This window comes from Hyperoodon ampullatus (genome assembly GCF_949752795.1).
Source record: "Hyperoodon ampullatus genome assembly, chromosome: 4".
In the NCBI taxonomy this organism is placed as follows: Eukaryota; Metazoa; Chordata; class Mammalia; order Artiodactyla; family Ziphiidae; genus Hyperoodon; species Hyperoodon ampullatus.
In genome coordinates, this window is record NC_136917.1 from 26,002,580 (window position 1) to 26,107,976 (window position 105,397).

At 55.8% G+C, this 105,397-nt stretch overlaps 5 protein-coding genes across 5 annotated transcripts; 3 read left to right on the top strand and 2 right to left on the bottom strand.

The window, feature by feature from the left end:
* Positions 1-7,523: 7,523 nt before the first annotated feature.
* On the bottom strand, positions 7,524-24,657 carry SPPL2B (signal peptide peptidase like 2B). Its single transcript, XM_079703779.1, has 15 exons — positions 24,574-24,657; positions 19,096-19,215; positions 18,155-18,337; positions 17,581-17,670; positions 16,836-16,975; positions 16,164-16,306; positions 15,861-15,957; positions 14,914-15,030; positions 13,109-13,190; positions 12,317-12,391; positions 12,178-12,240; positions 11,993-12,092; positions 11,555-11,632; positions 9,967-10,127; positions 7,524-9,199 (listed from the first exon to the last, which is right to left on the bottom strand). The coding sequence occupies exons 1-15, from the start codon at positions 24,640-24,642 to the stop codon at positions 8,942-8,944; spliced, it is 1,776 nt and encodes a 591-aa protein (XP_079559905.1). The 5' UTR covers positions 24,643-24,657; the 3' UTR covers positions 7,524-8,941.
* A 105-nt stretch (positions 24,658-24,762) lies between these two features.
* Positions 24,763-29,334, top strand: LSM7 (LSM7 homolog, U6 small nuclear RNA and mRNA degradation associated). The gene is made up of 4 exons (XM_079703870.1): positions 24,763-24,805; positions 24,926-25,016; positions 27,570-27,641; positions 29,081-29,334. Exons 1-4 carry the CDS (start codon positions 24,800-24,802, stop codon positions 29,221-29,223), a joined length of 312 nt encoding a protein of 103 aa, XP_079559996.1. The 5' UTR covers positions 24,763-24,799; the 3' UTR covers positions 29,224-29,334.
* Positions 29,335-49,037: 19,703 nt separating this feature from the next.
* LINGO3 (leucine rich repeat and Ig domain containing 3) lies at positions 49,038-50,855 on the top strand (the record flags this gene model as incomplete). Its single annotated transcript, XM_079703668.1, has 1 exon — positions 49,038-50,855. The coding sequence occupies exon 1, from the start codon at positions 49,077-49,079 to the stop codon at positions 50,853-50,855; it is 1,779 nt and encodes a 592-aa protein (XP_079559794.1). The 5' UTR covers positions 49,038-49,076.
* Positions 50,856-51,229: 374 nt separating this feature from the next.
* PEAK3 (PEAK family member 3) lies at positions 51,230-65,335 on the top strand (the record flags this gene model as incomplete). The annotated part of the gene is given in 17 exon segments (XM_079701437.1): positions 51,230-51,266; positions 51,810-52,061; positions 57,784-57,950; positions 58,278-58,400; positions 59,982-60,010; positions 60,565-60,650; positions 61,419-61,427; positions 61,430-61,522; positions 61,525-61,705; positions 61,707-61,755; positions 61,757-61,915; positions 64,570-64,789; positions 64,792-64,812; positions 64,815-64,957; positions 64,960-65,233; positions 65,236-65,258; positions 65,261-65,335. Coding segments are annotated over 17 exon segments (1,941 nt in total).
* Positions 65,336-67,512: 2,177 nt separating this feature from the next.
* OAZ1 (ornithine decarboxylase antizyme 1) lies at positions 67,513-71,170 on the bottom strand. Its single transcript, XM_079703141.1, is given in 6 exon segments — positions 67,513-68,058; positions 68,284-68,369; positions 68,803-68,975; positions 69,391-69,477; positions 69,479-69,536; positions 70,965-71,170. Coding segments are annotated over 6 exon segments (684 nt in total). The 5' UTR covers positions 71,111-71,170; the 3' UTR covers positions 67,513-67,924.
* Between the last annotated feature and the right edge of the window lie 34,227 nt (positions 71,171-105,397).

Genomic DNA, 105,397 nt, shown 5'->3' on the forward strand with positions numbered 1-105,397 from the left:
CCCAATACAGGGGGCACAGGTTCGATCCTTGGTCAGGGAAGTTCCGAATGCCGTGCCATGTGGCCAAAAAAACAAAACAAAACAAAACAAAAAACCCTCCTGGCTGGCCTGGTGAATATGTTGGCTTGCTGGAAGAGGTTGTATGGGAAGGAACTGTGAATGCCTCTAGGAGCTGAGGGTGCCCACTAGCTGGGCCCCTGGTCATCTGCCAGCAACCTGCACGAGTTTGGAATTGGATCCTTCCCCAGCCCATCTTTCAGATAAGAATACAGCCCAGCCAGCCTTCTGATCACAGCCTTGTGAGACCCTGGGCAGAGGACCTGGCTAAGCCATGCCCAGACTCCTGACCCACAGAGAACAGGAGATAATAAACATGAGCCGTTTCAAGCCACCAAACTGGTGGCAATTTGTTACCACAATCCAATGACTGACAAACTTCTCAGATCTGACACATGCCAAACTGTCAGCCCTTCTCAGCCCCTAGAATATCTGTTCCTCCCATAGTTTTCCCCATCTCAGACGGAAGCTCCACTTTTATGATCACTCAGACCCCAAAGCCCCAGGGTCATCCTGATGTCTTTCTCACAGTCCCCATCCAATCGGCCTGAAAATGCTGTCAGCTCCTCCTTTGAAATGCACCTAGGATTGGACCACCTGCACTACCTCTACCCTGGGCTAAGCAGAGATCTCCCAGGCCTTATCATAGGGCCAGCTGCTGCCACCGACACGGCAGCCTCAGAGAGCCAGCTGAAACCTGACCCAGGCCACATCCACCTCTGCTCGGACCTCCGCCTGGCTCTCGTTCAGGGCAAAAGCCCCAAGTGACCTGGTCTCACCCACCCTTTGCTGTCTGTCCTTAGCTCCCTCCCTCTGCTCCAGCCATACACAGACATGATGGGCCTGCCTCAGGGCCTTTGCACCTGCTGTGCCCTCTGCCTGATGAGCTTGCCTATACCCTCATGGCTGTCACCTCCACTTCCCCCGCTGCATCCCCTGCTTTGCTGGTTTTCTCCTGAATTGTGCCAGCTGCACTCATGGGGGTATAAGGTAAGATGGTTTCTGCCAAGGTGCAGAGCCTGGAGTCCCCTCGAGTCCCTTTAGGAGAAGTGGCTAAGCACTGGAAAGGGAACCAGGGAAAGAACAAGTACAGCCTAATATGTATGGAGAAAGCAAGTCATCTTACTCTACACCCTGACCTCACAGTTCCTGGGAGTTCTGGTTTGATCACTCCAGCTGGTACATTGTTCCTCAAGAGAATGGAAATGTACTGGGGGAAAAAAATGCCTTCAGTAAAAATAAGTCAACAAGCATGTTCTATGTGGCAGGAATTGCACTAAACAATATTTACATGCATTACCTACTTTATGGCCACAACCCTCCTACAAGACCAGCTGCATTCTGATGGAAGAGGAAACAGAGGCACACAGGAGCAGGGTCACTTGCCCAAGGTCACGGGATGTGGTGGTTTTAAAGGAGGTCCACAAATTTCTTGCCACTTTTCTCTTTGGTGGAGCCTAAGTTTCCTTCCTTAGAGTGTGGGCTGGACTTGATTTACTCCTAATGAATAGAAAGTACCAGAAGAAATGGCGTGAGACTCCTGAGTAGGTCATAAAAGGCACAGAGGTTTCCCTCGCCTGCTCTGTGCGGGGCCGGCTGCCATGTAGTGAGAAGCCTCAAGCAGCGCCTGGGAGGTCCACGTGAGGAGGAGCCACGTGAGGGGGCCTCCTGGAAGCTGCAACTCCTGCCCCCATCGGGCCCTCAGGTGAGGCAGCCTTATGAGGGACCCTCAGCCAGAACCACCCCCCCCAACAGATCACTCCCAAATTCTCACTCAGAGAAACTGGCATAATAAATATTTGTCTGAAACTGCTAACTTTGGGGATAATTTGTTACGCAGCAACTGCTAACTAACACACAAGACTCCAGGCCCCAGGACCTTTCTGTCTGGCTTCCCATTTTCCCTCCCAGGAACCACACCCTCTATTCTCAGTGGTCCATCCTGATCCCTTCTCTTTATTCTCTCCTGCAGCCCACCAAGCGCCCACCGTGAATCTTCCACTTGTCTTTTTTTTTTTTAATTTTTACTTTATATATTTTTTGGCTGCGTCAGGTCTTAGTTGAGGCACGTGCAATCTCTGTTGAGGCATGCGGGCTCTTCGTTGTGGCGCACGGGCTTCTCTCTAGTTGTGGTGGCGGGCTTTGTCTTCTCTAGTTGTGGCACACAGGCTCCAGGGTACGTGTGCTCTGTAGTTTGTGGCACGTGGGCTCTAGTTGAGGTGTGCGAGCTCAGTAGTTGTGGTGGGCGGGCTCAGTTGCCCCGCGGCATGTGGGATCTTAGTTCCCTGACCAGGGATTGAACCCACGTCCCCTGCATTGCAAGGCGGATTCTTTACCGCTGGACCACCAGGGAAGTTCCTTCCACTTGCCTTTAACGGCCGATTTTATCTAGTCGGTTCAAACAGTGGTTCAGCCTCTCCAAGGGGAAATACAGCACTTTGGATCACTTTTTTCCAAACAGAGTCAACTATCAACTTTAATAAAACCCCAAACTTCAGCCCAGCTCTGCTCCTGGCTCCTACATTTCTTCCCCTCCTCACTCTCAACTCTTTGCCCATCTCTCTGTATAAGTTTTTCTCTTGCCACTCATCCAAGACAATCACCGTTTTCCATCCTGTATGTCTCCGCTTCTTTGCTTCCATGGTAGCCAACGCTGGTCTATGGAACAGGCATCTCTTGTCTACACTACACCCTCTCCTGTTTCTCCCTATCCTACTTCTCAGGCTCAGATCCAGCCAGGAAACCTCCCCTCCCCCATTGCCCCAACTCCATGAAATCAATCACTCAGCAAGCCTTTAGGAAATTTAATAAGCTTGGCCTTTTTTTTTTTTTTTTCCTTTTTGTCTGTGGACTTTTTGTTAGGTTTTCATAGGAAGAGGTGTTTGTGAGAGAACTATTTGCGGTGATGATATCTCGTGTTTTTGTAGCTTTTTAACGTGCACAGAGGAAAAGGGAGTCAGAGATCCTGGGGGGAGGGGGGTGTGCGGTTGAGGCCAGAAGCTGATAAACACGAGCGATACCCAGGAAAACGGATAAAGACACGTAGATTAAAAAAAGAAACTTCCAATCACTTATGACTTGTATAGTTAAAATTAATACAGGGGGGCTTCCCTGGTGGCGCGGTGGTTAAGAATCCACCTGCCAATGCAGGAGACACAAGTTCGAGCCCTGGTCCGGGAAGATCCCACATGCTGCGGAGCAACTAAGCCCGTGTGCCACAACTACGGAGCCTGCGCTCCACAGTCCGTGAGCCACAGCTACTGAGCCCGCGTGCCACAACTACCGAAGCCCGCGTGCCTAGAGCCCGTGCTCTGCAACAAGAGAAGCCACTGCAATGAGAAGCTTGCACACCACAAAGAAGAGTAGCCCCTGGTCGCCGCAACTAGAAAAAGTCCGCACAAAACAACGAAGACCCAATGCAGCCAAAACTAAATTAATTAATTAATTTAAAAAAATTCATACAGGGTCTCAATGCAGTGGGGCATCTCAGGTTGGATCCCTGAACAGAAAAGGCATTAGTGGAAAAACTGGGGAAATCCAGGCAAAGTAGGCTGCGAGTGTTTATGTTCATTTTAATGTCAGTTTCTTAGTTTTGATCTACGGTGGCACAAGGTGTGAACACTAGGAGACGCTGGGTGAAGGGTGTACCGGGATCCCCTGCACCACCCTTGCAATGACAATTATTCTGAAATCCCTTTTCTTAATTAATAGAGGTAAAGTGGGGAAAATGGCAAAGCCTGATACCGACGTGAGCCAGAGACCCAGAATATGTGACCCTCTGCCTTACTTTTAGAGCCGCGCATTTTCAAATAACTGGGGACAGCTGTTTCCCCGTTCTCACTTTTATGTGGATGGGATGTGCTTATGCCCAAAACACAAGCAGCCACGAGCAGAAAGTTCAGGCCTAAAATCTGTGTGGGGCTCACAGCCTCAAGTCAATTAGTTCAGACCTCCCAACATCCCATGGGGAGGGGGCCGGGACGATGATCCCCACTTTACAGATGAGGACACTGAGGCTTGGAGAGACTATCTCCTCTGTCTCTGTCTCTCTCTCCCTTTCTCTCCCTTTGTCTCACTGTTTCTCTCTGTCTCCCTCCCCCTCCCCCCTCCCCCTTCCACACAGAGTTCTTAGAATTCAGGAACGGCTCCCCCAGGCCCCTGTGGTCCAGGTAAGGCAGGTGAGTCCAAGGGACAGTGACCAAGAGCTCGAAACCCTGCCCCAGGGCAGGAAGACAGATGGCGAGCGGCCAAAGGGACGACGGAGGTCAGCGTCCACGCCCCGGTTCAGGTCCCAGCTCCCCACGTGCCGGCCACAGACCCACACGCTCGCCCCGCCGGTTTCTTTCTCCTTCCTCGACTGCAGAAACTGGAAGGAGGCGCCCAGACCTTCGTGTCCTCCTCCAGGAAGGACACACTCACCTGTACGCGGCCTCGGGTCCCTCCCAGGGCCTCTGCCCTGTCACCGACAGCCATGGTACCCCGAGCGGACCTTTCTCTGCGCGCAGCTTGTGCCCAGACTTAATCAAAGGTTACCTGGCTTGCTTCTGTTCAAAGACTCTCCCGGCTCCACACTTTACACCCTAAACATTCAGAATCCTGTCAAGTGCACACGCTGAACAGCACGCAGATCTCCTGGGGGTGGAGGGCTGCGGGGTCCCCCCTCCAGTCCGTCACCGCGGGCAGATCAGGGGCAACACCTGACGTGCGGTTTGGAGGGACAGGAGGGCTACCCACCACGTCCTGGGGGCTCCCAGGGTCTTCCGTCCCCACTTCCCAGGCGAGGAAACAGGGAAGGGGCGTCCACACACACAACCACACACAAAATCATACGTAATCTCACAGTGCAATCACGCACACGTGGTCACACACTAGTTACACAGACACACAGCACACACAGAGGCAATGACACCACCCCACACAGCCATACGCAACCCCGCGCCTGTAACCAATCTCACACAATCCATCAGAGGCACAATCACGCACACACGCCACACCTGCCGCCGGCAGCGGACTCTACGGTCCCTCCCCCATACGACCCCCAGCCCAGCTTCAGGCCTTGTGACCACACCCTCCCCAAACTGTTACCCCCCAAATCCTTGTCGTGTTTTTACTCACTAGCAAGGGATTGGCTGGGAGAAGCCACAGGGAGGAAAGAAAGGGGCCCCTCACCAGATCCCTGGAGACCTTCTCGCCGGCTCTGTGCGCCGTTTCCTGCCGGCCCAGCCCCACCGCGGGTTTAGCCGAGTTAAGGGGTGGGAAGGCGGGAAAGCGGCCGTCAGGGTTGGGGAGCCCGAGGGCGCCGAAAAACGCAGGGTGCCCGGCCGTGTCTACACGGCCCGGCCTCAGTCACACTCCCCGAGGGCGTCTACACAGTCCGACGCGTTCCCCGCACGGGCCGGGCGAACCGAGGCGCGGGGAGAGGGCTGCCGTCTCATTTCGGGGGACCCCGGACTCACCGCGCTCCTCCCGAGGCTGCACCGCGTCCCGGCTCGCTCCGCAAACGACCCGAGGCTGCACCGCGGCTCAGCTCGCTCCGCAAAAGACCCGGACTCCAAGAAGCTCAGGGATGGGGCGGGGCTGGGGGCGGCACCGGGTGGGGGAGCCGCCCTCCTCCCCACCCGGGCATCAACCGGGGCTGGGGGCGGCGCCCTCCCTCGCACCCGGACAGCACCGCCTTCGCCAGCTTCCCCTGCCCGCCCCCCCACTGCACCCCTTCCCCTGCGCACCTGGGACCCATCCGGGCCGCTCCCAGCTCCCAGAGGCTCTGAAAGGACAACTGGGTGTGGGTCGCCCTGCGCACCTGGTCAGGAGCCCAGGTGGGTCCCATCAGCAGAGAGAGGGGAGTGGGCGGGCGGTGCCGCGGGAGCCACGTGGGGAGATCGGTTCTGGACCCTCCGGCTTTCTGGAAGCTGCGGGAGGCCGGTGAGGTCCAGGTGGAGGGCATGACCTGGGCAGGTGAGCCCACGTGGGCAGGTGACCTGGGACACAGGGCAGGGGAGGGATGCCCGGGACCGGAGGAGCAGATGCTCAGGGCGGGAGACAGCTTGGGGGAGGAGTGTGCATGCGAATAACTACGGTAGTTTATTAAATGAACTTTAAATTTTTGAACAGTTTCAGGCTTATGGAAAAGTTGTGAAAACAGTACTGAGAGCTCCCACATACCTGGCCCCGGGTCCCCATTCCTGACAACTTACTTTAGCGTGGTACATGGTCACAATCACTAACAATATTCGTTAAGCCCGTGCTCCTGGGGGCCACCGTCCTCCCTCCCCCAGGCCAGCCGAAGGGCTTTCTAGAACTCCAGAACACCTGAGGGTGATACCCCTCTCCGGCCAAGCTCCTAACCTCCTCTCACCTCCCCACCGGTGCCCAAAGCAGCAGCCCCCCAGTGTCCCTCGGGCTGGACAGTCACCTCCTCCAAGCAACCTTCCCTGCCACCTGCCCCCCAAGACAGAGCTGGGGGCCTCTCCCGTGCTGACCCTCAGATGGGCTGCCTTCCCAGACTCACACAGGCATCCCAGGCCTGAGTGGACGCCTGGCACACAGCAGGCGTGCAATGAACCAGTGAGTGAATGAGCAGGTGAATGAATGAGAAATGCATAAGATCTGGTCTACTTAGTGAAAGAAAATCACTGTGCTCACAGCATTGGTTCTCTTTGTAGCTCAAACACAAGACGCTGATGGTGACGTGGCGAGTAGCACAGCCTGGCGTGAGCCTGGAGGCGCTGGCCCCAGAGACTCGACTTCTCTGTGTGTAAAGCTGAAACACGCCAGCACACGGGCCCCCGACCCACACACGGCCTGCAATCCTCACCACCTGCGCTCCTGCAGGCTGGGGTCTGATTGCTGGGGCCGCCACCTGTCTTTGCTCAGCTGCTTGCTAAGCAAGGGCTTTACGTTTTTGAATAGTTGTAAATGAGAGTATTTTGTGACCTGTGAAAATGACACCAACGCACATTTTGGCGTCCACCAAGTTTTTGGCCACAGTCACGCCTGTCTGCTTACACGTTGTCTGATGCCTCTGGCTACACAGCTGGGTTGACCGGTTGTGACAATGACCATGTGGCCCAAAAAGGCCCAAACATTGACCGTCTGGCTCTTTACAGAAAGTCCGCAGGCCCTGCTACAGGTGACTCCCTCCGTGGTTCTTAGATCATCACAGACAAGCTGACAGTATCCAAACGCAGGCAACAGCAGGCTCCGCTACCCTCCCTTCCCCTCACGAGGACCCCGCACGAGTAAAGACAAGTAGCCACAGGCGGCAAAGCTGAAACCCCACTTGGGCGGCACCAGTGGCCACAGGCTGCGGGTTTGCTCCGGAAACCTCCATCCACACAGGAATTCCTGCAGGCTGAAGGCCACCAGGGCCCAGCCCGGCCCCCCCCCCAGGGCTTCCCCCCAACGCCCCCGAGCCCCGCCCCCCACCCCCGGCTCGCTGCACCACAGAAAAGGCAAAGACCCGGCCGTAAGTATCAAAAGCTGTGTTTAATTATAAGATTCAAACAGAAGCAAGGCAAAAACTGCAAACTGAAACTTCAGGAACTAACATCCGCCTTTGAATTCCTTGATGTTTGTCAAACCTCCGAAACAGAAAAAAGAGAGGTTCCGCGCTCTTTACCGACATACAAAATGGCTTAGAGGAAGGCGCAGTCCGTAGAGGGAGGGCGGGGGTCCGCTCGGGCCTTCCCTCCAGGCTGCCCCGTGGCTGCGTCCTGGTCCCGGCCTCTAAGGCCAGGGGCTCCCGTGGGGCTGGGCAGGTCCAGCTGCTCCAGCCCCGCCCTCCCACCGGATCGCCTGTTCTTTTGAGAAACACACAGAAACAGGTGGAAGACGTCTTCTGGTTTTTTGAGGAATAAACATCGTTTCTTCCTCGAGAGGCATGGCTGAGAGGCGGTGAGTCTGGCTGGCGCTGGTATTGTTTGGAACGGACCGTGGTCGGCCCCCGCCTGCTGTGTGCAGCGCAGCAGCGGCGGAGGGACGCGGAGCCGGCGTGCGGCGTGGACGGGGAGGAGCGGGCCAGGGCCCTGGCGAGCAGCAGCCCCGGGTGCCTTTCCGGGCGCCGGCTCTGTCGCCAGGCGGTGACACGGGGGCCGGCGGCATCTCCGTCGTGAGGTTCAGAGAACCCTGTTCGTGAGGTAGAAAACATAACGCCAGTTCCAGAATATCCTCCCACATTCCAGAAGCTCCCCGTCCCCCGTGCTGGAGTTGGAGGCCGAGGTGCGTGCACTGGAGGGGTGCTGAGAGCGTGCGGGTGCCTGTGGCGAGGGTGGGGGCCGAGTTCTTCTGAGCTGAAAGGCAAGATGGGGCCACCGGCCTGGCACCAGCCCCGCCCCCGAGAGGGGCAGTCCGAAGGGCTCGCACCCCAAGAGGCGACACTACCAGAATTTCAAAAAGTTGTGGCCGTTTATTCAAACATGGAGGAGCTGGAGCACAGGTGCTGGGCGCTTCCGGGCGATGGAAGGGCCGGGCGCAGGGCTCGGCGCTCACCGCGGGCCCCCAAGGCCGCGGCGGGGTCCAGTCCAAACCCCTGGGGGCCCTGCTGGGCAAAGGCGCCCCTCCACCAGGAGCCAGGGCCCCTCCCTCTCCCGGCCCGGACCCGAAGGGAAGCAGCAGCAGGGTAAGCACCAAACTGGGCGTGTCCACGGCCACCGGCGGAGGTGACAGCTCCGCCCTCCCCGGGGCACCACCGCCGCAGGAAGCGGGGCTCGCGCGGGGTTGGCCTCAGCCGGCCGGGGGCTTGACGGCCACGCGAGCTCGGGGCAGGGCTGGGGTCCGGGGTGTGGCCGGGCTGGAGCAGGACGTGCGCATCGGCCAGACCAGAGCACCAAGTTGAGGGCCGCGTGGGTCCAGTCCCGGGGTGCGGGGGCCGAGTCTGCGCCCTCCCCTAGGCCGAGGGGCCGGAGGCGAGGCCGGCCGGACTCTCAGGCTCCTGGGGGGGCGCGCCGGCCTCGCTCTCCTCGGGCGCGGACGGCTCCAGGGGCTGCTCCGCGGGCGGAGGGGACGGGGCCGCTTCTTGGCCGGGAGGCTGCCGGGAGGGGGCGGTGTCGGAGTCCGCCGGGGGCTGCGGGCCGTCGGCGGAGTCCGCCTTGGGCTGCGGGCCGTCGGCGGAGGCGGGCGCCCACGGCGACTGAGGTAGGTCCTTCTTGGGGAGGGAGGAAAGAGGCCCGGGTTGGCGGAGCCGCGTGGGGGCTCCGGGCCCAGGAAGGAGCCGCGCTCGCCAGCCGGCACCAGCACCGCATCAGGGCCCCAGGAGGGCCCCGCCCTGCCTTCTCTGGCTTGCTGTCCCTCCGGAACCTTCCAGAACCAATCCACCCGCTCTGCAGCAAAGCCAACGCCTGCCAGGAGGGAGACCTTTGGGGACGGTGGGCACTGAGCCCAGGAAGCCTTCCCGACTCACCAGGTCACAACAGTCACACCACGTGCACAGCGTGTTCACATCAATGCGAACAAGTTACACACACGCCGGAAGTGCTCAGAGCCCCCATCAGGGCAGGACGGGTTTCCTAACAGGGCCCACTAGAGACCCCGCAGGCCCGGAACGCCCTTGAGTTGCGGGGATACAGCGGTCACCCTGCGCTGCACGGGGAGTGGCCTCTTCAGTTTCAGACAAGAACAAGGCCCGGCCCGCCCCCTGCCCGCGACAGAAGTAGCTGGAACCCCAAGTCCAACCAATCCAACCAAATGGGTTAGCAGCGGGGCAGCAGCATCACCCTGAGCCACACCACTAGCACATGTACCCCTCCCCGCCCTGCAGCCACAGGAGCACCACACCCAAAGCAAAACCTTCCACAGACGGGACGCGGGCTGCGGGGTTTAGTTGTAACGCTAGGAGGTCTTACTCAACTTTAACTCTAGTTAGGGCTTATTAGGCTATTATTTCTCGCAGACATTCATAGCAAACGTATTCACCGTAAAGCCGCTGCCCGTCCAGAACATGCCCAGCTCCCTGCGCCAGAGCGCCAGGGCGCAGCTGGTGACGAGCGTGCAGGGCACCAGGTAGAGGAGGGCAGGCTGGCCGCGCTGCATGAGGGCCAGCGCCATGAACGTCACCAGGAGACCGATGCCGTAGGCTGCGGAAGGAGACAGGCAGCATGTTACCCTGGCCAGTCCCAGGCTCACCACCCACTGCTCACAGGGGCAGGAGACGCAGAGCTCGTGCCAGGGCCGTGGCCGTGACCCACGGGCCATGCCAGCGGGTCCTCCCCACCCACACCTTCCCGGACGCTGGCAGGCGAGAGTGCACGCCGGGGTCAGCAGGGAAAGAGGAGGGAGCGAGGTCCCAGCCGCCAGACTGGGGAGAGGAAGCGGGCAGCCGCTATGGGAAGGCCTGGAGTCCCGGGAGTGGCTGGAGGAGCTGCAGACGTGCCCCAGTGTCTCATTTTTGTAAGCCTCTAGTTAGAAAAGTAATTTGAACTGAAGTAACGTAGGTACAGAATTAGGAACTGAACCTTTCGTAACTGAGTTGTGACCGCATGAAAGCACTGAGCGGTGAGAAGCGTCCACACTTCCTGCTCACCATTCAGCATAAAATAGCGTGTGTTATTTAGGGATGTGTGAGTCCAACGTATAAAGACCCCCGCGCACGTAGAGCACAGGGACGGACATACAACACAGCACACACGAGGAGGAGTTAGAGGGGTCAGCCTGAGCGCAGCGGCGCGGGGCTCACTGTATTAACCTTGCAGCCGAACACGTGCAATTACTCCCAGGTGAAGAGTTACAAAGAAAGACACCGTTTACTGGCACATCCCCTCCGAGGCACAGAGCCCCGTCTCCAGCACCTGCGTCTGCTCGGGCTGCCTGCCCTGCTCCTTACCTCCAGGTTTCCAAGCGATAGGCTTGTGCAGGGAGAGTTCCCGCTTATTGGCTGTGGACTAGCCACCGGTCCTAAAGAAGTGATTCAACCGAGCCAACTACAGGGTTTCAGTGACGGGAACTAGAGGACAATTTGACAAACTGTGGTTCACACGGAGAAAAGCTCTGCAGGCGCATCTGGATGAGCTAATCATGGAGTGTGAAACCAGGGGGCAGGGGCGGGGAGCACGTGTCTGGACCTTCAGGAACCCGGTGGGAAGGGGCGGACGGCAACGGCCCAAAGTACGCCAGGAAGGCTGGCCTGCGTCCGCCTGGCACTGCTGGGGGCCATGGCGGGGCCTCCCCTCACCTGTGTCAGCTGGCGGGGCCTGTGCGCTCTGCACCCCTGCTCGTCCTGAAGAGCTGACCCAGCAGGACAAGAGAACTGGTTTGGACATCTTTAGAAATGATTGGACTCAACAGAAAATGAGAAAACATCCCTTTGGTGTAAATGGCTTTAGTAACAAAGGAAACAAACAGAAGACAAAGGAAAAAAGATGAAGACAAAGAAGACCAAAGAAAAGAGAAACAACGACCACCGTGGAAAGTGACAAGGAGGCCTGTGACGTGGGCGCAGGCCTGTCCCCTACCACCCCGCGGCGGAGGACGGGGCACGGCCGAGCCCCTGGGGCAGCGGGCTTACCGATGGTGCAAGCCACGAAGTAGACCCTGGAGGACTGCACCTGGATGTCGAAGCGGTGGCAGTAGGCCACGAGCAGCCCTGCGGGAGAGAGGCCGTGGGCAGAGGCCGGGCCGCAGCCCCAGCCAGGCACCGGGGGTTTCCCCGGAGGGACCGGGCACCGTGTGTTCCTCCCGGCTCAGGAGGGAGCTGGCCCGGCACCACCCTCGACTCCTGGCAGGTAACCAGACCTCCGGCGAGCGCAAAGCCCAGCTCAGAGGCTGCCTGGTGTGGGGAGGTGCCCAGAAGGGGACCCTGGGGGCAATGCGGCTGGGACAACACCTCCGGGGGACCGCCTCCCTGCCCCCCAGGCCCCACTGGCTCAGCTCTGCCTCTGCCCACCAGCCCCTGTGGCCTGACACCCCCAAGGGCACCCGGGCCACCCAAGCCCGGCCCCAGTACCTGGGACCAGGATGTCCCCGAAGCCCAGGAGGGAGAAGGGCCGGTCACACAGGGCCAGCGGCGAGGCGTTGAGTCTGGGCACCTTGAGCACCATGGGCAGCTGGGGGGAAAGGACAGCGTGTCCAGGACCCGCCAGCGTGCGCTCGCTCCGCCCGCTCAGCACCTCGGCCGCGGGCACCACGTACCTTCTCGTGTGTGGCCGAGTCCGACGGCCCGGTTGCCACCTCCACCATGATGCTGTTCCCACTCTAAGAGAAGGCGGACTGCATCAGACAGGGGAACGTGGGGGCCAGGGCGGGGGGCGGGGCGGGGCCCAGAGCCCACCTTTGTCAGGAAGGGCGTGATGAACACGAAGAAGACGTCGTAGATGAACAGTACCAGCAGCAGCAGCGTGCAGGCCTGGGAACGGGGCGTCCTGAGGGCTGTGCTCGGGGACCTCCACCGGCTCTGCCCTCCACCCCGCCCCGCCCAGGGTCCCAGATGCACAGACCCTCCAGGACGTGTCCCTGCCTCTCCCAAGGCTCAGAGTTTCCCTGTGGGGACAAAGCCTTTAGGAGAAAGTCTCAGCACAGCACGGGCAGCCTGACCTTCAGTGCCCTGGAGGTAATGTCAGGCCGGAGGCTCAGGGAGGGCAACTTTCTGATGGGACGCTGAAGAGAGACGCAGCTGCGACCGGCCAGCTGCAGGTCTGGGCAGGTGACGCCCGGCTTCACGTTTGCCTGTGTGTTTCTAGGATCCTCCTGCTAGGGTCGGGCCTCGGCCCAGGGTCCCGAGCACTGTGCTTCTGCCCCCTTGGTTTCATCTGGTTTTCCCTCCTCTGTTCACCTCACCAGCAAGGAGGCAGCCCTGCTGCGTGCGCCCGCCCGGGTGTCCCCTCGGCCAGCGGTCACAGACGCTGCCGCCACGCCGGGAGACAACTCTGCACTGATCCTTAAGCCCTGTCCCCAGGAGGGTGGCCAGAGGGACGGATGAGCCAAGACCACACAGCCCACACAGGGCCAGGCTCAGAGTGGAAGGCCCTGGGCAGGGCTGCGTGGCTGGCGGGCACGGGGCTGACCCCAAGAGACCCCGTCCCCTCGTCCGCAGAGCGCCCCCGCCACCACGAGGGGCCCTCACCTTGAACGTGGGGAGGCGGATGGTTTTCAAGGTGTAGAGGCAGAAGGCAATGCCCAGCGCATCCTGAAGGATCCAAGCCCACCTGGAAGGCAGCGCAGCCACCCTCAGGCGGGGTGTCCACCAAGAACCTCCGCCTGCCGGGCCCCTCCCCAGCCCTGGAAGCCTCAGCCGCCAAGTCCAAGCTGCCCAGCGCCCAGACGAGCCACAGAGACCCTTATGCAGACAAAGGCAGCGGCCGACGTCCTGAGGCCCATGGGGGGACAGGAGGGGCAGCAACGGCCAGTAGGAGCAGGAGGTAAACCGACCCCCCAACCCTGACGCCACGGCCAGAGAAAGGCGGGCACGTGCCAGGGCCTCTGTCCCTCTGCAGCAGCGGCTCTCCCACCCAGATCACAGCCCGGGGCAGGGGGTGCAGGGCGAGCGGGGGCCATGCATCCAGCGGATTCAAATTTCTTAAAAAAAAAAAAAAAAATTTTTCCTTTTCTGGCCGTGCCGCGGGGCTTGTGGGATCCGAGCTCCCCTACTAGAAATGGAACCCGGGCCCTCAGCAGTGAGAGCGTGGAGTCCTAACCACTGGACCGCCAGGGACGTCCCTCAAAAATATCTTTTAAGGGCTTCCCCGGTGGCACAGTGGTTGAGAGTCCACCTGCCGATGCAGGGGACACGGGTTCGTGCCCCGGTCCGGGAAGATCCCACATGCCGCGGAGCGGCTGGGCCCGTGAGCCATGGCCGCTGAGCCTGCGCGTCCGGAGCCTGTGCTCCGCAACGGGAGAGGCCACAACAGTGAGAGGCCCGCGTACCGCAAAAAATAAAAAAAAAATCTTTTAAGCAATTCAGAAAAGCAAAACTTGTACCCACCCAGCCAAATGCCGCACAGTCTCTGGGGAAATAGGGGCTTGGGGCCCTGAGGACATCATCTGGAGTCCTGGGAAGCAGGGCACCACCCTTGCTGGGGCCACTTCCGAATTGGGAAGTCAAAGCTGTGTGATGAAGCCGCATGTGATGAGGCTCCCAGCTGGGAAACGGCCCCACAGCCGGCCCCATCCTCCCTGCCCCTCAAGACTCATCAGAGCTTCATCTGAGCGCAGGATGAGAACCTCTCTGGGCCAGGGTGCTGGTGAGAGCAGGGAAGGTTCACCGAGGCCACGTGGGCGCCCAGACATGGCAGAAACCGTGGCCTGTTCTACTTTTATGCGAAGGAGCGAGCCTTCTGGCTTGGATTTAACCGTGAGCGTCCTTATTCTCTTTGTGTACAAAGGACTCAAAATATTTTCACGCTTTCCTTCTGCCAGTTAAATCTGTTGTAGCTCCAAACAGCAGCACAGCCAAGAGCGTTTAACTGCCCCGGGAGAAGCTCAGAGAAAGTGCCAGATGGTGTCAGTGACGGCAGGAGGTGGCGCGCTGCCTTGTGGGGGAGGCCCCACGGGGGGTGGGTGTTGGGAGAAGCAGAGCTAGCTAAGCAGGCAGGCGGGCACCACAACGGAGCGGCGGCCGAGCGGCGCCAGGCCACGTCCAGGCTGCCCCGGAGCACACGGCTCGGCGCCCGGGCAGCAGTGCCGGCGGCATCTCACGCCCAGATTGCGATCGCAGATCCCGGGGCACCGGACAAGCCACAGGGCAGCCAGGGCCAGGCCTGGACGGCGTGCAGCCACTGCGTCCAGAGCACTGACAGGAGAGCCTTTCATAACCGAGAGCTGGCCCGGCTCCAGGCGCCCCGAGCGGAGGGCTCGGGGAGTCGCGGGGAGGTCAGAGCACCCGAGGACAGCTGCACCCACCCCCAGCAGGGCCTCCAGGGCTGCACTCACTGATCCTCGTTCCGGAAGACGCCCCACACCACACTGACAGCCACGCACAGCAGCGCCAGGAGCAGCGTGCGGACCTGAGGGCGCTTGTGGAAGTAGGGCAGGCTGTTGTCGGGGACCCTGAGGGCGGGCAGGCGGGTGGGGAGGTCAGCGGCCTCTGACCCTCACAGCCCCGCCTCTGCCCAGCACCCGGAGGGTCAGCTCAACTCCTGCCCAAAAGCCCGCGGCCTCCCCGTCTGTCCTCCTGCTGTCCGCCGGGCTCTGCTCCCAAGGGCCACCCCTGGCCCTGCCCCTTCCTCTCCTTTACCTTATCTGTTAAACTCACCATCCCTCACCTTTTATTTCTAGAAGGGAGGCTCCCAAGGGCAGGGCAGGGCAGAGCGGGCAGGGGCAGGGCCGTGGGGGAAGCAGACCTCAGCCAGTCGCTAAGCCGACCCCACCCGCAGGAGCCCTCCATCGGGTGCTGTGACCCCTCTCGCACAGCCCGCCCTGCTCCAGGCACCCCCCCCAACCCCCCTGAACCAAGCTTCCTGACCCTCGTCGGACCTCATCTAAACCCTTCCGTTTCCCACCTGCCCCACGAGAAGCAGACCAGACCCCTGACCGCAGGGAACCTTCGGAGCCTGGATCAGCAGCACTGCCTGCCTGCTGCCCCCAGCGGTGTACCCCGAGGGATCCCATGGGCCCTGACCCAGGACAGGAGGCCGGGGGAGGGAGGCCCACCCAGGGGCTGAAGGTGGGGCCGTGAGCCCCCAGCCAGCACGGAGTGGGCGCCTGCTGTAACGCCTGCACCGTGCCAGACTGACCGAGGGCTCCGGAGGGTGAGGGTCCTCGGCCTCAGCAAAGCTGTGGAGCCTCCGGGGGCCGGGTAACGGGAGGTGGGGGCGGACAGGCCACATGGCAGCAGAGGGAGACCCCCGCGAGCAGGTGGGGGTCGCCCGGGGGCTCACCTGCATCTGCAGAACGGCAGCCTCTGGAGGAGCGGTGACAGGCAGCTGTACAGGCCCGTGGAGGAGGCCAGGCAGAAGATGCCAATGATGACGTAGACTGCAGGGCGGGGCGGGCGGTAAGGGGAGCCTGAAGGAGGGCTCTGTGCCTCACTCCCTGGCAGGGTGACCGCCCCATGGGAAGGAAGGGGTAGCCCCAGGCCCCTCCTGGTGAGCCAGCAACAAGGGCCTCCAGCCACCGCCCACCACACGGCCCCTGGACTCCCCCCTCACCCGACGCCCTGAGAGCCGGCGACGGGGACCCACCGAGCTGGTCGTAGAAGTGGTAAAGCAGCACCAGCGTGGAGCAGCACATGACCACAAACACGCAGATCATGACGGGCGTCACGTCCACGGCCTCATCCTCGTGCTTCTCGGGCCCATCATCCCGCTTGTGTTTCATGTACCTCCTTGAAAGACGAGAACGGGCTGGGGGACGCCCTACCAGCTGGCACCGCTCCCGGGGGCCAAGGGCCACAGAGATGGGGAAGGACAGGCTGAGGGACAGCTTGCCCGGAGGTGACCACCATCACCTGCCCCGTCGGCCAGTCCCCCGTCCCCGCCCACCATGTGTACTTGGGGTCCCCCCCGACGGAGCCAGTCCTGCTGAGGTGGGGCTCTGGTCCCCAGGGCCAAGCTGTGGTGGCCGCATGGGGGCCACCCTGGACCCTGGCCCTGCACCAACCCCACCACCGCCCTTCCCTGGGTGGCCGGGGCGAGCTCTCCCGTGGATGCCCCTGCCGGGCTGGGCCTGGGCCGGGAACCCTGAGGGCAGGACAGAATCGTGGGGAGCAGGGCCCTCGGGGCTTTCAACAGGTCTCCCGGGTGTTTATAGCAGCTGTTTTCCAGAAGGCTCTCTGGGCGTGCGGACTCTCGTGGTTACTTGCCCAGCATTAGGGCTGCCCATCCGGGACGCATGCACATGCGCAGGCCACTCACTTCCTCACGTCCCGGCTCCCGGCCCAGTAGCCTCCGAGGGCAACGGTGCCCACAGCCATGAGGAAGATGATGACCATGTTGTAGTCCAGCATGGGCTCCTTGGGGGCGAACAGCGCTGCCCGTACCACCCGGCCGAACGTCTGCCTCAGGGAACACAAGAGAGCTAAGGTCGGGGGGGCCCACCCGTGCCCACCCGTGCCCACCCGTGCCCTCACCACCCAGAGGGCCGAGGCTGGCCCGCTCGAGGAGCCAGGGGCCAGGAGATCCCGCCTCACCCCACGCCCTCACCCGCTACTCCTGACCCCAGAGAAGCGGGCTCTGCCGGGACGAGCTTCACACAGGGTGGGCGACATGGCCGCGCGCGTGCAGGAGGAACACAGACCCTGCCCCCAGACACGCATGAGTGAACGAGGGGGGACGTGGCCTGGGAAGCGGCCCGGAGACGGACGGTGGGTCCCCTGGGGGAGACGCGAAGCCTGCAGTGGGGAACCTGGCCACCCCCGTGTCACTGTGTGCTGCAGCCCGCCTGCTCCAGACCCAGCTCCCCAATCAACGACGCACCGGCCTCTGGTCAGACAGGGCCGGGCCGGGCGAGGGGCCGGGCAGGCCTGAGCAGGGGGGGACGCTCAGGGTCTCTGGCATAGGGGAGGGCTGGGGTCTCCATTCCTGACGTTCACAGCACTGCGGGCACACCGTGTCCTCAGGCCCTGGGCCCAGCTGCAGACAGGATTGGGGACGAGCTTACCTCGAAAATGTCCAGCATGTCTTTGTAGCTGAGCAGGGCCACAGGAATGCCGATCTCGTCGTACTGCGTCTTGTTGCCTCCTGGGGGGACCTGGGGGAGGCGGGGAGAGGGCGGCTGGACGGCTTAGCAAGGCCCGCCCAGGGTGGGGCAGGCCGCTAAGCGCTACTGACGGCGCGGCCCGCGGTGCCAGCTCTCCCCGAGGGGGCGGAGGAGTCCTGCGTGTATGTCGGGGTCCTCAGGGGCCAGATGGGAGGGCCACACCGCCTTGAGGGCAGGCCTGCGGGCTTGGCCCCTCCCTCTGGGGGAGGGCAAGCTCCCCTCCCCTCTCAACCCTGGGCGTGGGTGACACTGGTCAGCCCTGAAGGGCCTGAGGGAGAGGGTGGCACGCGGCCCACGCCACCCGCTCCTCAGGTGGCAGGCCCAGAGCTCCACCCCAGGCCTTGTCGGACCCCAGCACCACCCTGGGACAGGGCCCCTCCAAGGCCACAGGTAGGAAACCAGACTCTTCGTCTACCCTGGCCCGACCCTGCCCCCCAGGGCCCCCAGCTGCCCAGGAGGGGCCCGGCGGCCGCACCAGCGTCTCCTTGCTGATGATGAGCAGCCCACGCGCCCCGCTGCCCTGGGCCAGCCGCACTTTCTCGTAGAAGGTGCAGTTCCCCCGCGCCACCAGGGGGATCTGGTTACTGAAGCCTTTGGCAGGGAGGTCGGCCGGAGAGCAGAGCACGGAGGTCGTCCAGTCCCGCACCTGCAGAAGAGACTGCAGGGGGGTGGCCTTCACGTGAGCCGCTCCAGGGGAGCCAGGGCACACAGCGTCCTCGGGGAGACAGGTCGGCGGAGGCCACTGCAGCGACCACCGCCCCTACGCAGCCTCACCTCAAGCCCACAGGGTCTCAGCCCCGCACACACGCGCGCACACACACGCACGTGCACAAGCGTGTGCGCACACCCACCCCGAGCACAAGGCAGACGGGAGGAGTACAGGGCGGCGTGTGCTCAGGAACCCTCCCCGCCTCTCTCGAGCCCGTCACAAACAGCACAAGGCGCGGGCGGGAGTGCTGGCCTTCGTTCCACCCGCCAAGCCAGGCACTGGGCACCCTGAGTCCCTCTGGGAGGAGTGAGGCCAGAGCAGGGAGCAGAGCGTCCGGGCTGCCCCGAAGATGGGGCCGGGCACGGCCCCTCCCGTCACTCCTCTCACCAGCCGCCCCAGCCCAGCGTGGATGGGTGGTGGGGGGAGCCTGGCCGGCGTCCCCGCCAGGTGCTGGCCCTCGGCAGCGGCCTGACATCTTTTATTTATGACCGAGGAAACCCGGGCCCCGAGAGTTTGGGGAGCTCCTCTGGGGACGCATCCCACCTCCATTTCCCAGCAGAGGCCCTTCCTCCATCCTCAATGGCTCTCCGCAAGACCCGTCCTCCAGAGGCCCTCGGGAGACCCAGGGGAGGAGTGGAGGGAGGGCGGCAAGCAAGATAGACAAGACCCTGCGTCGGGAGGGGGCGCCCGCGCTGGCCGGTACTCACTGCTTTGCTGAGGTCGAGCGGCAGGTGGGCCCACTGCGGGTTGTAGAGGATGCAGTAGTCTTTGCCTTTGGGGCCCCCAGTCTCGGACACCACGTGCACCATGCCGTACTCACAGGCCACCTGGACAGGGGGCATCGGTCAGAGAGCCGACATGAGGCCGGCCCACAGCACAACCTGGCTTGGATGGTCCCTCGCTCCGACAGCACAGGTGGGGTACAACTGTCACATCTTAGGAGGGGGACACGATGAGGAGGGCAGGGCTGAGCCTCCTCAGGGAGACCTGGGCGCTGACAGTGGCCGTGTCAGGTCCCCTCCCTGTGGCTCCAGTGGCAGGAGCAGGGGAGTCCTCCTGGGACTACAGCGAGAACAAGAGCCCCACGCCACTGCCATAAGGCAAGAAGGGGACGGGGAGAGTCAGCGGTGCCCCAGCAGGTTCCAGGCTCCCCGACGGGCTCCCAGGACAACAGCCAACAGGCCCCCACCCAGCGAGGCCAGCAGGCTCAGGGCAGAAAGGGGGTGGTGGAGCCCGGGTCACGTGACCAGCACCTGCTGGGCCACAGGCCGGTGGGAACCCCTGGGTCAGAACCTTGACCTTCCCTGCTCGGACGCGCGGCAAGACGTGGACAGTGCGAGAGGCAGGGCTGCTCTGGGCAGGGGGTCTTCATGACAGATGGCGTCACCACGACCCCAGCAGGGCCCAGGCAGCTGACAGAACCTCCTCCCCAGCACGTCCCGAGCAAGTAGAGCAGCGCTCCCGATGGGCACGGGCAGCAGAAGTGCCCGGCTTCCTGGCCCACTACTCCCAGGAGGGCGACAAGGCCTCCAGTTCCTCCTGCCCAGGCCCGCCAGGCAGCAGGCTGCTCGTGGAGGGTCCCACAGAGTCCACATGGACCCCGCCCGCTCTGACATGGAGCAAGGTCGAGGGCAGCTGGCTGACTGCGGAGGACAGGGTGGGCTGGGCACACGGGCCATCGGGGCCTTTGCTCCCAGTGTGAATTCAGAGTGGGGTAGAGGGGCAGGCCCAGAGTCCTTGGAACTCCAGCCCCTCCGCTGAGGGCAGCGGGGTGGCCAGGGCCTGGGAGTGGCTTTATCTACATGAGAAACCAGTACCGCACACGAGTGTCCCCCCTGCCTGCTCGTCCCTCTCCTGCCTGGACCGCTGCGTCCCTGACGGGGCTGCTTCCTCCTATAGGCCGGGCTCAGCTACGGAGCCCCCGCGAGGACCTCAGCCCCAGAGGGTCTCACGCTGTCTGGCCCAGGTGTGGGCTGCTCCCTGGGGCTGTGGGACCTGCGAGGGAGGAGGGGTCCCAGAGTGGGCCTTGAGCAGGGACCCTGGCCATGCCATGCCCACAGGGGCCTGGGCCCACCCCAGCCCCTTGGCTTCTTGGAGCTGGAGGGGTCCAAGTGGACCCCAACTCTGCACACTCTGGCTCCCAGGGCTGTCCCTCTGTACCGCCCGGAGGCCGAGACAGAGACTGCACCCCTCGGTGACAACAGGCAGTAGCCTGTCTGTGCAGGGACAGACCCCCACCCCCATCTGGCCTTCCCAAGTTACAGGCGGTGGTGCTCCGACTCAGCTGGGGTCCCGAGGGGCCGTGGCCCCGACAGCAGGCCTGGGGCACAGACCAGCTCAGAGGCCAGGCCCTGTGTGAATGCGTAACGGGGCCCAGCCGCTCCGGGAGCTTCTCCCCACAGGCCCACATCTGCTGGCGGCGTGGAGAGAAACCGGGGCCCCCACTGCCCCCGTCCAGCACTTTGGTTTGTCACCTGGAGTGAGGTGCCGACAGCCAAATGGGCTGCTGGGTATGCTCAGTGAGGCTGTGTTTGCAGGGCACATGGGCACTGCCACCAGCGCTCAAGGGAGGGAAGCGTGGTATCCTCCCCACCCGCCCCTGCCTGGCCAACCTCGTTCCCTCGACCAGAGGTAGGACATGGAGCCCCCTCTTCCGGGTTCTCCCCACCAGGCTGCCCCCAAGTACAGTGCCCAGCCCTGGGCCCCCACCCCAGGTCAGCCCTGCCCTGCCCCCACCTTGGGCCACTGCAGGGGTTCTGTGATCCCTCAACCCCCAGGCCGAATCCGGCCCACCTTCTGTGTTTGTCAGTAAAGTTTTATCGTAACATGTCTACCTGGTTGCTGAACGTAGGGTAGGGCCTATGCTGCTCTCTGCAGAGCCGGGGAGTTACAACAGAGGCCATGTGGCCTGAAAAGCCACAAATACTGTCTGGCCCTTTGGAAAATGTTTGCTGACCCCTGGTCTATGGGATCCGAGTTGCTGGTGAAAACTGTCGGTTGTATAAAATGGGAACGACTAGAAGCATTTGTTTTTAAAAAGTCGCCGAGAAGCACAAGGGCGCACTTCACAGCTCTCCCCTCACCACGTGCACAACTGGCTTTCTGTTAAGAAATAAGCCTGGGCTTGTATCAAACACCCGAGAACACAGTCTCGTGAACACGGTCTCCTCCCCGGGGAGTTAAAGGGCTAGGAGGAGTTCCTCCAAAGGGCCCAGGGCTGTGAGTGCCCCACCCCCATTCCAGCACAGCCCATCCCAGTCTGGAGGATGAGAAACAGCTGGGGCTACCGAGGACAGGCCATCTCCCGATGCGCCACAATCATATCGAGCTCAGGAACTCCTAGGGAAACTATGCTTCAAGATGACGGTGAAAGCATCCATGTCAGGGAACTCTGAAAGAAGCTAAGGGGTCCAGACGGGGAGCAGTCTTCCTAAGACTTGGTGAATTCTAGAAGGGGCTAATTAGGACCTGGGAAGCTTAGGTGGAGGAAAGTGGGAGGGGTGAAGGGGCAGGCGGAGGGGGCAGGCAGGGAGAACACCACTGTGTTCAGATCTGCCGAGTAACAGGCCCCACATGGGCTGTTATGTGCACAACTTACAGCAACTGGGCAGGGTCACAGAATGGTAGGGAATGAGTTTCGAGCTGTGAGCAATCAGCCTCCCGCCGTGTGGAGAGCTGGCCTTACCGGGGCGCCATGAAGAACCACACGCAGGGTTCTGTCCTGGGAAGGGCTGGCCCAGGTGCTCTCCCGATCGCTTCTACACTCTACTTGGCTCCCCACGCTCAGGGTAAAGTTCCAAATCCTCAGCCAGCTGGGAATAAAGTCCAAATGTCCCAGCACCCAGCTCCGACCAGCCCAGTCTGCTCCCCTGGACTCCAGCTCGGAGAAGCCACACGTTCAGCCTGCCCTTTACCCCCCACGCCTGGAGCCACTCCCACTGCTGCTCCCTCCATGGCCTTCCCTGCAAGGGCACCTGAAGGGCCTCCACTGGGACGACACCTTCCTCAGGTGTAACCATTGGATTATCCTACACGCCAGCTGTAGTGGACCCTCACCATCTCCAAGTAAATCATCAGCTCTCGAGGGGTAAGGGGGAGGGATAAATTGAAAGACTGGGATTGACACATACACACTACTATATATAAAATAGATAAGTAATAAGGACCTACTGTATACTCAGGGAATTCTTCTGAATACTCTGTAATGACCTATATGGGAAAAGAATCTAAAAAAGAATGAATATATGTATGTATAACAGATTCACTTTGCTGTACGCCTGAAACTAACACAACATTGTAAATCAACTATACCCCAATAAGAATTAAAATAAATAAATCTATTATTAAAAAAAAAATCATCAGCTCTCACACCTCCGGCCCTGCTCCCATCACCTGCAACAACCTTCTCTACCTTCTTGACCTAGCAAACGCCCACTCATCCTTCAGATCGCCCCTCAGGCACCTCTGCTTCTGAAAAGCATTCCTAGGGCTTCCCTGGTGGCGCAGTGGTTGAGAGTCCGCCTGCCGATGTAGGGGATACGGGTTCGTGCCCCCGTCCGGGAAGATCCCACATGCCGTGGAGCAGCTGGGTCCGTGAGCCATGGCCGCTGAGCCTGCGCTTCCAGAGCCTGTGCCCCGCAACGGGAGAGGCCACAATAGTGAGAGGCCCGCGTACCGCAAAAAAAAAAAAAAAAAAAGCATTCCTAGAACAACTGCGTCCCATTGCTTGGTCCTCATTTGAAATATCCGGAGAGCTTAAAGTCCCTGCCTCCAAATGCTCAGACTGCTGGGGAAGATGAGTGAACAGGGCTGGGGGAAGTACAGGGGGCTGGCAAAGCAGCTGGGGAGGGGGCGTCCCAGAGAGCTTCTGGGAGGGAGGGACAGCTAAGCTGAGACCAGAAGCATAACCGGGGAATTCAGGGAAACAGAGACCAGCGAGCAGAGTGCCTTCAAGACACTAGAGCTGGAGAGAAACGCGAAGCTTCCTGACAGCCAGATCACAAAGGCCTCCTAAATGTGCCAGGAAGCCACCAGAAGGCTCGCATCTGGACACAAGACACACTTTTTTTTTTTTTTTTTTTTTTGCGGTACGCGGGCCTCTCACTCTTGTGGCCTCTCCCGTTGTGGAGCACAGGCTCCGGACGCACAGGCTCAGCGGCCATGGCTCACTGGGCCTAGCCGCTCCACGGCATGTGGGATCCTCCCGGACTGGGGCACGAACCCGTGTCCCCTGCATTGGCAGGCGGACTCTCAACAACTGCGCCACCAGGGAAGCCCACAAGACACACTTTGAAAGGGATCACTCCTGCAGTGTTGAGAATGAACTGGACAAAAGTAGCCACGGGAGAATGCCAACCGCCTGGAGCAGAGGTGGGGGCACTGGAGCAGAAGGGTCAAGGTTAACGGCCCAGTTTGTAGGGCTGTTGAGGGGCGGGTATTTCCTGACCTGTGGAACCTGGCGGGGAGAGGGAGGATTTGGAAATAAAAGATGCGCTTATGACAACGTACATCAGCCATTTCCTGGTCGCCCCCCCCACCCGCTAGCACTGGAGACCCTGAAGGTTTAGTGACAAACAAGTAGCATGCTGCGCGCTCGTGTACCCTTACATCGTTTTGCTGACTCTGCACTGTATACTTATCTTCCTTTTGCAGACGAGTAACGGACGCTCAAAGCGGGAAACTCCCTTGCCAAGGTCACGGGAGCAAAAGATGGGGCGGCGATTCGACCCCACTCCAGGGTTGGGCTCCTGGCCGCTTCCCGACACTACCAGACACTGGGTGCCGCGCTCGACAGTTTACCACAACCACGGGGAAAGGGAGTAGTATGGCACTCAAGGGGAAACTGAGGCTCAGAGAGGGGTAGCCCCCCGGCCAAGGCCACGGAGCCAGAGAGGGGCGTCCCCGGCGGCGGTGGGAGACCCCGAGACGGACCAGCAGGGGCCGAGGCGGGAGCGGGTGACGCTGTGGCTGAGAAGGACTTCCAGGCGGGGAAGGGAGACGGGCCGGGGACAGGCCCGCAAGGTCACGACCGAGCCCCGGGCCAGCGGGCCGCCCGCGCGCGGGGCGCGGATCCCCTAAACTGGCCCCAGGCCGGGCCGGGCGGGATCCTGCGCGGGGCCGGGGTGGGGGGCGAGGGGCCGGGGCACCGCGGCCGGCGAGGCCGGCGGGGTCAGCGCCGCCCTCACCTGGGCCGCGAGGAGGAGGAAGGCCGCCGCGAGCCGCGCCAGCGCCGCCGCCGCCGCCGCCGCCGCCATGTCGCCCGGTCCCAGCCTCAGGCGTCGCCAGATGTTTCCCAGCAACGCCCCGGCGCACCGCGCCGCACAGGCGCCTTGCGCCCGCAGCGCATGCGCGCGGGGCAGGGTACAACGGGCGCGGCGGCGGCTCCTGCGCACAGCGACGCGGCCGGGCAAGATGGCGGTGAGCGCGCGGCGCGGCTGGTGGGGTTGGCGCCGCTGTCGGGGTTGGATGGGCTGGCGGGGCTGGCGGGGCGGAGTCCGGCCGCGCTCCCCGCCTCACAGAGCTCTGTTTCCCCTGCAGGACAAAGAGAAGAAAAAGAAGGAGAGCATCTTGGACCTGTCCAAGTACATCGACAAGACGATCCGAGTGAAGTTCCAGGGAGGCCGAGAAGGTGAGGCCCCTCCTCCCGCCCCCTCCACGGTCCACGAGGAGTAACGGGCGGCGGTACCGATAACGGATGCCTGGGCTGCGCTTTAAGCGCTAGGCTTGGACGACTCGTGCTGGCCTGACGGCGCCGGCAGGTAGGAGTGGTTATGCGCCTTTTGCAGGTGGGGAAACTGAGGCACGCAAAGGGTCCCCAACCTCACCGGAAGCTACAGTGGCTGGGATTCACGGCTCTGCTTCCTGTGGGTCCTGCCTCACTCAGGCGACTGTCCCAGCTCCTCACGGGTCGTCCTGCACCTGAGGGTTTCTCAGGCTCGGCGCTGCTCACGTTGGGGCCGCATTTTTCTCCGTTGGGGGCCGTCCTGCTCCCACCCACTCGGTGCCAGGAGCCGCCTAGTCGTGACGTCCCAGACATGGCCTAGTGTCCCCTGGGCGGCAGAATTGCCCCAGTTGCGAACCACGGCCCTATGGTCAGTTTCCACCAAGCTGCCTTAAGGGTTTGTTTAAAACAAATCTCGTCTCCTTGTTCACGGTTGTTCCAGGGTAACGGGATGAACGTTTTATACCTGAGTACTGCAGGGAGCTCTCGACTGCTCTGGGAAGCTTTCCCTGACCCCCACGCCTCCACCCCAGTTCAGGCCCCTGTTGTTATAAGTTGTTATAAGTTCCTGGTAGCACCTGTCACAGTTTGCGGCTTTATGTTGTTATTGTGAGGCTTTAACTCTGAATTTGCTGTCTGATTTGTCTGATGCGAAGACGGCAGGAATGATGCTGCAGGGTTATGCGGGGAGCGCTGCCCATGGCACAGCCCCAGCTCACTGGTTGTGGGACTTTGGGCAAGTTGCTACCCTCTCTGAGCCTCAGTCTCCTCATTTGTCAGAGGTTATTAACTCCACCTACTTCAGTAGTGGCACTGAGATTAAAGTTTAAAGCAGGTAACGTGTTTTTCTTTTTTTTTAATTAAATTTATTTATTTATTTGTTTATTTTTTGGCGGCATTGGGTCTTCGTTGCTGCGCACGGGCTTTCTCTAGCTGCAGGGGCTGCTCTTCGTTGCGGTGCGTGGGCTTCTCATCGCGGTGGCTTCTCGTTGTGGAGCACGGGCTCTAGGCGCGCTGGCTTCAGTAGTTGTGGCACGAGGGCTCATTAGTTATGGCTCGTGGGCTCTTGAGCACAGGCTCAGTAGCTGTGCCACACAGGCTTAGTTGCTCCGTGGCATGTGGCATCTTCCCAGACCAGGGCTCAAACCCATGTCCCCTGCATTGGCAGGTGGACTCTCAACCACTGCGCCACCAGGGAAGCCCCCGAGGATCGGAATCTTAACAAACACTTGGCACCGTGTTGGCTCTGGGATGTATGAAGAGATGGGGCTCTTGCTTCTCAAGGCGCTAGTGTTCGTTTTCTACGCTTAAACAACATACGTTTTTATCTCACAGCGCCTGTGGTTCCAGACTCTGGGTGCCTCAGGCTCAGGTCTCTGACGAGGTTTCAGTAAAGGAGTGTGTCTGAGAGCCTGTCATCTCAGGCCCAGGGTCCTCTTCCAAGCCTGGGGTCCCCATTTTCTGCCAAGAGTTGGCCAGGGACCCCCTGGGCTCCTAGAGGCTGCTCACCGCCCCTGCCGCAGACTCTGTCCACAGCACTGCACTTCACGTCTTCAAGACCAACAGGAAAATCTCATTTTTGAAATTTCTTTTTTCAGAAAGGGCCCATCCCTTTAACGGCTCACCTATCAGGTCAGGCCTGCCCAGCATAGCCTCTCTTTAGATGCACTGAAAGTCCACCGACTCATGGACGTTAATGAGATCCATGAAGCAGTGTGTCTGTCGCAGCCTGAGTGCAGACTGACGTCCCATCGTGGGTCCCGTCCCACACTGTTGGGGGGGTGAACGCTGGCTCTGAGCATCCTGCCCGCCTGCTGCACCCCCGTCCTGGTGAGGAGGGCAGACCTGCGGGTGCAGGCTCGCTGCCCGGCTGGGGCCAAGTGCCTGGATGTGTTACTGGATTTGTCACTCTCCGTAACCCCGTTAGGTGGGTGCCTTCACAGTCTTTGTTCTGCAGGGGAGGGTGAGCAGGAGAGGAAGAGGGCCAGGGCGTCGCCCTCAGGCAGGGCTGGTGGACCTGTTCTTTAGGACACCACACAGGAAATATTTGCAGCTGTGCCGGCCAGACGGTCTCTTGTCGCGGCTATTCCACTCTGCCATTGCAGCAGGAAAGCAGCCACAGGCGACATTTCACAAATGAGCATGGCCAGGTGCCAGTTAAACTGTTTACAAAACAGGCGCAGGCGGATTTTGCTGACTGTATCGTGGTGGCGATGGTTTTGGGGTCCGCTGTCACTGCTCCCTGTCTGGGAGCCCTTCCCTTGCTTTCCCCATGGTCTCCCATCTGTCCTGTCCCTGGAGAGGCTGCTCCCACACCTGCATCCGGCTGGGGAGACCCCTCACCGGCGGGGGCACCCCAATCTCACGTGCTGACACCCGGGCACAGCTCGCATCTGCCCAGGATGACCGTTGATTTTAATGCCTGTCTGTCTCTCTTCTCTTCTCGGTGGTTCTGACAAGCCAGTGGAATCCTGAAAGGGTTTGACCCGCTGCTCAATCTCGTGCTGGATGGCACCATCGAGTACATGAGAGGTGAGTGCAGCCCGTGGGGCTCGGAGGCGTCCTCGCTGGGCCCTCCTTACTGTTTGTTCCAAAGCTGCTCCGCTGCCACCCAACGGCTGTGTGAACGTGGTGCCTTGTGGATCACGTGGCTGACACATGTGTTGGATCTCCCGCTGTCCCGGCGAGGCTCAGTAGACCATCGTCTCAAGACTTGGTCTGAGGTGGAAGTGGAGTATTTTCCGGATCCACTCCTCACCAGCACTGAGCACCCGCTGGGGCTGAGGCTTGCCCAGCAGGGCTGGAAAGATGCTGCGCCCGCCGTGAGAAAGCCGGCTGCCCTGCGGCTCGTCCTGCCCCCTTATCTCCTGCTGTCCCTGTGTGTTAACCCCCGGCTGCTGACAGAGGGCCTGTTCCCCCAGGTCCCCAGGCCCTTCGCATGGTGGTCAGGCCAACCCTTGCCCATCAGCCAGGAAATTCTCCAGCTCAGCCTGACCGTAGCATGAAGGGGACCGCAAGGCCTAGGAGAGAAGGGGTGTCTTTTCTGGGGACTGTCGATGTTGAGACACACGTTAGTCTGGTGAAGAGTTAATGGAGCTGCACAGAAGTGTCAAAGGGCCCCCAGAGAGAGGCCCTCTTTGTGGGGGAGCGACCCCGTGGGGCCTCTTGCTCTGCCCTCGTCTTCCCTCTTCCCACTGAGTCTGCCCAGAGTCTCCCCCGCTGGGATCCTGGCCTGGCCTCCTTGGGCGGATGACTTTCTGGAAAAGGACAGCCTCACCTCGTGGGGCTGTAGGGAAAACCAAGGGAGCTGGGGTGTGCCTTGCGCTTAGACGGGGCCCGGGCGGAGCAGCCCTGGAGGCATGGCTGCTGTTCCTGCGTCAGAGGCTGCTCCCACCTGGGCCCTGGCTCACTCCTTGGCTGAGTCTGCGCCCTGTTCTCACCCCCAGAACAGCCCTGGGACAGACGCCCTGACGCATGCACACGGTTCCGGGAGGGGAGGGGCAGGCTTGGACAGCTCTCATCCTGCGGGGTCTGGGAGTGGGGAGCTGCACCCCAAGTCGGGCCTCCCCAGCCCGCCATCGTGCAGTAACAGTAATGGAGGCCTCGCCGCCGTGACCTCAGGAGAGCTTTCCTCGGCGTGCTGTCACTTCCCCAGGCCCCTCACCCCACTGTGAACAGCCCGTTGGCACGGGGGTGAATGGTGGCCCCGCAGGGCTTCCAAGATTCTGCAGATGGGGTTTTTCTCTGCCGCCCATCTGAGAACTCGGTCTCCGCCGTCCCCTGGGCTGTGTCCTCATTGTAGAAGGAGGACAGGCTGCACGCGGCTGTTTCCAGAGCTCTTCCTGAGCCTCGTGGTCCGTCTCGGGGAGAGGCTGCCAGCTGGCTTGGGAGTGGGGCCCTTGGCCTGTCCTCCCCACCCCTCTGGGCCTCTGAGCCCGCGCCGCCTCACTGCCGCCCCTCTTCTTCCGCAGACCCTGATGACCAGTACAAGCTCACAGAGGACACCCGGCAGCTGGGCCTGGTGGTGTGCAGGGGCACCTCCGTGGTGCTCATCTGCCCGCAGGACGGCATGGAGGCCATCCCCAACCCCTTCATCCAGCAGCAAGACGCCTAGCGGCTGGGGCCGCCCCTCCTCCAGGACTCGGGCCACCCGTAGGAACGGAACTTTCCTTTTTGTATAGCTTATGTTTTTGTTTTCTTTATAAAATTGCAAACCTCAAGTGTCCAGGAGCCCTGGACTCTGGCTTTCAGCCTTGGTGTTCTGACAAGACCTGGGCCCCAGGGATGCGGTCCATCCAGCAGAGTTTGTGCGCCGTCTGGGGTCCAGGCCCAGGGCTGGGGGGCTCGGAGGTGACTGAGCGTGCACACTCCAGGTGAGGGCATGGGACGTGGAGGCCGGAGCCTTTGCAGAGCCCCCCCTGGGGCCACAGCCCATGCAGACCCCCCAGCCAGCCTTCTCAGCGGCAGGCCCTGTCACTTCAGTGCCTCTGTACGCCGGCCCGAGTGGTTCCCCCAAAGCCAGGTCCTTCTTTGTCACATCCCCGCACAGCCGTGACCTCACAAAGAACAAACTGGATGGAGCCTTGCTGTCCGCCCGGTCCCACGACCTCCTAGCCCAACCTGCTTCCCGCCTCAGCTCAGAGGAAGCGCCCACCCCTGCCCCTCAGCTGGCGACTCCAGGGGCCATGGTCATGAATGTCCCCATGCCCGTCCTCAGGAAGCAGGGCTTTCTCCTGGCCCCATTTCCTAAACCCAGTGTCCTCATTAGGACCCTACCTCCGTGGCACCCTCTGCTGAGAGCAGGCTTGTGTGTGCTATTTGTCACTCAGGAGCGCTGTGCATGTGAGGACGAGTGGGGCCAGGAGTGAGTGGGAGTTGTCCTGGCTGGAACTGTAGACCAGGGCCCCTCTGCCAACAGCTGGCGACACACAGGAACCCACTGCACAAGGGGACCCGGCTGGATGGCCCCCACGCTACCTGTCCATCGTTGCCACCAGATAAACTGAAAGCAGCTGGCTTATCGCGGGGATCTGAGCTCTGCTGTGGCCCTGCTGCCGGGGATTAGTCGTGGGGCCGCATAGCCAAGCCCCGCGCTCATCCCTCCCGCCCCACTTCCCTGCCAGCTGGCGGCCCTGCCTCATCCCGCTCCCTCATCAGGGGCCTCAGCCCCAGCAGCTGGGCAGCGGGGGGGGCCTGGGCTAGCTGGGGCCACAGCCCCAGGGGAGGCTGTGACAGAGAACTTGGGCGCACCCAAACTGCCAACGTCCAACCCGATGCATCCTGCTCTTGGGGGCAATTCCCGTGCCCATTCAACAGCCGGGGGACCGCGATTCCGGCAGGGGGGACACACGGTGGAGGGACCGAGAACCTGGGCACCGGCGCCTCTGTTCTCTCCACACACCCAGCCTGCCCTATCTGAGGCTGAGACACAAAGGCTGAGACCCAGATCTCGGGGTCAGAAGGCCCAGGGGTCCGGACCCCGGGGTAGGGTGAGGTGGGGTGAGGGAGCAGTGAGGCCTGGAGGCTAATAAGACCTCGTTAGAGCCCCGGGGCAGCCAGGGGCCAGGACAGAAGGACAAGGACACCTGGCTTTCCAGCTCCCAGCTTAGGTTGCACAGAAAGCAAGGCTTGTCCCGGGAGCCTCTCTGCTCCATCATTACAGCCCTCAAAGGCTTCAGACCACTCTCCACCCACCCCTCACCTCCCAGCCGATGAGCGCAAAAGTTCTCTGTGACCACAAAGTCTGGGGCCCCAATCTCCTTCCACCACTTGCTGTGTGGCTGAGAGTAAGTGTCCCAACCTCTCTGAGGTCCCATTCCTTCTCTCTTAAGCTCAGGAAAAGTCATCCAGTATCCACTGTGTGGCCGGGCACTGGGCTGCTGTTGGACGGGGTGTTGGTTAAGAGCACAAATCTTTGTGTTCAAGTCTGAGGCTGAGAACAAGATGCTCCGGGGGCCCAAGAGAGGGAGACCCTGACCTCCTGGGGGCTCAGGCAGAACTCCCCAGAAAGGGGGTTAAGATGAGCTTGTTCCACTGAACCGTATCCACCCTAGAGAATCACTATGACCTCATTTGTAAAAGACCGTAAATAACCTAGCTGTCCATCACTGGGGGATCTGCTGGAGAAACTCGGGTTCCTCCGGCCAAATATCAATACAAAGCAACTTTTCACAGAGAGGTAGATAGATCTCTTTGTGCAGCCACTAATTCCCTGCAGCTTCCCTCACAGGAGGGGGAGTCTGTTTCTCCACCCCTTGGAATCTGGGGACTTGGTTTAATGGTAAGAATACGGCAGGAGTGACGTTGTGGCATTCAGAGCTTAGTTTGCCAAGAAGCCCTGCGGCTCCTACCTTTGTTCTCTTGGAACAAAGGCTTGTGTACAGAGGCGGCCATGTGTACACCTTCTGGTTCACTCAGCCCCCCACCCCAAACCCTTTCCTTATCCCCATTCACAGATGAGGAAGCTAAGGCCCAGAGAGGCTGAGCAACGTGTACTGGGTCCCACAGCCGGGATCCTAACCCAGGGGGTGGGCTGCCCCCACATCCCTCCTGTGCTCTGAAGGCTGTCTCGTGGGTGAGAAACTGAGACCCAAAGCTAGGTGGGTGGGAAGCAAACAGGGGAAGGAACCGCCTGCCCACCTGGCCCCAGGAGCTGGGAGGGAATAGCTTCCCCCGTTCTCACGACCAGGTCCGGTCCTGCCACCCACAGACCTGGGGAGCCCTCATCTCCACCCTGGAGCACCAGTGATGCCGCAGAGCCCTGCAGCCCCCCATGGCTGGCCAGTGAGGCAGGAGAGGAATCCAGTTCCGCCTGGACTCAGACGTGGACATGGATGTAAAAGGAAGAATCTTTTGTTGACTTTGCAAATGGGGTGGGGTGGAGGGGGAGGGGTCTTGGATCCCTGGAGCTGTTGGATTGCGACGCCCCGGGGGTCTGACCCTCCTGCTTCTCGCTTCCTCCCCAGCTCCAAGCCCACCTGCAGCCCTCACTGTCTTCAGGAATAGTGCCTGCCCCCATCCCTGCCCGGCCCCATCCATTCCATCAGACCGGGAGCTTCTTGGCTCTGATGTGCAATATGTGTAATAAATGTCCTCTGGTGAAAAGTGCATGTCTTTTCATGCTCTCTGCCTGTGTTCAGGGCCCAGGTCAGCTCCTTGACCCACCCCGTCCCTTCCCCAAGCCATGCTGACTGGAGCCTGCAGGGGTCAGGACTCACCCAGGAATGAAGAGCCCAGAGAGAAAACAACATCCCTGGCTGAGGGGGCTGACCAGGAGCCTGGGATCCAGGCGGATATGCCTTTGGGCCCCACCCTGTCACTAATTTCTGAGTTCCCTTCCCCACCTCTGCGCCCCCTCTGTCTCCCCCAAAGCACCAGATCCACACCCGCTGTGTGTCTTAGAGGAACTCCAAATTAATGTGCCCCAAGCTGATGCTCCCCCTTCCGCCTGCTGCCTCCCCAGCTTTCCTCATCCCAGGATCCATCCCCACAAGTCCCCCGCTTGCCCAGGCCCCAAACCTTGGGGTCACCCTTGACCCTCCCCCCTCATGCATCCCATCCATCAGCAAGTACTGACAACTCTACTTCAGAACCTATCCCGAAGCTTTTAAGGGACAAATAATACGAATCCAACCTCGGACATCAGAGGAGGAAGGAATATTCCCCACCTGTTATATGAGGGCAGTGTAAGCAAAATCTGTCAAAAACATTGCAGAAAAAACCACAGACCAATATCCCTCACGAATACAGATGCAAGGACCCCTCACAAAACATCACCAGATTGGATCCAAAGGATTGCACATTGTGACCACCAAGTGGTCATGGCCAGGAATGCAAGGTTGGTTTAACACTGGAAAATCTATCTATGTGATTCACCACATTGACAAAATAAAGGAGAAAAAAACCCATGACCATGTCGTAGCTGCAGAAGAGGCATCTGACAAAATTCGACACCCATTCAGGTTAAAATCGTGGCAACTAGAAATAGAAGGGAATTTCCTCAACCTGATAAAGGCCATCTGTGAAAAAACTGACAGCTAACGTCACCGTCAATGGTGAAAAAACGAATGCTTTCCCCCTAAGACCAGGAGCAAGGCAAGGACACCCACGGTCACCTTGGGCATTGTACTTGAGAGCCTGAACAGTGAGATAGGACAGGAAAACAAAATCAATGGTAAGTGTTGGGAAAGAAGAACTAAGATGGGCCCTATTTGCAAAATCTGAAGCTGCTTGCTGCTGCAAGGTTTACTTGCTGAATTACAATTACCTGCTGAAAATACTTGCTGTGATTCAGGCCCCAGCACCCCTCAGCTGGATCAAAATGGCACCTGCCCCAAGGGTGGAGCACTGTGGGGTCCCCGGGCTGAGGCCAGATTGGTCAATTTGTCAATTCAACCAAAAGAGAGCGGGGTTTTGGTAAGCTCCATGGGGTGCACGTAGGGAGGCCCTGAGGGTGCTGCTTCTCACAATCGTACCAGGGACCTACACTTACTTGGGACCCTGGGAGTTGCCGACTAGGGCCTGCCTTGCACAAGAGGCTAGTGTCAGTTCAAGGCCCCCACCTGACCACACAGAATGGCTGCAGAGGCCCCAACGCCACATCTGGGCAGCCCTGCGGGCTTTGCCCACACCGGGCCCTCTGCCGGCAGGCCTCTCCCACCCTCTGGGGCCCTCAGAGCTTGTCCTGTGATGTTTGCCTTGCAGTCTGGCTTTGGGTCCCTTTTTGTGGCGGGAGCCGCATTTGGGGACCAGCATCCCCATGCACAGCCCAGGAAAATGCTGACTCAGTAAATAACATCAGCTAACCAACCACTCAAGGCTGTTTACCGTGGATCGGGCAGACAGACTTGTGAATCATACAGGCCTGTGTCATCCTCCCAACAACCTCGAGGGACTGGTTGCTATGATTCCCACATTACAGATGAGGTTCCTGGGGCTCAGAGAGGTTAGGTCATTAGTCAAGGTCACCCTGAGGGGACCCGGCACAGCCCCAGGGGCCTGGAGCCCAAGGCCTCAATCCCTCTGCTCTCTGGCCTGCCAGAAATCCAGGACTCTGCTCCCGTTACAGAAGGAAAGCCACTTGTCCGAAGCCACACCTGAGGCTCCCAGGCCCTGTGACCCCTCCCTCCCTCCCCTGGCCCCGACCGCCAGGCCTGCACATCTCGCCAGAGAAGGAAGGAGAGAAGAGCTTTTAATTTTAGAAATAATTACTGCCGCCTAAGGGTTCCTGCTGGCTTTCCCAGGCATGAGGACGCAGGACGGGGAGAGCCATGGCCCCGCGACACTCCCACCCAGAGGGACACACGGGGGTTAGGGAAGTACCCTGGGCTGGCAGCCACCTCCAGGCCCCCTGCCCCTGCCACAGCTCCCCCATCTGGAGCCACCCTCTCCTCCCAGGGGTCTGTCTCCACGGCAACATCCCCATCACAGGTGGTCGTAACCTTGGCGACCAGGTACTGCTGCCCCACCACCTGGGAGGCTGGAACCCCTGGCCACATCCCCCTCGGCCCCCACGGCAGCATCCCACTGGGGATGCTGGGCCGGGAGAGGCCGGCCAGCCGCTGAGCCCACCTCCCTCCCCTTGCTAAATGCAACAGAACAGCAATGACAAGGTGTACATTCTAGCCGGTTGCTGAGGACCTACTATGTGCTCCTGGGCTCCCTCTTGGCACAGACAGCAGGTTGATGCTGACCATGGACAGAGAGAAGACAAGACAGTGGTTTCAGGCAGCGGTAGATGCTTCCCTACTCAGACCCCCAGAACCTCCACCTCTGGGGGCAAAACCTACAGCCCTCAATGTCACTGGACTATTGGTTCATTCAACCAGTACTTACTGGACGCCTACTGTGTCTGCTGGAGCTGCGGCCGAGAAGAAGGCAGGGCCCACGATAAACAGGATAAATCAGTAAATTACACAGTGTCTTAACTGGAGAGAGTGTCTAGGAGGCAGAGAGGGGACAGAAGGAGGCAAAGAGTGGAGCCATGAATCAGGAAGGGGTGAGCCAGGCTGATGGCTGGGGGCAGGCGCTGCAGGCAGAGGGGACAGCTGTTCAAAGGTCCTGAGGCGGGCAGTGTCCGAGACCTCATCCTGCCCTTCAGCCAGGCTTCCTTCCAGAGCAATGAATGCAAGCTGGGCAGAGCCACTGAGCACCCTGGTGTCCCCCTGTGGACACTGAGGACAATGATGTCCCCCTCCATCATTGAGTGGGGTCTCTGCAGCCCTAGAAGACGGTACTGTTTGGGTCCCCATTTTACAGATGTGGAAACTGAGGCTGCAGGGGAGTCTCCCACAGTTCCACAGGCAGGAAGTAGGTTCGAACCCTGACCACCGCATTGGTTACCCCCTTCTCCCTGCAGGACTCATCTCAAGCACCCTCTCCTTGGAAACGTGTCTCTGACCCCCAGCCTAGGTTGGGTACCGGGTATCATCTGCTGAGTTTTCCGCCACCCCCTTTTGTGATAATCTCACAAGTCTGCTCCCCCAGGCCCATGGCGAGCCCTCTCCCACCTGCCACGTCTCCTCCCTCCGGCCCAGCACTTGACCTGGTACACAGACCTACTGGCACACAGTAGGAAAGTGCTTGCTTTCCTAGAGCCCTGGGTGGCAGGTATCAGAGCCTCATTTTACAGAGGGAGACAGAAGCTCAGAGCTGGGAAGCAACTGCCCTGAGGTCACACAGCCTCTGCAGCAGTGACTCCTCTATGCGGGCGCTGGGCTGTCCGTGGGGATGGGGAACCACGAGGGAGGGGAGCCCACATCCTCCTCCTGGAACTCTGCTGGCCAGGAAAGGGATCTGCCCCCTTGTCCCATGGGGACCTGGACTACGGCCTCCTGGGATGCGGTTTCCGGGCCTCGGGCCAACACGACAGTCTGGGAACGGAGCCTGCTCGAATCACAGGTGGCTGAGCTGATGCCAGACCACCATGGAGGCAGCTGGGAGGGCGCAGTGGGCAGGGAAGGCTGGTGGGGGTGGGATCATGCGAGGTTACACGCCTAGCCCCCTGGGCAGCCAGGCCCACCTTGAGCCCCTCTCTTGGACAAATGGTATCTCTGAGCCTCGACTTGCTGATCTGTAAAATGGGAATAATAAGTGTCCGCCTGTAACCATGACCCTGCAGCAAGCACAAGAGGGCCCGTGGTGTTTAGGATGGAGCCCAGCATATAGTAAGTGCTCAGTAATCTCGCTAATTAATCCTGTATTAGCATGACGGTGGGGGGGGAGGGTGCCCCCATCCCATCCTCTGCCCCTGCACCTCCCACACTGCAGTAATGTCCTGCCTCTCACACTGGACTCCACAGGGTGAGCTCCCTAAACAGGGCCGATGCTGGGCAGGCTCTGTCCTGGGGGGACAGGACACTCCACTCTTGATTCCATTTCTGCCCTGGCTTGCACAATATCCCAACCTGGGAGTCAGGGTAGGGACACTTCACCCCAACTTTTAGTGATTCTAGGACATCTGCTCCAACAAGACGCCTTTCATCAGATGAGGCAGGCCTCCCTCCTAACTTGAGGTTGCCAAGCTTGGGGGCGCCCACGGCTCCCCACACCACCACAGTAAAAGTAAAAGGGTCATTCTTTCCACAAACATCCATTGAGCACAGCATTGAGCTGCAGCATAAATAAGCGATTACAAACTGGCCAACAAAGGATGCAGGGGAAGGCATTCCAGGCAGAGGGAACAGCGAAGGCCAAGGCCCTGAGACTGGCAGGAGCCTGGCACGTTTGAAAAGGGGCAGGGGGGCCTCACTGGGAAGGAGTGAGGCAGCCGGCGGGAGGAAGGCATGGGTAGGGAAGATCCAGAAACACACACCGAGTTTAGACATGAATCTGAGGGCAACAGGGAGCCGTAGTTGTTTCTAGAGGCCAGTGGTTAAGCATCCTCTGGGGCCCACGTGAGGAATGGGCCTGAAGCGCTGGCCGGATCGGAAGAGGCTGGGGCAGGTATCCAGGTGCCAGGTGGCGGAGGCCTGGAGTGGGGTCAGCGAGGAGAGGCCAGATTCCAGAGGGTCACAGATGGGGAGCCCTGCGTTCCCTGCACCGCAGCCTCTGCAGGCCCACCAAAGCCATGGCCACAGGGGTGGCCTTCACTCGCGCCACCGTCTCGGGTGCGCACCGAGCCGCAGGCGCTCCCGGGTCCTGGACGCCCTGCCCTTCCCCCGCCCGCCGCCCTGGCGCCAAGTCCCGGCACCTGCGCGCACGTGTCCTCGCGCCCCGCAGCCCGCACACCTGCCTGCGGTCGGGTCACCGCGCACCCCAGCCGACGGGCCGCGCGCACGTCCGAGCGCAGTCCCACGCGCCCCCGCACCGCGCGCCGTGGAGGACGATGGCGGGCACGCGCCGGCGGCGGCGCGCACGGTGCACCCGGGAGGTGGTGGCTGCTCTTGTCGGCTCCGGGCGGCCCCCGCGCCGCAGCCCGCGCCCTGTCCGCGGCGGAGCCGCCCAGGTGAGTGGCCGCGCCGGACCCCGAGACCCCGCTGCGCCTGCGCTCCGCAGCCCGCCCCCCCGAGCCCCCACCCTCGCCCGGGGACCACTCTCACTGAGCGCCCCTCCCGGGCTCATTGCTCCTCGCCAGGCCCCCAGCGCTCCCCTGGAAACTTTGGGGGGCCACTCCCCATGCTGGGGTCCCCCTGTTCCTCCCCTGGGGCGCCGAGGAGCAGGGAGGCAGGTGGGCTTCTCTCTGGGGCAGTGGGTACGCCTGGGGGGATGCACCCCCTTCCATGAGGGGAAGGAAGGGGGACTGGCTGGGTCTGGGGGTGGACGACGGTCAGGATGGTAGCGTCAGCCCCAAGCCTTCCTGCCCTCCCCTCCAGCGGGGTCTGGTCCAGCCTAGGGGGTGCTGAGCTGCCAGGAAGGAGAAGGAAGCGTTTGGGGTCCACACCAGGACTTGCTGCATCCCTGGGGCTGGGGACAGCTCAGCCCGGTGGGAGGGATTTGGGAGCACAGAGCCGAGCCCCCTGCACTGAGGGCCTGTGTCCAAGCAGCAGCAAGGATGGGGTCGGGGGAGCTTCTCTCCATCCCGTGAGGTTGGGCATGGGTGCCCCCAGGGCCTCTGGGGCCAAGCCTGGGAGGCCACTGAGCCCCATTCAACAAGTTGGGGGCGTGGGGGGCAGTACCTTATGCCTTGCTTGATCTGGGTGCAGGAAAGGACCCGGTCCTTATTTTTGAGACCGTCTTATGACTGGTTTTTTCAACATGCGCCCCAGGCACCGACAACACAGGCCCCCCGGCCCCCCAGCTCTGAGGAATCAGAACTTCTGGGGTTTGTGCCCCAGAACCTGCATTTTTAACAAGCAGTGCCTGGTGAATCCATGTTCGCACAGAGATGGTTGCTGGTGGGGGCATGGGAAGGGGGTGTCTGCTGCAGTATGGCAGCAGCAGAGGGACCATCTGGGGCTCGATGGGGGAACTTTCAGGGACAGCAGGGCTCTGAAACCTGGAGCAACCCAGGAGGGCTCCCTGGAGGAGGTGTGGAGGCTGGGAAGGCTATGGCGTGTGAGTGCCCAGAGGTGGAGGACACAGGGTCTCTGTGGATGAGACTTGTGGAAACCAGGTGCAGACAAGCAGGGAGAGATCTGGGTCCGTCGGGCTGCGGGCATACTGCCTTGCTCCATTCCCCACTGAGCTGGAGTGGCAGCCATCTGAGACAGGATCTGAGCTGGAAGACCCCGTGGGCCCACCCCATAGGCTTCCCCCGCAGATGCAGCTCCTCCGCTCTACCTGGATGGTGTGGGGAGATGGGAAGGGGATGCCCAACCATGGGACGAGGGCTCAGTAGGGCTAAAGCCAGCTGTCCTCAGCCTGCTTCTCTGTTCCCCGTCCCAGCTGGTGACTTCCGGCAAAGGACAGCCCCTCTCTAAGCTCCATTTTTGAGATGGACATCAACACGAGATGTAATAAATGGAGGTGCATTGCACCCCCAGCATGGGGCTGCCATGAGATAGATGCTCTGTGACCGTGGGGCAGCCATGATCATCCTCACTGGTACCCCAGCAGCTCTGCCTTGCACCTGCTCGGCCTCAGTGTGCTCATCTGTAGAATGGAGGTGGCTGCTCCTAGCCACCCCCGCATGATGCCTGGGATCCGAAGGTGCCTTGCTGAGTGGGAATTACAAAGCAGATCTTAGGCATCAACTTGATTTCTCTTCCCACAATGCTGTCATTCTTGGGCTCCCCTGAGTCACCACCTAGTCACCAGGTAGGGAGCCTCTTGGAGAACTCTCCAAGCAAAGCTTGTCCTGGGTGGGCCCGGGCGAGCCGCCCACCACCCCATGTCAATCCTGGGCCTCTTAAGAGGGCCGTCCATCCACCCTCCAGAAGGGTTCTGGGATTCAGTGGAAGGGAGCTGGCATCAAACCCGGGTTCAAATGTTGACTCTCAAGCTGAGTGCTGCCAGGCGAGCTGGGGACCACTCTGACCCTCAGTCTCCTTTTCTCCAAGTGGGTTTCGTTATTCTCCCCCCTCGGGGCTTGGCTGGGCTACTGGCTGAGCGGCCGTGCTATACAGTGGGTATTCGAAACATGGTTCCAGATCTAGAGGCCTCACCTGCAGAGGGCGGTCCACAGCCCCCCTGCACAGGCTGGCAAGGAAAGTGGGTCGGGAGGCCCCCAGCCCCCCGAAGGTTTAACAGGGACTAACGGCAGCTGGAGGCTAATTAGGGCTTAATGAATTGTCATGGATCAAAGTCCCTGGAGGGCCCGGATCTAGGACGAAGGATGCACCAATCCTGAGGGGGTCGGCAGCACGTCCCCAAAAGCAGGCCTCAGAGGGCCGGGCGCTGCTTGTGGCTGGGCCCCACCTCCCAAGTAGGTCTAGCCGCTTGAATAGGGAACGCTTTGAGGACCTGCCAGCCGCACTGCCCTTGCTCCCTCTGGCCCCAGTTGTGGCCCCGGGGACAGAGGGGCTGGCTGCAACCATCTATCCGCCCCCCGCCCCCGCCCTCCTGGTGGGTTCAGCTGCTGCCTGCAGGAGGGTCCTGGCTCAGCCTTGCTCAAGGGAGTGTTCAGCATCCCCCAGCCTGAGAGGGGTCGGGAGGATGAGTCCCAGGTGGCCTGTCGGGGGCAAAAGCTGGCTCAAGATAGAAGGGATGGGAGGGGGAGGGCCCCTGGCCAGGAGGGAAGGAGGGAGCTAGCTACCTGGCCAGGACCCCTGGGGCTAGGCTGCCTCTGCTCCAGGGGAGGGGCCCCGGCAACCCCAGCCCCGTCGGCTTAAGAACTTCCTGGTAAATTTGGGTAAAGGACAGCTTGGGGCGAAGGGGAGGAGGGGTCTCCATTTCCCAGGTCCTGCCTGGACGGACAGATTTCAGGCTCCTCCCCCGGGGTAGGTCCCTGCACTGCAGATGAGGCTGATGGCAGACCCTGCGGGGAGCTCGGCCCCCTCCACCTTCCAGCCCGCAGAGCAAGCGCACAGCTCTGGGGAGGCCTCCACCCACCTCCTCTTCAAATCTACAAAGACCCTGCGTGAATCTTCTGAGGTTGCTGCCACAAATCACTACAAACCTAGTGCTGAAACCACACACATTGATTCTCTGACAGTCCTGGGGGTCAGGAGTCCGACTGGGGTCTCATGGGGCTGAATCTAGGCGTGGGCAGCGCTGGTCCTTCCGGAGGCTCCAGGGGAGCAGCGGTTCCTGCCTTTTCCAGCTTCTAGAGGCGCCGCATCCCTGGCTCACGCCCCGTCCTGCATCCTCACAGCCAGCAGCGCAGCATCTCCCGTCTCTCTCTGCCTCTGACCCTCCCGCCTCCCTCTTATAAGGACCCGGGGATGACAGTGGGCTCCCCGGGGAATCCAGGGTCATCCCCGTCTCAGGGTGAACTGTTCAGCATCCTTAATTTCATCCCCCTTTGCCACATAAAGTAACACTCGCAGGTTCCAGGGATCAGGTCGCACGCAGGCAGCTTTGGATTGGGGCATTGTTCTGCTGACCACAGACCCCCACCTTCCCCATTCTTTCTCTCCGTAGCCCTGTCCACACGTGGCCTCTATTTTACTCCTTCTGTATCACCCGTGGATGAGTGGCAGGGATTCCGTCCATATTGCTCAAAGCTGCTTCCCTCAAAGAGCAGTGCCTGGCACACAGAAGGTGCCCATTCAGTGCTTGTTGAATGAATGAATAAATGAATGAACAGATGAGGTGAGGACTTGGCTGAGAGCAGAACAAGGCCTAGGACTCGGGGCGCCCGACCCCAGCCGGCACCCAGTGGAGACTTTTCTGAAGGCGCCCAGGTTATAAAGTATCTTCTCTCTGACTTCTCACCTGCCACTCCGTCAGCCCTGGGAGGCGACTGTTAGTCACATGAGTCCCTTTTGCAGAAGAGAAAGCTGAGGCTGAGGGCCTTAAAAGTCTCTTCCAAGGCGGTCGGGGGCGGGCTCCGACGGGGACCCCGAAGAGCTCGTCCTGGCGCGGGATTTCGCTGATTCTCTGCTTCATTCGTTGGATATTCTTGGGCCCTCTGAGCACCCAGCTCTGTGCATGTTGGTGATGGGGGGTAGAAAGAGGACTAACGTGGTCCCCGCCCTTGGGACAGTGCTGTCCAGGCAGGAGACACAAGTTTCCAGCCTCAGATGATGTGGGGTGACAGGGCCAGAACACACACAGCCAGACGCATCTTCAGACTCCAGCTCAGATACGTCCTGCTCCTGCCCCAAGTCCCCCCATGACTCCCCTGCACTCTCAGAATCAAGTCCCAGCACCTCACTGTGGGTTCAAGAGCCCTGCGTGGTTCCACCCTTGCCAACCCCGACCCCCCAGATCCAAACTCAGATGCACCCTGAGCCTCCAGCCGCAGCCCCCCTTTCTGTCCTCCGAGCACCAGCCTATTCCCACCCCAGGGCCTTTGCCCCGGCGGATCCCTTCCCGGAACACCATTTCCCGGCCTTCCACATGCTCACTCCTGCCCGCCGTTCATGACTCAGCTCAGACAGGCCTTCCCGGCCATGCCGGACAAAGCATCAGACCAGATAACAGACCCCCACTTTTCCCAAACGATCTACTTCACGGATGTGTTTGCATGTCTTGCCTGTTTGCCCACTCGACACGATGCTCAGTGAGAGAAGCTAGATGCCGAAGGCCACACAGTGTGTGATTCCATGGATGGGAAACATCCAGAACAGGCAGATCCACAGACACAGAGAGTAGGTTTTCAGAGGCTGGAGCAGGGGGTAGGGGGTGAGTGCTCATGGGGACAGGGCTTCTTCTGCAGGTGATGGAATGTTCTGGAATTAGAGGTGATGGCTGCACATATATGCGAAAGTACTAAAAAAAAAAACACTGGACACTTGAAATGGGAAAAAAATGCCCCGAGGAAGGACCCGGTGCTGCTGAGCCCCCAGCACCCACGCTTGGCCCACTAGGGTTCAGAGAGAGAGAGGGAGTCCTGGAGTATGGCCAGGGCAGCCCTGCCCCGGTGGGATTTGCCCCTCGCTGGGGAGAAGAGATGGGAAGGTTCTCGGCCACCAGCCCCGAGGCTCTGGCTCCCCGGTGTGGAAAATGAGGGGGGGGTGACCCTGGGTGTTCAGGGGGTCTCGGCTGCACCACGCTCGGCGTGAACAGCACTCAGTCCACGTGGCAAGGGGTTTTTCCCACATCAACAGTCACATGGGGACTCAGTCCCCGCAGTCCAGGAAGGGCCAGGCTGGCCCCCAGGGCCTCCTCCACCCGTGGCCACAAGCCGCATGCTCGCTGACCATGGCATGGGGGCAGGGAGCCTCCCTTTGCCAAGGGCAGCCCCGGGGCCTCACAGTTCTGCCCGGCTGGCACAGGGCAGGCTCCTGGGTCTGCAGAGCTGGTGGAAGTCAGGGTCCCACGAGGATGGGCTCCCACCCATCTCCCCGGCCCTGGGAGAACTCTGGGAAGACAGGGTGTGGAGTCCTGGATTCAAGTCTTACATCTGCTTCTCACCTGCTGTGTGGCCCTGGGCAAGTCACTTCCCCTCTCTGGGCCTCTGCTTCCCCATCTATAACACAGGCTGATAAATCAGCCTGTCCCCTCCTGGGGCAGCCACTGGATGCCTGCTCTGTGCCCAGCATCCTGTACGACAGTGTCTCTCACCGGGCGATCCCCTCCCTCCAGGGGACGTGGACGATGTCTGGGAACGTCTGTGGTTGTCACGACTGGGGGGCTCCTGGCGTCGATGGGGTGGGGGTCCGGGATGCTGCTCCACAGCCCACAGTGCCCAGGATGGCCTCCCACAGAGAATGATCCAGCCCCGGAAGTCAGCAATGCTGAGGGACCTCACACAACCCCAGTGCATTCTGAAGGTAGGGACACTGAGTCCTGAAGAAGGCAGGGTGTCTGTTGAATGGTGGGGGGGTGAGCTGGAGCCCATGCTGACAGGAGGAGGGTTTGGAGTGGGTTGGTGGTAGCCTGGCGGTGGCAGAGATGCAGAGCAAGGTGGATCTGGGATATATTTGGAGGTGGAGCTGACAGCACCTGGTGATGGATTGGCTGGGGGTGTGAATGAGGAGCTGCCAGGGGACGGGTGACGTCGGGACACTGTGGGGCCTCCAGGCGATGTCAGGGATGTGGCTGGTCCCCAGGGCTGGAGCTCAGGAGAGACACAGGGTCAGGAGTCATCAGTGAACAGATGGTATTTAGTCCTGGGTGGACAGGGTGGCAGGTCCCTGGGGGGAAAAGGAGTGTCTGGAGGGCAGGTGGTGACCTTGACGGCCCTGTGGGTGTCACCTCCCCCAAGGCCCCTGCCTCAAGGAGGAGGGAAGGGGCAGAGAAGGTGTAGAATCAACATGGACCTGTCCACATGGCCTCATTTTACCACCCAGCATGGCCCCACTGAGTGGCCTTTGCCAGCCCTGTGCCTCCCACCCCTCGCCTGCCCTTCCCACCACCATTCACAGCTGGCTGGCCTTCTCACCATCTTTCAGGAAATGGACCCGATGCCCTAAAAACTTAGCAGCAAAAGCAGGACTGGAATCCAGACCCCCACCCTAATCGGGACCTGGGATCCTGGCCTTCTAACCCCACCTCAAGGCCCAGGCCTCCACGCGAGGAAACAGGCCCAGAGAGGGTGACTCACTTGCTCAGGGCACCCAGCCCTCCACCGAGACCACCCTCCCGCGAGCTCTCCCGCTTCCCAGTCCAGCCAACGTCGAGGTAAGTGAATGAACAGGGTTGCTAGAGACAGAGTCAAGTCCCTGCTGCTCCCTCGCCCAGACCAGACCTTCCCACAGTGGAGGGACCAGAACCCTGGGGTGGAGGGGGAGGCATCACAAGCTCCAGCCCAGCTGCGAGTCCGCCCACCCCGCACAGAGATAACAGGCCCATGCTGCGGGGGGAGGTTATAGCTCACAAATTGGGTCACAGCTGGAGCAGCCCCCGCTGGGCACCAAGAACCAGCTGTCCTCTCATTCCAGGAGCAGTTACAGCGCGAGTGCTCCGAGGGTGCCCCGGGACTTGCTCCCTTTGACAGGCGAGGTTCAGAGAGGGCGCACTTTTCATTAGAGGTCACACAGCGCATCAGAACCGAGGTCTCTGCCGGCCTTTCTGCGACTGTACCACAGTGGCTGTTCCCTGGCCATGCTGGCCTCTCTCCACTTAAGTACTTCCTTCCTGATACTGTTCTGTGACAACTATTTTTTTTAATTCTTTCCAACTTAAAAAAAAAATTCTAAGTTTGTAAAAAGTCCACCTTCCTCTCTCTGCAGCACCTGATGCTGGACTCCGCACCCCCCACCCGCCCCCGCCCTGCCCTGCCCTTCTAGGCTCCCTTTCTCCTTCCCTAAGTCTTTGTATGAATGTCCCTTTCTTGGCAAATTAGATCATTGCAATCCCCTCAACACCCCCTTCGCCCTTTTCCTGGATTTATTTCTCTCCACTTATGGCCACCTAAGGTGGGAGAGAGTGTATTTACTTACCTCTTTTATTATCTGTGGGCTCCAAGAAAGCTGACCCCATTTGTCTCATGCACTGTGTGTGCTCAGCGCGTGGAAAATGCCTGGCACAGTAGATGTTGGTTGACTGACTGATGGACAGAATCAACGAATGAGAGACCAGTGTTACAGGATCTCCGCAGGTGACGATGAAAACAGGTCCAGCAAAAACAGAGCCATATTTTGAATTCTAGCTGGATGAACTGCCAGGACCCTCTCCTGCCTCTGTTAAAAAAAAAAAAAAGATGAGCGAGTGTTACAGGGTGTAGCACCACCCCACCTCACTCCGAGACTATCCCCTGCCACCTCTGACGTGCAGTGTGAACCTGAGCGGGTGACTTATGTTGCTTTGAGCCTCAGTGTTCCCATCTGTAAAGTGGGCGTGACAGTGGGCACCCACCCCTGTGAGGTTGTTTTGGGAATTAAATGGGCCGATCCATGTAGAGCCTTAGCCCAGGGTGGCCCAGAGCAGGGGCTATAGCAGAGTTTGCCATTTTGATGATGATGATGATAATGATGAAGATGATGTTTCCAGTCCAGGAAGAGAGACCAGCTTTGAACAGGGGTTTAAGGTGCATTTCAGATAGCCTGGGGGGAGGGGAGGGGTAGTTTAGTGCAGAGAGTCACCAGCAAAGTGACACTGGGGGCGAGACCCAAATAAAGTCAGGGAGAGAGCCATGAAGGGACAGAGTGGTCTGGGTCTTGCACAGCCCGTGCAAAGGCCCTGGGGCAGGACCATAGCAGGCATGTTGGAGAAACAGCGAGGAGGCCTGTGGGGCTGGAGCAGAGAGAATGAGGGGGAGAGAGGGAGGAGGGGAAGGCAAGGAGGGGCCGGGCGCGTGAAATTCTCTCCTGCAGAAGGAACAACACAGGCAGCTCTGCCCCCACAAGGAGTCTGTTTGGGGGGCTGAACAATACCAGCCATTTCCTTCTTGGGGCAGAGCCAGGGAGGGCCTTGCTCCTCCAAAGCAGACTGCTGAGGAGCTGTGCCCCATCCCCAGCTGGGGGACAGTTATCCCTTGACCACAGGGAGCGGCCTGGGCTGGGATGGCGACCTGGGAGTGACCTCAGAGCCCCTTTAACGTAGAAAGAGACGGCTGAACAGGGAACCATCAATTCTGACTGTCATGTCCCCTCCTGGGACACAGCCTCTCCACATGCTGTCCAGGGCAACTACACGGGAGAGAATGACCTAGAAAAAGAGCCTGGGAAAGGAGTTTGCCTCAGGGAAGGATTATGTTCCCTCCAATGCCCAGGTCGGGATTAAGGACAGTTGCAGTGGGAAGGCACAACCAGATGCCTCTCACTCCCTCCCTCTGCCTCCCTGCTAGGTTCCCCAGCCGGGGACAGGGAGCTAAGACCTGTGACCTCCTGGAGGCCAGGGGCGCCTCAGTTTCCTCATGATGCGACCACACTCTCCACTACGGCAACTCCCTTCCTGCCACTCACAGTGCTGTCCCGAATGGTGTGTGAATTCCCAGGCGTTTCAGGGGCACCTGCGCTTGTGTTTATGTGCCCATCCAAATCAAGAACTGAGTTTGGTGTTTGATTTTATTTTGCCATGAATAGGATTGTGCTGTCTGTGATTGTTTGGCAACCTTGATTCCCCCTGGCCTCCTGTGGAACTACACCTCAGCCAGCTTTCCCTGTGGGTACACTTGAATCTCCCAGCATTCCACAATAACCATAGATTATGGCTTATTTGATCCCCTATTGATGGGTGCTTAGGTTAGTTCCATTTTTCCTCCATATAACTAGATCTCAGCTCTCTTTTTCTACTGAGTACATGCAGATCTCCTTGATTCCACAGCAGGCATGCAGACCACAGTTTATTTAACTAACCCCCTATTGATGGACACTTAGGTTAGTTTGGGGATTTTTATTCACGCCCCCATACAACTACATCTCCACTGTCTTTCTTCATTGGTACATACAAGTCTCCCTGTGTTCCACAGCAGGCACGGACCACAATTTATCTACCTGATCCCCTATTGATGGATATCTAGGTTAGTCCCAGTTTTTGCTGTTCCAAACGACTCTGCAGCAAACCTCCTTGTTCACTCTGCTCCCATGTGTGAGTTTTTCTTATGGATCCAGGGATATTCCTTTAGGTCTTGTAGCTGCCATAATGAAATACCACAAACATGGTGGCTTAAAACAACAGAAAGTTATTCTCTCTGTTCTGGAGGCCAGACATTCAAAATCAAGGTGTCAGCAGGGCTGTGCTTCCTCCAGAGATTCTAGGCATGGATCCTTCCCTGCTTTTTCCAGGTTCTGGTGGTTACTGGCAATATTTGGTGTCCCTTGGCTTATAGATGCATCACTCCAGTTTCTGCCTTTGTTGTCACGTGGCCATCTTCCCTGAGTGTCTGCATCCAAATTTCCCCTTTTATAAGGACACCAGTCATTGGATCAGGGCCCACCCTGCTCCAGTGTGACCTCATCTTAAATTGATGACACCTGGGCTTCCCTGGTGGCGCAGTGGTTGAGAGTCCGCCTGCCGATGCAGGGGACACGGGTTTGTGCCCCGGTCTGGGAAGATCCCACATGCCGCAGAGCAGCTGGGCCCGTGAGCCATGACCGCTAAGCCTGCGCGTCCGGAGCCTGTGCTCCACAATGGGAGATGCCACAAAAGTGAGAGGCCCACGTACTCAAAAAAAAAAAAAAAAAAAAATTGATGACACCTGCAAAATACAAACTCTCCCCCCAGTGACGTATGGTTCACCTCTGGCATTAAGTTACTCGGGGCTCTGTGTGTGTTAATCCTCACCTGAAATTCCCAAAAGGGCCCAGGAAGGCTGGAGCTGGCCTCACTGCTGTTTAGCAGATGAGAATCTACAGCCTGGGTCCTTGCTGAGCCGGGCCTGTGGGAACAGTGAGGAAACAGGCAGCAAGCATGTGTCAGGGGGAGTCAGGGGATGCCTGGGGGCTTCAGCTGCTAAGGTGCTGAAAATAGCTGCCTGGCCAATGGAGCAGCACCCTCAGGCTGCCATCTGCCTATGCCCTCCCCACCCCCACCCACCTTGGCCCCAGGATCTGGGCTGCAGCCCAGCAGAGTGCAGGGACAGGGGATGTAGGACCAGCTGGCTGCCAGGAGAGATGGAGCAACTTGGAAGGCGCAGGTGCAAAGGCACAGGCGTGTTGGCATCTGTCCTTCTGGGCCTCCCCAGCCACATCATCCAGCCTCCATGAACCCTCCAGGGCATCTCCCACTCCCCACCCCCAGTCATTGTACTCCTAACCTCACCAGCCACTCCTTCAGCCTCAGGCCCTTTGCACTGGCTCTTCCCCCAGCCTGGAACCCTCTTTCTGCAACACCCATGGGCCCTCTCCTGGTCATTCTTTGGGTCTGTATTAGCTTCCTGTTGCCAAACACAAAGTAACACGGACTGAGTGGCTGAAAACAACAGAAATCTATGCTCTCCCAGTTCTGGAGGCCAGAAGTCTGAAATCCAGGGGTCTCAGGCCATGCTCCCTCTGAAGTCTCCAAGGGAGGGTCCTTCCTGCCTCTCCCAACTTCTGGGGGCCCCCACCATCCTTGGCTTGTAGACGCATCCCTCCAACCTCTGCCTCTATCTTCACGCAGCCTTTTCCCCTCTGTGTGCATCTATGTGTGAGTCCAAACTTCCCTCTTATTATAAGGACATCAGTCATTGGATTCAGAGCCACCCTAATCCAATATAACCTTGTCTCAACTCACCACATCTGCAAAGACCCTATTTCCAAATGAGGCCCCCTTCCCACGTACCAGGGTTAGGACTTGAACGTTTCTTTTGGGGGAACACAGTTCAACCCAGCACAGGGTCTCAGCTCAAATGTCACCTGTCCTGGTCTGAAGTCATCCCCTCCATGGACCCTGATCACCTTGATCATCCATCCACACTGCTTCCCTACCCAGCCCTTGGGTAGACACCCCAGAGGGGGATCCCGGGTCCCACGGTAGATAATCGCTTCCTGAGCTAGCTACTAGGATGGGATGGGACGGGCCGGGGTGGCGGGATGGTGGGATGCGGGTGCTAACGCTGCCCCCACCCTCAGGTGCCCACGAGGATGGTGGCGCGGCCCTAGGCCCAGGCTCCGCACCATGACCTGCTGGCTGTGTGTCCTGAGCCTGCAGTTCCTGCTCCTGCCCGCGGCCCCGCCCCCCGCTGGGGGCTGCCCGGCCCGCTGCGAGTGTACAGCGCAGATGCGCGCGGTAGCCTGTCCCCGGCGCCGGCTGACCGCTGTGCCCGACGGCATCCCGGCCGAGACGCGCCTGCTAGAGCTCAGCCGCAACCGCATCCGCTGCCTGAACCCGGGCGACCTGGCCGCCCTGCCGCTGCTGGAGGAGCTGGACCTGAGCGAGAACGTGATCGCGCACGTGGAGCCCGGCGCCTTCGCCAACCTGCCGCGCTTGCGGGTGCTGCGCCTCCGCGGCAACCTGCTGAAGCTCATCCCGCCCGGCGTCTTCACGCACCTGGACAACCTCACGCTGCTGGACCTGAGCGAGAACAAGCTGGTCATCCTCCTGGACTACACTTTCCAGGACCTGCGCAGCCTCCGCCGGCTGGAGATGGGCGACAACGACCTGGTGTTCATCTCGCGCCGGGCCTTCGCAGGGCTGCTGGCGCTTGAGGAGCTGACCCTGGAGCGCTGCAACCTGACAGCGCTGTCGGGCGAGTCGCTGGGCCACCTGCGGGGCCTGGGCGCCCTGCGGCTGCGGCACCTGGCCATCGCCGCCCTGGAGGACCAGAACTTCCAGCGGCTCCCGGGCCTGCTGCACCTGGAGATCGACAACTGGCCGCTGCTGGAGGAGGTGGCCGCCGGCAGCCTGAGGGGGCTCAACCTGACCTCGCTGTCCGTCACGCACACCAACATCACCGCCGTGCCGGCCGCCGCCCTGCGCCACCAGGCCCACCTCACCTGCCTCAATCTCTCGCACAACCCCATCAGCACGGTGCCGCGAGGGTCCTTCCGCGACCTGGTGCGCCTGCGCGAGCTGCACCTGGCCGGGGCCCTGCTGGCCGTAGTGGAGCCTCAGGCCTTCCTGGGCCTGCGGCAGATCCGCCTGCTCAACCTCTCTAACAACCTGCTGTCCACGCTGGAGGAGAGCACCTTCCACTCGGTCAACACGCTGGAGACGCTGCGCGTGGATGGGAACCCGCTGGCCTGCGACTGTCGCCTGCTCTGGATCGTGCAGCGCCGCAAGACCCTCAACTTCGACGGCCGCCTGCCGGCCTGCGCCACCCCAGCCGAGGTCCGCGGCGACGCGCTGCGCAACCTGCCGGACTCGGTGCTCTTCGAGTACTTTGTGTGCCGCAAGCCCAAGATCCGCGAGCGGCGGCTGCAGCATGTCACGGCGGCCGCGGGCGACGACGTGCGCTTCCAGTGCCGCGCCGAGGGCGAGCCGGCGCCCACCGTGGCCTGGGTGACGCCGCGCCACCGCGCGGTGACCGCCGCCAGCGCCGGCCGTGCGCGCGTGCTGCCGGGCGGCACGCTTCAGATCCGGGACGCGCGGCCAGGGGACAGCGGCACCTACACGTGCGTGGCCAGCAACGCGGGCGGCAACGACACCTACTTCGCCACGCTGAGCGTGCAGCCCGAGCCAGCCGCCAACCGGACCCCGGGCGAGGGCCGCAACGACACGCAGGCGGCCCTGCGCTTCCCTCTGGACCTCACCACCATCCTGGTGTCTACCGCCATGGGCTGCATCACCTTCCTGGGCGTCGTCCTCTTCTGCTTCCTGCTGCTCTTCGTGTGGAGCCGCGGCCGCGGGCAGCACAAGAACAACTTCTCGGTGGAGTACTCTTTCCGCAAGGTGGACGGGCCCGCCGCGGCTGCCGGCCAGGGAGGGGCCCGCAAGTTCAACATGAAGATGATCTGAGAGGCCCCGGCCCACCTCCCGCGGCGCCCGCCGCTGCGCCTGCGACGGAGGCCGCGTCTCCGTCTCCGCCCAATTCCACGCCAGCCCGTGGCTGGCCCATCTGACGACCACCTATGCATTTCCCGTAGGGGGCGGCCGCAAGCCGGCCCCTGGCAGAACTTCCCCTTGTTTTGTAGAGACCCAACCACAGGACTGTTTTTTTCATCAGGATGCATCTTTTGCAGAGTTTCTCAAGCGTTTTCTTAGTGTTTCACCCTGTCTTCCTGCCCCTCGTGTGGTCGCTGAGCTGGGCAGGGGGCGGGGGTTGCTCAGAGGCCCAGGATCCTGGGCGTAAACAGCTCACACCTGGTGGAGATGGTCTACACCTGGTGGAGATGGTCTACACCTGGAACCCCACGGAGGTCATCAGGGGCATGTGAAAGCCCTCACTGTTCACACCTGCACACACACCTGCACGCACACACACCTGCACACACACACACACACACACACCGCCCCCGTCCCTACACCAGAGCACACACTCACAGCCGGAACATACAACCAGACGCACGGCTCCAGAGTGGAACACACACACCTCACACCCAGCTGACACTGAGCAGGTGCCCCAAGCTCCAGAGCTCACCAAGGGCACGCAGGGCTCTGGGGAGAGACCAGCGCACACCTGGGCCAGGCAGCTCACACTTGGGACACATTTCAGCTCACACCCAGACATTCAGCTCACACCCAACTCCCGCTCAGCTGGCCATCTTGGGGCAGATCTCAGGGGCTGTGCTACGGTCTCGCTGAGGAGGTCAGGCTCACCCTGAGGTGGTCCAGCACGCAGGATGGTCCCTGACCCGTTGGCCCAGATGCCCCTGCACCCAGACTCCCGCCCGCCAGGACCTGCTGGCCAAGCAGGGTGGGCTGCCCGCTAGGAGAAGCCATTTCCCTGGTTCCTCCCACCATCCCTCACAGCTGCCATCTGCTTCCTTGCCCTCACCACCCAGGAGGGACAGCCGTCCTGGCCCCTGGCCCAGGAGTATGGCTTCCAGGTGTCCCTCTGCGGCAGGCCAGTTGGAGTGACCTTCAATCCCGAGTCTGCACCACCCCTGCCCAGCCCCGCGGCCCATTGCTCACCTCGGGAAGGAGACCAGAGCGTGGACGGTTCTCAGGGTCCCTGTTATGGGCATGGAAGGGGCAGCGACAGGGAGAAAGGCCGGAACAGAGGTTCAAGCTACAGGGAGGCTTGGACCTGGGTCGTTGGGAGAAGGTGACAGAGGCACCTTGGTCTCTGCAACGTTGGGGCAGATCTTGGGCCAAAGAGTAGAGAGGGTCACAGGAAGACTATAGCTCAGGTGAAAGAAAAGCTTCCCCAAGGTCACTGCCCTGTTGCTCTACAGAGAGTGAGTTCCCAGTCACTGGGGGTATGCAAGCAGGAGCTGAGGTTTTGAAGTATTCAGATACCAGACAGGGACCATACATGACCCTGCCTCGCCCAGCCTGGTCCTTGCCCCGACTCTCTACCTCGGCCAGACAACAGGGCATCACTTGGGGGAAGGGGCACAGGAAATTTTGTGTGGCCAGGCCCTGGCCAGAAGGGAGGTTAGACAGTATTCTCAAGGACCTTGTAAGAAGGTTCAAAGCCAGCTCTGTGCCCTCGCAGCTGTGTAATCTTTGTTGGCAACCGAGGACCACCTGGACCATTGGTGTCCACGTCTATAAAATGGGTCTGATGGTCAAACCTATTGCTACATACGTAGAGGCCAGGCCCGTGGACAAGCTTGATGATTGACTTGGATTCTGGATCCCTCAAGATCTTTCTGAGATGAGCCAGAGAGAAAGCTGTCCCTCCTGGAAGTTTTGCACAAAGGATTCAGCCAGAAGGTGGAAGGGGACACTGGCCATGCTCCCTGGGCTGGAAACATCGGGAGGCCCTGATCCTGCTTCCACAGTGTGCACATGGGCCAACAGGGCTGTGTGGCAGGCTGCTGACCACAGCCAGCCAGGGTGGGGACCCCACCCAACCCCATTCATGGCAGGAAGTGAGTGAGGGCCGAATGGGGTGTCCAGCAGCCCTACACAGAGTCGAACAGAATGGACTAGTTTTGTTCCCTTAGCATCCTCCTCACCTTGGTTGCCACGACAACACCGAGGGCCCCTCAAAACGACATCCAAGTGCCTTTAACATCATCAAGACAGGAGGGAGTATGTTCTCAGCAGTGTTAGGACTTATAGAACGTCAGCACATTGAGATCTCCCAGCCCCCTCTGCTCGCCCCCTGTCCCAACATCAACCAAGACCCCCTAGCCCCTGACCCCCACCCCTACCCTGCTGTATTTGGTTGGAATCCAATAAAAGTGAAAGCAATTTAATAACAAACTTCAGGGTTTTTTTAAATTCTCATGGGAAGCATGGGGGCAGAAAGTAGGGGCTGCTGGGTGTCCCTGAGGGAGATGCCTGGCTTCAGCACCAAAGCTGACCCTGAGTCATAGGGCATTTGTGGAGAATGACCCATGTGATAAGGTTAGAGGTCACACTTCAGGAGTGCCCATGCTGTTCCCTGTGCTACCTGTATTCACTCCCCAGTGAGCTGGGTCCTGTTATGACCCCATTTTACAGGTGGGCAAAGGGAGATTCAAGTCCCCAGCTAGGGAGAAGCAGGGTGCTGAGAGGGACCAGTGGCACTGGGCTGTCCAGGGGAACTCTTGCCCTGAGCTTGGTCCAGGGGCAGAGCCAGCGGCAGGGAGGAAAGGAGAAATGAGGTGCAGACCCACTCCCTCCCTGCTGCGCCTCTGGAGCTGGCAGCTTCTTCCCCTGGGGCTTCTCCTGGCCAAGGGCAGCTGAAGGGGGACCCGCACCACTGGTAGCTAGAAACCCAAGGCGGGGCCTCTCAGAGCGGTGTCTGTGGCCTCAGTGCTGTGTGGCCTGGGGGAAGTCGCTGCCCCTCTCTGTGCAGTGTGCTCATCTATAAACTGGAGGATTATGGTCCTCTTTTATGCAAGGAACTCTTTGAGCTTCCTATGGCTGCTGTAACAAAACTTAGTGGCTTACAACAACTGAGATTTGTTATTTGACAGCTCTGGGGCTCAGAAGTCTAAAATGGATTGGCAGCTGGTCCTTCCGGAGGCTCCAGGGGAGCATCGGTTTCCGCCTTTTCCAGCTTCTAGAGGCGCCGCATCCCTGGCTCACGCCCCGTCCTGCATCCTCACGGCCAGCAGCGCAGCATCTCCCGTCTCTCTCTGCCTCTGACCCTCCCGCCTCCCTCTTATAAGGACCCTGTGATGACGCTGGGCCCCCTGGGAATCCAGGGTCATCCCCATCCTCATCTAATCAGTAACCTTCACTTCCCCCTGCCGTGCCACATAGCACATTCACAGGTTCTGGAGATGGACATCTTTGGGGACTGTAACCCTGCGTGCCACAAAAAACTGAGGCATTTTTCTCAGAAATGCAAAGTCATGAGAAATTCGGGAGGATCTGGCATCCCGAGCCCTTGCTCAGGGCGATGCCAGGGATGCAGAGAGCCCGGCCCCAGCTCCCGCAGCGCTCCAAAAACACTTCTCGAATAAAAGAACAGCTTTACTATCTGCAGAGGGTTTGACCCTGATGTGGGGTGGCCGGCCAGGGCTGACACACAGGGGCCACTTTTCAGGGTGAGCTGAGGCAATCGGTCCCCATTTCTAGGCCTCAAGGGAGGACTGTCCATTGGGGCTCAGTGGGGGTGGTGGGCACATTGGGGTGCTGAGCAGATGTCAGCTGGCATCTGCTCTCCTCCCCCACAAAGGGCCCCCGACCACTCCAAGGAGGGGTCATCTTGAGGCAGGCAGGGGTGTCCCTGGGCACCAGCTGCCCCCACCCTGCCTGTCCTGGGTGGAGAAGTCCCCAGGGATGTCATTGCTTGTCCCAGCCTGGCCCTTCTGCCCACCCCCAAACCCCACCTCTGGGTCAGGCAAGTGAGGCACTGACCTGGCACCCAGAACTCAGTCATCAAGATCAATATTCTACAAACAAAATTAATTCATGCCCTGAGTCCACAATGGACACAATATCAACCCTTTAGATAAAGACAGGATCCACTCTGCCTTGGCATGACCCTGCCTCACTCCCCACACCCTAATCCTGGCCCTGGTGCCAATAAAACTTTATTTACAAAAACCGCCGGCCAGCCCGAGGGCCATAGTTTGCAAATAAGATTTTTTTTAATATTACATTATTATATTACAATGTTATTTATCTTGATTACTGGGTTGTTGTTTTTTCAATCACGCTTTTAATGAAAAGATCATAAAATAACAGTTTCTCATCACTGTACATTAAGACTGCACACGTCTAAATGGAGAGATCGGTGAACTGCTTTACTATGACACTTGAGGGTTGCATACCTGCAACTCTGACCTGAATTCATCCAAACTCCCGAGGGAAGTGAACTCGGTGTGATGACTGACCGTAGCGGTGGCCAGTACAGGAGTGCGATCATGGTCCCCCCTTCCTGGGAAGGGCGCGTAGCAGGGCATGATTCCCTCTTCCAGTTCCCGGTAAACAAAACAGCTATAACCGCATCCCTCCCTCTCGCCCTGGAGGTATTTGTGAAGGGGCCAGTGCCCAACCTGGGGCCTCCCAACAGGGGAGGGGGAAAGCAAGTGATGGGTGGGGGACAGAGAGGTTCCCCTCAGCACCTGGCCCCCCCGGGGCCCCGCCAAGTGGAGGCGGGGAGCCCTGGGGATCCTCCCTGCCCTGAGTGAGGTCTGTTATGCAGCATATTTGAGGTCAATAAATTACAGCAATAAATAGCAAGGTGGGTTAAGGGGAGGGGTTCCTGGTAGAAAATTAAAGTGGGTGACAAGCCTGGGGCAGGGTGGGTCGTCCTAGGCAGGGGGTCCCGGGCAGCCTCAGTCCCCACAGCACACACCCACCCCGATTTGGAACGTCAGACTGAGGCCAGGCCCTGCTCCACCACCCACTCCTGGCATCGGGTTCACAGGTTCAGTGATGCCCACCCTGGCTCTGGGGAAGAGTGAGGGCCTTGGTCCCTGCAGGGGGCCGGCAAGGCTGGGATCCCTGGTCTGTTCTGAGGCCTGGCGCCTCTGCTTTCGTCCCCTACCCCCCACCCCACCAAGCCAAGGGGACGGGACGGATGCGGCCGCCTCTGCCCTGAACCCTGCCCTCCCGGCTGCCCAGGCCTCACCCCGACTCCGGACAGCTGCGGGCAGGGCGGCTGGGGTCCTTGGTGGATCACACTCCTGCACACGGCCAGTCCAGTGCATTCTGACGGGTGGGAGTCGGGGTAGCCCATGGCTGTGTGAGGTTCTGAAAGTCCATCTGGGTCAAGATTGTTCGTTTCACAGGCTAAGGTGTGTGGCTATGCTGCGAGTCTCTGAGATTCGTATTTGCTTAAAGGTTCCTCTTTCCTTCTTCACCTTTTCTGGAATCCTGGAGGAGCCCCGGCGGCGGTGGGCTGGGTCTGGCTGGAGCGTGCGGTGGCGGAGCCCGGTCTGCTGCTCGCTCACCCCAAGTCTGAGAAATAAATACATTCGTCACTGCACAGACATTGATATAAAACAACACTGTTCAGAGCGTTTGCACCGTCCGTGCAGTGTTTGCCCAGTGAGCCCCTCCCACGGCCGGGGTAGAGGTGGGGGTCCCCAGGGGGCAGAGACCCGCTGGAGCCCACGGAGCTGTGCAAAGTTCCTGGCTTTTTGGCGTGAGAGGGACCCTCACATCAACCCACCCGAGGGTCGCAGGCAGAGCAGCGGGATGGGGGCGCACCTCCATCCCAAGGTCCCAAGCCCAGGCTCAGGTCCTGCGGCCACAAGTGACAGCCACCCCTGCTGTGCCAGCTGGCAGGACCGCCAGGGTCTGGCCAGGAGGCCTGGGGTGGGCCAGCACGGGCCCAGGTTCTTTGGTGCCAGCTGGGCTGGGAGAGGCCGGGCTGGGAGAAGGGCTCAGGGGCCTCCACGCCCACCCCAGGGCCTACTCAGAGGGGCTCCGGCGGAAGCTGGGATTCACTGGGACTGGCCTTTTATCTGCTGAGGTCTGAAACTGTAAAAGTTTATACAAACAAACAATGAGATAAATATATTAATACTTTCTTCTGAGCCCATTGAGGTTCCATACACATTCAAAATGTGCTTTGGTTTAAAAAATAGGTTTTGTGAATTTGCGTGTGAGCTTTTTTTTTTCCTTTTTTTTTTTTTTTTGGTCGTTGTTTATCCTCTTTCCTACATGACATCTGCTATTTTCTGTTTCCTGTTCCTCCAAAACATTCAGGAGTTCAGCGACTAAAGCAGAGAACTGTAAGCCGCCCTCTGGCCTCCAACAGCCTAATCTCCTGGTGAGGCTCTAACACACGTCCATGCACACACTCAGAGCACGCACTCCACGTGAAACCAAAGGAAAGGGAAAACAAAACCAAGTGTCGTGTTAACCCCGGCCGTCCCACAAACCCTTAAAGTCTTAACTAGGAAACTAGTGTTTTGCTTTCTTGTTCAAATACAGAGAAGGCTCGATTTATGATATAATACTCAGGCGGGTACAATACTACATTGCACGAAGGTCGTCGAGTGAGGGCCTCTGCACCCAGTCCCTGAAGCTCTGCCTTGAACCACCTGCTTCACCGGGGTCCACGCCCAGGGGTGTGTGTGCAGCTCCCGCTACAGACTTCTGTCGTGTGGCTTAAGTGCCAACGGAGTAGGGGGGTCGGAAGAGCAGAGGCGCTGCAGGGGCCCCGCCCGACTTGCTGGAACACGAGTCCCCAGAGGGGAGAGGAGCGGCCCGAGGCCGGGGGCACCCCAAGGGCTCAGCAGGGCCCCGCGTGGCCCTCGTGCCCTCACTCCCGACACCTACCACTCGGGTCCCTGAACTCAGGCTCTGGTTTCAGCTGGAGGGTCTCTGGAGGGGTGGAGGGTAGGGGTAGGGGATGACTCCGGAATTTTTTGGTCTGAACTTAAAGTAGAAAGAAATAAAAACCTGAAGCAAAATGAAGAAGATAAAGCCGCTGGTCCAGCCCTGTGGCTGCAGCAGGCTGAGGACAGTGGGGCCGACCTCTCGACCTCGGCCTGGCCTTGTGAGCGGGGCTCTGGGCCCATGGAGGTGTCTGAGGCTGGCAGGGAGCCCAAGGCGAGAGGTGAGGGTAGGGTGGGATTCAGGGCTGAGCCCATGGGTGGCAGCCAGCCTCTCCCCAGACCGCCCAGAGATGCCAAAGCAGAGCAGCTCCCCACCCTGCCGGTGGGTGGGAGAAGATGTACACACCCCTGTGGTCAGCCCCTCCGCACTGGTCAGGTAGGGGCTGCGGCTCTCCCGAGGTGAGGCTCTTACAGGCCCAGGGGACAGGATGGGGAGGTCTCACTTCTGCCCCATCCTGGCCTGGCCGGGAGCCACCAGGAACTTGTCCCACCGTGTGGCTCCCGTCTCCCGGCACCTGCTCCTGTGCCGGGGGCCCCCCAGGGGCTGGAGCACCCATACCCCAACTCCGGCCCAGATGAGAGGCAGCTCGGAGTCCCTGACAGCAGCACGCTCAGAACACCTTCAGGGTGGCCAGCTGGCCACACGCGCACGGAGGAAGTACAGGTGCCCCTTCTGAGAGGGGGCACAGGCAGGGGGCACAGGCGGGGGGCCCAGGAGGGCGACAGGAGGAAAACACAAGTGTCACGGCCACAACTGCCACCACCAGCCAACGTCCTGTTCTCGCTAATTCAGGAGGTAGCAAAAGGTCAGAAGTCTCTCCACCTTGATGGTTTTTTTGTTTTGTTTTGTTGGCATCACCTTAAATTCTGTGCCTGAGGTGAGTGCCTTGCTTGCCTCACCCTAATTAGTCCTGGATGGGAGGCGTGGCCCAGCTGGGTGACCCCACAGGGTCTCATGAAGGAAAGAATAAGCACTCATGGTCAGCAGGGGTTTGGGCAGTAAGCAGGCCACTTCCTTGGCACCTCTGGTCCCTTCTGTTCCACCTGGAGCAGCCCAGGATTTGCGGAATCCTTGTCCCATATAATTGGCAAATCCTTCCTCGAGCCTGCCATTCTCCGACTGCATGATTCTGAAATCGGCCCAAATCACGGGCTGCCCCATGGATTAAGACAAAGAGTATAAATTCTATGAAATACAGAAGCTGAGTGCTGGGAAAGACAAAATATTGAATCAAGTTACAGACCCTCATGCTTGAAAAGCTGGCTATTAGCAGGTCAGTGGGGCCCAAACTGTGGGCCCACTGGAGACCCACTTGGAGGACTCCGTGAGATGGATCTGTCTTCTTTCCCACACCCAGGGGGCACCCAGCGATGGCCTGTGGACCCCTCTGCCCAGCCTGGACCTGCTATGTGACCATGCATGGACTCCAGCCCTCTCTGGGCTCACTGCCCCTAAGGGAAATGAGATGGGGCGGAGGGAGAAACTCAGAATGAAAGACACTCAAGCTAGGAAGCAAGAACATCTTTGCATCTTCGCATCTGCAGTGATTTCTTGGTTCTTCCATTACTGAGAGGAAGAGGCTGGGTTTCAGCTGAGACACCTCTCATGCCTCCGGGCAGGTAGGGCAAGCCTCAGGCCCCCAGACAGCTTCGACAGTGTGTGCTGAAGCTAGAATTTCACACTGTCTGGCTTTCCCTGGATTTTCACCCTTCTTGATTTTCTGTGTATGGTAATTCTATATCAAATGCCTTTTTCTAAATCAATGCATTAAGGTGGTGGGGGGAAGGGAAGTGAGTTGATTAAATTTTTAAAGAAAAATCCAGCTTCTGTGGCTGTCAGGAGGCAGCAAGCAGGTGCCACTTTTCTTTATTTGCTGGAACAGAGAGGGTTGGTGACTGGCCCAACATCACATAGCAAGTCAGAGCGGAGCTGGGGCTCAAATGGAGCGGTACCTGTCAAGGGTCCTGGGATGGGTGGGAGGTGGGGGCACGCGCAGTGGAGGCTTCTCAGATGATCCTGCAGAAGGGGAAGCGGCTCTGGAGGAAGTGAAAGCCACAGATGAAAGGGTCACCTGGTCAAATCTCTCCCTAAACAGTCACTGCTGGGGTTCCCTGCCCTCCCCAAAGGTGGGGGAGTCTAAAAAGTCTCGATTCTCCCCGTCTCTCAGGGCTCCCCTCTGCCACCCACCTCGTGTAAACTTTGGGACCTCCGCCCGTCTTCCCATCTCCTGCCACCCGCTTTCAGCCCTGGAACCGGGTGGCCTTCATGGGGAAGTAATGCAGAAAGCTCCCCCTCCTGACGGGGCCTGCGGTCTGACAGTTGCCTGGGCGTTTCCGGTTCACTGCCAGCAACCGGTCAGACAGTCCGGGAGGCCAGGGGCTGCAGCTATTGGGAGTTTGTCCCCAAGATCCCCCTGCCCCGAGGTCACTCCAGTCCTGAAGGTAGGGCGCTCCTGGAGGGGGGCTGGGGCAGGAAGTGGGCAGAAGCAGCTGCTTTTCAAGGTTGGGCAACCTGGAATCTGGGTGGGGCAGAGCTGGGGCCCAGGCTGCTGCTGGCAACCACACAGCTTGAGGGGGCTGAGCTCTGGGGACAAGGCCTAAGCATGGGTTCCCTGGGTATTGTCACAGGCCCCCAGCTTCTTCCCCCACCCCCTTGAGGTCTTGTCCACACAGCTGGACATTCTGTCCATGTCACAAAAGTACAGGTCTCGCCGCCCTGAAAGGTTGATGGGCGACATTTGCCCAGAGAGGTCAAGCAACCCTCCCAGGGCCACACAGCAGGTGCTGGGCCCCTCCCACACATGCCCTGCACTCTGACCTTCCCCCAGCAGCAGGAGCAACGCAGAGCCACCCACCGAGACCCCCAGGGCCAACGCCCCGACCTGGCTGACCCAGCCCACGTACAGCAACCTTGGTGAGAGCCTGGGAGGGGCCCCGGGTGGGGGTGGGACAGGTGGTCGGTGAGGCAGCCAGAGCAGAAAGGTTGAGTGTTTCATTATCATGTAAGGAATGCTCTGCCCCAGGATGGTTTAACTAGATTACAGCAGGGATTTGTTGTTGTTGTTTTTTCATTTTTGCTGTGCCGCTCGGCATGTGGGATCTTAGTTCCCCCACCAGGGATCAAACCTGTGCTCCCTGCATTGGAAGCGCCGAGTCTGGACCACCAGGGAAGTCCTATAGCAGCTTTTTAACTACCTTTAATAAAACTCTTTGTTTAAAAAAAAAAAAAAAATCTGGATAACCAGCTTCTAAAAATGAGGAAACTGGAGTTCAGAGAGGCTCAGTCACCTCCCCAAAGCCACACAGGGAAGTGGGGGTCACCTGTGCTGGGCCAGATGTTTCTCTGCCACTGACTTGTCACTCCTCTGAACCTTTGTTTCCTCATCTGTAAATTGGAGATGGCATCCTTACCCCACAGGGCATAGGGTAGTTGGAGTTGGTATTTTTTCCTTTTTTTTTTTTTTCGGCCGTGCTGCGTGGCTTGTGGAATCTCAGTTTCCTGACCAGGCATTGAACCTGGGCCACGGCAGTGAAAGCTCCAAGTCCTAACTACTAGACCACCAGGGAGCTCCCCATTGTTTCCATTCTAGAGATGAAGGAATTATGGCTGAGGGTGGAGCCATGCGCACAGGACCCCGCTCTGCGTGTCCTCACGCCCTTCCCCCACTCCCTCCCCCCACAGGTGAGGTCCGTGCCACCTGCTGCCCTCCAAGGCCTGCTGCTCACAGACATCTGAGCGCCCCGCTACTGACCCGCAGCCCCTGCCCAAGAAGACCCTGACCAGGGCCAGTCGCTGCCCACCCACAAGTGCCCCAGCCCCGGCCCCACTCGAGCAGGGCAGCCTCAGAAGCCCCTTCTGGGATCCCGCAGTGTGGACGAGAGCCAGGCAGGCGACGACAGGGCGGGGCCAGCCTGTCCCCCTGCAGAGCTGCCCTTCTGCTCGCTGGACACGGAGCTGGGCCTCTCCCTCCGCCACGCTGGAGGCCCGGCAGCTGGAGGGCCTCCGCGCCGTGTACACCCCAGCTGCACGCCCGGCTCCTGGGGGGCCTCCCGGGCCCTTGCCACCCCGGCCACCACTTCCGCCTCCTGGACAGCTCGCCCTGCGTGGAGAGCTGGGACGCCCTCTACCACCGCCTGGTGCAGACAGACAAGGAGGCGTGGCACCTCCTGGCTGCCAAGGTGACCCCGCCTTCGTCCCCCTCCTCGGAGGTTTCCCCAGTGTCCCATCCAAGGCATAACCCAGGGCTGTTTAGACTCAGGCCCGATTGCTTATTTTGCAACTAACATACGAACTAACACCCTCAGCCCTTGGAACCGCGTTTCTCAGGTGTGGGGTGACCTACATTCAAATCACCTGGGAGTCTTGTTAAACTCTCCCCCACGACTCTCAGGGGCCCAGTAGTCTGCATTTTAACTCACTCACCTGTGAATTCTGGCGCTAGAAACCCACAGCCGGCTTGATAGCTCCCACTTTCCATCATCATCTTCAACAAAATATACTGAGCACTGTTCCTTCATGTCTTGTGCTGTTCTAAGGACTTTTAGACACGTTCATTCAGCTAATCCTCATGCAAGCATCACCACGTTTCATTATAAGATGCTTCTGTTTTATGCACCACCAAGAAAAAGAAAAGAAAGATTCCCATCAAATAAACCAGACTACCAAGTGTCAGACACATCACCATTTTGGAGGAACGTCACCCATTGGGCAGAATGTGTTATTATGGACCCATTTTACAGACCGGAGCATGGAGGGAGTAAGTTGTTGCTGGCTGTGAGTTCTTCAGTTGACAGCTCCGTCCTGGTTCCATCCATCTCAGAGACCCCTGAGGAGTTTATTTTTAAATTTTAAATTTTAAATTACACACTCCCAGAGCCCCACCTCAGCATCTGTCCTTTTTAACCCCTGCCCCAAGGTGATTCAAATGTAATCCCCAGGGCTGATACTCTCCTAATTTCTAGAAAGAGCTTTACTGTTCAGTACTGCAACTGCTGGCCATGGGTGACTTCTGAGCGCTTGAAGTGGGGCTGGTGCCAATTGAAATATACTTTGAGTACCAAATACATACCAGGTCTCCAAGACTCAGTATCAATAATAATAACAATAGGGGCTTCCCTGGTGGCTCAGTGGTTGAGAGTCCGCCTGCCGATGCAGGGGACGCAGGTTTGTGCCCCGGTCCGGGAGGATACCACATGCCGTGGAGCGCCTGGGCCCGTGAGCCATGGCCGCTGAGCCTGTGCATCCGGAGCCTGTGCTCCGCAGCGGGAGAGGCCACAGCAGTGAGAGGCCCACGTACCGCAAAAAAAAAAATAATAATAATAATAATAATAACAATAATGTAAAACATCTCACTAATAGTTTTTTCATTTGGTGACCTGTTGAATGATAACATTTTGGATAAATTGGATTACATAAAATAGATTATGACAGTTACTTTCAAGGTCATAAAACTCAGCATCAAAGAAAACAAGCCTAATTAAAAACTGGGCGGGGGACTTCCCTGGTGGCGCAGCAGTTAAGAATCCGCCTGCCAATGCAGGGGAAACGGGTTCGAGCCCCGGCCCGCGAAGATCCCACATGCTGCGGAGCAACTAAGCCCGTGCGCCACAACTACTGAGCCCGCGTGCTGTAACTACTGAAGTCCGTGCCCCTAGAGCCCGTGCCCTGCAACGAGAAGCCACCGCAATGAGAAGCCCGTGCACCACAACAAAGAGTAGCCCCCACTCACCGCAACTAGAGAAAGCCCGCACGCAGCAACGAAGACCCAACACAGCCAAAAATAAAATAAAAATAAATTTATATTTTAAAAACTGGGCAGAACACCTGAAGAGACATTTTTCCGAAGAAGACAAACAGATGGCCAACAGGCACATGAAAAGATGCTCAACATCGCTAATCAGAGAAATGCAAATCAAAACCACCATGAGGTATCACCTCACACCTGTCAGAATGGCCATCATCAAAAAGATCACAAATAACAAATGCTGTCGAGGGTGTGGAGAAAAGGGAACCCTGTACACTGTTGTTGGGGATGTAAAATGGTGCATCCACTGTGGAAAACAGTCTAGAAGTTCCTCAGAAAACTAAAAATAGAACTACCATGTGATCCAGCAATTCCACTCCTGGGTATATATCCAGAAAAAACTGAAAACGCTAATTAGAAAATATATATGCGCCCCAATATTCATAGCAGCATTATTTACAATAGCCAAGATATGGAAGCAACCTAAGCGTCCCTCAATAGAAGATGTGAAATATATCTACAATGGACTACTACTCAGCCATAAAAAAGAACAAAATAATGCCATTTGCAGCAACATGGATGGACTTGGAGGGTATTATGCTTAGTGAAATAAGACAGAGAAAGACAAATCCTGTAAGTTTTCAATTGTATGTGGAATCTAAAAAATAAAACAAACTAGTGAATTTTTTTTTTTAGAAGAAAGAAAGAAAGTTACTTTCACCTCCTTTTCACTTTTTAAAATGTGGCTACTGGAAAATTTGAATTACACCATGGCCCGAGTTGCATTTCTACTGGATGGCCCAGCTCTGGCACCTTAGCTGTCATCTCCCTTGCTACCAAGTGGCACGCATCCGCCCCTTTGGCAGAGTGGGAAGTCCGATCCCCAAACACTATCCTCCCTGGTGTAACTTTCCTTAAAATCATACTGGCGACCAACATCCGAATTAACACGAACCCCCCGCTTCTGGAGGGATACAGCGACGGTGGGCAGGTTGGGTTGGGTGGGAAGTCTTCAGAACAGGTAGAGGCACTGGGCGAGCTGTGCTGGTTTGGTGGCGGGGAGCTCTGAAGCATCCCTCTGTCCCGCAGGTGCCCAATCCAGGAGCTGACGAGCCCCACCCGTGTGGCCTAGGGCCGCAGGCCTCGCTGGCCCTGCATTTCAAACTCCAGGAGCTGTGTGGTCTGGTGCCCGAGGGCGCACTTCCCGAGATGCCCTGGAGCAGCCCCGTGGCGCTGGCGGCGGAGGTGCCGGAGCTCACGGTGGTCCAGTGGCTTGTGGAGACAGGCACGCAGCCGCCCGAGGAGTTCACGAGGCCGTGGCCCTGCTGCTCCTGTAGCCCTGGAGTGCCCGGAGGCGCGGGCTGCGGCCCTGGCCGAGCTGCGGCCCGAGAACCTGCTGCTGGCGGCACCGTGGGGCTGCTCAGCCGCCAGGCCCCAGCGCCTGCTGCTGGCAGACTTCGGCCGCGTCCCCCCGCGGCACCCCCGGCCGCCCACGCGCGGCAGCTGGGCAGCCCACTCCGAGAGCTTCTTGGCCCGGGCGTACCCTTGGCCACGTCCTTGGCCGTGGGCCTGGAGCACCTGGCGTCCCAGCTGGCCCGCGCGCGGCCCCCGGCGGCCCGGACGCGTGGCGCGTTGCAAGTGCTGCTCTGGGGGCCCTGGCCCGAGCTGCGCGGCCGCGGAGCCCCGCTGGGGTCCTGGCTGCGGATGCGCCGCGCGCTGCTGCTCCTGCACCTAGCCGAGCGGGCCGTGGGTGGGGGGTGCCCAGCCTGGAAGACTGGCTGTGCTGTGCTGTGAATACCTGGCCAAGGCCACTGAGGACTCCTTGTACCTCGCCCTGGAGCTGCTGTGTAACTGATCCTTCTGGTGAGCAATGCACCTGTTCCAGGGCCTCTCTAGGAGGCACTTCCCCCTTCCCAGGGCTGGGGCTGGTGATAGGGTGGATGCCCCCTTCCAGAAGGGACCAGAAGGCCAGCAGAGGATGCAGCTGGGAACTTGGGCCCAAGGCCCCCTAAGAATTCAGGTGACCCCTTCCAGGGCTGGGGGCTAATGACCAGTGCCTGCTGAGGCTTTCTGATGCCAGAGGTGCCCACCCCTCTTCCAGGTGTGGAACCCCCCGACAATTAATGTCTCTCCCAGTGTGTAGAACCGCTCCCACCACCTTCCAGCAGAAGCCAGGATGCCCTTCTAATGCTGGGGTCTGATGGCCACCGTCTCCATGACCGTGTGGACACTCCTCCGAATGGTGGCATCAGAGGTATTCCTGGCCCTGGAACACCCCCTTGTGCTGTGAACGACCTTGTCAAGAACTGCATGGGGTCTCCAGGGGGAGGGAGGCTCCCTGGAACCTGAGACAGCCAGCCCACCCCAGTGGGGTCTGGGCTCACCTGCCCAAACATGCCCATGCCCTGCACCCCCTACTCCCTCCACCCACCGTGGCCTCCTTGCTGTTCCTCTGTGACACTAAATTCCGTCCAGCCACCAAGTCTTTGCATGGCCTGTTCCCTCTGCCAGACTGTCTAAATCTCACCTCTTCTAAGCAAATAAAGTTGCCCCTCCTGGGCCCTCTCTAGCTCCGCGCCCTGCCTTCCCCGAGCACTTGTCACCACCTGGAAGTATTTATTCATCTCTACCTGTCACCTCACCTATCAGGCTGTGAGTTCCCTGAGGGCAGGGGCCAGGCTAGGCGTTTAATTGATGGAATAAACAAAGTGGTATACATAAAGGGACCTGAGGGAGAGAATGTCTCAGTTTATACCTCTAAAAAATGGACATAAGAGGCCATGAGGGGTCCCACTGCCGTAGCCTGGGGTCTCCAGTCATGCCCCTTCACTCACCCCAACCCTACCATGGCGATCCTGGGGGGAACTTTCTGACCCCCAGGTATGACCAGGGCCCTCTCCTGCTCAGACCTCTCCCATGGCGCCCTAGCACCTTCACAGTACAATGGGGGGCTCTTCTAAAGGCTCTGCATGCTCTCTGGCCAGCCCCTGCTGCCACATCGCCATCTGTGAAGGTGCTTCTGGCCTCCAGGCCTTGCCCGTTGTTCCCTCCACTGCAGACACCCTCCCCCCTACCTCTGCTTCAGACTCCTGTACCTCCTCCAACACCCCGACTCCAAACCCCTTTCTTGACCCTTGCCCTGCCAACGTGGACTGGAGTGTGTCCAGCCGTCTCCCCAGACTTTTGAAAGCCAACTCCATTATCACTCAGGTAGCTGAATAGCCCACCCAACCCCCAAATATACTTGAATCCCCCTAAACTCCATCCTCCTCAGTAAAAGATACCCGCTTGGCAGCCTGTTTGTCAATCGCCGGGCCACGCTCGCAGATGCAGCCAGCAGGTGGCGCTGCAGCCCTGCAGCTCTTCCGCCTTCCGCCTCCACCTCACCCCAGCCCACCGCCACTGCAGTGTCTTTGCCTTCTGGCTGCCTCAGACCTCCCCACCTCTGCCCCAGCCAGGACACCCACCAGCAGCGCTCCTGCCCCAGCACGACACTGTACAAAGGCTAAAGGGTGGGGTGCCCACGGATAGACACCACCCCGCCCCCAAGCTGGAAAAGTCCCAAGCAGCCCCTGCCCCGCCCCATGCCACTTCCCAGGACCCAGTAGTAAACAGCTTCAGACTGGAACCAAGCCGCTCCAGCCAGCCTCAGGCCTCAGCCACCGCAGGGAATGGCACTGGGGAAGGCGAGTGATGTGACGGCCCAAGGTGTGGGGTGGGGCAGGCTGCCATCTGCCCTGGAGGCGGCGGGAAGGCGAGGTATGGAGCAGCCGGGGTGGAGCCCCAGGGCCGGGCTGCCCACAGGAGGCCAAGGCTGGCTGTGGCCAGAGGTGAGACCGGGCCCTTGGCTTCCCCACCCCTCTGTAGAAAGAAGGAATTGTGTGTAGGGGGGTCACTCAGCTCAGGACGCTCGCACAGCTCCCTGAACCCCAGGCAACCCCGAGGCCCCTCTCCCCTTGGCCCCGGGCCACCCCTCCACCTGCCCTGCATTAAGACAGTGCCCCTGTCAACACCACTGAGCCAACACAGGTCTTGGAAGGGCAATCATTTTATTTGGATTTTTGAGAGCAATAGAAGGGTAGATTAATACCTATCTTTCCAAGTTAAGAGACCTAAGACTGTTTCCAAAAGACTTCAAATAAGAAACTCCTCCTCAAGGTACAAGGATAACCTGAATCATCTTAAACCAGCAATAAAAAAGTAAAATATAAATTTTTATTTAGAATTAAAGCAAATACTTCAGTATCACAAACACAATATTAAACTTCAAGAAATACACGGCTAATTTGGAGTGAGCATTTATTTGCACAATTACGACATGCGGACAAACCCAGCAGGTGAGCAGGCTGACGCAGGTCAGCGCGCAGTTGATCACACCACCCGCCCGAAGCACAGCAGCAAGTGCACATGGAACGGTCTGCAATCGAGCCCCAGGAGCATCATGCTACTCCTCCTCACCGGAGGACTCCCTCTCAAACGTGTAGGCCATGAAGCAAGCGTCGGGTCTCTTGGGGACAAGGGGATGCCCCGGTCTCACAATCTCAAAGCCCAGAAAGCTGAAGGTACGGAGCAAGGCGGCTGCGGAGGAGACACCATCAGGTCAGAACCCCTCGTCCACCTGCAGGGCCCAGACTCCTGCCGGCCCGGGGACCGCCTGAGACAGAAGGCCCGAGTCTAGGGCAAGGAGGCTGCTCAGCAGGGTGTGGTGCGGCCCCTAGACCGCATGGACCCCACCCTGGGCCTGGCCTCCAGGGCAGTGGGCAGCCTCTCCCATCCCCTCTCCCCCGCGTGGAGATCACCCACCTCGGTCATCGCGGTTCTTATGGAGGCAAACGAAGACGTGGTCAGCGCGGAGCTGCTCCTCAGCAAACTCGAGAAGAACTGCGAAGCTGAGGTTCCAGCGTCAGGGCCCATGCCCCGGCCGCCCCACAGGGGCCCTAGCCCAGCTCTCCCACTTCTGTCTGTGGCCTCATCTGCATACTGGGAGCACCAGCCTCTCCCGGGTCTAATCCAGGGTCAGCCTTGCCACTGCTGACATTGGAGCCAGGTCATTCTGGGGGACCGTCCTGGGCACTGTGGGGTGTCCCTGGCCCCACCCACTTGACACCAGGCACAACACCCACAATGTGACAACCACAGATGGTCCCTGGTGCCCCCTGGGTGATACTGCTGGTCCACTGCTTAAAAGGGGAACCCTCACCCCGGAAACAATAACCACTGCCTGGCTCCTGACTCAGGCTTCCCTCCTCTGGAGTCCAACTTTGAGGTGCAAACACGGTTTGCCTTGCTCTGCCCCCCAGGTGCACACAGGCCCGCCCTCACCTGTCCTTGCTCCCCTCGGGCAGAGCGCCGCCTGGGATCTCAACGTAGAGGCAGCTGTTGCTCAGCACCGCTCTCCAGTTAATGTGTTTGGCATCTGTGAGCCTGGACTGGACGTTAAAAATTCTCGTCTTGTTATTAGACGTTAGTTCTTCTGTTACATTCAGCCGATTATCCTGTGGAAGAAGACCAAATCCAACCTTGGACGCCAGCCTTCACAGCCTGGGGATCTTCCCTCTTGCTACCCTGACAGTTTGGAAAACCCAGAAAAGCACCCATATGACTGTTCACCCCATACCCTGCAGCGCTGTTGGGGTGCGGGGCCTCCCGAGCCTCTGAGGAACAGTGGTTCCGCCCAAGGCCAGAGCAGGAGCCCCAGGCTGAGGCGCAAACAGGAGGTGCCAACAGCTACTAGAGGCTCAGGCAAAGCCTGCGCTGCAGTCTGCACCTTTGTTCCTTCAATCTTGGATTCAGGAAAACCATGTGGAGAGTTCCTGGCACACGACAGGTGCATAAAACATTTTGTGGGTCTGGCTACTCTCTCCCCCACCACCTCAGGTACCCAGAAGTACGAGGAAGAAGAATACTTACAGAGTAAAATAAATTAGCTGAAAGATTGTGATCCCTCTGACTATTCCCTCGCCCACCTGGGATCTTCAGGGGTGGGTGAGGGACATCAGGAGCACCACCGAGGCCCTGGACCCAGGTTACTACAGCAGTTGATGGACGCCCTGGAACTGGAGAAAAGGCGCTGGTGAACAGCACTGGGGGAGACGCCCCGCCTCCGCCGACAGGGCCCCGAGCCCCAGCAAGGCCAAGCAGAAGACCAAGGCCTACCAGAGCCCAGGTCCCTGGGACGCGCCTCCCTCTTTCAAGCGCAATGTTTACACCCGGTGCAGTGTCAACATCTGCCTCCGTCGGGTCAGCAGCCACAGGAACAAGAGGCCACTCAAATTCACCTCCTCGGCTGGTGACGCTGGTTAAAGGTCCAACCGGTCCCCTGAGTGCCTCTTCTGTCCTTTAACTATCTTCTCACCAGCACTAAGTGTCGCCCTACCCAGCCCTGCGCCAGGTTCTACTTCCCACTTCTAAGTCCAGCGCTTCAGCTTCCCCTTTTCCACTTTGCAGTCTCCAGCAGACCTGAAGCTCTAACAGCCTTTTCTTAGGAGTCCAGCAAAACCGTCCTTCCACTGAAGCAGCCCCTGCTGCGGCTCCTTCGTTGGCGGCACCCGCCGGGAGGCGCGGGACCCGTTCGGTGTCCCCGCCGGCGCAGCGGAGACGGGCCCGCGCAGACGCCCTCCCGCGCGCACCCCGAGGCCTCCGCTTGCGTCATCTCGACAGAGCGGCCCTCGGCCCCGGGGGAGGTTTTCACAATCGCGCAGCCGGCAGCGCCAGCAGCCATTTGCTGCGCAGTGTCAACAGGCCCCGCGGTCGCCTCCATTTTGCTCGGCTCCTATCCGGGGCGCCCGACCCGCGGGCGTCGGCATCTTGGCTCAGGGCCCGCGCGAGGGCACCCCCGGGGCCGTGGTCTAAGAGCTCACGATCCGTGGCGAGCGCGGCTCACCTGGCCCCCCGGCCCCGGCCACCCTCGACCCAGCCGTCCTACGCGGGAGAGGCAGGCCGGCCGCCACGCCGAGAAGGGCCCCGGGCCCCGTCTACGTGGCGCGGCCCGGCTCCGCGCATCCTCGGGGCTGAAAAGTGACCGCGAGGGCGGTCGCGTCCCGGGGCCACGTCGGGCGCGGGATAGGGGGAAGGGCCCCTCCGCTGAGCGCTCACAACCTCCGCGCCCGCAAAGCGCAGATTCCCGCGACCCGCCGGCCCGACCGCCCCCCAAACCCGACCCCGGAACCTCGCACCCCCAGACAGGACCGTGGACTCCCGTGCCCCCCAAACCCAACCAGATTCCCTGGCGACCCCCAATCCAACCGGAAATCCTCGTGTCCCCCCCCATCCGACCAAGTAGCCTGCGGGCCCCTCAATCCAGTCAGAGACCCCCCCCTTTGCCCCCACCGCGCCCCGCCGAGAACCCGCCCCCGGCGCGACTGTGGCCTCGACAAAGGGGCGGACCTCGAGCTCCCGGGACTTCCGTGGCGCCCCGCGGCCAGACCCCTGCGGGCCTGCGCGGCGGCGCTTCTGGAAGCTTCGGGCGGGGGCGGGGCGCTCACCTCTCGCTGCTGCGGCCTCCGCGGCTGTGCAGGCTGAGAAGCGGCATGGTGCGGGTGGCGTGGACGGTGGCGCTGGGTTTATCCCCCTCCTTCTCTCTGGCGAAGCAGTGGCTGTTCAGGATCCGCTGCAGGGAGGATTTCACCATCCGGCCGCTGGGGTCCGAAACCAGGAAAACCTCCGCTGCACTTCTCCGCGTCCCCGCCGCTGCTCGCCGTTCGCAAAATGGCGCCTCCGCCTCCGCCCGCCTTTATACGCACCTCGCCCAGGCCACGCCCCCCACGCCGCGGGAACGCGGCCGCACGAGGGAGTGGGGCCACCAGGAAGCCCAGGCGCGCCCGCCCCTTTCGGCGTCTGATTGGCAGACGGCGAGGGACATGGGGTGGGGCCGCGCCTCGGACTGAGCAGGACGCGTGAGGTCCCGCCCCCACCCTCTCCCCGTCGTAGCTCTGCGGGCGCGCGGAGGGGGCGGGGCCGGCGGGGCGTCGGGAACGCGCGGCGCGCCCCGCCCCGCCCCGCCCCGCCCCGTCGTCGGGCCTGGGGGCCGGGGCGTGTCGCTGTTCCCGCTTTTGGGGGACTCGCGGTTGCTACGTTTCCGCGGTGTTCCCTGTCGCCCTCGCTAGGGTCCCCTCCCTCTAAAGGACTCCCTCCCCTGGGCGGCTCTGGGCGACAAAGACCCCGGGTATTTGGAGAGAAGGGTCCAAGCTCCCACACCGCCCCATAGAACACAACTATTTTCAGTAATAACGTCATAATGATGGATCCTAATAATGGTTTTTCTGGATTCGGTCTTTCACGTGTTAAAACAATTTGCAGTTTACTTTCGATGTCAAAGATATTATTCAAATTCAGTAAAATATTTCGCATCACATTTGGACTTAAGCAAAAATGCTTTTCCTTGCAGATAAACTCACAAAGATATTTCACGTGTGAACTAAAATTTGCCCCAAGCAAAAATATTGTTCTTGCAGGTCCCACTTTGTTTCATGTTTTTACGTTTTAAGCACAGAGTCTCTGAAGAGTTACATGGAATGAAGTAACTCCTACTTGTTTCTTTGTCTTTACAATCCCTGCCTGTCCTTTTTATCTCATTTTTATTTCCAAGCTACTGTGTCCATTGGGGTTAGAGGTACAAACTTTCTGCAAAAGGACCTTGAATTATTACAAAACTGAGAGAAATTTACTCTCCAAAGCATGTGGCGAAGTCCCTGTGTGTCTCCAAATACCCTTCCATGTGGAATGCAGAACTTATTGTTTATGTATACAGCATTTATAAGTAATACAAACGTCTAATTTACAGCTTCCGTATGTACATTATTAAAACTCAACAGAGACTGTAATAATTGCAAATGTTAGGCCAACCAAAGAAATTTCCCAGAGAAAGAATATTTAATGAATGACATTGCTTAGAATTGCCGCTCATGGTGAAAACCAAAAGCAGATGAATTTGTAGTTAACTTTCTAATTGTTTTCAATGTTTCTTTTATTGCCAGGGCTCACTCCCACCGACCCACTTAGGGTGCCACTTAAGTGTCCTCACTATTTGTGGGGCTAGTATGCTTTTTTTTTTTTTTTTAACTTTTTGGCCACACCGCATGGCATGTGGGGTCTTAGTTCCCCGACCAGGGATGGAAACTGCACCCCCTGCAGTGGAAGCATGGAGTCTTAACCACTGGACCTCCAGGGAAGTCCCTGGTGTACCATTATTTAGGCTCTGTTTTCTTGAGGCTGGAAGAGCCTATGGGTTTCGAAATCTGGGTCTTTGCCTCATGGCAACTCTCCGGTGTGTTACACAGACGGGTGATTCTGGGCTAAGAGTCCAGGATCTGGAACTGTCCATGGTTGGCCACTGGTCACTGGGTCGAGCCATGTTTACCTAACCCCATGACTGAGGCCAGGGAGTGACAGGGCTCTCAGCTGACTGCCAGCACAGTGGGCTCAAGCAGCCACGCAGACCCTGGTCCAGGGAGATGTCTCCAAGAATGCCTCGCATGCCAGGCCAGTCTCTGGGGGATGACACTTAGGCCACGTCCAGGTCTCTGCAGTCCAGGAGAACCAGCAGGAAACTCCAGACCCAGGACTTGGGGTGGGAGGTTCCTTCTTCATCAGCAGGCCCTGTGCCCTTGCTGGCCAAAGCACGCTTTAATTTGGAATCACTGTGGGTGGAAAGGGGAAAAATATGTAACCTCTTGGAAAAAAAACAAACTGCAGCAGCTTGGGGAAAAAAAACGGGTGGAGAAGAAAATGGGTGCACATGAGGTCGGGGTGAGACGTGTCTGGAAAAGTCACCGTGGAGTCTCCGGGTGTTGGAGGGCCCCCAGCTCTGGGCGGAGATATGGGGAGCAGTGTCACGGCTTCCTTGTGGGGAGGGTGGGCTCCGGTTCTAGGGACAGCTCCCTCTGCCTGCTGTCGGGGAGGTGAGAGTGACCTGGTACAGGATGACACAGGATGGGGACCGGGTTCCTCTGCTCTATCCCTGTGTGTGCATGTTGGGGGCACCAAAGCACCTGCCACTAAGATTGTAAACTCTGAACAAGACCAAACTCTCCTTCCAGGTTTCATCCGGCACCAAAAGCCTTGCTCGCTGTCAGATCTCGGTTGTGAGCCTGCAGTCAGGGTTGGTTGTTTTTGTGCTTTTTGTGTTTTTGTTTTTGTTTTTTGCCATGCCACATGGCGTGCAGGATGGAACCCGTGCCGCCTGCTTTGGAAGCGCAGAGTCTTAACCACTGGACCGCCAAGGAAGTCATAAGGTTGGGTTCTTGAGGCAGAAATGAATGCCCACTCTCCACATTCGGGGCCATCCCGGGTGCCGTGGGATGTGGAGCAGCCTCCCTGGCCCCCACCCCCTCGATGCCAGGAGCCCCCTCCCAGTGTAACAACCACAGAAGTCCCCAGACATCATCCAGTCTCCCCCCCCAGTGTCACCTTCTCCTTCTTTCTCCCACTGATCTGGGGGCACCTGCACGTGCTGGGAAGGGGGAACCTACACACTGAGCAGACCACAGTGGGGAAGGCTCAGGGTGGGCACAGGTGCCCAAGGCAGCCACCCTGGCTGGGTTAGCTGGGGACGGAGAGAGAAATCAGATGGGGCGACGGGGGTGATGTGGTAGAGAAGGATTGGGAGTTTGTTAGCAGATGTAAACTATTATATAGAGAATGGAGGAACAACAAGGTCCTACTGTATAGTACAGGGAACTATATTCAATATCCTGTGATAAACCATAATGGAAAAGAATATGAAAAAGAATGTATATATGTGTAACCAAATCGCTTTGCTGTACAGCAGAAATTAACACTACATTGTAAATCAGCTATACTTCAGTAAAAAATAAATATATAAATAAAAATTAAAAGGCCAAAAAAAAAAAAAAGAAAGAAATCAGAGGGGAGGTGCCTCACTGGGAGCAGGGAGTCTATGAAAGGCGAGGGCCCCAGACTGCAGGGAGGGAGAGGGGGGCATCAGGGAGGGCTTCCTGGAGGAGGTGAGAGCTGAGCTGCTGGGAAGGGATAACAGAAGACATGGGACAGGCACATCAAGGATGGAGGGCCCACGCCCGGTGTCCTGCTAAAATCAGTATGGCGAGGCAGGAGGATGCCATGGATCTCACTCTGATTTTTAGAAAGATTCATGGAGTGTAGTCGGCTGAGTAACAGCCCCCAAACACCTCCCCGTCCTAGTCCTGAGAACTGTGAATGTGCCACCTCACCTGGCAAAGGGACTTTGCAGATGGGGTTAAGTTAAGGCCCCTGAGATGGGGGTGACCCTGGATTCCCTGGGAGGGCCCAGCATCACCACAAGGTCCCTATAAGGGGGAGGTGAGCGGGTCAGAGGCTGAGAGAGAGATGGGAAATGCTGCACTGCTGGCTGTGAGGATGCAGGAGGGGCCGGGAGCCAGGGATGCGGCACCTCTAGAAGCTGGAAAAGGCGGGAACCGATGCTGCCCTGGAGCCTCTGGAAGGACCAGCCCGGCCCACTCCTGGATTTTAGCCCCGTGAGACCCGAGTTGGACTTCCAACATCCAGGACTGTGAGTGGATAAACCTGTGTTGTTTTAGGTCACTACACTGATGATGATTTGTTACAGCTGCCCCAGGGAGCTCATACACAGAGTGAGGGGAATATTCAGTTTCTTCATGGGCCATTGGTGACTTTCGGCACATTTGATAAAACCCATCTGACAGTGCAGTTGGGACATGTACATTTCCCTCGAGTGAATTTCATCCAAACATTAAAGACACAAACATTTGTCAAATGATTTTTTTTTTTTTTGGCCACGCAGCTTGTGGGGTCTTAGTTCCCCAACAGAGATCGAACCCGCGCCCCCTGCAGTGGAAGCGTGGAACCCTAACCACTGGACTGCCATGGAAGTCCCTATTAAAGACATAAATATTTATGGATCCCCAGTAAAGGGTGCGCCTGCTAAAGGGGTTTGATGCCTGCAGTAGACTTTGAAATGAAATTTCAAAAGCAAGGTGGGTAAACAAAGACAGGACAAAGCGAACACAGCAAAATATGACTTGTAGAATCTAGGCGGTGGCGATGTGGGCCTTCACTGAAAATTTCCCTCAACCTTTCTGTCCGTTTCAAAAATTTCATCATCAACTGCTAAAAAGTAAACATAAAAGGGGCTAAAGTCCTTTCACCACATTCAGCATCCTTTTCAAGCCTGGCCCTCTCTCCTAAACTTATTCTCCAAACAGAAAGTCAAGAGGCCTCTGGCCTCTTGAGGAAGCAGCCAGAAGAGGGAAGTAAACAGAAAAGACCCCTTTTCCTATGCCTGCACAGCCCACAGTGAGAACCGGGCCAAAGGACAACAGCCTCAAATGGCCGGATTTGGCCACAAATCCGCACACACGTCTGTTGCCGAGTGATAAAGCACAGGACACCCCAACATGCTCCTGGCGTTTTGACAGCCCCGTAAAAACACCATCACCAAGGACTAGAGGGGGTGACGGGAGAAATGAGCAGGCTTATCTCAAACTCTGGGCTACTTTTTATGTTGTTCATATATTTTTTTGAAGTATAGTTAATTTATAATGTTGTGTTAGTATCAAGTATACAGTGAAGTGATTCAGTTATACATATATATTTATATTCTTTTTCAGATTCTTTTCCATTATAGGTAATTACAAGGTACTGAGTAGAGTTCCCTATGCTATACAGTAGGTCCTTGCTGTGTATTTTGGAGTTTCTGCTTTTGTGGTTATTACACAAAGGCTGTGCTGACTCTCTTGGTGTATACATATTTGTGGCATTCTAGATAACTTTCTTAGGATCAATTCCTAGAAGTGGAATCTCTAGGTCAAAGAAATAGCCATTACCTAAGAGCTTCTAGAAATGTTACAAGAATTTACTTTCCCACAGGCAGCAGAGGCGAAGGCCTGTTTTGCCATGGACTCACCAAAAGGAGGTATTATCATAAAAAAAATGTCTTGGAACTCTTTTTGCCTTGATCTGCATGTTAATGGTCACTTGTGGGGTTGGAGAGTTTCCACGTGGTGAGAGTTTTTTCTGCTGTGTTTCTGTTAGTCAGGAAGGCTGGGGACTGGGGTCTGCTGCAGGAACAAAAGCCCCCAGCTCACTGGCTTAAAGCACGAAGGGCTCGCCACAGTGAGACGCCACCTCACACCCAGTAAGGTGGCTATTATCAAAAAGATGGAAAATGACAAGTGTTGGCAAGGATGTGGAGAAATTGGAACCCTTGTGCACGGCTTCTCCAAAGGATATAAAATGGTGCAGTTGCTGTGTAAAAGTCTAGAGGGTCCTCGAAAGGTTAAACATAGAATCACCATATGACCCAGCAATTCCACTCCTGGCTGCATCCCCAAAAGAACTGAAAGCCGGGTCTTTTTTTTTTTTTTTTTTTCCGTACTTCAGCATGTGCAATCTTAGTTCCCCAACCAGGAATCGAACCCACGCCCTCTGCAGTAGGAGCGTGGAGTCTTAACCACTGGACCGCCAGAGAAGTCCAGCAGGGTCTTGAAGAGATATTTGCACACCCATGTTCAGAGCAGCTTGAGTCACACCAGCCAAAAGGTGCAAACACCCCAAATGTCCATTTGACAGATGATGGATAAACACAATGTGGTCCATCCACACACTGGAATATTATGCAACCTTAAAAAGGGAGGAGGTTATGATACCTGCTACATCATGGATGAAACTCAAGGACATGATGCTCAGTGAGAGAACCAGACACAGAAGGACAAATACTGTCTGATTCCACTCACAGGGGGTCCCCAGAGGAGTCACATCCACAGAGACAGGAAGTACATGGTGGGGGCCTGGGGCTGGGGGAGGGGCTGGGGAGTCAGTGTTTCATGGGGACAGAGTTTCAGTTTGGGAAGATGAGAAAGTTCTGGAGATGATGGTGGGGATGGTTGCACCACAGTGTGAAGGTGCTCAATGCCACTGAGCTGTGTGCTTAAAGATGGTTCAGATGGTGAATTTGTTATGTGTATTTTACCACAATAAAAAAAAAAAACGGCACCCCACACCCACAATCCAGGGGTATTTCTTCCTCTTGCCCGGTGGCCTTCTGGGGCCCACACAGGGTGCTGCTTCCCAGACTGGCCCGGGCACCCTACCCTCTTGGACTTCACTGTGGCCCTGGAAGGAATCATGCCAGCAGCTCAATACCCCAGCCTGGACCTCATCCCACCAATGGGTACAATGGTAAGTTTCTTCTGTGAGCCTAAAATTATTTCAAAATAAGAAGTTAGGGGCTTCCCTGGTGGCACAGCGGTTGAGAGTCCGCCTGCTGATGCAGGGGACACGGGTTTGTGCCCTCGTCCGGGAGGATCCCACATGCCGCGGAGCGGCTGGGCCCGTGAGCCATGGCCTCTGAGCCTGCATGTCCGGAGCCTGTGCTCCGCAACGGGAGAGGCCACAGCAGTGAGAGGCCCGCGTACCGCAAAAAAAAAAAAAGTAGTTAAAAACGAACCCACTCCCTGTGTCTGTGGATCTGCCTGTTCTGGACGTCTCCCATCAATGGAATCACACACTGTGTGTCCTTCTGCGTCTGGCTTCTCTCACTGAGCATCGTGTTCTCAGGGTCCGTCCACGTTGTAGCGAGTGTCAGGGCTTCACCCCTTTGCGTGGCTGAGTGATGCTCCCGTGTGTGGATGGACACGTGTGTTTATCCACTCACTAATCTGTCAAAGAACATTTGACTCATTCGCACCTTTTGGCTTTTGTGAAACATGTTGCCATGGACGTGCGTGTAGAAATATCAATTCCAGTCCCCACTTTCTCCTCCTTTGGGTGTATACGTAGGAGTGGAATTGCTGTCATATGGTGATTCTATGTTTAGCGTTTTGAGGAACTGCCAAACCGTAATATACTCTTAAGAGGAAAAAAAAAAAGTAGGTTCCAAAACAAGATGTTCAGACCTTCACTAATGATGCCAGTCTTGTAAAAATAAATATGTAAATAATATTGAAACACAAGGTTACAAAAACATGTGAGGAGAGAACCCTCAATTATTAAACAGCGTCTGTTTTTGGATGGGAGCAAGCGGGTGTTTTAAAAACTGTCCTCTTTCGGGCTTCCCTGGTGGCGCAGTGGTTGGGAGTCCACCTGCCGATGCAGGGGACACGGGTTCGTGTCCCGGTCCGTGAGGATCCCACATGCCGCGGAGCGGCTGGACCCGCGTCCGGAGCCTGTTCTCCGCAACGGGAGAGGCCACAACAGTGAGAGGCCCGTGTACCACAAAAAAACAAAACAAAACAAACAAACAAAAAACTGTCCTCTTTGAACTTGGGTACGTTTCTAATGTTCAGGTTTTGTCTGTGTCATAAGGCAGAGAGTAAGAGCTGTTTCTGAGCGAGGTGGGAGGCGGCACGAAGCCGGCCTTGGCCCCGAAGGTGGGCAGGTGCGTCTGGCCTCCGGGTGCCTCCGGGTGTGGGGAGGGCAGTGAGGTTATGTGTTCAGGATTTTTACTGGTGGTGACTCATTAACGAAATCCACTTCCCTTTCTTCTTAGGGGTCCCAAAGTGGCCCATGCTTTCCAGCTACAAACACCTGGCTGCAGGTCTTAGGATGTCCCTTTGAAGGCTGAGGTCCCCCCAGAGCAGGGGAGCTGGGTTTCTCTGCACCACCAAATGGGGGTGGTGGTGAATATTCAGGGTGTTTGAGTTTCCTGCAGCTGCTGTAACAGGTGACTGCATACTGGCGGGCTTCAGTCAACAATAATTTGTTCTCGAATGTTCAGGAGGCCAGAGTCTGAACCCAGGGGTGGCAGGGCCGAGCTCCCTCCAGAGGCTCCAGGGGAGGGTCCTTCCTGCCCCCTCCAGCTTCTGGGGCTCCAGGAGTCCTTTGGGTTCTGGACACATCACCCCAATCTGTCTCCGTCTTCACATGGATATTCTGTTTCTAAGTTTCTCTCTTCTTATAAGGACACAGTCATACTGGATTAGGGCCCCCAACATTCCTCTGTCGGGGTCCATCCTGAGCGCCATGGGGTGTGGAGCAGCCTCCCTAGCCCCGCCTGTTTGATGCCAGGAGCCCCCACTAAGTGGTGACAACCAAAGATGGGGCCCGGTGTCCCCTGCAGGCAGGATCAACGCCGGTTGAGAACCACAGACCTACCATCACAGACATTACGTCCTTTAACAAATTTCAAGATACATAGCTCAGGGAGAGTATTCCAAAGTTCCTCGGTGCTTTCTAGATAAGCCTGTGACTTGTAACTCTGCCAGCGCACGTTAGCTACTTTGTCAGGATGAGGTTTGTACAGACAGCCCTTGTGGAAGGGGGTTAAATTATTTTCGGTCACTTTGTATGCCATTTTGGTAACGACCAATGGATGTTTTAGTAATTATCAGGTGAAGTGGTGTTTTAAGATTCTACAGAAGCTCACAGGGCCGGTACTGTTCATTCGACCATAGGAAATGGAATCCATCGATAAGTAACTCTTGGGTTGTCTTCACACATTTCAATATTAGTAACTGTATGCTTTTTAAGGGTGAAGAGTACAGTATGTAAATTATATCTCATAAAGCTGGTATAAACAAAGAAAGCAGGGTTTCACCCATGTTCAAAGCAGTGTATTCACAATGGACAAAGGTAGAAGCAACCCAAGTGTCCATTGATGGATGATGGAAAAACACAATGTGGTCCATCCCTATAGTGGAATATTACTCAGCCCTAAAAAGGAAGGAAATTCTGACACCTGCTACAACAGGGATGAACCTTAAGGACGTGATTGCTCAGTGAGAGAAGCCAGACACAGAAGGATAAATACTGTGTGATCCCACTCACAGGAGATCCCTAGAGAGTCAGATCCACAGAGACGGGAAGTAGATGGTGGGGGCCAGGGGCTGGGGGAGGGGGATGGGGAGTCAGTGTTTCATGGGGACAGAGTTTCAGTTTGGGAAGATGAGAAAGTTCTGGAGATGATGGTGGGGATGGTTGCACAACGTGAATGTGCTTAATGCCACCGAGCTGTGCACTTACAAATGGTTAAAATGATAGATTTGGTGTTACGTGTATCTTACTGCAATAAAAAATTGGATATGGTGGCAAGTGACTGCTGTGTTGCAGACCACAAATTTAGAGAAAGGTTGAATGGGGGGGGTGAGGTGGCGTGAGGAGTGGCCTGCACACCGTGGTTATGCCCACGACTCTGTCGGGGACTCAGCCAGCTCATTATTAGAGCGTCAGTTTTCTCATCTGTTTTGAGACGAAAACTGAACAAAAGCCCTTGATTCATGGGGCTGAACTAGGATTAATACAGAATTTCTCACCTGGGGGTGATCCTGCTCCCCAGGGGACACTGGGCCATGTCTGGGATATCTGTGGTTGTCACGACTGGGGGGAGGGCTAAGAAGCTGTAGGAGTAATCATCTGTTTCCCAGAATCCAGCTTCTTAAGTCGGATTCACCTTTTCAGGCCCCATGTCAGCCGTGATGAAATAGAGAAACCGTGCCCTAGAAAATGCAAGGTAACCTATAGTGACAGAAAGCAGATCAGTGGTTGCTTGGGAACAAGGGGTGGGGAGGGAAGGAAGGAGGGATCACAGAAGGGCATGAAGAAACTTTTGAGGATAATGGGAGTGTTCATTATCTTGATTGTGCTGATAGTTTCACAGGGTATACTAATGTCAAAGTTTACCAGATTCTGTAATTTACGTATGTGCATTTTACTGTATGTCAGTTATACCTCAATAAAGCTGTTATTTTTTTTTAAATGAAGCCCCCCCAGACTTCCCTGGTGGAGCAGTGGTTAAGACTCCGAGCTCCCAATGCAGGGGGCCTGGATTCGATCCCTGGTCAGGGAACTAGATCCCACATGCATGCCGCAACTAAGAGTTCACATGCCATAACTAAGGAGCCCACCTGTCGCAGCTAAGGCCTGGCTCAACCAAATAAATAAATAAATATTTAAAAAAATAAATAAATTAAAAACATAAAACGAAACCCCGTGATATCTGCTCCCTTTCCTGTTGAATTTTTCTCCATAAACTTTATTATCTTCTAACTCCATATTTTTTAAAAATAAATTTATTTATTTATCTTTTAATTTTTGGCTCCGTTGGGTCTTTGTTGCTGTGCATGGGCTCCCCCTAGTTGCGGTGAGCGGGGGCTACTCTTCGTCGTGGTGGCTTCTCTTGTTGTGGAGCACGGCTCTAGGCACAGGGACTTCAGTAGTTGTGGCACACCAGCTCAGTAGTTGTGGCTCGCAGGCTCAGTAGCTGTGGCGCACGGGCTTAGTTGCTCCATGGCATGTAGGATCTTCCCAGACCAGGGATCAAACCCATGTCCCCTGCATTGGCAGGCAGATTCCCAACCACTGCGCCATGAGGGAAGTCCCTAGCACCATATTTTTGACCACTAGGCTTATAATCAGTATCCACCACTTCTCCCACCCTGAACTCAAATTCTATGATCTATGGATCTTTGTCTTTTTGTTTGCTGTATGGATAGGTGCTTAATAAATGTTTATTAAGATGATGAAGACTGGGGACTTCCCTGGTGGTCCAGTGGTTAAGACTTCGTGTTCCCAATGCAGGGGCCCTGTGTTTGATCCCTGTTCAGGGAACTAGATCTTTCATGCCACAACTAAAAAATATCCCGCATGTTGGAAAAAAAAAAAAAAAAGAAGAAGATGAAGACTAAAGCAGGATTTTGACAAGAGTCTATTTTTACATTACTGAGAACTGGTGGGCTGCATGCAAACTCCAGGACAGCCAGCAGAGGGCAGTGCTAGTCAGGCTCAGAGAAGGGATGGCTCTTCTCTGAAATGATCTTGGCATGGAGCCCTGAGCATGGGGATCTGGCCAGAGGTTGGGACATGTATGATCAGTCCCTTTTCCAGCCCTGAATCAGTTCCCTCATCCCAAAATGACCCATCCATCCATCTATCCACCCACCCACCAATTTGTCTATCCATCAATCCATCCATCCATCCATTCACCCATCCATCCATCCATCCTCCCATCCACCCACCCATTTATTCATTCATTCATTCAGTAACAGTATACTGAGTGTCTATTGTGTGCTGACTTTGGCAGTGAGCAGAGGTGGAAAACAAAGTCATAGCCAAGAGAAGTTTTTGGGGAAATGGTCCAGGCAGATGTCAGGACAAAAGTGAAGGGTTAGAATGAACTTGTGTTGCTTGGTATGATGCGGGGACAGAGAGGAGGCGAGTGTGGTTGGAACAGAGTGAGCAAGGAAGGGAGTGAAGGAGGGTGAGTTTGGCAAGGTCATCAAGAACCAGATCAGGCATCACCTTATGGGAGAATTTATTGAGTGCCTATGGCAGACTGCACACATGTTCTTCTATTTTGATCCTTGAGACAATGGGTGGGGGTTATCTCCATTTGCTCTTTTTTTTTTAAATTGAAGTATAGTTGATTTACAATGTTGTGCCTGTCTCTGCTGTACAGCAAAGTGACTCAGTTACACACATATGTGTGTGAGTATATATATACATACATATATATATATGTATATATATAATCCTTCTTTTCATATTCCTTTCCATTATGGTTTATCCCAGGAGATTGGATATAGTTCCCTGTGTTATACAGTAGGACCTTGTTGTTTATCTGTTCTATATATAATGGTTTACATCTGCTAATCCCAAACTCCCAATTCATCCCTCCCCCACCCCCTTCCCTCTTGGCAACCACAAGTCTGTTCTCTATGTCTGTGAGTCTGTTTCTGTTTTGTAGATAGGTTCATTTGAGCCATATTTTAGATTTCACATATAAGTGATATCATATGATATTTGTCTTCCTCTTTCTGACTTACTTTACTTAGTATGATAGTCTCTAGTTGCATCCATGTTGCTGCAAGTGTCATTATTTCATTCTTTTTCATGACTGAGTAGTATTTCATTGTATATATGTACCACATCTTCTTTATCCATTCATCTGTCCATGGACATTTAGGTTGTTTCCACGTTTTGGCTATTGTAAATAGTGCTGCTATGAACATAGGAGTACATGTATCTTTTTAATTATAGTGATGTCAGGATACATGCCCAGGAATGGGATTGCTGGATCATACAGTAATTCTCTTTTTAGTTTTCCAAGGAATCCATTTGCTCTTGACAGCCAGAGGCTCAGAGAATTGAGGTCAGTTAACCAAAACCCCACAGCTATTATTAAGTTGCCAGATTTGAAGCCAGGTCTCATGTTCGCCTGTGCTCCCAGCTACCTTTGGACCCCACCCATCACCCTTAACAGACTCTCTCATCTGCACTTGGCTTCACTGCTCTGACGCTCTCTTGGTCCAACATGGTGGACACCTGGTGTATCAGTCAGCAAGTGTTGTGATAATGCCATGTAACAAACTACACCAAAGCACAGTGGCTTAGATCATGGTCACCCATGGTCAGCCAGGCTTCAGTAGGTCTAACCTTAGCTCAGCTGGTCTTGATTCCAAAGTTTAAATTGGCCCAACTATGTTCCATGCAAGGTGAGCTGGCAAATGTTTAACCACGGGCTCCTTGGCAGGGGTGGGGTGGTGGGGGCATTGATTTGTCACCTTTGCCAATTTCTGCCATGTAAATACTCTCACTGATTTCAAGCTACCGTTGTGACATCACCGAGTGCAGAATTAGGAAGAAAGATGGAGGGGTGGGCCATTACACACTGTCTCAGTCTGTTTGAGCTGCTGTCACAGAATATCACAGCAGACTTTTATTTCTCATAGTTCTGGAGGCTGGAAGTCCAAGATCAGGGTGTGGGCAGATTTGGCCTCTGGTGAGAGCCCGATTCCTGGCTCCTAGGTGGCCATCTCCTGGCTGTGTCCTCACATGGTGGAAGGGGTGTGGGAGCTCAGTGGGGTCCCTTTTACAAGGCACTCATCCCATTCATGGGGGCTCCGCCTTTATGACCTCATCCCAATAGCTCACCTCCTAATATCACCCCCTGAGTCCTCTGTCCTCTTGTGTTTCTCTTTTACTCGCACACTGCTGCCCACTCACATTTCTGACACCAGATACATGGCTTTTTTTCCCCCAAAGCAAGCAATTCTCTGTGACATCAGCTGGGAGTCCTACCATTTAGCTAAGTTCTGACACGGTCTACCTGAAGATGGCATCAGACCCCACAGGTTAAAGGCTTGGTCCCACAAGACTGCCCCTCCCCACAGACACCAAACTCAAGTCCAGGTTGTCACCTGTGCTTCTGACCCACTGGCTATAGATCGGAGGTCCCATGACCCCTTCCTTGGGTTCGATTAATTGTTAGAGCAGCTCACAGAACTCAGGGAAACTGTTTCCTTACTGCTTATTGGTTTATGATAAAGGGTGTGATAAAGGATACAGATGAACCTCCAGATGAAAAGATGCATAGGGCGAGGTATGTGGGAAGGGGCACAGAGCTTCCATGCTCTCTCTCCAAGCCCCTCCCCATGTTCATCGACCAAGAATCTCCCTGAGCCCCATAGTTTAGAGATTTTTTTTTTTTTTTTTGCGGTACACGGGCCTCTCACTTTTGTGGCCTCTCCCGCTGCGGAGCACAGGCTCCGGATGTGCAGGCTCAGCGGCCATGGCTCACAGGTCCAGCCGCTCTGCGGCATGTGGGATCTTCCCGGACCGGGGCACGAACCTGTGTCCCCTGCATCGGCAGGCGGACTCAACCACTGCGCCACCAGGGAAGCCCCAGTTTAGAGATTTTTATGGAGGCCTCATCATATGGGCATGATCCATCATTAACTCCATCTCTGGCCCTTCTGCCCTCCCTGGAGGGTGGCAGTGAAGCTGAAAGTTCCAAGTTTCTAATCATGGCCTGGTCTTTCTGGTGACCAGTCCCAGCCAGGAGCCCACCCAGAGCTGTCTCATTACACCAAAAAACACTCCAATCAACCAGAAAATTAAAAGAGATTTAGGAGCTTTGGCCACCAGAAACCAGGGGGCAGAGACCAATATATATATATATATTTTTTCTATTCTTTCTCAAATATTATTATCATTATTATTATTATCTTGGCTGCATTGGGTCTTTGCTGCTGCACGTGGGCTTTCTCTAGCTGTGCGAGCGGGGGCTACTCTTTGTTGCGGTGCGCAGGCTTCTCATCGCGGTGGCTTCTCTTGTTGTGGCATGCAGGCCCTAGAGTGCATGGGCTTCAGTAGCTGTGGCACGTGGGCTCAGTAGTTGTGGCTCGCGGGCTCTAGAGCGCAGGCTCAGTAGTTGTGGCGCATGGGCTCAGTTGCTCCGCGGCATGTGGGATTTTCCCAGAACAGGGATGGAACCCGTGTTCCCTGCATTGGCAGGTGGATTCTTCACCACTGCGCCACCAGGGAAGTCCCACAAATATTATTTATATACCGGGCCTCCCTGGTGGCGCAGTGGTTGAGAGTCCGCCTGCCGATGCAGGGGATACGGGTTCGTGCCCCGGTCTGGGAGGATCCCATATGCCGCGGAGCGGCTGGGCCCGTGAGCCATGGCTGCTGAGCCTGCGCATCCGGAGCCTGTGCTCCGCAACGGGAGAGGCCACAACAGTGAGAGGCCCGCGTACCACAAAAAAAAAAAAAAAAAAAAAAAAAAAAAAAAAAAATATTATTTATATACCATGAAATTTACACTTTTAAATGTACAAATCAGTGGTTTTTAGTACATTCACAAAGTTGTGCAACCATCACTCCATCTAATTCTAGAATAGTTTCATCACCGAAAAACAAAAACAAAATCTGTGTCCACTACGGTCGCTCCCCACCCCCTTCTCCAGCCTCTGCAATCAGGAATCCATTTTCTGTCTCTGTAGATTTGCATGCTCTGGACATCTCCCATCAATGGAATCATGCACTGTGTGTCCTTCTGTGTCTGGCTTCTCTCACTGAGCATCGTGGTCTCAGGGTCCATCCACGTTGCAGTGACTGTGAGTGCTTCACCCTTTTTCATGGCTGAGTGATGTTCCCGTGTGTGGAAGGACCACATTTTGTTTATCCATTTATCTGTTGATGAATATTTGGGTTGTTTCCACTTTTTGGCAATTTGGAATAACGCTGATGTGAACATTCATATACAGGTTTTTGTGTAGACACATATTTTATTTCCCTTGGGCATATACACAGGAGTGGAATTGCTGAGTCATATGGTAACTCTGTTCAACCTTTTAAGGAATTTCCAGACTGTTTTCCAAAGCAGCTGCACCATTTTACATCCTCATTAGCAATGTATAAGTGTTCCAATTTCTGCACCTCCTCTGCAACACTTGATATTATCTGTCTTTTTGATTCTAGTGGATATGAAGCGATACCTCATTGTGATTTTGATTTGCATTTCCCTGGTGGCTAATGACATTAAGCAACTTTTAGGAGTGCATTGACTATTTGTATATTTGCTTTAGAGAAATGTCTATTCAGCTACTTTGCCTTTTTTTTTTTTTTTTTTTTTTCCGGTACGAGAGCCTCTCACTGTTGTGGCCTCTCCCGTTGCGGAGCACAGGCTCCGGACACCCAGGTTCAGCGGCCACGGCTCACAGGCCCAGCCGCTCCGTGGCATGTGGGATCTTCCCGGACCGGGGCACGAACCCGTGTCCTCTGCATCGGCCAGCGGACTCTCAACCACTGCTCCACCAGGGAAGCCCCAACTTTGCCTATTTTTTTTTACTGAGTTTAAAAAATTTTTTTGAATTGTAAGAGTTCTTTATGTAGTCTAGATAGAAGTCCCTTTTCAGATATCTAGATGCAAATATTTTCTCCTATTCTGTGGGTTGTCCTTTCATTTTCTCAGTGGTGTGCTTGGAAGCACAAAAGGCTTTCCTTCTGATGATGTGACATTTATCTAAATGGTGTACATTCTTGGGAGTTCCCTGGTGGCCTAGTGGTTACAAGTTGGCACTTTCACTGCTGTGGCCCAGGTTCAATCCCTGGCCAGGGAACTGAGATCCCACAAGCTTCATGGAGCAGCCAAAAAAAAAAAAAAAAAAAAAAGATGTACATTCTTGTGCATGTTTTTTGGTGGACAAGTGCTCTCATTTCTCTTGGCTATGTATGCGGGAATGGAATCACTGGGTCATGGGGTAAGTGATTGTTAGATTTAGTCATTGATGCCAAACAGTTTTCCAAAGCATTGTACAAATTTACAATCCCAGCAGCAATGGATGGGAGTTCTGGCGCTATCTATTCTCACCAACTCCTGGTTTTGTCAAAAAGTTTGTTCAATTAATACATGCACATAAGGCGATAGTTCTGGTGCCCATATGGCAGGTGAGGAAGCTTGCCTGGGTCACTCAGAAGGTCAATGGCAGAGGAACAGCCATCTGGCTCAGAGCCAGAAGACACCTCTGCTTCTGCCTTTGAAAGGTGGAGTCCCGAGGGTTGTGTCTGGCTGGTGTCTGGGTGAGTGATTAGGCACCTCCAGCCCCCAGACACACCAGTTAGGCTGCCTCAGGCCCCTGGTGGCCAGGGAGGAGATCCCAGCAAAGTACCCATCATCTTGCATCACCTGCGATACTGATAACCACATGCACCAGGTCTGCTGGGAGGGCTGGTAACTCCTGTCACGGCTTCGGTGTGAGCTGGGCTGCCAGGGAGTTGATTCAGGAGCCTGGAGGGGTCATAGCCAAGGCTCCACCAGGAACTCAACTCAACAATGTGATCCTGGGCCTTGGTTTCATCAGCTGTAAAGTGGGGTTATTGTATTCCCTGCTTGCCTAATTTCATGGGAAGAAGGAAAGGCAGCGCTAACAGGAAAATGAAAAGAAGGAAGGGTAAAGGTGTTAATTATATGGACATTTATAATGACAATAGGACTTTCCTAGTGGTCTAGTGGTTAAGACTCTGCGTTTCCACTGCAGGGGGCAGGGGTCTGATCCTTTTTTAAAAAAAAAATTTATTTATTTATTTATTTATTTTTGGCTGCGTTGGGTCTTCGTTGCTGTTCATGGGCTTTCTCTAGTTGCGGTGCGCGGGATTCTCATTGCGGTGGCTTCTCTGTTGCGGAGCACGGGCTCTAGGTGCGCAGGCTTCAGTAGTTGTGGCACTCAGGCTCAGTAGTTGTGGCTCGCAGGCTCTAGAGCACAGGCTCAGTAGTTGTGGCGCATGGACTTAGTTGCTCCGTGGCATGTGGGATCTTCCCGGATCAGGGCTCGAACCCATGTCCCCTGCATTGGCAGGAGGATTCTTAACCACTGCGCCACCAGGGAAGCCCCAGGGGTCTGATTCTTGGTCGGGAAACTAAGATTCCACAAGCCGTATGGCACGGCCAAATAATAATAATAATAATAATAATAACAATGGGCAGATTTATTGAGCACTTAGTATAAGCTTTGCCTATGGTGCCTCAATTAATTCCCTTTATGAAGTTCATATAAAAATCTGAGGCTTAAAAATAGATAACTAATGAGAACTGCTGTATAACACAGGGAACTCTAGTTCACTTTGCTGGACAGTAGAAACTAACACAACATTGTAAAACAACTATACCGCAATTAAAAAAAAAAATCTGAGGATGAGGACCCTCCAAAACACAGCCACTAAGGGTCAGAGGCAGGATTTGAACCCACTTCTATTTCTACCTTCCATATTCCTACAGAGGAAGGCTCTCATTGGTCCAGTATGTCACCGCCCAATGCCCCTATTGGCTAGAGCTCCAGGCTACCTGATAGGCTGCTTCTCCAAACATATGGCTGGCAGCTTTGGGAGATCCAATACCTGTCAAGGAACTATGGTCACGTGACAGGGTCACGTGATAACAAATATGGCTACCCAGGCCTCAGGAATTACCTGGGACCATTTTTCCAAAAAGGCTGCCAGTATATTTCTGGGTTGGAATGCCACCTAAAATACAGGACTGCCCAGTTAAATTTGAATTTCAGATAAATAGTGAATTTTGTTTAGTATAACCATGTCCCATTCAATATTTGGGCCATATACTACAAAAATTATGGTTTATCTGAAATTCAACTCTAACTGGGAATCCTGTATATTTATTTGCTAAATCTGGCAATCCTAATTCTGGAAACTCTCTACTGCAGACGGTTCACAGGGAGGGAAGGGGAAAGGGACTAAATATCTGGATTGTTGATTCTGTCTCTCCCTCCTCCCACCCACATTGCAGCCTCACCTTTCCCCAAGACCCTTCCTTTCTTTCCTCCTGCGAAGAGGACAGTTGAAATATGTCTCATTTCTCTCTCCTCTTCCATTCTCACAACATCCACGGAAGTTCACTGGAACAAATTTACTGACCCCTTTATGCTAATGAAAAAACTGTGTCGGGCTTCCCTGGTGACGCAGTGGTTGAGGGTCCGCCTGCCGATGCAGGGGACACGGGTTCGTGCCCCGGTCCGGGAAGATCCCACATGCCGCGGAGCGGCTGGGCCCGTGAGCCACGGCTGCTGAACCTGTGTGTCCGGAGCCTGTGCTCCGCAATGGGAGAGGCCACAACAGTGAGGGGCCCTCGTACTGCAAAACCAAAAAACAAAAAAAACTGTGTCTCAGAACAACCGAATGTCTTGTGGAACATTACACAGAAAAAAATGAGTCTGAAGACCTGGACTTAGCAAGGGCTAATCCCCACTTCCTTCTCTGTGTTGCAGAAATGGCCCTTCGTCACCCCCATCCCCTTCACTGGTAAAGCCCATCTGATAAAGACCTCCCGGGACACAATTTTGGTCTCTGAAAGTTAGGCTTAATAACTTGCTGCAGCAAGAGACACCACCTAGTAGAGAAAGTATGGGGTGTCTCCCCAAACAAAAAACCAAAAAGATGGGGACATATTATAGGATTTGGGTGAAATGTAGAGTTTAGGTAATATTTACATAAAGTGGAGTTTGTTAGGCTCAAAGCTAGGCAGAGCTATGAGTAAAGAGGTTGGCATTAAGCTTGGGCTGATGGGAACTCCCTGACAGTCCAGTGGTTAGGACTCTGAAATTTCACTGCCAGTGGACCGGGTTCAATCCCCAGTCAGTGAACTAAGCTGCACAGTGTGGCCAGAAAAAAAAATTATCTATCTATCTGTCTATCTATCTATCTATCTATATATGGCTGAGATGAGGATGCAGGGTCCTGTTTCCTTGGAAACTACCAAATGGAATGTTGTGTCTAGACAACCTTTACTTGAAGCTCCACACCTGGGCTGGAAAACCAGGCTGCTTCTCTGGGTCAAAGTGACCTACAGGGTTCACACCCTCCAGGCAAGAGCAAGATGTTGCATTCTCACTAACGGGACTCAAAACAGCAATGGCAGCCTATCATTTTAGAGTACAGTGTGGTCCAGCACTATATCCTCAATGGGATTAACAAAAGCCATTTATACAGACTCACATCACATATCCCTGCCCCATCACATGGAACACTTAAAAGTTCATGACACCCAGCACCCAGATCTTGATTTCTAATACCATTCTCCAATAAAAGGAACCAGAGCCTTGTGGAGAAATGGCTGATTCTAGGCTGGGGCAGGAAATATAGAAGATGAGCCTGGAGCATCTTGTGCTACAGAAAGTAAGTGTTAAGAAATCTACCACAGGGCTTCCCTGGTGGCGCAGTGGTTGAGAGTCCGCCTGCCGATGCAGGGGACGTGGGCTTGTGCCCCGGTCCGGGAAGATCCCACATGCTGCGGAGCGGCTGGGCCTGTGAGCCATGGCCACTGAGCCTGCGCGTCCGGAGCCTGTGCTCCACAACGGGAGAGGCCTGCATATCACACACAAAAAAAGAAATCTACCACAATTGGGACTTCCCTGGTGGCATAGTGGTAAGACTCCGAGCTCCCAATGCAGGGGGCCCAGGTTCATCCCTGGTCAGAGAACTAGATCCTGCATGCTGCAACTAAGAGCCCACATGCCAAAACTAAGACCTGGTGCAGCCAAAAAAAACCCAAAAAACAAAACACTACCACAGTGATGGGAGTATGTTGTAGAAACACAGAAACCAAATGAAGGAGTTCCCAATGCCCAAAGCTAGAACAACTTTTGCTGCAAGATAAAGCAATACGGGATTATAACCCCCAAAATAACATAAATATCCATGACTCCATACTGTTATAAATAAATGATTAAATAAATAGGAGATTAGACAGACCTCCCAGGCAGCAGAATTCAAAATAGTTTACGTAAATAGTCATCAAGGAAAGGGAGCATAATTCCCCACTTCTTAAGTATGGGCTGTGCACTGTTTACAATAGCCAAGACATGGAAACAACCTAAATGTCCATTGACAGATGAATGGATAAAGAAGATGTGGTATGTATACAATGGAATACTACTCAGCCATCAAAAAGAGTGAAATAATGCTATTTGCAGCTACATGGGTGGACCTAGAGATTATCACACTAAGTGAAGTAAGTCAGAAAGAGAAAGACAAATACCATACGATATCACTTATATGTGGAATCTAAAGTATGGCACAAATGAACCTATCTATGAAACAGAAATAGGCTCACAGACATAGAGAACAGACTTGTGGTTACCAAGGCGTGGGGGTGAGGAATGGAAGGATCGGAAGTTTGGGGTTAGTGGATGTAAACTATTATATAGAGAATGGATAAACAGCAAGAATGGATAAACTGAATTCCCATCAGAATGGATAAACTGAATCACTCTGTTGTACAGTAGAAATTAACACAACATTGTAAATCAACTATACAACAATAAAATAAATTTTTAAAATTTATTTATTTAATTAATTTATTTTTTTGGCTGCGTTGGGTCTTCGTTACTGCGCGAGGGCTTTCTCTCGTTGCAGCGAGCAGGGGCTACTCTTTCATTGTGATGTACATGCTTCCCTTTGTGGTGGCTTCCCTTGTTGCGGAGCACAGGCTCTAGGCATGTGGGCTTCCGTAGTTGTGGCACACGGGCTCAGTAGTTGTGGCTTGCGGGCTCTAGAGTACAGGCTCAGTAGTTGTGGCACACGGGCTTAGTTGCTCCGCAGCATGTGGGATCCTCCCAGACCGGGGATCAAACCCGTGTCCCCCGCACTGGCGGGAGGATTCTTAACCACTGCACCACCAGGAAAGTCCCAATAAAATAAATTTTTTTAAAAAAAGTATGTGCTGTGCACTTTGACTTCTTTCAAAAGAGTGTGGGCTGGAAACACTGTGGGGAAGAGTAAATTTACGGTGGAGAAAACTGACAAACACACCTCAGCCAGGTGATCAAGACCAGCATCCACAGGGATAAGTCATGTGGATGGCACAGACCCTTGATACGACATGATGAGAAGTGCCCTTCACCTCTGCAGTGTCTTCCTTCCTGAAAACCCATCACCGCAGCCTAATCATCAGAAAAACACCAGACAAGCTGCATTTGAGGGATATTCCAGAAAATTTCCAACTAGCACCCCTCAAAACTGTCAAGGTCATCAAAACAAGAATTTCTGAGAAACTGTGTTAGCCAAGAGGCACTTAAGAGAATGGACATGACATCTAAGTGTCATGTGGTGCCCTGGATGGGATCCTGGAACAGAAAAAGGACACAGAATTGGCAAATCCATAGAGACAGAGAGTAGAACATAGAATGGTGGGGGCCAGGGACTGGGGGAGGGGTGGGGAATCAGTGTTTCATGGGGACAGAGTTTCAGTTTGGGAAGATGAGAAAGTTCTGGACATGATGGTGGAGATGGTTGCCCAACAATGTGAATGTGCTTAATGCCATTGAATTGTCACTTTAAAATGATTAAAATTGTAAATTTTATGTTATGTGTATTTTACCAAATTTAAAATTTTTTTATTTTATTTAATTAATTTATTTTTGGCTGCACCACGTGGCAAATGGGATCTTAGTTCCCTGACCAGGCGTCGAACCCGTGCCCCTTACAGTGGAAGCCCAGAGTCTTAACCACTGGACTGCCAGGGAAGTCCCTCCCATAATTTTTTTTAAAAAGCACATCTGGAGATTCCAGGGATCCTATGTGGCTGACCAGATGGCTTCTGGAGGCTGCCATGAGGTCAAAATAGCAGAACAGAATTTGTTTTTTGTTTATTTTCCCTTTGTTTTTAATCAGCATGCTCAAACCAACTGGTATAATTTGAAGCCCAAACCTGGACACTTGACCTTGCCTAATTCCTAAGAGACGTGTCAGTAAAGGGAGCGCTTCCTTCAGTTACAGACCTCCCCTACTGCACATCCATTGAGAGTCTCTAAGTGCAAAAATATTTAGAGGCTCCAGGAAAGATCCAAGATATGGGCTGCCCTAGAACTTGAGGATGACCCCCAGCTTGAGACCAAGTAAGGATCTGGAGATAAGGAGGCCTGGGGTGTAGTTAGCAAGACAAAGCAGGAGCTAGAACTTCAGAGACCCTCAACTCTCTCTAGAGACAAACTGGGGGGGGGGGGATTTCAGTACCACGGAGAGCGCCAAGCTGCCCAGAAAGAGACAAGAGCCCAGATCCTGCTGAAGTGGGGAGGACACAACAGCCTGGACTAAGGGGGCAGAGGAGATGCAACCTCAGACCCCAGGGACTTTATGGGGAATGTGGAGTGCCCTAAAATAGCTCTGCCTACTTTACTTAGTGAAAGACCGGGTTTCCACTTTTCTAAGCCCTGCATTCAGCCCTCCACTGCCTTCCTCCTGTCCACAGGCACTTGGGGCCCTGACAATCACAGCTCTGGTGAATAGCCTGGGCTCTGGAGTTAGACCACCCAGACCAACCACTGACTAGTCCCTTGTGACCCAAGCAAGTCACTGAACTCATGGAATGTTTTATAAAATATGGTGGGCAGGTAAAAGGGCCTCCCCACAAAAGATGTCCACATCCTAGTCCCCAGAAGCTGTGAATATGTTAGGATAAAAAGGAATTAAATAAACAACAAGGTCCTACTGTATAGCACAGGGAACTATATTCAATATCCTGTGTCAAATCATAACAGAAAAGAATATGAAAAAAATGTATATACTTTTCTATACAGGAGAATTTTTTTTTTTTTTTTTTTTTTTGCCGTACGTGGTCCTCTCACTGTTGTGGCCTCTCCCGTTGCGGGGCACAGGCTCCGGACGTGCAGGCTCAGCAGCCATGGCTCACGCGCCCAGCTGCTCCGTGGCATGTGGGATGCTCCCGGACCGGGGCACGAACCCATATCCCCTGCATCGGCAGGCGGACTCTCAACCACTGCACCACCAGGGAAGCCCTAGGAGAAATTTTTAAAAATATTTATGTATGTATATATGTATATATGTATGTGTTTGTTTGTTTGTTTTGGCTGCGCCGTGTCCTAACTGTGGCACATGGGATCTTCAGTGCGGCATGCGGGATCTCTTAGTTGTGGCATGTGGGAGCTAGTTCCCTGACCAGGGATTGAACCTGGCCCCCTGCATTGGGAGCTCGGAGTTTTACCACTGGACCACCAGGGAAGTCCCTGTACAGCAGAAATTAACACAACATTGTAAATCAACTATACTTAAGGGACTTCCCTGGTGGCGCAGTGCTTAAGAATCCACCTGCCAATGCAGGGGACATGGGTTCGAGCCCTGGTCCAGGAAGATCCCACATGCCGCGGAGCAAATAAGCCCACGAGCCACAACTACTGAGCCCACGTGCCACAACTACTGAAGCCCGTGCACCTAGAGCCCGTGCTCCGCAACAATAGAAGCCACTGCAATGAGAAGCCCACGCACTGCAACGAAGAGTAGCCCCCTCTCACTGCAACTAGAGAAAGCCTGCATGCAGCAATGAAGACCCAACGCAGCCAAAAATAAATTTTAAAAAAATCAACTATACATCAATAAATTTTTTAAAAAAAGAATTAACATTATAGGTGGAATTCACATTGTGATTTAGCTGACCTCGTTGAGAGACCAACTGGGGATTTTATCTTAAACGGGGAGTTTATCCTGGTTTATGCTGGTAGACACAAGGTAATCCTAAGGCTCTTGAAAAATGGAAAAAGGCCAGAGGGATGGCAGCATAAGGACTCAGCCTGATGTTGCTGACCTTGAACATGGAGGAGAGGGCCATGAGCCAAGGGTTGCAGGCAGTTCCCAGTAGCTGAAAAGAGGAAAGGAATGGATCCCACCCCAGACCCTTTAGAGAGGAATGCAGCCCTGATGACACCTCGATTTTAGCCCAGTGTACTAGTCAATGTTCTCCAGGGAAACAATGTATGTATGATAATGAATTTGTGTTGTTTTAAGCCACTAACTTTGTGGCCCTTTGTTGCAGCAGCTGTAGGAAACAGATATGAAAAGAATGTCTCCCACGGGGGTCCTTGAAGGATCGAATGAGGATTGTGTGTAAAGTGTGTGGTGCAGCCCAGGCATGCAGTAGTCGCTCAGTAATTGGAGGTGTTTTAGTTGCCTAAGTCCCCAGTAGCAGGGAACTCAGAGACTCTGGGCTCCAGAGGGGTCGGCAGGCTGGACTTTGGCCCAGCAGAGCCAATGTGATTCTTCTGTTCTCTGCAGCCCTTGCTGTCCCTCTGTTGCAGGAAGGGGGACCCCTTCCAGGGTCCGAGAGTGGGCTCTTGCCTAAGACTCAGCAGTGAATTGTCCGAGGAGACACATATGCTGACAAAGCAAGAGACTTTATTGGGAAGGGGCGCCCAGGCAGAAAGCAGCAGGGTAAGGGAACCTAGGAGAACTGCTCTGCTACGGGGCTCACAGTCTCGGGTTTTATGATAATGGGGTTAATTTCCGGGTTATCTCTGGCCAATCATTCATATTTTTTCTAAATATTTATTTATGGGCTTCCCTGGTGGTGCAGTGGTTGAGAGTCCACCTGCCGATGCAGGGGACACGGGTTCGTGCCCCGGTCCGGGAAGATCCCACATGCCACGGAGCGACTGGGCCCGTGAGCCATGGCCGCTGAGCCTGCGTGTCCAGAGCCTGTGCTCTGCAACAGGAGAGGCCACAACAGTGAGAGGCCCGTGTACCGCAAAAACAAACAAACAAAGAAAAGAACTACCATGTGACCCAGCAATCCCACTACTGGGCATATACCCTGAGAAAACCATAATTCAAAAAGAGTCATGTACCACAATGTTCATTGCAGCACTATTTACAATAGCCAGGACATGGAAGCAACCTAAGTGTCCATGGACAGAGGAATGGATAAAGAAGACGTTGCTCATATATACAATGGAATATTACTCAGCCATTAAAAGAAATGAAATTGAGTCATTTGTAGTGAGGTGGATGGACCTAGAGTCGGTCACACAGAGTGAAGTAAGTCAGAAAGAGAAAAACAAATGCCATATGCTAACCCATATATATGGACTCTAAAAAAAAATGGTACTGGCTATTGTAAAAAATTGTCCTGGGGCTTCCTTGGTGGCGCAGTGGTTGAGAGTCCGCCTGCCGATGCAGGGGACACGGGTTCGTGCCCCAGTCCGGGAAGATCCCACATGCTGCGGAGCAGCTGGGCCCGTGAGCCGTGGCCACTGAGCCTGCGCGTCCGGAGCCTGTGCTCCGCGACGGGAGAGGCCACAGCGGTGGGAGGCCCGCGTACCGCAAAAAAAAAAAAAAAAAAAAAAAAAAAAATTGTCCTGGCTAATAATTAGTGTGTAGATCAGCAATTTGGACTGGGCCTAGCTGAGCAGTTCCCCTGCTGGTCTTGCCAGGAGTCACTCACATATATATGCTCATTTAGCTGGTGGGCGGCAGGCTGGTTGCTCTAGAGGGCTTCAGCTGGGCTGGCTCATCTCTGATCCTGTCCTCCAGGAGGCAAACCAGACTTCAGTACAGTATATCCTGATGTTCCTGTAAGAGGACAAGGATGGAAGTTTCCAGACCTCTTGAGGCCATTTGGAGAGCCTTTAAGGGCCCATGCTTTCTCCCCTAAGGAGGATTGATTAAAGACAGGGTCTAGAGTTCTCAAAACATACACACGTGCCCCACTGACCCCAGGCTTGATGATGCATAGCAGTTATCTGCTGCTGCATACAAACCAGCACAAAACTTAGAACATCCACCATGTAATACGCTCCTTGCCCTGTAGATCAGCAATTTTTAAAAATTTTTTATTGGAGTAGAGTTGCTTTACAATGTTGTGTTAATTTCTGCTACACAGAACAGAAAACCATGGCAGAAAACCACAAAAAAGATGAAAAGACAACCCTCAGAATGGGAGAAAATATTTGCAAATGAAGCAACTGACAAAGGATTAATCTCCAAAATATACAAGCAGCTCATGCAGCTCAATATCAAAAAAACAACCCAATCCAAAAATGGGCAGAAGACCTAAATAGACATTTCTCCCAAGAAGATATACAGATGGCCAAGAAACACATGAAAAGATGCTCAACATCACTAATCATTAGAGAAATGCAAATCAAAACTACAGTGAGGGGGCTTCCCTGGTGGCGCAGTGGTTGAGAGTCCGTCTGCCGATGCAGGGGACGCGGGTTCGTGCCCCGGTCCGGGAAGATCCCACATGCCACGGAGAGGCTGGGCCCGTGAGCCATGGCCGCTGAGCCTTCACGTCCGGAGCCCGTGCTCCGCAACGGGAGAGGCCACAACAGTGAGAGGCCCGCGTACTGCAAAAAAAACCAAAACCAAACAAACAAAAACTACAGTGAGGTATCAGCTCATACTGGTTAGAATGAAAGAGAAAAACAAATATAGTATATTAATGCATATATGTGGAATCTGAAATAATTGGTATAGACGGTCTTATTTACAAAGCAGAAATAGAGACACTGATGTAGAGAACAAAAATATGGACACCAAGGGGGAAGAGGGGGGTGGGATGAATTGGGAGATTGAGATGGACACATATACACTATTGATACTATGTATAAAATAGATAACTAATGAGAACCTACTGTAGAGTACAGGGAACTCTACTCAGTGCTCTGTGGTGACTTAAATGGGAAGGAAATCCAAAAAAGAGAGGGAGGATATGTGTATGTGTATAACTGATTCACTTTGCTGTAGCAGAAACTAACACAACATTGTAAAGCAACTATATTCCAATAAAAATTTTTTGAAAAATTGCTGATCTACAGAGCAAAGGAGCGTATTACATGGTGGATGTTCTAAGTTGTGTGCTGGTTTGTATGCAGCAGCAGATAACGGCTCTGCATAATCAAGCCTGGGGTCAGTGGGGCAGGGGTGTATGTTTTGAGCACTCTAGAGGGAGACCCTGTAAACACACACGGCAGAGCGTGGGGATGTGCACAGTCCTCTGTATGTACGTGTGTGTGTGCAAATATGTTTCTTCTGCACACCCCTCAGCACTTTGCTTTTTTCTTAGAACGTATTGTGTCCATCTTTCTCCATGAGGACATCTGTCCAAAGTTACATCTGCTGGATGACCTTCACCTTGACATACAGATTTCTCATCCTCCTTCCCTGCTGAGACAGATGCATCCGTGCTTCCAGTCTTGCCAAGAATGAGCTCACTGACCCCAGGAAAAAGGAAAGGAGGCATAGGGAATGCATCAAGAGGACGCTGAGAGGGGTCCAGATTTCTGGGGCAGAAGCTTTGCCTGCAAAGCTGGTTATTATGATTGTATTTGCTACCACTGTTTTTCTTTTAACTGTGACAAAATATACATAAACATAAAATGTACCATCTTAACCTTTTTTTTTTGCGGTACGCGGGCCTCTCACTGCTGTGGGCTCTCCCGTTGCGGAGCACAGGCTCCGGATGCGCAGGCTCAGCGGCCATGGCTCACAGGCGCAGCCCCTCCGCGGCATGTGGGATTTTCCCAGACCGGGGCATGAACCCGTGTCCCCTGCATCGGCAGGTGGACTCTCAACCACTGCGCCACCAGGGAAGCCCCATCTTAACCATTTTTAAGTGCACAGCTCACTGGTATTAAGTACATTCCCATTGTTGGGCAGCCATCCCCACCATCCATCTCCAGAACTTTCTCATCTTCCCAAACTGAAACTCTGTCCCCATGAAACACTGACTCCCCAGTCCCTGCCCCCCCCCCCCCAGCTACTTCCTGTCTCTGACTCTCTAGGACCTCGTGTGAGTGCAATCAGACAGTATTTATCCTTTTGTGCCTGGCTTATTTCACTGAGCATCATGTCCTCAGGGCTCATCCATGTTGTAATGAGTGTCAGAATCTCCTTCCTTTGTAAGGCTAAATAATATTCCATTGTATGGGGGGACCGCATTTGGTTTGCCCACTCATCTGTTGATGGAAATTTGAGGTGTTTCTGCTTTTTGCATATTGTGAATGGTGCTGCTATGAACATGGGTGTACAAATATCTCTATGAGTCCCTATTTTCCATTCTTTTGGCTCTCTGCCTAGGAATAGAGTTTAGTGAATCATATGGCAATTCTATGTTTAACTTTGTGAGGACCCGCCAAACTGTTTTCCACAATGGCTGCACCATGTTACACTTCCACCATCGCAGACCTAGTTTTATTTTATTCTTCTCTTTCATTTTTGAGGTATGATATACATACAAAAGGACACAGATTACCAAGTGACCAGTTCAATAAATTTCTATCTACCTATCTATAATCTAACTATCCATCTCTTTCTCTAAGTAACCAGCCCCCAAGAAGTCTATATGCCCATTCTCAGTCAATATCCCCCAGAGAGGGCTTCCCTTGTGGTGCAGTGGTTGGGAGTCCGCCTGCCGATGCAGGGGACACGGGTTCGTGCCCCGGTCCGGGAAGATCCCACATGCCGCGGAGCAAAAAAAAAAAAAAAAAAAAGGCTAAGATGGTACATTTTATGTTTATGTATATTTTATCACAGTTAAAAGAAAAACAGTGGTAAAATCCCCCAGAGAAAACCTCTGTCTGACTTCTAATTTCATCAGTTTCTCCTGTTTTGGAACTTCATGTAAATGGAGTTCTAAAGTATGTCCTCTTTGTTGTGTGACAGCCTTCACCCAACCTTCGTATTTTGAGGTTCATCCAGGCTGCTGTGTGTAGTGGCAGTCCTCTCCTTTGCGATGCCAGATATGAATGTACCACAGTTTATTCACCCGCTGTCTTCTTTTTTTTCATTCATTCATTCATTCATTCATTTATTTATTTATTTAGGCTGTGTCAGGTCTTAGTTGTGGCACGCAGGATCTAGATCCAACCTGGGCCCCCTGCATTGGGAGCACGGAGTCTTAACCACCGGACCACCAGGGAAGTCCCTCACCCGTTGTCTTCTGAAAGGACATTTACATTACTTCCAGTTGTTGGCTACTGTGAATAGAACCACCATGGACCTTCTGGTGCACGTCCTTTAGAAGGGAGTAGACATGTTCCTCTTGGGTGTGCCCTTTGGAGGGAAACTGCTGAGACCTGGAGTAGTAATGTCAGCTCTGGTGGATCCTGCTGGACAGTTTTCCAAAGTGGCTGCTCCAATCTGCACTCCCACCAGGAAGATACAGGTGTTCCAGTGGCTCCCACCTGAACCAGCACTCTGCGTTGTCTGTCTCTTTAATTTTGGCTCTTTGAGGAAGAGGAATGTCCACCCGAGGGTTAAAAGACAATACTAGGGACTTCCTTGGTGGCGCAGTGGTTAAGAATCCGCCTGCCAATGCAGGGGACACGGGTTCGAGCTCTGGGCCGGGAAGATCCCACATGCTGTGGAGACCTAAGCTCGCGCCAACAACTACTGAGCCTGCGCTCTAGAGCCCGCAAGCCACAACTACTGAGCCTGCGAGCCACAACTACTGAAGGCCGCATGCCTAGAGCCCGTGCTCCAGAACAAGAGAAGCCACTGCAATGAGAAGCCCGCGCACCACAACGAAGAGTAGCCCCCGCTCACGGCAACTAGAGAAAGCCCGCACGCAGCAACGAAGACCAAACGCAGAAAAAAAAAAAAAAAAGACGATACTGGCCAGGTGATCAAGGGTAAGTTCATTTGTCATAAGTCCCATTGATGGTGTGTATCCTTGATGTGACCTGAGGAGAATGGCATTTTTAACTCTGTCTGGATCTTCCGCCCCGTAACTCCAGACCAACCATAAGAAAAACATCAGAAAACAAACAGAGGGAAAAAAATACCTGACCAGTCCTCCTCAAAACTTTCAAGGTATCAAAACCCAGGGATGTCTGAGACATGTCACAGCCCAGAGGAAACTGGGACAGAAAGAGGACCTTAGGGGAAAACTAGGGAAATTCTAATAAAGTGTGGACTTTAGTTAATTGTAATGTATCCATCTTGGTTCCTTAGTTGGATAAACATGTCGTACTAATGTGTTGGAAATAGGGGTACTGGGTCGGGGTCCACTGGCACTCTGTACACTCTGTACAGATCTTTGCAACTTTTTTGTAACTCTAAGCTATTCTAAAATTAAGCAAGTGCTAAACAGAGATAAGAATGTTATTTTCTTGATTTGAACATGCCTGAGTTTCTTTTCATGGTCACATTTTTGCTATCTGGATGTGTCTTGGAATCAGTAGCAAAGGAGATTTGCCAGCCCCTGGGAAGATGTGGTTGGTTTGCAGGTGGCTTGCTCTGGAGCTGAAGACCACGGTGGGAAGTCTGCAGCCTTGGGCTGCACTTAGAACCATGGGAGGGGATGGGCCAGCTCAGTTAGGGATGGAACCTATAAATAAGAGTTTTTTTCTTTTCCATTATGGCTTATCACAGGATATTGAATATAGTTCCCTGTGCTAGACAGTAGGACCTTGTAGTTTATCCATCCTATATTTAATAGTTTGCATCTGCTAACCCCAAACTCCCAATCCAACCCCCCCAAACTCCCAATCCAACCTTCCCTCACTCTTTCTCCCCCTTGGCAACCACAAGTCTGTTCTCTATGTCTGTGAGTCTGTTTTTGTTTCGTAGACAAGTTCATTTGTGTCATATTTTAGATTTCACATATAAGTGAGATCATATGATATTTGTCTTTGTCTGACTTACTTCACTTAGTATGATAATCTCTAGGTCCATCCACTTTGCTGCAAATAGCATTATTTCCTTCTTTTTATGGCTGAATAATATTCCATTGTATATATGTACCACATCTTCTTTATCCATTCATCCATCAGTGGACATTTAGGTAGCTTCCATGTCTTGGCTATTGTAAACAGTGCTGCAGTGAACACTGGGGTGCATGTGTCTTTTCTTTCTTTTTTTTTTTTTGTCACACAGCATGTGGGATCTTAGTTCCCCAACCAGAGATGGAACCCATGCCCCCTGCACTGGAAGCGCGGAGTCTTAACCACTGGACCACCAGGGAAATCCCAGGGGTGCATGCATTTTTTCGAATTAGAGTTTTCTCCAGATCTATGCCCAGGAGTGGAATTGCAGGACCCTATGGCAGCTCTATCTGTTCTCTGCACGTCTCATATCAACAACCTTCATTCCAATCCTTGCTCTCAACGTCATATTCGGGGAACCTAACCTGCGACAGGGACCTTGACAAGAAGAAATGGCTCAGGGAAAAGCTACCTGCACAGGGAAAAGATAGAGGCCGTCGACCCTGGGGTGAGGCGGGGAGGGTGGGCACAGAGATTTGTCATTTCACCCCCGATACTCATCTCAGCCTTCCTGGCTGCCCCACTCTAGGTCACCTCGGGATACAGAGGTGACCCAGATAGAGTCCCTGCCTGTGCAGGAATCTGGGGGCACCAGCAGGTCTGAATAATGTTAGTGCAGGGTCTCCCCCGCGGCACTGGGGTTATTTGGGGCGGGTCATCCTCTGCTGGGGGCCCCTCCTGGGCACTGTGTGGGGTTGAGCAGCATCCCTGGTCTCACCCATTTGATTCCAGGGGCCCCTCCCTCCCAGGTGTGACAACCACAGATTTTCCCCAGACACCACGGAAGAACTGGGTGAGGTAGGGGCAGGATGGCCCTGGGCAAGGACAGCTGTGTTGAAGCAACCAGCCTGGCCCAGGGCAAGGTCTGCTCCAATCCTGTCAGCACCTACATTTAGAACTGCCCCTTTCCTCTCCCACCTCCTCTGCCCTTCAGTGGTCTCTGAGACATCATCCCCATGTAATAAATCACATCTTCTCAGTTTACTGTTTGCTGCCCTCGCTAGAACGTGAGCTCTTTGAGGAGAGAGATGTTGTTACGTCCCCAGCACCTAGAAGAGTGTCTGCTGTGTAGTAGGTGCTTCATAAATACTTGCTGAATAAAGGAGTTGAATAAAGGGATGAGTGGATGAATGAATGAAGGTTACAATGGAAGGAAGGGGGAGATTCCCTTTCTGGCTCTCCAGGGTTGGGAGATCGAGTGAAAGATCCGTCCTAAATAGGCTGACCAGCCTTCTGGAGTTCCCCGGGACTGAGGGTTTCCCCAGAGTTCCAGCGCTCAAACCTGAGCGGTCCTGGGCAAACTGGGGGCGGGTGTTGGTCACCCTATGTAAACACAGTAACAATTCCAACGGCAATAGCAATGGTCAATGACCTCTACGGTCTTATTGACCAGGCACAGTTCTTTACCTGGCGGGGAAGGGTGGGCCGGGATTGGAATTCTGGTGATCCGGGGTGGGTGAGGGCACACCCCGGGCTTGTGTAGGGGAGTCCAGGAAGGTTCTGGAGGAAGTGACAGTGACACAGGAGGGAGGGAGGAGTCTAAGGAAGAACGTCCCACAGGACAACGTGTGCCAATGGCCCTGGGCCCAAGGTCACACCTGACCAGGGCTTGCTTTTTTTTTTTTAGTTTACTTTTTCCCACATGGATATGCAATTGTCCTAATGCCATTTATTGAAAACTCCTTAATTTCCCCACTTTCTGTCATATCAAGTTCTCATATATCTGTTTCTGGACCTTTATTCTATACCATAGAGCTATACGTCCCATCCTTGCACCACTAGGGCTGTTTCATCACTATCACTTTATTTTTTATTGATTTATTTTTTTGGCCGTGCCTTGCGGCATGTGGGATCTTATTTCCCTGACCAGGGATCGAACCCGCGCCCCCTGCTGTGGAAGCTCGGCGTCTTAATCGCTGGACCTCCAGGGAAGTCCCCAGTGCTTGCTTTGACATCCATCGAATGGTGGGGGTGGGCAAGGGGAGAAGCGAGGCATCCTGTGTAGAAATGCAGGGTGGAGGGCAGGACAGATCGAGCGGGAGGGGAGGGGAAGAGGCGGAGGAGGGAGGGAGGGAGGGCGGGGGAGAGACAGACAGAGAGTTTCCGGAGACAATAGCTCTGGCCGTGTCCTAGGGCATGAAAGCTGAAAATAGCTCCTAGTACCGGGAGCCTTGGAGCCGGAGCCTGGGAGCCAGGGTGACTGGCTCTCTTCCCTGGTGTGTGTGTGTGTGTGGGGGGGCTCTGGGCTTCTCAGGCTGGGAATAGGGTGCACAGAGCAGGGACGGAGCAGGGACCCTTCTCCCTAGGACCTCGAGGGCCATCCTCAGCCACAAAGCTGAGCCACTCCTGGCCCTATGAGTGGGGGGCTTATCTTCCCTGTCCCCTGGATCACACACAACTTCCCCGTGTGTGCTCCCAGCAACCAAGAGAATCTGTTTTTAAAAGATTTGGGGGAGGGGGGTAAACAAACAAACAAGAGCAGAATGGATACTTTTTCAGAACGGGAATGGCTCTGTGTAAACCCACCCCCAGGGTAACCACAGTCCTGACCTCTAACAACCTTGATGAGTCAGCCTTGGTCTGGGCTTGCGGATCCATGGAAGCTTCCTCATCCCCTCCTTCAGACCCCGTCTCTCCCTCGGCGTCTTTGTGAGAAGCACCAGGGGAAGTGGGACTTCTAGGCTGTACTGCTGCTAGAACTCCATCTGGGCTCCACCAGGCTCCAGCCCCCCATCCTGTGCACCTCTCTGACCCTGAGGCACCTCAACTGGTAGGAGCGGCATCACCTTCCCTCCTGGGACTTGTGACACCTAAGGGAGACACCAAAAGAATAAGCGTTTGGCTCCCTGGCTGGCAAAGAGCAGGTGCTCAATTGTCATAAGTGTCCGTATCAGTGAGGGTTCTCCAGACAAACAGAATCCACAGGGGGTGTGTGTATATACACACATGTACATATGTACACGCATCCAAAAATATACAGCTGTTTATATATGCAGTATGCATACAGACATATACACATATAGTATATACAATACACACATACATGTATACACACATATATATAAAATGCATAGTTTGTATATATACAGTATGTATACACACATATACACATAATACATACAATACATACAATACACACATAGATATACACTATACAT

What these genes read in the sequence shown, in the direction of transcription:
- SPPL2B (XM_079703779.1), bottom strand. Translation starts at nt 24,642, where the DNA reads ATGGCGGCGGCGGCGGCGGCGGCGGCGCTGGCGCGGCTCGCGGCGGCC. An exon ending in TCATCAGCAAGGAGACGCTG is followed by an intron (nt 17,671 to 18,154) that starts GTGCGGCCGCCG and finishes CGCCTCCCCCAG; the next exon opens with GTCCCCCCAGGAGGCAACAA. An exon ending in CGGGGACATCCTGGTCCCAG is followed by an intron (nt 11,633 to 11,992) that starts GTACTGGGGCCG and finishes TCTCTCCCGCAG; the next exon opens with GGCTGCTCGTGGCCTACTGC.
- LSM7 (XM_079703870.1), top strand. An exon ending in GTTCCAGGGAGGCCGAGAAG is followed by an intron (nt 25,017 to 27,569) that starts GTGAGGCCCCTC and finishes GGTTCTGACAAG; the next exon opens with CCAGTGGAATCCTGAAAGGG. An exon ending in CACCATCGAGTACATGAGAG is followed by an intron (nt 27,642 to 29,080) that starts GTGAGTGCAGCC and finishes CTTCTTCCGCAG; the next exon opens with ACCCTGATGACCAGTACAAG.